The following is a 144,179-nucleotide window of genomic DNA, read 5'->3' as shown; positions in this document are numbered from 1 at the left end:
TGTAGCGAGGATGGAAATTCGTGTTCATCTTTGGTCTCTCATTTTGAGTTTCTCTGGGCAGAGAGATTCCCGTGGGCGATATCCAGTGATGCGCAAATTTTGGCATCTGGTTGCGCCCCTCGATTGACCGTAGGAGTTTAGGTCTGCCTTTTGCATGGTAACAGAAATATCTGTAGTGAAAAGTAATTATCTCCGGGAATGTTGAGAGCGGCTTGCTTGTGAGCTGGATGGTCATACGAAGCTGAGGCAAGGTACCAGTTTGGTTGTAAGGCTTTCTATAAACGTTGTGGACTAGTCTATAGTCAGGGTTGAAGGAGCAGTGTTCTTTGTAAGCAACGTTAGAAAAAAGTATTAGTGTGAGTTACTGTTTTATTCCAAAGATATGAATTTGAGTTTCCTAGATAACAGATAGAGAGAGATAATGATGATGTTAATGATTACTTGTTTTGCCTCTTACTTGTATTCTAGTAGTAATTACTTCTTCTCCCAAGATCCACTATAAATGGTAAAATTCTGAACTGTATACTGTCCTTATACTGTCAATGTTTGTTAAAAATATGCCTAATGACTCAATAAGTTACTCTTTTATGTACTGAACGAATCCTGATCTATTTCGTGGTCAGTTTTATGGATAACGCTGCATAACATTAAATTAGGCTGCTCGTGTGACCACTAACCGAACTGTAAACTGAGAAAACATTGCTCCCTCTTTTATCTCAAATTCTCGTTGTTGTTTAATTCAGCGATTTAACCTGTGATCCAGTGTATATTCTAATTAGCCAAAAGACTCCATCACGCGAACAAATCTTTCCAATTTTAAAGTCTCCAGAATATTAGCCAGAAATGCACCACACAGCCCATTTGCTGCAAGGGGAATATCCATAGATTTATTTACATCACAGCAATGTATTCCAAAATATAAGTAAATGGATCCCCTCATGCTGGTTTACTCTAATGATGAACGTATAACTGTCTGCTGAGCTTAACTAGCACGTTTATATCACACAATATTTATTAAAAAAACAAGCAGACCGAGGTGTAATTACTAACAACACCTTCAAAATGAACTTTAACTGTGTGTGGCTGTATATGGAGTTGGTTTACTTGAACTGCTGAGTCATATAGAATGGCCGAGTGTGTCATACAACCGTTACCTAACTGCCGTTTGGATCAGTGATCAAAGTTTCACGCCTTCTGTCACAGATTAGCGCCAGAGCTGAAGCAAATCACCTGCTCACTGGTGTGCAGGAACTTCCCACACTAAGAAACTGGCACAGAGCTCCGTCACTTGTCGCAAGATGCTGCTGCTGGTGCGCCGCTGAAACCGCTCCGTCTCGGCCGCTGAAGTGCCGCCGACAACATGCACTCAATTGCAATGTACTGACTTGCACCACGAATTTGCATGGGTGCTATCTAATAAAAGCTCGTGGTCGCACCCTCGGATTCTATGTTACCTAGCAGGTGCAAAACATGGCACAACACCGCTGGCTTTCACACTCACTGTCATTTACATACATAATGTACCAACAGCGGTGTTCCCATAGAAATCAAAGTACTAGTCTTTCTGTGACGACATGTGTGATTACTGCACAGAGTGCAGCATGTGCTGCCACCTCCAGTATTCGCCATCGCATCAGCGCCACACGCAGACTTCGCAATCGCGTCACATTACCCTGTCTCCTGACTACTACTGTCCTAAAAATCTTTGGCTTCTTCTCTCTTTTCGATATTTCCCCGCCACCCCGGATCACGTACCAGTATCGGTATTAGGCATTTGGTTCCAAACAATGCGGAGATTTCCGTCGGATACGACTTTTTTGCAAAAAGTGCACGTCTCTTACCAATCCCAAATATGCCAGAACATCATCTCCTACTACCAAAATTAAGGCAACCCACGCCGAAGACACTAACGTCGCAAGCTCTGCGCTCATGATTGCAGTCGTTCAACGCTATAACCTCTCATAGAGACACTGGCATATAGAGGCCACTGCACCAGGCCCGAGGACACACGACCGTCTACAGCCACCCCCATGCTTATTTCCCTCGCGAGTTTAGCTCCCGAACTTCTTAAAAGCTTCCCTGTTAACAATAAGGCCCGTACAGCAAAATGCAATCTTATTGTTGACACTCGCAAATATTGCGATAGGTACGCCCTTCTGAAGTCCGAAACCAGTAAAGAAATTAAATTTCTTCAAAGCAACTACACTACAGGCCATTAAAATTGGTACACCACGAGGATGACGTGCTACAGACGCGAAATTTAACTGACAGGAAGAAGATGCTGTGATATGCAAATGATTAGCTTTTCAGACCTACAACGTGCTGACATGAGGAAAGTTTCCAACCGATTTCTCATACACAAACAGCAGTTGACCGGCGTTGCCTGGTGAAACGTTGTTGTGATGCCTCGTGTAAGGAGGAGAAATGCGTACTATCACGTTTCCGACTTTGATAAAGGTCGGATTGTAGCCTATCACGATTGCGGTTTATCGTATCGCGACATTGCTGTTTGCCTTGGTCGAGATCCAATGACTGTTAGCAGAATATGGAATCGGTGGCTTCAGGAGGGTAATACGGAACGCCGTGCTGGATCCCAACGACATCGTATCACTAGCAGTCGAGATGACAGGCATCTTATGAGCATGGCTGTAAGGGATCGTGCAGCCACGTCTCGATGCCTGAGTCAACAGATAGGGAAGTTTGCAAGACAACAACCATGTGCACGAAAAGTTCGACGACGTTTGCAGCAGCATATTACTACCGAAATTTCTTCCCCGAAACAGAAAATATTTTGTTGAAGCACACCTACATAAGGACGAATGGTCATCGTAGTAGAATAAGACAGCTCGCACGGAATGAGTTTAGTGTTCTCGCGCTATCCGCGAGTGTAACGGTAGAGAAACAATCTGAAAGTGGTTTGATGAAACCTCTGCTAGACTAGTTAATTGAGGATGTAGATGTAGATGTTGGAACAAATATTTTTAAGAATAAGAGAGGATCTGCCTCGTCTACTTATGACATGTCCTTCAGCAGGCTGCAGATGTATCCACTAATGAACTACAGTGTCCCAAATCTGTAACTTCTGCAGCTGACCATAACATGGCCTACCGTTACGTCTCGGTCAGGACAACGATCCCTAGGGAATTTTCCCGGTCCCTCCCAACGGCCAGCAATGACGGAGCCCTTGGCACAGGGCTGGGGCGGCGGCTGAGCCGAGGTAAACCGCAGGTGCGCGGTGCCCTTTTGTCAAAATTCCGCCGCCAGAGTTCCAAACTGCTAAACAATGCTTGCAATACTGCGCCAACTTCCCACATTAATCTTAGTTAGCGTTAATTTAGGCGGCAGCCGCGTTTAAGACGTTCATCGCAGAACAGATGGGACCTGCACCCGCAGCAAGAAGGGCTGGCGCGGGGGCGGCGGAGGCGGCGGCGCCAGCGGCGGCGGGGGCGGGGGCGGTGCGAGCCACCTGCGGGCGACGTTTCCCTGCCGCCGACTGCCACAGCTGTGTCGCGTCGCGCCTCCGCTCTTCAATTAATTTAATCAACTAGGGAGCGCTGTTTTCGCATTCGTCTATGCACAGGCCTTCTGCTGTGTAGTACGACAGACTAGGCACTCAGTGCATCAGGAAAGATTTACGAATTTACGAGTATAATTCGTTTAACTTCGAATAAAATTCACTGCGCAGGGAGAAAAGCACATCTAAGAAGCTAGAGGACAAAAGACTTCAACATAATTAACAACGACGAGTCCCACTGTGGTACAAGGGCAAGTCTGCACGATGAGTTTTCGTCCAATGGTAATAAAACCTGTATCACACATGACTTTTACATTCTCTCTTGCCAAAGAGTGAATCAAAATGATTCGTACCTTTACACACGAGTATACAGGGGATGGACAAAAATATAGAAAGAAAAATAAAGACAGAACACTTTATCATACTTGGTTTTCAAACCAGCTTCCAGGGGTCTCAAAATGGATAAATGCAGGTCCTTGTACTGTTGTCAACGGAATCTTACACCATAATATCAAAACAGTGACAAGTTCAGGTAACGCTGATGGAGGGGTATAGTAATGATGCAGTCTTCTCCCCAAAGGCGAAATGGCTCTGAGCACTATGGGACTTAACATCTGTGGTCATCAGTCCCCTAGAATTTATAACTACTTAAGCCTAACTAGCCTAAGGACATCACACACATCCATGACCGAGGCAGGATTCGAACCTGCGACCGTGGCGCCTAGAACCGCACGGCCACAGCGGCCGGCCCCCAAAGGAGACCAACAAGGCTCAATAACATTGAGATTTGGTGACTGTGGAGGCCAGATGAGATGCGACAATCCACCTCGTGCTAACAAAAGCGGACCTTATTTCTTTTGCAGTTTCTATCCATTTCTCATGCAGACATTTCGCCTCTGCTAGCGTGTACTTCCTATTTATTTAATTCCTGAGTCGATTATACCGGGTGATCAAAACATCAGTATAAATGTGAAAACTTAATAAACCACGGAATAATGTAAATAGAGAGGTAAAAATTGACACACATGCTTGGAATGACATGGGGTTTTATTAGAACCGAAAAAAAACAAAGTTCACAAAATGTCCGACAAATGGCGCTGGACAGCAAAACGTCAGTGACTGCGCATGACAATCGTGTATAAAAGGAGCTGTAATGAGAGAGAATCAGATGCGCCAGCAGTCGCAGCATGTTGACGTTGCCTGAAAAGGCGCTTTTAGTGAAGCTGTGTTATCAGAATGCGGAATGTGCTAGTTCAGCGTTACGATCCTTTCGCCGTAGGAAGGGGATTCGAACGGGTAAAGGTCCGTTGACAAATGCAGCTGTGACGAGAATTATTTCGAAGTTCGGAGCCACGGGTTGTTTAGACGATAGACCCCGTAGTCGAGCACAAGGCGTAATGCTGCTGAGACAGTTCAGGAAGAAATAGAGACTGTAGCGGGTTCGTCTATGTATGGGGAAGTCAGCGCTCGTGCAGTCGTACATCGCACCGGCATTCCATACACTACCGTCTGGTTGGCACTGAGGCGTACCCTCCGATGCTATCCGTACAAAATCCATAGGCATCATGAACTGTTACCTGGCGATTTAGTGAAGCGGAGGGCATTTGCGGTGTAGGCGTTTCAAAAGATGGCGGAAGATGACGATTGGTTGAGCGACGTGTTGTGGACCGACGAAGCTCATTTTACGCTCCGAGGATCTATCAACGCCCACAACTAAAGAATTTGGGCTACCGAAAATCCTAGAACTGTCGTGGGAACTCCATTCCACGACGAGAAAGTCACGGTGTGGGTTGGATTTACCACATCTACCGTTACCGGGTCTTTTTTCTTCGAGGAAATGCGTGATTCTGCTTTTGTAACTGCTAGCGTGACGGGTGAGAGGTACGCCGATACGTTACAGAATCGCATCAGCCGGCCGGGGTGGCCGAGCGGTTCTAGGCGATACAGTCTGGAACCGCGCGACCGCTACGGTCGCAGGTTGGAATCCTGCGTCGGGCATGGATGTGTGTGATGTCCATAGGTTAGTTAGGTTTAAGTAGTTCTAAGTTCTAGGGGACTGATGACCTCATAAGTTGGCTCCAAGCCATTTGAACCATTTGATTTGAATCGCATCATCCCCAGCCTGGCTGGTAAACACCTGCTGGAACATATGATGTTTATGCAGGATGGCGCTCCACCCTATATTGCTAGACGCGTGAAAGATCTCTTGCACGAGTCGTTTGGTGACGATCGTGTGCTCAGCTGCCACTTAAGTCAAGCTTGGCCTCCCAGGTCCCCAGACTTCAGTCCGTGCGATTATTGGCTTTGGGGTTACGTGAACTCGCAAGTGTATCGTGATCGACCGACACCTCTAGGGATGCTAAAAGACAACATACGACGCCAATGCCTCACCATAACTCCGGACATGCTTTACAGTGCCGTTCAGAACATTATTCCTCGACTACAGCTATTGTTGAGGAACGATTGAGGACATATTGAGCATTTCCTGTAAAGAACATCATCTTTGCTTTGTCTTACTTTGTTATGTTAATTATTGCTATTCTAAACAGATGAAGCGCCATCTGTCAGGACATTTTTTGAAATTATGTATTTTTTGGTTCTAATAAAACCCCATGTCATTCCAAGCATGTGTGTCAATTTGTACCTCTGTATCTAAATTATTCCGTGATTTATTCAGTTTTCAAATTTATACTGACATTTGGATCACCAGGTATTTCTGTTTTCCTGTATTTTCCGGAACATTTTTGTATGTCCTTCTTTCGTCTGTCAGCTGAAGTATTTCTTTTCTTTTCAGTGGTTTCTTTACATTTAACTTATTTAAACATACATTTCTTGCAACTTGTTTGACTGCCCTTTTTAGAGGTGATTCTTCTTTAACCTAAATGCTAGTGAACTATTCCTTATCGCAGCATCTATATCCTCAGAGGATTTCCAACGTATTTCTTCATCCCTTAGCACTTTGGTATCCCACTTACTTGCACATTGATTCTTACTTACTAGTGTCTTAAACGTCAACATTCTCTTCATCGTTATTAAACTGATATCTGAGTCTATATCTGTTGCTGGCTACGACTTACCGCCAGCCAGCCGCAGTCGTATGACTCACACAGAGGGGACAAAACTCTTTCTTTGTCTATCAAGCTGCTCAAATTTAGTCAAACTGTCATCACATCAGACAGGAAAACCACAACCACTGTAGAAATATAAAGCAGACACATACATTCATTCACTTTTTCATGCAAGACGGGAGGAAAAGAACACAGGAATATGAAATACCGGTAATATAAGACAAGTGTGTGGGCTAGGTGGAACAATGGAAAATGTTTTCCCATGCTGAAACTTCTTTCGGATTAAATTATGAAGCTTACCGATAACAGAAGTCCCAACATGAAATGCAATAGTAACGAAAACCGAGATAAATTTTATGAAATCGTTCTTACAGACACGATTCACCACCTTCCAATAAAAAAAAAAAAATAGGACCATCTGTTGCTAAACATGCGTCATGCCGCGGTGGAACGCCCTGTCGGCCGTGTCTCTGGAGATGTGCACGGACTCAGTCGAGTTCCTCGAGTGCCGCCGAATAGAACAGAAGCAGTCATCAGCCCGTATCACCTGCCACGTTTGCTGAGGAGTGTAGTTTGCTGATGTGGGGCGTGTCATATATGTATGTCGGGCTGTTTGATTTCCCTCAGTAATCATAAGACTGCACTGGCGGGTTTGGTACGATGCTGAGTCTAGACCAAGAATAATCGTCAACGTAGTGGTCAGTTGCTGGTTGCGAACTGGCATGACTCGTATGTATCAGGCAGAGTCGGCCACCTCGTTTGCAGCTTAGGAACCGACTAGCTGACTTTCATGCTAAGGCGGTCAATGAGTGCATCAGTGCATTTTCCGGAGAACAGTGGCATCGTGTCTTTCGAAATCTACACTGACGGAAGGGAAAACCGCTGCGCCGAGAAGATGAAGAGCGACATAAACGAAGCTTCGTAGGCGTGTTCATGCATCTGAAAGATGATGTCTGAGTATGCAAATCAGGATGTCTTTAAATACACGCTGCAACGGTCGCGAGCGTTAGTTATCTTTCGTATTGGATATGGTGTGTCGGTGATAGTCAAGAATGCCTTGAAGAAGACAAAGACGCCATTATCAACATCTCACTGAGCTTCAACGAGATCTTGTAATAAGGCTACGAGACGCGGGATGTACCTACTGCGATTCTGCAGAAACACTTGTCAGAATTGTAGCCACTGTACACGATTACTGGCAGCGGTGGTTACGATTATGTACAGTCACAAGAAGTACGTGGTACTGCCACTATCTATCACCTGATGGACCGTGTTAATGCGTAGCCTTACCCAGACGCACGGACAACATCACAGCCCAGCATCCTGTGATCCACTTACTAGATAACTAACATGTTTACGGAGGTGACAGTAGAGCTTTTGGTTTGGTCACCACGTTGGTGCGGGCGTGGAGGGGCCCCATCTCTTTTTCCTTTTTTTCCGAGAGGGACGACCATCGTGTTCGGCGTATGCATCTGGCACATCGTACTACATCTGCAGCAGCAAATCGATCAGCCATTGGCTGTTACAAATCGGTTACTTCAAGGGCAGCTCTGAGCCAGGTGCCCTGTAGGTAACCCCACCTCAAACCACCGCCATTTGCGACTTCAGTGGTCTCAAGTGAGAGCTCACTGGAGGGCATGGTGGACGACTGTTGTGTTTTCCGTTGAAAGCTGATTGCGCCTCGGTGCCAGTGATGTCCCTGCGTTGATTAGGAGGAGGCCAGATGTGGGCCTGCGACAAACCTATCTGCTTACCAGACGCAATTGACATATACCTGGAGCTATGATCTGGGTTGCGATTTCTTATGACAACAGAAGCACTCTCGTGTTTATCCTGCGCACCCTGGCTGCAAATTTGTACGTCAATCTGAGGATTCGAGGTGTTGTGCTGCCATTCATGAACAGCATTCCAGGGGTGTTCCCGAACAAGATAATACTCGCCCATATACCGCTGCTGTGACCAAAAGTTCTCAAGCAGTGTCGACATATTTGCTTGGTCTGCTCGATCACCAGATATGTCTCCAATAGAGCACGTACGGAACATAACCGGACGTTAACTTCAGAGTCATCCACAACCACCATTAACGATCCGTTTGTTGTCCGACCAAGTGCAACAGACTGGAAACTCCATATCACAAACTGACATCGGCCACGCGTGCAACAAAGTGCATGTACTTGTGCATGTTTGCATTCTGGCGATTCCACCGGTTATTAATGTACCAGTTGAAACGCCTGGGCTAGCAGGCCAGAGCGGGTTAAGTTGTGGAAAGGGGCCAAAATGAATTCCTGTCAGTTGCACTCAACATACAACTCTTATTTGTCCACACACCATATTACACAAGAATGCGGAACACTAAAAACCTTAATCGACTTCCTTTAACTAACTTTAGATCGGTTGAAGGCCACACTCATAATGCAAGACGAAAGGCCGAAGCAAAAAAATTAAAATACAAGGTTCTTCTGGAGGTCTGACGCAAAATATTTTTACTAAATGTTTAATCTAAACAGGCTGAAGGCCTTGGCACTTTAATTTAAAAGGAATTCGGCTGGAGGCCAAATGTTAACCAATAGGAGGTATTGAATTCGGCTGAAAGCCACACATCAACACAATAATTTAACGGCTTAAAGACTTAAAAGATTTCATGTAAAATTCGGGAGAAAGCCCCACATAAAAAATTACAATCTTATGCCTTAAGAGCAAGACAAGAACATTAATTCAGGATATATTAAAACTCGGCTGAAGGCCACACATTAACCAAAATACTAAAACTCAAACAGAGAAGTTACTATGTAACAGACACGGAACTACGTTCAGAAGTTTCCAAGGGTCGGCCTGAAATACTAACGCCCGTTTAGGCGAGACAGGCAGCCTGACCAACAGTTTCTTAATCGGAAGGCAACCCAACGGACAGACAGCGGACGAACCAATTAACTACCTGATTTCGGTCACCAGACCAACGGCATTACAACCGGAATGGCAGCGAGGCGAAGAGACCAGTAACACTCGTGTTCAAATATTGGTGTGTTAATATGCCAAGGCACAATAACCACCGACATACATAAACATCGCCACGACTGTGGAACTACACGCCGCGGCGGACAGCACCAACACGGTAAGAAAACACTCACTCGCTTCTTTGTCGCAACCGACCAACTGGCTGCTGCAGTACGCAGACAGCATTACAGCATTTAGAGCATTGCTCAATCGAATTGACACAAGGTACACAGTGTTCCACGAAACACTGCCACAAGAAACTCGAACACTCGTAAAACGAATCACTGATGAAAGAGCTCGAACAAATAACGATCGGACACACACACGAAACCGAAAGACGGTAGGTGACGAAATACACGTCGTCTGGCCAGACGACCCACCAACGACCAACCAAGGTCGTTGCCACTCACACCACGTGTGTTAGCAACGGTCAGGCGAGTCTAGGCTATCCGGAGCTCACTGCAGCTCCAACCCGACTCAACCCGATGTTCGTACGGATCTGGGAGACACAGCGATCCGAGCACACTGGCTCGTACCAAATCATGGAGAGGTAACTCTTGCCCATTGGCCACGACGTCGCCGCACAAGAAGGAACCGAGCCATGTCCAGCAAGATGACCCAGTGACGAGGCCCAGAAACGGTGAAAGACTAAACACACGTCACCCAAAGAGGCGACCAACTGAACGACCGACAAACGGTTTACATCACTGCCATCTCCGTCCGTCGGACTGTTCATCCTGTGTCGCGAGCGGTCGGCGAGTACTGGCTGTCCGCGCCTCCCTAGCGCTCCGTCCCCAAGAGCTGTTAGGTCCCGACTGCACTTCTGCTGCGTTCCAACTCCTACTGCTCCAGGTCCGATCTCTCTAACTCACTGACTTCCTTCGGACGGACGACGTCCCGGAGACAATGGCTAGGAACCCACCATGCAGAGGGAACACAACCGACATCTCTGCACGGGAAGGAACCGACCCAAATACACGTCGCCGATGAGACGACCGACCGAATGACCAACCATCGGTCGTCCCCGCTGGTACTGGCTGTGCGGACCTCACTGGGGCTCCGTCCCCGACCGCCCTCCTGGTGCGTCTACAACTGACTGCCAGAGACACGACGACGCAGAAATACTATCGGTCGCCCAGAGATAGTACGACAGTGCACTTACTGATACGCGCTGCTGCTGCCGCTCACGGGCAGGCAAGACAGCAATTCAGTGACACCAGTAATTCATTACTTTTGAATAGATTGTGGGAGCAACCAGTGATCAATGTTATTACTAAAAATGGTTCAAATGGCTCTGAGCACTATGGGACTCAACATCTTAGGTCATAAGTCCCCTAGAACTTAGAACTACTTAAACCTAACTAACCTAAGGACATCACACACACCCATGCCCGAGGCAGGATTCGAACCTGCGACCGTAGCAGTCCCGCGGTTCCGGACTGCAGCGCCAGAACCGCACGGCCACCGCGGCCGGCAATGTTATTACTAATATTTACTATCAAAAGCAGTCTTGATCACAAACTTTTTATTCCAGTGACCGGTTTCGATCACAACTGTGGTCATATTCAGGCCAGTGAGCAAGAACCTCTTTCTGGTGGTAAATCACCAGAAGGAGGTCTTTGCTCATTGGTCTGAAGATGACCACAGTTGTGTTCGAAACCGGTCACCGGAATAAATAATTTGTGATCAAGACTGGTTTTGATAGTAAATACCAGTAATTGAAATTAAAATGACGAGGCGGCCGTACGGTATAAGCAAGATGTTACATAATAGATGGCACGAACATTAGTCACGCACGGCTCACCAGCATTTCACATTTGCAATTGTTAACCTCGCGCCTACACTTACCTGTCATCTTGTAATGTTAATCACTTAAACATGTTGCCTAATCAATTGTGTTCCCGAAAGTTCATTACTCTCAATTTGTTACTCTTTTGTGTTGCGTTTTTATTCCGTCCGTGTAGTTTTGCCTGGTGGTGTTTCAGGCATTTACTTTTATTGTCGCATGCAAACCGCCTGGAAACTTCAACGTTAAAGTCCATGTGTGTATGTGTTTTCCTGAGCACACTCACATCACGCCTTGAGATATTGATTTCTCTGTATTATTTCCACAATTTCGTGAGTGATTTGTCGGACGCCTACTTTTATCGTCGCATGCAAACCTCCTGGAAGCATAATTGTCAGTTGCATTTGTTTCTGACTGTGCACTTTTTGCTGTTGACTGACGCCGCTGAAATGCGAACATTGGCTTTAGAGTTGATAATGTGCCTCTATTACGGGGATATGAGTTCTTTGTAGGCTGTGAATCAATAGAGAGGTATGCTGCATGCCATACAGGAGAACGTCATAATTGAGTTGACTGTTTGTTGTTTGAAAAATTTGCAATGTAGCGAGTGTAGCCGCACGATCGTTGGCTAAGCAAGTGTAGTTCCGTTTGTTACCTTGGCGAGGCCATTATGAAAGATATATCTGAGAGACGTGAAGATTCTTAGATTTTGCATTCACGTACGTGGAAAATTTTTTGTCGTTTGGCTGTGATTGCTTGGTCTAATGAAGTCATTTCGTCCTTGGTGGGGTTTCTCAATCTTGCTACACATGAGCATATATTATTTAGCGCTGTATATTCGCCGAATCTAAATGGTTGTATCTTAAGAAATAAACGCTCTAGCGCAAGATATTTGTCAATGGCAAATAGCTTTAGTGCCCTGGCTACTCTCTAGTTCCAAAAAATGGCTCGACTTAAGGAATTAATTGACTCACGCTAATACCTGCGGAGGTAGCGAGGGGCTACTTCGCATAAATAATTAATGTACATATAATATCACTGGTAGCGCCCGACGGCTTACATAAAACATAGTATTAATGGCTATTGACATCTACAGCTACGAATAACCTACTAAGCTAAGAATAACCTAATTCACACTGTAGAATATGCACTAGTTGTGTCACAGCGTAGCAAATGATTGTGGTGATCGGATTAAGTCACTAGTAACTTTAATATCACAGACTGAAAACATGGTAGTATTATTGTGTGTAATCTAATCAACCTTCTTATCGATATTTTTCACCAGTAGATACCTGTGCTGATTATCCGTTTGTGCTGCCTTGTGTTTGTGTGTGGGGCAGTGTGTCCTAACTGACACATTTTTGAGGGATTTCAAATTAGTTTTTACGACTTTAAGGACTCTGTCCATCAGAGATCTTAATTATCTTATTGAAGCCAGATGATTTTCGATGTTTCATTGAAATCTGGTTATTTCTTTTTTCTTTGTTTTTAGGATGTTGGAATTTTTTAGTTAACCATTTAAATCGTAGCAATTCGAGTACCCTTTCTGCTTTTATGGCACAACCGAACGGTTAAAATACTTACATCTGTCAGATCTGCTACACTGCCGAGGGAGATGCCAGTTACAAGGCCATTTTGTGTATGCAGTTCTTTGTTACAGAGTAAACTATTGGTCGTGTCAGGTTGCACTCCAACTGCAGTCATTCTACAGTTGCGCCGTTGCTAGGCACAGAGGAGCAGACGCTGCAGAGACCCAAGAGTTCTTGTTTTTTATTTAAGATTTAAATAAAAGAGACATTAAGCTCAACCGACTGCCAGTCAATGAAACCCTGCAAAACTCAGTTAGACTTTCTCATATGTTAATCCTACCACCCACTCCATATTCTACCGCAACTCTTTGTTTTATTCCCTGACACTCTATAGATTCTCCGTTTACACCGTGAACTCCTCTTCAGTATCCTGATAAACTATCTATACCTCTTCCAGCATTCGATATCATCAAGTACGCCTCACCTACTGACGCTGTCTTCGGTTTGCTTTCGTTTCTGATCAGAATAATCCCTTCACTGAAGTTGAAACGACACCATTTGTACCGTTCCATTACAATATAACAACATTAGATTGTCTATTACAGTATTAAAGTCGCGACGACGCGAAAGCAGTAACTCAGGATGCTGGTTCGCCACGTTTCATATGACGCGGCCCTGTCGTGGGCGCCGCGCAACCCCATGTCAACAGATGACAGTAGCCAAAAACATTGTAAATATGACGTATGGATTTAATTGTTGTTATTAGGTTAGTATTGAAGCGCTTTTTGTGTGTATACATCCCATGTCTTTCCCCTCCTATCCCTAAGCATAGTCACCGTTAGTTGGGAATCAGACGACTTTTCGTAGCGCAGAAGTTCTTCCACTCTGAGATGAGAGCAGAGAGGATACAAACAGGAAGTGACCAGAGGTAGTCGGTTGACTGAAAAGAGCTTGGAGGTGGAGAGGTTGGTCACGGCAGTTTTTGGCACGTTCATCCTCTCTTCCGAAGCCCAGTGAAATGGTTAGGTGCCCGCCAATCAGGCAGATGGTTGGCATAGTTTAAGAAGATGGGTAAGGGAGCAGACGACCCTCAGTATGTCTGTTTCCAAATTCAGGACAAATATATTTGAATATTTGATATATGTATTTCCGTTCTGTTCCAGCACTTCGTTGCGTAGGGAAAGATTACATGTCTGCTTTCTGTGAAATTTATTAAGATTTGCCTTAAAATGTGTAGGAGAGGACTAGAGTAGCCAGTGCTGAAGTTTAATCCCCTTACATTCCGCTATTACGTTAACTACAAGCCCTTATAGCGTGTGAAATGGCTAGATTAGCGAAGGATAAGATCTCCGTTCTGGCTAGTGAACTTCGTGACTGTTTGTTCTTTGTGACCGATGAGGCTTCACACGGACCACGTGCACAGTGCCGCTCTTAAAGCTACTGTTGCCCACCGCCGATCAAATCAGAGGCCGAACGGAATCGATTCAGTAATCCTTGCCGCTACACGGCCCTTTTCACACGTGCTTTAGGACGATTTTCATACAGGATACCGGGTGATCTGTTTGACAAGGACCACGTGGTCATCGGCACAATAGGCGAGGAGAGTAAGATAGGAGCGCACTGATGGAAAAAGGTTAGAAAGTGAAATATTTCTTCTGTTCAAAAGGTAACCTCGTGTCCGTTAAAGATCTGAATGCGAGTAGTGAATCTCTGCTCTCTCCTCAGCACTCTCTACCTTATTACATTCCTGTCTTGTTGTACACACATCACAAAAAGTTCTGCATCACCCCAGTTCCCAGAACTCTTAGACGTTGACTGTGGATACTTTATCACAGACACAGTCCCTTTGACTGTTCAGAGATGTCACTAAACCCGTCCTAATATGTAAACAACCATGCATGAGCAGCTCCTATTAGAGGGAGGGAGTCCGACATGCAATCAGTTCCAGTCACGCACCAGGAAGGAGGTACCGGCTCGTGTTGTCTGTAGTTCAACAATGCCTAGACGGTCAATACCGCGGTTAGATCGCGTCCGCATTGTTACTTTGTGCCAGGAAGAGTTCTCCACAATGGAAGCGTCCAGGCGTCTGGGAGTGAACCAAAGCGATATTGTTCGCACATGGAGCGCCGCGAACCACAGCCCCTCCGCCACCATCTTTGAGGAAGCCGTTGGCAATACGTGGATGAGTATAACGAAAGTTTTCGGCCGTCATTGCTAACGATTTCTACACAGAATTTAAGTAATGGATGGGATCGAACGCTTCAACTATTTTATTTTCCGTTATGCTTCCTACCCTTGCCTACATATAAGCTTCAGTTTCTTCTATTTTCCCGCTTGCCCACTTCGTGACTCTCCATAGACCTTGCCGGTCTGTAGCGCAAAATGTCTCTCTTAAAGTTTCACGTGTTGCTGGGTACGATCTCATCTTTAATGCTGAATAAAAAGTTTTGCAGCCAAGAGCATGTGTTGACATATTTTTATTTCCTCGACGACGGGTTTCCACAGGTGCAGCTGTCATCTTTTGATCTTCTGGAAATAACATTACTGTGCATGAATCGCACAACCATAAAGAGAGCATTTTCTCTTAAAGCATTTGTTATTGGAGTTTGATATGTTTATCCATTATATTCTCTCTTCTAAATGAACCTCGTGTTTGGTTCTTTTCTTTTACTTGAATTTTGATACATCTCTGTAACTCTGTAAGTCATATACAACTCCAATCTTTAATTTAAGTTTTCCCCCGGTCCATGAATCTCTTCCAGTCATAAATTCCTCCAGACGTGGAGTTTTAGGAAACGTATACTTACCTTCATCCCGTAAAAAGTGCGAGTAAACTCATCCCCATTGCCAAAGGTTTTTACGTCGTCTTTGCATCGGCCATTATATATATATATATATATATATATATATATATATATATATTTCTGCTGTCGAGATAGCACAATGCTATTGTTCATCACTTTCATTTTCACTTTATTTAGACACGAATGACTTTCTGTGCTCTTTGTTTTATTTAACAATTCCTCGGATCCTTTACTTTCCGCTAGAAGGATCACGTCATTTGCGAACACTTTCAGTGCCACTATTCGTATTCCTTCTCCCTGACTAGTTATCGAAATCGGTTTCCTCTCTATTTCATGACCTCAGATTTATTTGCAGTATAATAATAACGGAGAAACGTTCATAGGAACTGTCGACTTGGAAAAAGCATCCGCTAAAGTAAAGTGGAGCAAGATTATGAAATTCTGAGGTAACAAAGAAGGGGTGAGCTGTAGGGAAAGACGAGTAACATCCAGTATGTACAAGAACCCAGAGGGAATAATAACAGTGGAAGGCGAAGAACTATATGCTCACATTAAAATGTGTGTAAGACAGGGTAGTAGTCTCCCGTCGCTTCTGTTCAATCTACACATCGAAGAAGCAAGAAATAAAAGAAAGATCAAAATTCAAGGTGAAGAGATATCAATGAAAAGATTCGCTGATGACAAAGCTATCGTCAGTGAAAGGGAAGAAGAATTACGGAATCGACTGAATTGAAGTAACCGACTAATGAGTATAGAATAGGGATTGAGATCAAATCTAAGAAAGATGAAAATAATGAGAAGTAGCGGAAATGAGAACACCGACAAACTTAAAGCGTCGTAATTGGGAATCACAAAGTAGATGAAGTGGAGGGATTTGCTACCTAGGCAGCAAAATAAGCAATGACAGTCATATCAGGATGACATCAAAAGCAGACTAGTATTGACAAAAAGAGTATTTCTGTACAAGTGAAGACTACTAGTATCAAATCTAGATCTTAATATGAGGAAGAAATTTACGGGAACGTCTGTTTGGGGGACAGCATTGTATGGTAATGAAACATGGACTGTGGGAAAACAGAAACAGAAAAGAATCGAAGCATTTGAGATGTGGCGCTACAGAAGAATGTTGAAAATTAGGTCGACTGGTAGGGTAAGAAGTGAGGAGCTCCTCCGCAGAATCGGCTAACAAAGGAATATATGGGAAACAGTGACGAGAAGAAGGGAGAGGATGACAGCACATCGGTCAAGGCATCAGGGAATAATTTCCGTCGTACTAGTGGGAGGTGTAAATGGTAAAAACTGTAGAGGAAGACTGACGGTTCTGAAAAAGAAAAGATTGGTAACCAGTAAAGTGAACCTGCAGAGCCGCATTCCGTGGCGCCAAACTACGTGGTACTGGTGGTGCCAGAGTGCGGCCGCTGCAAGACAGGCGGCCGACGGGAGTCTGCTGTTGCCGTGCTGGGGAGTGCATGGACTATTGGACTATAGTACGAGGTGCATTAAAGTTGTAAGGCCTCCGATTTTTTTTCTAATTAACTACTCACCCGAAATGCATGAAACTGGCGTTACTTCTCGACGTAATCGCCCTGCAGACGTACACATTTTTCACAACGCTGCCGCCATGATTCCATGGCAGCGACGAAGGCTTCTTCAGGAGTCTGTTTTGATCACTGCAAAATCGCTGAAGCAATAGCAGCACGGCTGGTGAATGTGCGGCCACGGAGAGTGTCTTTCATTGTTGGAAAAAGCCAAAAGTCACTAGGAGCCAGGTCAGGTGAGTAGGGAGCATGAGAAATCACTTCAAAGTTGTTATCACGAAGAAACTGTTGCGTAACGTTACCTCGATGTGCGGGTGCGTTGTCTTGGTGAAACAGCACACGCGCAGCCCTTCCCGGACGTTTTTGTTGCAGTGCAGGAATGAATTTGTTCTTCAAAACATTTTCGTAGGATGCACCTGTTACCGTAGTGCCCTTTGGAACGCAATGGGTAAGGATTACGCCATCGCTGTCCCAGAACATGGACACCATCATTTTTTCAGCACTGGCGGTTACCCGAAATTTTTTTGGTGGCGGTGAATCTGTGTGCTTCCATTGAGCTGACTGGCGCTTTGTTTCTGGATTGAAAAATGGCATCCACGTCTCATCCATTGTCACAACCGACGAAAAGAAAGTCCCATTCATGGTGTCGTTGCGCGTCAACATTGCTTGGCAACATGCCACACGGGCAGCCATGTGGTCGTCCGTCAGCATTCGTGGCACCCACCTGGATGACACTTTTCGCATTTTCAGATCGTCATGCAGGATTGTGTGCACAGAACCCACAGAAATGCCAACTCTGGAGGCGATCTGTTCAACAGTCATTCGGCGATCCCCCAAAACAATTCTCTCCACTTTCTCGATCATGTTGTCAGACCGGATTGTGCGAGCCCGAGGTTGTTTCAGTTTGTTGTCTCACGATGTTCTGCCTTCATTAAACTGTCGCACCCAAGAACGCACTTTCGACACACCCATAACTCCATCACCACATGTCTCCTTCAACTGTCGATGAATTTCAATTGGTTTCACACCACGCAAATTCAGAAAACGGATGATTGCACGCTATTGAAGTAAGGAGAACGTCGCCATTTTAAGTATTTAAAACCTCATTCTCGCCGCTGGCGGTAAAATTCCATCTGCCGTACGGTGCTGCCATCTCTGGGACGTATTGACAATGAACGCGGCCTCATTTTAAAACAATGCGCATGTTTCTATCTCTTTCCAGTCCGGAGAAAAAAAATCGGAGGCCTTAGAACGGACACGTTTCCCGGAAGCAAGTGCCGAGTCTGTGGTCAGGACAGGCAGTGCTTTGTGGACAGCTGGCACGGAGGGCTGTAGCGACGGCCGAGGATGGATACTCGGCCTGTGCTTAGTAATAATGTAGCCTGTGCCTAGTAAAGACGCGGTCACTGAAGTAGATGGCAGTGACGAGCGAAAAAACTCCGTGGAAAGCAGTTTAGCGACAAGCTGAGTCCATACGCACGCTGACTTGGAGTATGCATCGACACAGGAATGACACCGTCAGCACGGGCGGCAGCGGCGTGTGGACAACAATCTGTTGGAGAGAGGGCTGTTTGCTCTGGTCGCACACACGGCAGGAAGACGAAGAACGGCTTAAGCAGTTCCAGGGAGCATAGTCAGAGTGCGTTTCGGTTAAAGCAACAACGCAGTGGGCGAGCGCCGACGCTGGCTACAACGCACTTGCCCGCCACGCGGTTCTGTGATTCCGTTCTCTACACCGGACTGGGCCGCCGAATGCCGCGGCTTGTGTATCATGTCTGTCCGTTTGTTCTCAGGGTCCTATTAGAGTTCTTGCTCTCTCAATCGTTTCCATCGGAATACGGCGGGCGGATGGACGGACGAATCGTTGGAAATAATAAACCAAAATGCACGTCAAATAACCATATAGTTGGGACGATCACAGCTGAAATGCTAGTGCATAATGTGAAACACAATCAAAAGATTTACAATCAGCGATGGTAAAATAATCTACATTAAACTGAGCGAAAGTCCAAGAGCGCAATAGCTGTTTTCGCAATATGACGACCGGTTTCTTACACTGGACGTATATCCTCAGGTACTATAAAATTAATACTTCATGTGCCATCCGAACCTTACATGATCAGTGATACATATCCAAAACACTCAAAAGACAAGCCCGGACAGCACATGATAATCCACAGTTCATAGCATGAATCCATCTTCCAAATCAGCGGGGGAAAGAAAGAATTAAAAGACAAGCAATCCTAGCACTGTAACGTGCAGTCCTCCTATATGACGCCTGCAGATATACACTGGAGCGCCAAAGAAGCTGGTACAGACAAGCGTATTCAATACAGAGATATTGAAATAGGCAGAGTACGGTGCTGCGATCGGCAACCCCTATACAAGACAACAAGTCTCTGGCTCAGTTGTTAGGTCGGTTACTGCCGCTGCAGTGGCAGATTACCAATATTTAAGTGACTTTGAACGTAGTGCTATAGTCGGCGCACGAGCGATTAGATACAGAATCTCCGAGGTAGCGACGAAGCGGGGATTTTCTCGTGCGACCATTTCACAAGTGTGCCGTGAATATCAGGAATCCGGTAAAACATCAAATCTCCGACATCGCTGCTGCCGGAGAAATATCCTGCAAGAACGGGAAAGAATGACTGAAGAGCATTCTTCAACGTGACAGAAGTGTAATCCTTCCATAAATCGAGGTAGATTTCAATGCTGGGCCATCAAAAACCGTCAATGTGCCAACAATTGAACGAAACATCATCGATGTGGGCTTTCGTGTACCCTTGATGACTGCACGACACAAAACGTTACTCTTCGCCTGTGCCCATCAACAACGACATTGAACTGTTGATAACATGTTGCCTAGCCGGAAGAGTCTCGTCTCAAATATTGTTGAGCGGATGGACGTGTACGGGCATGGAGACAACCTCGTGAATCCATGGACCCTGCATGTTAGCAGCGGACGGGTCAAGTTGGTGGAGGCTCTGTAATTGTGTGGGGCATGTGCAGTTGGAGTGATATGGGACCCCTGATACGTTTACATACGCCTCTGACAGGTGACACGTACGTAAGCAACCAGTCTGATCACCTGCGTCCGTTCATGTCCATTGTGCATTCCGACAGACTTGGCCATTTCCGGCAGGACAATGTGACACCCTAAACGTCGAGAACTGCTACGAAGTGGTTTCAGGAACACTCTTCTGAGTTTAACCATTCTGCTGGCCACTAAACTCCCCAGACATGAACATTATTGAGCATATCTTGGATGCCTTGCAACGTTCTGGTCAGAAGAGATCTCCAGCCCCTCGTACTATTCCGGATTCATGGACAGCCTTGGAAAATTCGTGGTGTCAATTCCCTCCAGTACTATTATGGACATTACTCGAGTCCATGCCAGATGGCATTTCGGTACTTCTGCGTCCTCGCGGGGGCCATACACGATATTACGCAGGTGTACCAATTTCTTTGGCTCTTCTGTGTATTTTAGTACGCTGAGGACTCCCAAGGATTGTGTGTCTGTTAATTCTTTGTATCCCACGCGAGTTTTGTCGATGGTTTCGTCCTATGATTGTGATTTGCCGTCCAGTCCATTTGACTTTAATTTGGAAATGAATTACTGTTCACGCATGGTTCCAATCGGATGGCCATCTACCACTTCATCCAAGGTTTTATCGACGAGTGACATGCTTTTATCCGCACTTGCAGCTTGGTAGTCACGGCACATGAATTGTTAGTTTTGTATGACCTGAAGGTGAGCCGTGGTGGCATTGAATTAGTAGGCTGTTCTGTCGGGCGACACTGGCTCAGGTATAGTATCGATTATCCCACTTGCGGCCCCATCGCCAATAACTATGAGGAAGAGTTGGTATCTGTGGGTTGTGTCCTTAGAAGGTCTTTGCTTGCCGATGTATGTACGGGTTCGCTAGCCCGAGAGGGAGGATGAAGTTTGGGGATTGGCGGTAGCGTCGCGACAACAGGTGGTCACGAGGTCCGTGCGGCCGAAACCACGAGCTGCGCAAGGAGGGCCTGCGGAGAGCGAAGGTACCGGAGTACTTCACACAGGTCAGCGTCGATTACAAGCAGCAGGCCGACATCCCGTCGATTGGTTGGCAACATTCGTGTCGGACGACCGCTCGTCGCCTGGCTGTCCTCTTATACCTGGCTTTCATCAGCACCACTCAGCAGCCGCTGCAACGCACCGTGGATCCACGGAACTGCTTGCTGATAAAGAGGAGTAACATTCTCTAATCTTCGTGGTGATTTGTTTCATTGGCTACCTGCCCTCCTTATTATTTTCAGGTTTGTACCCGATCATCAGAGTTCTACTCGGTCGTCTATTATATGGCATCTCCTTTCTAGTTTGTACCCGATCATTAATGTTCTAATCAATCAGCTCTTGGTCGTAAATACAGCCGGAACAATTGTACTAAGGAACAGGTTTCCGTTAAACAAAGAGGGACCTTTTGGTTGGATTTAGCTGTTAACCGGTTCAATTCTTTTATTGTAAATGCATTTCTCAGTCATTATTTATAATCTGAAAAACCTGTTGTTGTGTTTGAAAGACCGAGTCATTATTGGTGTATATCAGCTGGATCTTGTGGTTCCTTCAAGTGAGTTATCTTGTAATAAAGAGTTCGCAAGTGATGTTTTAAGACATTACTTCAGAGCGGTCTTAATAACTGACAATAAATTTAATCTTGAAAATATGAACAGCTAACTGTCACCAGGACTTAAGTGAACTTTCAGAAGGGGCAGGTTGGGATTCAGTCGCATCTTGGTTTACGATTGAGTTTAAGAGGTTGGTTGCTTTGAAATAAACCTCATCATTGTCATATTGTTTGCTAATCTGTTTAACCTTTAAGCACAGCTGCGCATCTTAACCCCGAACCTTTCGACATACAACTTCCAAATTAAAAGTTAAGATATTTGTTTTGAACAATTGAATCACTCTTGTTATCAATGACCTTATATAGTTTTCATGTGTTGCAGAAGGGCATTTAATAAGACAGGCTGTGTCCAGCACGGTAGTCAACACCGCTGTTTCACCCGATAACGGGCGGGCTGCAGGTCCGGCCGTCTAGTAATCATTGTCATACTGTTTGCTGTCTTGCAATACAGCACTTCAGATTTCTTTTGCAAAGATTAATAGCTTATTCAACTTAAGGTTTTAGCTCAAAATAATTTTGCAGAATTGTTCATTTGCTTAAAGAAAATTTTATAGTTAAATACTTCGATTACCTGTAAAACACAGTTCATAATTGTTAAATAAACAGGTTGTGTGAAAAGAAAGTTACATTTGTGGGTCCTCCCTTCCACGTTTTCCTTAATTCCAGTACGTGCCACGTATCAGAAGGTATACCTCCAGAGTATGGCACCTCGTTATACAATAAGAACACAATAAAGTTACTGCGGATTGGGACTTCCACTCTTTTTAACATAGAATACTTTGCCCCTCTGATTCTAAATTGTTTGATTGTCCTTCAAATTATGTGGGAAATGTTTGTGCCTGCGGAAGGTGCTGTAGCTTTTGGCTCTTGGTACTCATTTGAAGAAGGAAAGACGCCGCAGAAGCAGAAAACACGTATGCTGGGTACATCCTTCTCTGCAAAAAAGAACTACCAGTGGTGCTTCTGTCGTCTTTTACAAGGAGTTAATAAACAATGACAATAATTTTTTTAGTTAATCCAAATTCACAACATCATCCTTCGACGAAACGTTTTCTAAAAGTAGAGGAACAATAACCAGAATGTCAACAAACTTGCGCTCGTATATAGACTCTGAAGAGAAGCTGCTGGTAACAATCAGGTAAGCATGTTGCTATTCTGTTTAAATATATTGAATTTATAGGTTTTTATATAATGAAGTGCATAGATCAGTAATACAAACATTTTCATTGCAACTTCATACTGATCGGTTACATTATTACTGATGTTAAACTGTTCGTAATAGTCACTTGCTTAGGAATGATCCAATATATGAGATGAAGTTGCTGAAGATCTTACGTCACTTACATTTTCATGTATATCTGTGTAGCTAGTTGATGTCTGAACAGTATTTATGAAATTGGTATTTCGTGGACAGCTCTAGGGTGGTAGGCTCTGTTGATAAAGAGCATCCATGATCACTTTCATAATACTGATCTTGGTTATTCCCTTCAAATGCTCAGGCACTCGATTAAAATCATCCAACAATCACTACAGAAAGTGGTGGTCAGGATCTTCGTCGTTTCTTGATATACTTTTCTTCAGTAGCCCAACAAACAGTACTTTTGTATTTTAAGTTTCAGTGTCATAAGCTTTTCTCTTTTTCAGTCTTGATGACCTGCACTCTGAAGTCTCATGTGGTTAAAGTAGATGTACGTGGATTTCCGTGTAGTACCTGACCCACTTCCCAAACTGCTAACTCCGATATTCTTTCACAAAACTTTCTCTCAGAGGTTTCCAATTCTTTTGCAAACGACGTTTCTGAAAAGAAATGTATTTTATGTTTAAGATACTTCCCTTCTAGATGCTCTTTTGCTGACGTTCGCCACGGCTATTACTTGGGAAGAACTACAGTTAGCGAAATTGTGCTACAAGTTTCTCAAGCGATATGAATCACGTAGAAAACAGAATGCCTTCCCCAGTCGACAACAAAATCGTGGTTAGATAAAGCTGAAAAATTAGAATCAGAGTGAATTTTCCTATTGTTGTAGACTCTATAGACGGGAAATGTGTTCGTTTAATAAAACCAAGCAACACAGGATTGCTTTATTGCAACTATAAATAATTTTTTTCAATAGTTATTGACACTTTGTGACAGCAATTATAAATTAATGTATGTTGATGGTGCGGTATACGGGAAATGTAGTGATTCGTCGGTTTTCAAAGATTCGTCCTTGTACAAACAACTGATGGATGGAAATACAGAAATACCTACCGTTCATTGTCGATGACGAGGCATTTAGCCTATTAACACATTTTTTCGACCATATGCAGGAAATAATTTAATTAAGAACAAAAGAATATTTAGTTATCGGTTCAGCAGAACACTTAGATACATTGAATATATTTTTCCCATTTTGGCTAACAAATGGCTAATATTACATCGACCTCTGAATGTTAACAGAAACTTGGCAACTTATTAAAGCTCGTTGGGTATTTCACAACTTCACACGTGAAAGACATGGTGTTAATTTCGCGCAGACTTTGCAGAAGCTACAATAAGGTTTGGAGGATATTGAAAATAGAACAGGTCAGAGAGGAAACCGATCAGTTATTCATAAAATAGATGTAATAGCAGATTTCTTTGCAGATGTGAATGTATGCTTGTAAATGTATGATTTGTAAATGTCAATCGACTGCAATGCCAAGATGGATTCGCTTAACATCTGAAGCACAATATTCAAAAAGATGTGAGGAAAGATAATAATGCTATAAAAATAAAGTCTAATCTTATAACCTAGCATTTTCTTGTTATTCTGTGACAATTCTTTTCCTCTAAATACGTCTACTATCACTTCCCAGAATATATGGTTTAAAATTCTGCCACTGCATTCGTTCACCTTCATATTCCAGATGGCTGGATGGTTTTCTACTTGGAAAATAAGATTCTCTTTGTCTAAATCCATGCAGCGTGAACGTGGCAGAAGTCAGCAGTGAAAAGAGGCATGCCGGACGGTGTGGCCGAGCGGTTCTAGGCGCTTCAGTCTGGAACCGCACGACCACTACGGTCGCAGCTTCCGAATCCTGCCTCGGGCATGGATGTGTGTGATATCCTTAGGTTGGTTAGAGGACTGATGACGTCAGATGTTAAGTCCCATAGTGCTCAGAGCCATTTGAACCTTTTTTTTTTTGTTTTTTGAAAAGAGGCAACGTGTGTTGCTTCCTGTGCAAGTCTGCCGAAGTGCGCAACCACGCCACCGCGTGAATGCACCGTTGTCGAGTTTTCCACGGGCAACAGCGCCAGCCGCCGGCCGAAGTGGCCGTGCGGTTAAAGGCGCCGCAGTCTGGAACCGCGAGACCGCTACGGTCGCAGGTTCGAATCCTGCCTCGGGCATGGATGTTTGTGATGTCCTTAGGTTAGTTAGGTTTAACTAGTTCTAAGTTCTAGGGGACTAATGACCTCAGCAGTTGAGTCCCTTAGTGCTCAGAGCCATTTTTTTGAACAGCGCCAGCCACTCGCGGTTTAATGTCAAACAGCGCGTTCTCGTTCATATATACCAGCCGCAGTGCTCTTGTAGCCTGTCAAAACTAGTATGGAAAAAAGTAGCAGGCCATTATTACTGAGGCTCTATTATCAAAACAACAGTAATGCTGTAGCTGCACTTCAAGAATACCGCCCGCTGAAAGGATTAAAGAAGAGTCTTCTTTCTCCACCTGATGTGCGGAGCATGATAAAGACTATCGAATCAAATGAAGAACTGGACGTCTCTCCGGGAAGAGGTCGACGACCGCTGGCACCACAGGTGGTTGATGAAATCGCTGCTGCTGTGGCAGACAACGCTGCACGCAATTCCCGACCGTCAGGCAGTGCGCGTGCTGTGTCGCGACAGTTGAACATCCAGTGCTCCAATGTACGGAAGGTGCTTCGAACCATTGTCTAATGGTGTCCGTGCAAGAAACCACGTCGTACAGCAGCTTCCACCACAAGACGCACAACGCTGTTGTTGACTTCGCTTTCCACTTTCTCGCAAGGATTGTAGTTGACGATGGCTGGCCCTGGACCATCCTGTGGACAGACGATGCTCTATTTCTTGTGGCGGGTAACGTTGAAAGGTCTCTGTTGGATTCCTTTCATGTTTAATTTCTTAAATCTGTTGTCATTTACGGCATAAATTCCTCTTCTAAATTTACTGTGGCGTTTCTGACTATCTGGGAGGAGACTGAGTAGTGGAACGTGTTACTTTTACACATAAACAAGAACGATCTGTCACACTACTACACTTTAAAACACAGTTTATATGTAATTCATGTCGCACAGTCTCATACGGAACCTACATCCGCTTTCTTTTATATACTGTATATGATAAGATACTGTCATCCCCCTTCCCTTCTGTGTGAGAGAGGATGATTGAGCAAATGTATTTCTAGTTGCATGCTTGCGGGTAGGAGACAAGGCTGTCTGCTAGAGAACAGTAGGACCAACGTCGAAACAGGTAGCTACGCTTTCTAAAAGCAAAGAGGTTTCTATCCTTAGTATGGTCCTGTCCGTCCGTTGTCATGTTGGTATAGGAAGCTGCCCCTCTGGCCACTTCCGTTTGTATTTGTGAGCCACCCCTCACGAAGGAGCGCAGGTCAGGCTGTCCGGGGCGAGCGTCTGAAGTGGTAAGATCTCCGGCTAAGCGCGTGTCTGCTAAGTCCGCAGGACAATGGATTTCTTAAGTTCAGCCTAACTGAAAATTTAACCACCTTTCTTTCAGGTTTATCTCTAAAATATCTAATGTTATCTTAAATTGCAGCGCAGTGTAATTCTCGTGTGAAGTTCAGATTATTTTCCGGTAGTTGCTTTGTCACTACTTTGTGAGTAAAGTGGAACCACGTGTTGATCAGTAACTCTAACTAAGATCAATCTTAAATGCGAATGCTTGTGTGATTATAACGTCTCGTCTTGACAATATTTTTCAATATAGCAACTTTTCTTTATGTTCAACCCACGTGGGGTGTACTTTGCGAGACCGGTACCACGTGCTTATATAACTGTTTGACCCATCAGGTTAATAGTAAGACGTTAGTAACCAGTTCGAGGTTTTTCTTTTGTAAATTGCTTTTCGATCTAATTTATTTTAACTATCAAAATTTAATGTGGAGTTATACGCTTTGTGTAAACCAAGTTGACCACGTGAAGCATGTGGTGTAATCATCAAAGTAGCCCTCAGCTATTCTTTTTGGGAAGATTTCACAGAGAGTTAGTATGAAATTAGTATACCAGTGTGTGGTAATTACATGACGGACAGGATTGTGCTACGAACGTAATTTCTTTGGGTGAAAATTGAATCGGTTGGTTGTGGTTAATTTCCTCTTGCATATGTTTCAACGTTCTTCGTGTGTTATTTTATGAATGCAGTGTTGTATGCAGTCTCCCAATCTTGGGTCCATATTTGATGTGTTCCGTAAGATTACAATCTCACATTTTCACAATCCTAAATAAGGCACCAGCTTAGTTATGAATCGAGTTTAATATGCTGAAATTTCAATGATCAATCTTAAAATAAATTTCCAAATATAAACTGATTTCTTTCTTTTTATTTAAATTCTCTTATATATATATATATTACCGGTTGTTGTATGACTATTAAAAGATTATAATTAATGTTAGTCTGTTTGGGAATTTGGTAAACCTAGGCTAGATACCTGGTGAAACAGTTGCGCAGTAATGCACGGTTAACTTCCCCAGACAGCTCACAGCTTTTAACCCGCTTTTATTGTCTATCAGTACCGCTTACATAGCAAATAAAACCAACAACGTTACAACGTGAAAACGCAGAACTGCCGAATGTGGAGATCCTTACCTCCAGTCACTGTGCATCAAGTTCCTCCGCATGGCGAACGTGGTACCCTATGATTTGGCTTCACGGCAGCGTTCATCATTGGCCCATTCTTTTTTTGAACGGGTTGGCACTCAGGAACCAAACGTGCAGTACGACTGGCCAGCAATACAGCCAATACAACGATATGCTTCACCAGCATGTCATACCCGCCCTACAGGAGACCGACTCATTGAACTCAACAGTTTTCATTCAACATGGGGTCCCACCGAACATCGTTCGTGAAGTTCACCTGCTTCTTAGAAACACATTTAGAAACGATAGAATTATTAGCCAATGGTTTCCAAATTCTCCGCCGGTACGATCACCTGATATCACTCCCTGTAATTTCTAGTCGTGGGGCTACCGGAAGGACAGGGTTTACGAGGGAAGCATTCATACATGTGCTGATCCGAAGTGCAGCATATCAAGAGAGGTAGTCGCATACCTAAGGACACGCTTCGCTCTGCTGTACAGAACGTAATCCTGCGCTTTCAGACTCTCCAGGACACTGGTGAGCACCTTTTGTAGCAGTAATGGTACCGGTACCTAGTGGTATGATGTACCGTTGCAGCACATTAACAGTATTTCAGTTGAATTGATTCTGAATCATTTCTCTTCCTCATGCCCTTGACATTAATACTACCAAGTTTGATCGTCATTCCTCGTACGACGTCTTAAGGGGTATGCTCTTTTCTTTCTTTTTTTTTTTTTGTCGTCGGTATTCTGACTGCTTTGATACGGCCTGCCACCAATATCTCTCCTGTGTCAAACTCTTTATCCCAGAATAGCAATTGCGAACTACGTCCTATTTATATATGGATGTATTCCGGCCTCTGTCTTCCTCTACAGTTTTTGCCCTTCACAGCTCCATCCAGTACCATGGAAGTCAGTCCCTAAAGTCTTAAGAGACCGAGGTGACGCAGTGGTTAGCACACTGGACTCGCATTCTGGAGGACGACGGTTCAAACCCGTCTCCAACCATCCTCATTTAGGTTTTCCGTGATTTCCATAAATGCCCTTTGAAAGGGCATGGCCGATTTTCTTCCCCATCCTTCGCTAATCCACGCTTGTGCTCAGTCTCTAATTACTTCGTTGTTGACGGGACGTTAAAACACTCATCTCTCCTCCTCTCCTCTCCTCTCTTAATAGACGTCCTACCATCCCGTTTCTTCTCCTTGCCAGTGTTTCCCACACATTCCCTTCCTCTCCGAGTCTGCGCAGAACCTCCTCATTTCTAACCTTGTCAGTCCACCTAATTTTCAACATTCGTCTGTAGCGCCACATCTCAAATGCTTCGATTCTCTTCTGTTCCGTTTTCCCACAGTCGATGTTCTACTACCATACAATGCTGTGTTCAAACGTACATTCTCAGAAATTTCTTCCTCAAATTAAGGTCTATGTTTGATATTAGTAGACCTCTCTTGGCAAGGAGTGTCCATTTCGCCAGTTATAGTCTCCTTTTTATGCCCTCCTTGCTCCGTCCGTCGTTGGTTGTTTTGCTGTCTAGGTAGTAGAATTCCATAACGTCATCTCTTTCGTGACCATCAATCCTGAAGTTTAAACCGAGCGAGGTGGCGCGGTGGTTAGACACTGGATTCGCATTCGGGAGGACGACGGTTCAATCCCGCGTCCGGCCATCCTGATTTAGGTTTTCCGTGATTTCCCTAAATCGCTCCAGGCAAATGCCGGGATGGTTCCTTTCAAAGGGCACGGCCGATGAGACCGATAACCTCGCTGTTTGGTCTCCTTTCCCAAAACCAACCAACCAACCAACCTGAAGTTTAAGTTTCTCGCTTTCCTCATTTCTGCTACTTCTCGTTACTTTCGTCTTTCTTCGATTTACTCTCAATGCATATTCTGTACTCATTAGACTGTTCATAACCTTCAGCTGATAATGTAATTCTTCTTCACTTTCACTCAGGATAGCAATGTCAACAGTGTATCGTGTCACTGATACCATTTCACCTTGATTTCTAGTTCTACTCCTCAATATTTCTTTTATTTCGATCATTGCTCTTCCAAGTACCGATTGAACAGTAGGAGCGAAAGACTACATCCCTGTCTAACACCTTTTTTACTACCAGCACTTCTATCTTGGTCGCCAACTGTTATTATTCCGTCTTGGCTCTTCTAGATATTGTATGTAACCCGTCTCTCTTTATAGCTTAGTTCTGTTTTTCTCAAAATTCCGAACATCTTATACCATTTCACATTGTTGAACGCCTTTTCGAGTTCGATAAATCCTATGAACGTGTCTTGATTTTTCTTTAGTCTTGCTTCCACTATCAACCGCAACGATGCCTCTCTGGTGCCTTTCCCTTTCCTAAAGCCAAACTGATCGTCATCTAATACATCCTCAATTTTCTTTTCCATGCTTCTGTGTATCATTATTGTCAACAACGTGGTTGCATGATGTTTTAAGCCGATTGTGAGATAATTCTCGCACTTGTCAGCTTTTACAGTCTTTGGAATTGCTTGGATGATTTTTTTTCCAAAAGTTTGATGGTATGTCGCCACACTCATAGACTCTATACAATAACGCGAATAGTCGCTTTGTTGCCAATTCCGCCAAATTATTTTAGAAATTCTGATGGAATGTTAACCATCTCTTCTGCCTTATTTGTTTTTTAGTCCTCTAAAGCTGTCTTACGTTATGATTATAAACCTAGCTTCACAAGTGTTGGAATTTAAAAAATTGATTCTTGAAAATAATTACGTGCCTTTCTTTGAGTGAGGTTTACTGCGTTTCAGAATACGAAGCTTGTGTGCAATATTCTTTGTTAGCGTACGATTTCAAAATGTGCAAGAGTATAAAGCTGATCAGTATAACTCGTTACTTTTGGTGATGTACCGGATGTAAGGTGAAAACGAATACGACAGCTGAATTTGCTTGTTCCCCTAAATCTATGAATTCCATGAGGTAGTTTCTACATTCAAAAGAATGAAATGTTTGACTGGTTGATAAAAGGAAGTTGTGTGTGATAATCAGCATGTCACTTTCCGCCAGAGATTTACGCAAACGCATTGAAAGATTTCCTATAAAAATATACATTTAATTCCATTATTGGCTTCGTTACCACGTATTTTCATACAAAACACGCAGGCATACAATAATTAAAAACGATTTCATAATTTAAAAATTATTTAATTTTCAGTTAATTACTTTACAGTAGAAACAAAAACACATGTCAATACAGAAAGGAATATTTGTTTCAAAATACAAACACCATAATGAATAGCCACAGGGCAGAAAATTTAAACTTAATCTCTGATTAATAGTACTTGCTTTCACCAATGATGTAAAACGGAAGTTAGTTTATCAATAGTAAACAATCATATTTATGTACTGTGAACTCTTTTCGAATGCGGCTTACAATTTTTTTTTTTTTTTTTTTTTTTTTTTTTTTTGCCGCTGAAGGAGTGGGGAGGTTAAACTGTAAGTAGTCGCATGCAGAGTGCGGAAATTTTAGCAGGTGGACCTGTTGATATCCTTTTAGATCCCTTTTTGTTCTAAAGGACTGGAAAACGGCATAAGGTGATTAGGATACTAGCATGACCCGCTCGTTATTCTGTCCCGTTAACAAAGCTGGCCAACTGATTGACATCAGCGTTCGTAGAGGCACTTTGTGATCGAAATCGCCAATGCTGCGCCATCACCTGTATATAATAAATTGTCACTACTTTTCCGAACTTCTCTCTTTCATTCCTACATTAACCAAGAAAAAAGTAAAAGGCTACGGAGTTCAGAAAAATTTACTAAAATGTGTAGTGGAAATGACAAGATCTTCGTACGTTCCTTCCTTTTGCTGCAACTTCAGTAACTGTTCACGGGTCGTTAGGAAATTTATTGCACAGAATAAAATTTTAAACTGTCCTTATATTATCTTTTGGTACAACCGACTTGGATCACTTTACACTTCAAGGATCATGATTTGGGCTACAGATCGTCTCATATTTCAGGAAGCGTCTCTTCCAACATGTGAACACGGTAGTTTTATCTGTGAGTGAAGCAAATATTTATAGTTTTGCAACTACCTGCCCGTCTCCTGCCTTTATTACTTAATGGTTTTGGTACACTACACAAATTTTACTATACAGGGTGATTCCGTGATGATTTTACGAACTTTCAGGGACAATGGAGAAGGGTAAATGTATCAGTTTGAGGTAAGGAACTCTGGTCCGGAAATGACTGAGCCGAAAGCTATAAGCGAAAACGATCTGATACATCTACCAGTGGACCCCTTCAACTGCAAGCTCTTGTTGTCCGTATTTTGGGAGAAGGTAGTGTGGAACAACGCAGGAAAGAAAATCCAGTAAACACAGGCTTTAAAGCGCATACCTTAAGAGCAGGCATGAGCAGCTTCAGTTGATCCTCGGGCATGATTCATATATTTACTTCATCACTGCTACAAACACGTCGTCCTTAGTAGTTTCCAGCCTATAAGCAAAATAACAAGACAGTTTTTTTATTTGTTTTTGATATGTGTGCTGGCTGACGCAACATACAACGCGTCAACTGCATTAAATGATTAAAATACTAAAATATACAAATATCGCGTATAGCTGCTAAACAATGAACCCGCTAGTGTGTACTCTCAATATAACACAGAGACCAAGATGACAGCTAAGACATCAGAGACGTACAGGCTGGGACGCCGATATCTTTAAATATCTTTGCGTGGACTATTCCGAGATAGGTCTCTGGAAAACTGGAAAACATTGTAACCACGTGACTGAGCGGCATATGATGTTGTTGTTGTTGTTGTGGTCTTCAGTCCAGAGATTGGTTTGATGCAGCTCTCCATGCTACTCTATCCTGTGCAAGCTTCTTCATCTCCCAGTAACTACTGCAACCTATATCCTTCTGAATCTGCTTAGTGTATTCATTTCTTGGTCTCCCTCTACGATTTTTACCCTCCACGCTGCCCTCCAATACTAAACTGGTGATCCCTTGATGCCTCAGAATATGTCCTACCTTCTTCTAGTCAAGTTGTGCCACAAATTTATCTTCTCCCCAATTCTATTCAATACGTCCTCATTAGTTACGTGATCTACCCATCTAATCTTCAGCGTTCTTCTGTAGCACCACATTCCGATAGCTTCTATTCTCTTCTTGTCTAAACTATTTATCGTCCAAGTTTCACTTCCATACATGGCTACACTCCATACAAATACTTCCAGAAACGACTTCCTGACACTAAAATCTATACTCGATGTAACCATGCAGTAGAGCTGCATGCCCTCGGGAAACCAGCCCGCTGACCGAACACGCTGAGCTACTTTGCCGGCTACCGTCTGAGCTACCCAAGTACGACTCCCGACCCCTCCTGGCAGCTTCACTTCCGCAGGACCTCGTCTCCTACCTTCAAAACTTCACAGAAGCTCTCTTACATATTTGAGCATTTTTTTTTTACATTTAAAAACTTTAAAGAAGGTTTACCATGTTTGCAACACTTTGAAATCTTATCAAGTGAAGGCGGATATTTATGCATATTTGTTGGGTAATAATTTTATACAATGTACCGTAGCAGAATGTCTGAGTTTACCATTGACGCCGTTCTACCAGATCATTAATAAACAACAATAACACCAAGAATACATTACATTCCCTTGACACACGCTTGGTGTGACGTACACGTGTTCTTAGCTCCACATTCGAGGTAAATATCTTCGTCATCCCTACCTAAAATATGCAGTCCAGTCAAACATTACGTTTGATCGTAATGTCGTTAGTAAGTGTTGGCTAGTTATTGAGTGAAACGCTTTCCGAAAGTCAACAAATTCGGCAACTACCGTACCGCTTTCAAGCATGACTTTCAAGATGGCATATGACACAAATGTGAATAAATTTCTTATGACCGGCGTTTTCGGCGTCCATGCAGATTGCACTGTTCAAGATAACTTATTCTTCTGTAACACAATATGCACTACTGGCCATTAAAATTGCTACACCAAGAAGAAATACAGATGATAAACGGGTATTCATTGGAGAAATATATTATTCTAGAACTGACATGTGATTACATTTTCACGCAGTTTGGGTGCACGGATCCTTAGAAATCAGTATCCAGAATAACCACCTCTGGCCGTAATAACGGCCTTGATACTCCTGGGCATTGAGTCAAACAGAGCTTGGATGGCGTGTACAGGTACAGCTGCCCATGCAGCTTCAACACGATACCACAGTTCATCAAGAGTAGTGACTGGTGTATTGAGCTAGTTGCTCGGCCACCAGACGTTTTCAATTGGTGAGAGATCGGGAGAATGTGCTGGCCAGGGGAGCAGTCGAACATTTTCTGTATCCAGAAAGGCCCCTACAGGACCTGCAACATGCGGTCGTGCATTATCCTGCTGAAATGTAGGGTTTCTCAGGGATCGAATGAAGGGTAGAGCCACGGGTCGTAACACATCTGAAATGTAACGTCCACTGTTCAAAGTGCCGTCAATGCGAACAAGAGGTGACCGAGACGTGTAACCAATGGCACCCCGTACCATCCCGCCGGGTGATACGCCAGTATGGCGATGACGAATACACGCTTCCAATGAGCGTTCACCACGATGTCGCCAAACACGGTTGCGACCATCATGATGCTGTAAAGAGAACCTGGATTCATCCGAAAAAATGACGTTTTGCCATTTCGTGCACCCAGATTCGTCGTTGAGTACACCATCGCAAGCGCTCCTGTCTGTGGTGCAGCGTCAAGGTTAACCGCAGCCATGGTCTCCGAGCTGATAGTCCACGCTGCTGCAAACGTCGTCGAACTGTTCGTGCAGATGGTTGTTGTCTTGCAAACGTCCACATCTGCTGAGTCAGTAATCGAAACGTTTCTGCACGATCCATTACAGCCATGAGGATAAGATGCCTGTCATCTCGACTGCTAGTGATATGAGGCCGTTGGGATCGAGCACGGCGTTCCGTATTACCCTCCTGAACCCACCGATTCCATATTCTGCTAACAGTCATTGGATCTCGACCAACGCGAACGGCAATGTCGCGATACGATAAACCGCAATCGCGATAGGCTACAATCCGACCTTTATCTAAGTCGGAAACGTGATGGTACGCATTTCTCCTCCTTAGACGAGGCATCACAACAACGTTTCACCAGGCAACGCCGGTCAACTGCTGTTTGTGTATGAGAAATCGGTTGGAAACTTTCCTCATGTCAGCACGTTGTAGGTCTGAAAAGTTAATCATTTGCATATCACAGCATCTTCTTCCTGTCCGTTAAATTTCGCTTCTGTAGCACGTCATCTTCGTGGTGAAGCAATTTTAATGGCCAGTAGTGTATTTTATAAGATTATTACGGATGAGAAAGGTATTAGATGTTAGTTTAATTTATCACTTCCGATACTCATCTTGTAGACAGCTGTAGCCTTTACTCTTTTTTGACTCACCAGTCTTCTGACTGTTTTGATGCGGCCCGCAACAACGAATTTCTCTCTATTCACCTTAGACCAGTACATATACGCTACAGTATCAGTTATTTCTTGGACGCTGTAATATATCTTTCGCTGTTTTGTTGTTGTGGTGGTGGTGGTCTTAAGTCCAGAGACTGGTTTGATGCAGTTCTCCATACTACTCTATTCTGTGCAAGCTTCTTCATCTCCGAGTAAGTACTGTAAGCTACCTTCTGGATCTGCTTAATGTATTCATCTTTGGTTCCCTCGACGATTTTTATCCTCCACGCTTCCCTCTAGTATTAAATTTGTGAACTCTCGATGCCTCACAACTTGTCCTACCATTCGATCCCTTCTTTTAGTCCGGTTGTGCCACAAATTCTTCTTCTCCCTAAATGTATTCAGTACCTCCTCATTAGTTACGTGGTCTACCCATTTAACCTTCAGCATTCTTATGAAGCATCAAATTTCGAAAGCTTCTATTCTGTTGTTGTCTTAACTATGTATCATCCATGTTTCACTTCCATGTATGGTTACACTCCATACAAATACTTTCAGAAAAGACTTCCTGAAACTTAAACCTATACATGACGTTAGCAAATTTCTCTTCTTCAGAAGCGCTTTCCTCGCCATAGCCAGTCTACATTTTATGCCCTCTCTTGTTCGGCCATCATCAATTATTTTGCTCCCAAAATAGCAAAACTTATCTACTAACTTAAGTGTCTCATTTCCTAATCTAATTCCCTCAGTATCACCTGAGTTAATTCGACTACGTTCCATTATCCTCGTTTTACTTTTGTTGATGTTAAACTTATATCCTGCTTTCAAGACACTGTCCATTCCGTTTAACTACCGTTCCTTACTGCCTGAAAAAATATTTGGAAAAAATACGTCGATGTTGAAGAAAGTATACAATGCATTTAGGAAAGGTTTACCTCGGGAAAGGTAGGTCACAAGAGCGACGGCACGATGCAGTTACCCGTCTAACATACATCAAGTAAAAATGAATTATCGTGAATAAACTCGTCAGCTTCTTCTTTGCCATTTCAAATGCCATCACATTTACGTTCGCTTTTGATGTATCAAGCTCCAGATGGCTATTGTATAATATCGTTGTTTGAAATCATCCTGTGACCGAGAAAATACCGCATTGACTTCCAAAAAAAAAAGTGGTAACAAGTACTATACCCAGCTTCAAGAAAAATGATACGCAGGTTTGACTTTGTGTGAAATTAGCATTCGGTCGTTCTGCTCTCAAACAATGAGTGCACAATTCTGACACATATACCTGAAACTAGAAAATCGCACACAACAAATTCATGTGATCAACCATAGGATTCTACAAATGGCTTGCAGACACTATTTGAATAAAATTTTGTTTATTATTCAACAAATAGTACAATATGCAGAGGATCCTGGTAACATAAGTCGTATCATGTCGACTATAACGTCAGAAGTGACACACCAGAAGTGGTAGTCATCTTTATACAGTATTTTGTTTTAAGAAAAATGAAAGTGTCACAGAGAATGTCTGTAATATTTCGCTGGCAATGTCTATTCACTACATGTAATACGGACTTCTTGGCTTTTAATATATGAGACCCTTTATGAAATATTTTTCCTTACATGGTAATCTGTTCATCTTAAAAATTTACCAAAAGGAGCAAAAAATTAACACACTTCAACATATTCCAGTCTCTGTCTTCCCTTATAGTTTTTATCCAATATGTGCACAATATTATGCTCAAATCAGAAGCTCTCCCAGCTGCAGTTTCTGTGTAGAATCTCACAGTAATGCCATCGGACCTAATGGCTCTGTTCAGTTACAGTTATTTAAATTATTCCGTAGGGCCAATAATGCTAACCTCCACAAGATGAACACGAAATTCATCGTTAATATTTCGGAGGTTGTTCATGTTTATAAGCTAAGTATTTAGGCTTCTAAGTGCCTCATTGTATACTGTAATAGTGGTTAATTCGGTTTATTGCTCCAATTACTTTCCCTTGCGTGAAAATAACTCCACAACTGTGAGAACGTCTCTGAGATGTAATGAACAGAAGGTACAATAGAAACGAATTAATCTTCTAAGTTGACTAGTAGCAGCTGCGGCACTCAGTGTCGGCAAATAGCATTTCTAACGAATTCTATAACAATATCTTGAGTAAACACACTCAGTCCAACGTAATAATATGTAACCGAAAAATTTCCAGTTAATACAAGAAATTCCGCTATTATGACACTGTAATGTCCACTGTTATCGAATATCAGTTCCCATCTCTACTAGTTGGAATAGTTACTGACAATTTATAACTACAGCCGCTAGTGTTACATCTGGTATTATATATATTGGTTATCGCGCGAGGTAGCCGCGCGGTCTAGGGCGCCTGGTCACCGTCCTCGCGGCTTCCTCCGTCGGAGTTTCGAGTCCTCCCTCGGGCATGGGTGTGTGTTGTCCTTGGCGTAAGTTAGTTTAAATTAGGCTAAATAGTATGTAAGCTTAGGGACCGATGGCCTCAGCAGTTCGGTCCCATAGGACTTACCACAATTTTTTTTATGTACTGGTTGCAGTTTTTTTTGCTGAACTGAATACAGTTTTGAAAACTAGCCATTCCATATCTCTCAAAGAGAATGTTTTGAATCAATGGACAGATTGTATGAAAAAGAATCATCCAATTTAAGAAAATCGCAACCATTATGTTATTTGAGATGTGTGCGTGAACAATATACTGTTGGAAAGAGCAAACTCTGGAGTTTTACATGGTTCCCGCTAGGTAGCAGCAGTGTGCGTCGCTTGAGTTCTAGTAAAAATGGTGTTGGGACAATAGAAAGCGTTCTGTATTCTACGTTTTGCGCAATGCGGGTCAGTAATAACTGTCCAGCGTGACTTTCTTACCAGGTATGATGTGGATCCACCTGCAGCACAGAGCATTAGAAGCTGGAATGAACGATTCGAAGAAATACGTTGTTTGTGTAAAGGCAAATCGCTGATGCGTTCCCGAGTGTCTGACACAGACGTCGAACGCATCCGCCATAGTTTCACAAGGAGTCCGCAGAAATCTGTTCGCCGTGCATCCCGACAGCTCAGCATGCCCCCGATGTCCGTCTGGCGTGAGTAGCGCCATCGTTTACACATGAAACCATTCAAAATTGAGCTACTGCAAGCTCTTCGTGAAGGTGACAAACAACAACCTGTGGAATTTCCGTAATTTCGTACTTAGCAAGATGGAGGATGACAGTCTTCTTCCACTCTTAATGTTTAGTGACCAAACACCATTCCTTTTAAATGGAAAGGTGAGCCGTCTTTGTAGCAGAGACACTAGGTTCCACGTCATGATGGTCTGTAACTGTTTACCTTTTTATATATTCTTACTCTGTTTACAATAATTCACTTTGTATACATGGTGTCACAAAAAGGTACGGCCAAACTTTCAGGAAACATTCCTCACACACAAATAAAGAAAATATGTTATGTGGACATATGTCCGGAAACGCTTAATTTCCATGCTAGAGCTCATTTTAGTTTCGTCAGTATGTACTGTACTTTCTCGAGTCACCGCCAGTTGTCCCAATTGAAGGAAGGTAATGTTGACTTCGGTGCTTGTGTTGTCATGCGACTCATTGCTCTGCAGTACTAGCATCAAGCACATCAGTATGTAGCATCAACAGGTTAGTGTTCATCACGAACGTGGTTTTGCAGTCAGTGCAATGTTTACAAATGCGGAGTTGGCAGATGCCCATTTGATGTATGGATTAGCACGGGGCAATAGCTGTGGCGCGGTACGTTTGTATCGAGACAGATTTCCAGAACGAAGGTGTCCCGACAGGAAGACGTTCGAAGCAATTGATCGGCGTCTTAGGGAGCACGGAACATTCCAGTCTATGACTCGCGACTCGGGAAGACCTAGAACGACGAGGACACCTGCAATGGACGAGGCAATTCTTCGTGCAGTTGACGATAACCCTAATGTCAGCGTCAGAGAAGTTGCTGCTGTACAAGGTAACGTTGACCACGTCACTGTAAGGAGAGTGCTACGGGAGAACCAGTTGTTTCCGTACCATGTATAGCGTGTGCAGGCACTATCAGCAGCTGATTGGCCTCCACGGGTACACTTCTGCGAATGGGTCATCCAACAATGTGTCAATCCTCATTTCAGTGCAAATGTTCTCTTTACGGATGAGGCTTCATTCCAACGTGATCAAATTGTAAATTTTCACAATCAACATGTGTGGGCTGACGAGAATCCGCACGCAATTGTGCAATCACGTCATCAACACAGATTTTCTGTGAATGTTTGGGCAGGCATTGTTGGTGATTGCTTGATTGGGCACCATGTTCTTCCACCTACGCTCAATGGAGCACGTTATCATGATTTCATACGGGATACTCTACCTGTGCTGCTAGAACATGTGCCTTTACAAGAACGACCCAACATGTGGTTCATGCACGATGGAGCTCCTGCACATTTCAGTCGAAGTGTTCCTACGCTTCTCAACAACAGATTCGGTGACCGATGGATTGGTAGAGGCGGACCAATTTCATGGCCTCCACGCTCTCCTGACCTCAACCCTCTTGACTTTCATTTATGGGGGCATTTGAAAGCTCTTGCCTACGCAACCCCGGTACCAAATGTAGAGACTCTTCGTGCTCGTATTGTGGACGGCTGTGATACAATACGCCATTCTCCAGGGTTGCATCAGCGCATCAGGGATTCCATGCGACGGAGGGTGGATGAATGTATCCTCGCTAACGGAGGACATTTTGAACATTTCCTGTAACAGAGTGTTTGAAGTCACGCTGGTACGTTCTGTTGCTGTGTGTTCCCATTCCATGATTAATGTGATTTGAAGACAAGTAATAAAATGAGCTCTAACATGGAAAATAAGCGTTTCCGGACACATGTCCACATAACATATTTTCTTTCTTTGCGTGTAAGGAATGTTTCCTGAAAGTTTGGCCGTACCTTTTTGTAACACCCTGTATAACTTTATTATGTCACATTATGTGAAGCGTTTACCATTGGCTGGGGCTGACGTAATCTGTTTTTGGTGAGAAATTAGTGCACTGTTTAACTCGTGTCATTGCTGCCCTCAGTGAGCAGTTTACGACTGGTTTGCCGCACGACCATCCGAGTAGCCACGAGCAGCTGCCTGATGGATAAATATTACCTCCTTATTCTCTATACTTTCCTCTGACGCTATGATCATCAAACTTTCTGTAACTTTGCTATTCTTGCTCTAACAAAGCTTATTTCTGAAGTCTACCTTTACATAAAGTCGTAACCGGTGATTAATAAAAGTATTATTGCTATCGAGACTGTTGTTTTAACCCAGTGAAATGAAATAGTTAAATACTCTCTCTTCTGTGAAGCAAGTAGCAGACTTCGGTTCACTGGGAAAGTGCAGTCAGACCATAAATGAGACAGCTTACAAAACGTGACTGCGACTCATCACAGAATATTGCTCAGTTTGATTAACGAGGGATGTTCAAGGAATAGAACAAAAACAGCACGAATGGTCTCAGGTTTGTTTCACTCACAAGACAGCGTCACGGATGTTCTGAAAACTACCTGTACTGGCAGGCGCTTGAAAATGAACAACCATTCTTCGAAAGCCTACTTATTACGTTCCAAGGAACAATTTTAGGTGAGGAATCTAGGTTACACTGTTACAATGGGAAGTACCAACTGATACACATTTCTCAGTGGTTTACAGAATAAACATACACGTAGATGCAGATCATTTGAGACACACTCTGCTACTGTTTTTCTTTCTTTTTCTTCTTTGTCTTGTTTCCTTGGCTAGCATCGGTGCAGACACAACTCCCCATTACCCCATGGGACGGACTGCGTGTAGTGTTAGACATGTGAAAGTGAGCGGAAGTTTTCTAAATGTTTGCGAATCGTGTTAACTGAGGCGAGACTCGGGTAACAGACATGTACTCACCTAACGGTACGTGGTAAACCGCCTAAAAAGGCATCCAAGCTCTCCTAACACCGACCTGTCTCGTTAATCCGTTGGGAGAATTAGAGTGGGAAGCGACGCACCTACCTGTTCCGGAAGCGGTGCTTTAACAAACACAGCTATCTGGGCAGGTCTAGGCAAAAGGTTTTCTTCTTGCACGACAAAGTCTACCCACTTCCATTCATGTGGTGCTCAAGTACAGCACTGTGATATGTTTCGATTTACCTCGATATTGACGACGCATCTTTGTTGTTTTCTCCTTCTTTCATTTACCTGTACAACATTGACCAGACAAAGCCTATTTTTCGAAAGGAGAAAAGAAACTTAGGGAGAAAGAGAAGCTCTGCTGAAGTTGCGTTCCACCTGAAACTGAGAAAATTGTATGAAGAAACGACGTGGCATGGACTCGACTAATATCTGAAGTAGTGCTGGAGGGAACAGACACCACGAATTCTGCAGGGTTGTCCATAAATCCGTAAGAATACGAGTGGATGGAGAACAGCACATTGCAAGACATCCGAGATATGCTCAATAATGTTCATGTCTGGGGAGTTTGGTGACCAACGGAAGTGTTTAAACTTAGAAGAGTGTTCGTGGAGCCACTCTGTAGCAATTTTTGACGTGTGTGGTGTCGCATTTTTCGGAATGCACAATGGACATGAATGGATGCAAGTGATCATCTGGAATGCTTACGTACATGTCAGCTGACACAGTGGTATCTAGCCATATTAGGGGTCTCATATCACTCCAGCTGCACACGCCCCACACCATTACAGAGCCTCCACCAGCTTGAACAGTCCTCTGCTGACATGCAGGGCCCATGGATTCATGAGGTTGCCTCCATACCCGTACAAGTGCATCCGCTCGATACAATTTGAAACAGCCATCAACAGTCCAATGTCGGTGTCGACGGGCCCAGGCGAGGCGTAAAACTTTTCGTCGTGCAGTCATCTAAAGGGTACATGAGTGGGCCTTCGGCTCCAAAGTCCATATTGATGATGTTTCGTTGAATGGTCCGCACGCTGACACTTGTTGATGGCCAAGCAATTGCGGAAGGGTTGCACTTCTGTCACGTTGAACGATTCCCTTCAGTCGTCGTTGATCCCGTTCTTGCTGCATCTCTTTCCGACTGCAGCGATGACTGAAATCTGATGCCTCGGAGATTCCTGATATTCACGGTACACTCATGAAATGGTCGTAGGAGAAAATTCTCACTTCATCGCTCTACCTCGGAACGCTGTGTCGCATCGCTCTTACCCCGACTATAGCACTACGTTCAAACTCACTTAAATCTTGATAATCTGCCATTGTAGCAGTAGTAACCTCTCCAACAACTGCGCCAGACGCTTTTTGTCTTATATGGGCGTTGCCGACCACATCACCGATTTCTGCCTGTTCACATATCTCTGTATTTGAATACGCTTGCCTATACTAGTTTCTTTGGCGCTTCAGTGTAAATGAAAGTACGAAACAGTATGATTTTTTACACTTCATAATGATTCGGCCATAAAAGTTCTAAGCAAACAAGAATTAACTACCAACATGACTGAGAACGCGATAAGCAACTAACTGACTCTACGTATACGTGCACCCCTAAAGATGTATCGCTTGATGCCATTCGAAGTTTTGACATTGTTTTAAAAAATAATGGCTATGATTCGGAAGCTTCATTCATAGTTTTCTGAAGAACACAGCTTATTTGAAAGTTGGCAGTAAAATTTTGGTTCCATTGGTAAAATGGCGCCGGCCGTTGTGGCCGAGCGGTTCTAGGTGCTTCAGTCTGGAACTGCTCGACCGCTACGGTGGCAGGTTCGAATCCTGCCTGGGGCATAGATGTGTGTGATGTACTTAGGTTACTTACGTTTAAGTAGTTCAAAGCTCTAGGGGACTGATGACCCCAAATGTTAAATGTTGAGCCATTTGAACCATTCTTTTTTTTATCATAAAATGGTCGACCATGTTACGTCGTCCAACTTCTCTTCGTATGCTTCACTGTTATTTTCAACCTTGCACACCGACTACATCCATTATCCCCAACACACTGTTCATCACAAACCTACAGCCTGTCTCCTCTTAAATTTTTTTCCTCTTAGATGCATTTTAGAATAAGCTCCAACAACGTGCCCCTTCTATTAATGGCTTTCCCAAAAATTTCCTTCCTCAGCTGTCAATTCCAATATGCATTAAATATCTATATTTTCTGTCTGTTCGTGTTTTACATCTATATACCGGTGGTTCAAATAAATCTAGTCTATTTTTCTAACAGTCCATGATGCTAAAGTTTTAAATTTTACGTAATTCTGTTCTCAGGTTGTAAGTAATTCTTAATTCCGTTAATCAGTAATAGTAAATCTCTTTTGTTGACGAAAATTTTTCTACTAGCTCCAGTTCTCCTCTGATACTCTCCCCTACTTACTCTTTATTGAGTAGTCCTATTGGCTAAACAGGAGATGTTTCACTAAGTGAAAGGATGCAACAACTGCGCTGCTTCAGAGATTGCAACAACAGGCAACTGTACAGCAAGGATTTGCGGTTGTCGTCGAAGTTATCAGGAAAAGATTGGGATAACATCGACATAATAACTTACAAGCAAGCCTACATGGACGGAAAACTCGTCAGCAGTTGACAGAAAGAGAAATTCGAGGAACTAACAGGAAAGAACATACACAACCCACTCTGGACGTAGGCTGTACAGTGATAAACATATCGACGCAGACCAATAGTGTGACAGCGACCACAGTACTACCCAAAGGATTCACCATTGAACGATGATTCCCAAAGAGGAATTTTTTCAGTCTGTGGAGGCTTCGCTCCAATGAGTACCACAAGTGGAAACAGAAAAGAGAAGGCAAGAACCCGTCAGAATGTTACAAAGAGCTTTGCCACCGAGACACAACACTACACATGAAGAAAGACAAGCCACCGAAGAACCTAGGAACAACGAGGATATTGAGCTCTACTTACAAACAAATGAAACGTGACTGTTTTGGTGGGCACCTCAGAGTTTGAAAAGAAAATAGACAAACTACTGAACGACCCCATTTAAACAGAATTAAGAATTAACCCGACGGTAGAGAGAGTGAAAAACAAGAATACCTTGGTAAAGGGCCCAAGAACTGACTCGTACACTGCCAAGTGACTCGTCAACAAAGTTCTCGTGCCTCTTAGAATTTATGAAGTACATAAGCTCCATGAGGAGGCTAACCCACTGTGGCCCGTAGTGAATGGAATAAACTCAGCTAGATATTACGTAGCGAAACATGCGGCACCTAAACTGCGCCGTCTTCTGGAATAAACAGACTTTTATGTGGTTTCTCCCCGCTTTGTGTAACTGATTAATGAGGAATGGATACAGTCAACTAAGATAATGTTTACGATATTGTAGTGCCTGCATTAGTCCGAAATAAAATTAATTACTGCAGTACAGCCGTTATGGAATACAAAAAATGTGTTCGCAGTTGCCAATATGGACAACCATCAGCTGTATAATGGATTGATGACAGTGAAAAGTTGTGCCGGAGCGTGACTCGAGTCCGGATTTCGTATTTATTCGTATGCACTAGATTAGCAACTTTCGAGTAAAGTGAATTTCCTGTACAGGAATATACATAATGGATGTAGGAGTAATGGTTGTAGACACATGGCTGACAGCTTATGGAAGTTTGGGTATCGCCGTGAGTCGTGCTTGGATAGTCAAATAGTAAAGCGGCCACTAGCGACAAGCAGGCAATCTGGGTTCGAATCCCGGTCCAGTACAAATTTTCAAATCAGTTATACAGCTGATGGTTGTCCATATTCGCAACTGCGAATAAATTTCTTGTATAACATTATCGTTAGTTTCGATACCAAGTCGCTCTTTACCAATACAATAAACTGCTCGCATCCTAGAGGAACAGATCCCACGTGATTTTGCGATTTGGTGTGTCTATCATCTTCAACGTACTTCACCTGCCTCGGGAAGTTATACGAGTAATTACGTGGAGGGACAATGGGCTCCACCCTCTCCCCAGTCACTGCTGACATCTTCGTGAAAGATCCCACAAATCGGTATCTGCATGCCGAGAGCCAACGTTGTGCAACTCAGATATATTTAGTTCTGCACACATTCACTGCCTGTGCCTACCGGGTAAGCGACTCTAACGACATCAAAGAAGAACTGAGGTTTCGCGCCAACGTTTACCGCAACAAAATGGCTCTGAGCGTTATGGGACTTAACAACTGAGGTCATCAGTCCCCTAGAACTTAGAACTACTTAAACCTAACTAACCTAAGGACATCACACACATCCATGCCCGAGGCAGGATTCGAACCTGCGACCGTAGCGGTCGCGCGGTCCCAGGCTGAAGCGCTCAGAACCACTCGGCCACAACGGCCGGCTTACGGCAACAACATTATAAGAACGACGACCAAGAACAACCGAAATAAAATGAGAAAAGAGAGCAAGGTCGAGAAGCTTCCGATATTGCGCTTACAGTATGGGAAGAGTGTTCAGCGAACGGCTAAGCAACGTCCTCCACCAACGAGGTTTCACACAGATTTTCCTCAGCAGCCACAGGATCTACAACATGATAGGATCCCCAGGGTATGCGGACCACAAAATAAACACTGCTGGAGTACACGAAATTTTTTTATGAGTGCAGAGCTGTCTACATAGGGGAGACGTGGAGACCACTTAGCACACGCTTAGCAGAACATGAAAGGTACGTGCGATTAGCACAGCCTAATAAATCGGTGACAGCGGAACATCACCATGGCTGTGGACAGCCTACCTTGTTCCAGGAACCTCTAGACCTGGCGGAAGTCGTGGATGCGCCAAGGCAAAATTAGGGAGGCGACTGAAATCATTAAGTAGCTACACAACATCAATGGAGAGGACAGCTACAAACTTCCGGTGTCCTGGCTGCCAGCTATCCGTGTCCGAAAGGCTGCGAGTGGTCTTGGAGCAGAAGCCTCACCGGACACGGTAGCGACAGCATAAACGAACAGCTGCAGGGAAACTTTCAGTGTATTTCCACGCACGCATAGGAGGAAATGTGTCCACGAGGAACAAAGAGCTGATCAGCAGACTGCCACCTATCACAGACAACCCAGCTAGCCCACGAACAGCTTCTTTCCTACCCTCTCCACTTGACATTTTAGAGGCAGTAGAATTTTACAAATATGACATATTAACACTTATCATCTGTAGTAAATAGAGCCATCTTTCCTCCACCAAGCCGGCCGCTGTGGCCGAGCGATTATAGGCGCTTGACTCCGGAACCGTGCTGCTGCTACGGTCGCAGGTTCGAATCCTGCCTCAGGCTTGGATGTGTGTGATGTCATCAGGTTAGTTAGGTTTAAGTAGTTCTAAGTCTAGGGAACTGATGACCTCAGATGTTAAGCCACATAGTGCTTAGAGCCATTTGAACCATTTAAACCTCCACAAAACTCAGTTTAGCCTGAGGAAGGCTTCTGTAATACTATCAAAAAGTTGGTTTTAGCGTTTATAATTAAAGTATTTTATACAATGACGCGGTACAACACGTAGAAAAATTTTAATCATCAAAGTTACATTTTCATTTCACACTGAAATTTAATTATTGTTCTGTACAGAAGAAGAACATTTCAAGTACAGTAACTTTGATTGAAGGAACACTTTAACGAAAAAATGTATTTACTTAACAAGTTTTTGTCTCTATTTTTTACTTAGCGATTAAAGGCCACAGTCGCCTGTCGTAGTTAGGGCCACTGACTCCACAGGAGGCAAAGAGCCAGTATCTTTAGAAAAAAGCAACTTCCACGCCACACCGGATTCGAACCCGGTCCCACCTCGGACGAATGATCGGACAGCTGCGCCTCCACGGCGGTTAATAAAGGAGGAGGAGGAGATTAGTGTTTAACGGGCTGTCATCAACGAGGTCATTAGAGACGGAGCACAAGCTCGGATTAGGGTAGGATGGGGAAGGAAATCGGCAGTGCCCTTTCAAAGGAACCATCCGGGCATTTGCCTGAAGGGAATTCAGGAAAAACACGAAAAACTTAAATCACGATGGCCGATCGCGGATTTGAATCGTGGTTCTCCCGAATGCGATAGTACTGTGGTTCAAATGGCTCTGAGCACTATGGGACTTAACAGCTCATCAGTCCCCTAGAACTTAGAACTACTTAAACCTAACTAACCTAAGGACATCACACACATCCATGCCCGAGGCAGGATCCGAACCTGCGACCATAGCAGTCTCGCGGTTCCGGACTGCAGCGCCTAGAGCCGCACGGCCACCGCGGCCGGCTGTGTACTGTGCTAACCACTGCGCCACCTCGCTCAGTGGTTGATAAAAGAAGTATGAATTTCAACAGAAAATGAAAGCAGGCGTCATTTACATAGTTCGTCGAAAGAAAGTAATGCTGAGAAAGTGAGATCTATTCTCCATTATAAAAATATTTGAATTAAAACCGAAACTAAATAATACCACAAGTATTCACATGGCCTAGTATGATACTTCGACAAGTGTCCCAATAATATGGCGTAACATCTCAATTCTAGGAAACATTTATTCGCATCAAAACATATAGTTCCATACATTTATTAGTCCATTTCCTTGCAATAAAGTAAAATAAGCATCTGATGCGAAATTTGGTTGCACTGATATATTTAGGTGCGTTCGAGTTTAAAATGATCACCACATTCTTCGTATTTCAATTATTTTGGGAAATTTCAAAAACTGAGTTCCGAAAATCAGAAATTGAAGACAAAGAATGAAAACTGAGGACTCTCCGCACAAAATTATCACATTTGGTCACTTTATTTTATTGACTGAATGAAAAATAGGAAATTTGCGTTGTTGTACTGTTGGATGTTGTACTGTTGGATGCTGGTATTGGTGGTGGACGGGGCGGGGTATCGGGAAGAGCAGTTGTAGAGAAGAAGAGGGGGCGTTAGTTTTAATTTCTCGTCTAGGGTGGCAAAAGATTTGGCAACTGCCTTGATTGCGGATTTGTTATATGACTATCACGTGGGCTTTAGGAAAGGTGAAGGCAGGAGTGAGTCGGTTCTGACTTTGTGCATGATAATCGAAGCAAGACCAATGAAACGTCAGTCACGTTCCTAAGATATGTCGCCCTAGAGAAAGTGACCGACAATGTAAAATGATGGAAGATGTTTGAAATTCTGAGAAAAATAGGGATAAGCTACAGGAAAGACGGGTAATATACAAAAAGTGTAAGAACCAAGATGCAAAATAAGAGCGGAATACCAGGAAAGAAGTGCTCGGATTAAAAAGGGTGTACGACAGGCATGTAGCGTTTCGTCCCGACAGTTGAATCCGTACATCGAAGAAGCAATGGAGGAAATAAGAGGAATGTTCAAGAGTGGAATTAAAATTCAAGGTGTAAGGATATCAGTAATAAGATACGCTAATGATATTGCTATCCTCAGTGAAAGTGAAGAAGAATTACAGGATCTGCTGAATTAAAGTAACAGGCTAATGAGTTCTCGAACATGGATTAAGAGTAAATAGAAGAAAGCAAAGGTAATGGGAAGTAGTAGGAATGGAGAACAGCGAGAATCTTAATAACAGAATTGGGGATCACTGACAATGTTAAGGATTGCTGTTATCTAGGCAGCAATATAACCCTTGATAGACGAGAAAGGAGGAGATAAAAAGGAAACAAGCACTGACAAAAACATCATTCGTCGTCAAAAGAAGTCTGCTCGTATCAGATATGGTGGGCCTTAATTTGAAAAAAAAGTGTGTGAAATCTTATGGGACTTAACTGCTAAGGTCATCAGTCCCTAAGCTTACACACTACTTGACCTAAATTACCCTAAGGACAAACACACACACCCATGCCCGAGGGAGGACTCGAAGCTTCGCCGGGACCAGCCGCACAGTCCATGACTGCAGCTCCTTATACCGCTCGGCTAATCCTGCGCGGCCCTTAATTTGAGGGAGAAATTTCTGAGAACGTGCGTTTAGAGCACAGCATTGTACAAAGGCTATACATGTATTGTGGGATAACCGGAGTAGAAGAGAATCGAAGTATTTGAGATGTGGCGCTACAGAAGAATGTTGAAAATTAGGTGGACTGATAAGGTAAGGAATGAGGAGGTTCTGCATAGTATCTCCGAGGGAAGCGATAAACGGAAAACACTGAAAAGGAGAAGAGATGGGGTGACACGGCAACTGTCAAGCCATTAAGGAATAACTTCCATGGAACTAGAGGAAGCTGTAGAGGGTAGAAACTGCAGATGAAAACAGAGATTGGAATATATCCACCAAATAATTGGATTCAGAATGTTGCAACTGCTGTTCTGAGATGAAAAGTTTCGCACAGGAGTGGAATTCATGGCGTGCCGCATCAAACCAGCCAGAAGACTAACAACAAACAACAGATGAATCTGCTGCGGACACCCGTCATCCAATATAACATCTGTTTTCACAACGAACCTTATCGGACTCGCGTTACGCATTACATACCCGATGTTAGTAACTACCTGGTACCGGGAGTGGAACCTAATAATCACGTTTGCTAAGTGAAGAACATGGGACTGTGGATGGTGGCTGTGGGCTTCACTCATTGCGTGCTCCAGTTGCGTTCATGTTCAGCGAGATTAGTTGCAATGTCTCTTCCTGGTTCATTGTTCAGCCTTTTACTTCTTTAATTGCAGTACCACCGCACTGACTTTTGCCTTGTGCTGTGCATCAGTCTACATGAGTAACGTGCTCGAAGAATGAGATATACCTATTTAAACTGTATGAATATAGTACGCATTCCCATAATTTATAACGGTTGTGTGCAGTGGGACTTCCGTACGTTATGCTCGGCGCCACTGTTGTGGACACACAGTCGAGAAAGATTCTTGGAAAAATCCGACAGACGGAACTGGCACACAGCTTACGGGCAGCAGATAAGCCAGAGCTGAACTAACGCTGACTCAGACCCCTGCAGTACAAAGGCACTCCTCGGAAACAAAGCGAACGTGGGCGTAAACAAGCGACCGCCGGAGTGCGCGCTGGCGTGGCGACACTGAGCAACAAGTGTCTGGCGGCCGGTTGCTCGCACGGACGCACGTGTGTAGTCCACAGTACAGTAGGCGCAGGGCGTAGCGCGGTGTGGAGGAGGAAGGGAGGGGTTCCCCGCCCCCTCCAAGCCCCTCCAGAGTCTTCCTGCCGTCGACCCCGCCCCCTCTTGCGGCGTTCCATATCTGGGTCCCCGGGCCGGCGATGACACGCGTAGCGACATGCCTCTTCAACGACAGCCGAGTAGCTTGCAGGGGCGACGATAGAGAGGAGAGGTGGTTGTGCGGCGGGAGGGGAGGAGGGGCGCCGGGGCACCGTGGCAGCTGCTCAGGCCTGAGTGCAGTGCATACCAGTCACCGACGACGCGGCCCGAGAACAGAGCAGCTGACACCGCAACGCCGCTATGACGCCAGCTGCTGTTCTCAGCAGACGCCGCCTGTAGGTGAGTATGAAAGACGCCACGCTTACCTTGCCCCAGTATATGCAGACAGTCTTTCCTGCTGTAGTTTAGCTCCGCCCGCTCTATACGCGCTGTTGTTACTACTGCAGTTAAATGACAGTTTTCATATGTTGTCTGTATTGCTTGTAGTAGAGAATACTAAATCTACATCTACACTTCACAAGCCACCTTATGTATGTAATGAGGGAACATCGTTAAGGTGACCATATTTCTGAGAGTCGAAGCTGGGACCAGTTTTATAATTGCTCACTGCTCGGAATGTAACAATCCTGAACTACTACACATTATTAAAGCTTACAACGAGATGAATAGCAGTCACCACAAGTTAACATAACAAACATGATTGAAGACCTAGGCACATTCATAGTTATTATATAGTTATGTTGTTGTTGTGGTCTCCAGTCCTAAGATGCAGCTGTCACCAGGACCTACAGTCCTCTGAGTCGGCTTACTGTATTCATCTCTTCGTCTCCTCCAGGACTTTTACCCACCACTCTTCCCGCCAATACTAAATTCGTCATCCCTCAACGCTTCTGAATATGTCCTATTAACGATCCCTTGTTCTAGTTAGATTGTGTCACCAATTTCTTTTCTCGTCAATTCTGTTCAGTACCTCTTCATTAGCAACATAATCCATCCATCTAATCTTCAGCACTCATCTGTAGCACCAAATTTCATAAACTTCTATTCTCTTCTTGTCTAAACTCTTTATCGTCCACGTTCCACTTTCGTACATGGGTACAATGAAAACGAGCACCTCCAGAAAAGATTTTATAATACTTGAATCTATATTCAATGTTAACAAATGTCTCTCCTTCAGAATCGCTTTTCTCCCCATTTCCACATTTCGTATCTTCTCTACTTCGACCATCAGCAGTTATTTTGCTGTCCAAATAGCAAAACTCGTCTACTACTTTAAGTGTCCCATTTTCTAATCTAATTCCCTTAGCATCATCTGATCTAATCCGATTAAATCCTTATCCTTGTCTGGCTTTTGTTGATGTTCATCTTATATCCTTCTTTGAAGACACTGTCCATCCCATTTGACTGCTCTTCCAAGTCCTTTGCTGTCATCAGTAGACCTCAAAGCTTTTTTTTTTCAAATTTATTTGACTTCAGTACAGTAGTCCATCCATAGTTTCAGTAAATTACGGAAAGATTACATGACTAGTTTCGGTGAAGTTCAGCCACCATTATCAAATGTAATAAGTATGAAATATTCAGATTCTCATAATTAATAACCGATTTGATAATGGTGACTGAGTTTCGCCGAAACTAGTGATGTAAACTTTTTGCAATTTAGTGCGATGATGGGTTGACTACTGTTCTGAAATCAAATTTGAAAAAACTTACATTTAGTCACACTCCTTAAAACAGTCATCTCTCCCTCAAAGTTGTATTTCTCTTCCCAGAACACTGACTCTTACTCCACATTTTTCTTTGCTTTTCGTCCCTGTATAATTATAATACACCGAAATGTTAAAAGATAGTACACGGACAAATCATTTGTTTAGATAACTACACATAACTTTTAACACTCAGTTATTTATGCCACCATACTTCGGCGATGAATGAATTTGATTCAGCTGATATTCATTGTCTTTTAATTTTCAGAAGTCATAGAATTCCGAACAACGGTATTTCAAATTAACTTTCGCGATCATTATAGTTTTTAAAGTCGTCTTCTTACGTTTGAGTTATGATGTCCGTATCTTATTCGTTAAGGGAAGTATACGCTCGACTGCTGCATTTGTACCAGGAACGCATAACACGAACTCCACAGTGTTAAAAATATTTTCATAAGATATATGTTCGAATGTGAAGTGCTATAACATTTGTATCCATTGCACATCAGTAACAATTTTTCCTGTGATTCAAGCCGGCCGGTGTGGCCGAGCGGTTCTAGGCGCTTCAGTCTGGAACCGCTCGATCGCTATGGTAACAGGTTCGAATTGTGCCTTGGGCATGGATGTGTGTGACGTCCGTAGGTTAGTTAGGTTTAAGTAGTTCTACGTTCTAGGGGACTGATGACTTCAGATGTTAAGTCCCATACTGCTCAGAGCCATTTGATCCTGTGATTCATTTCCCTATGTGCAGCATGTTAACACGCTTTGGGAACAAGTTATTATCATTAGTTTTGCAGTTTAGCAACACATTTGTAAGAGACTCGTAGCATTTTTGCACTTTAACCAATGTACGTACGTACTGCGAAAGAACCCAATTACAATCTGAAAAGACGTGAAAGATCCGTCCATTGTTCAGTATACAGCTGTCATAAAATTCTCACTCCGTTTCACTGAGCTTCTTAACGTTTGTACCCCCCCTCCCCGCCCCCTTCCCCACAAACCCAAGTTTGCTTAGAGCGGCTCTTCTAACGCGTGGCATTAGTCCGGTTTTTCGTTTTTCAGCCATATTCATTATTAAATCATAAAGTGCTTCTCCAACCTTTAACGTTGTAACATGCTGTCCTGCCTTCAATACAGCCGCATGAGAAGTACTACAAAACTCTTGCGAAAAGAAATACACGTGAAAGCATTAGGGTTCCCGTTAAGGAAATCCATCTCGGTAATGTCAACTTCAGCCCAAGTACTATTGAAGATCTCTAACTTCAAAGCAATTTGTAATACGGCGCTTCACGTATGTTACGATACTGGAAATAAAGCATAGATACTTGCTGGAAATATAAAAAGTCATAGCCTTTGTGGAAACCTCACGTGACTGAGAATGTGATTTGATTTCAAAAACCCGAAACACTGAGGCGTCCCAGCGGAGCCCGATTGGAACAAGGGAACTGGACTCCAATAATCCGAACTTTCCCGGCCAAAATGCGATGTCTCGTCACTTTAACTCTGTGTATTACTGCCACATCTACCCGTTTCCGTTCCAGCTGCGAATGCTTCGCGAGAAAAAAAAGACTGCTGCTAAGCCTCCGTCTGAGCTTGAACCTCATTAATTTTACGTTCATGGTCTTTTTGCGAGACACAGGTGGGATGAAGATTGAATCGTAGGAACGAGCGCTCTTGGAACTGTGGCAGGCAAAACCAGGCTGCGATGCAGAACGTCTCTCTTGCAGTGTCTGCCGCTAGAATTGGCTGAGATTCATCTTGACGCTTTCGCGCTTTCTAAATGAAGCTCCAAGCTAAACGAGTTGCTCTTCTTTGGACTTCCTCTGTTTCATCTGTGAACTCTACCTGGTGTGGATATCAGATTGACGAGTTATATTCAAGAACTGGTCGAACGTGGACTTTGTAAGATACCTATTTTGCTTATGGACTACACATTCTGAGCATTCCTGCAATTAATCTATCTGCGATTAGGTTTACGTGGTCATTCCACTTTGAATCGCTCCATAGGCATACCCCTTGATACGCAACGGACGCTACTGCTTCCAGTAGTTATTCGAGATCGTGTAATAATAAAATAAAATAATGACTTTCAAAGTGATGGAGAACAACAGCCAGTCATCCTTTCCTTTAGGGCTTTATTAGAACAAACCTAGATTTCGCCTAGTAACTAGCCATTGTCAGTGCTAAAAAACATGAGAAGTACATAGTCAGGCGATACCATAAAAAGTTACAACTCGTGGCATAACTTATATCGCTTATGCATTATATTAGGTACCAGTATTTCAGGGCTTTAATACATGTCCTAGTACGTCAGTCCTCTATTGTTCGGTCTCCTGTCACAGGTCGTTGAAGACTACTGACTGTATAATGAAGGTAGGCTTTACGGAGAACACATAGGTTGGTTGTATGGCGCCTTCTTAATGAACTACTTAATATGTAACATGGATAGTAAAGCAGTTATGGTTTCTACCGAGAAACAAAATTTGCATAGGAATAATACGAAACAATATACAACTAAAATTATTTATGTTTGTGTCAGACTTACTGCCACTTCGAAGTTTGATGTCGTGTCCTCCTGCTAACTGCCATAGGAACAAGAAGACGGCTCTAGATTGGATTTCGCAGCAGACTCATCATTCCAACCGAGAATCCTCTACACAAATCTAAATGTTCCACATCACTGTTTCCTGTGTCCGTTCCTATTCCCATAGGCTGCTTTTTTATCAGTGATTATCTTACGACGAGACCGTCATAAGCTCTTATTCTGATTGGTCCCAGTCAGTAAAAAATACGTTCTGGGGTTTATATTTCCTCTTTCTGAAAGAGGTAATACATCATGCCAAACAAAAATGTATAATATGTAGTTACCCATGGAAAGAAAATAAAACACTGATGTCGTCAACACTGACTTCTTATAAAAGGACATTTAAAAGGACATTGCGTTGTTTTTTATCAGGCAAAGTACAAGTTTCCCTCTTCATAGCGATTTCTGAGTTCACTTTCTTTCGCAACATTTGCGTTGCGAAATTATACTACGACAGCATGAGGTGACTTGTATATCTTCCCCTATCTCTTGGGACAGCCCGGTGCATTTACGCAGTTTGAATTTGCACAAAGTATCTAATCTACATCTATTTCTATATCCATAGTCTGCAAACCACTGAGAAGTGCATGGCAGGGCGTCCTTTGCTATGTACTACATATTATAGTTTCCTCCCGATCTATTCACATACACCAAGTAATCAAAAGTATCCGGACACCCGCAAAACATACATTTTTCATATTAGGTGCGTTGTGCTGCTACCTACTCGCAGCGACCTCAGCAGTCATCAGACAACATGAGAGAGCAGAATGGGGCGCTCCGCGAAACTCAGGGACTTCGAACGTGGTCAGGTGATTGTCACTTGTGTCATACGTGTGTACGGAACATTTCCACACTCGTAAACATCCCTAGATCCACTGTTTCTGATGTGATAGTGAAGTGGAAACGTGAAGGGACACGTACAGCACAAAAGCGTACATATCGACCCCGTATGTTGACTGACAGAGACCGCCGAGTGTTCAAGAGGATCGTAACGTGTAACAGGCAGACATCTATCGAGACCATCAGACAGGAATTCCAAACTGCATCAGGATCCACTGCAAGTACTATGTTACGTGGGAAGTGAGAAAACTTGGATTTCATTGTGGAGCGGCTGCTCATAAGCCACAAATCACGCCGGTAAATACCAAACGACGCCTCGCTTGGTGTAAGGAGCGTAGACATTGGACGATCTAACAGTGGAAAATCGTTGTGTGGAGTGACCAATCACGGTACACAATGTGGCTATCCGATGGCTGGGTGTGGGTATGGCGAATGCCCGGTGAGCGTCATGTGCTAGCATGTGTAGTGCAAACAGTAAAATTCGGAGGCGGTGGTGTTATGGTGTGGTCGTGTTTTTCATGGAGGAGGCTTGCACCCATTGTTGTTTGGCGTGTCACTATCACAACAGAGGCCTACATTGATGTTTTAAGCATCTTCTTGTTTCCCTCTGTTCGGGGACGACGATTGCATCTTTCAATACGATCAAGCACCTGTTCATAATGCACAGCCTGAGGCGGAGTGGTTACACGACAGTAACATCCCTGTAATGGACTGGCCTGCACAGGGTCGTGACCTGAATCCTATAGACCACCTTTGGAATGTTTTGAACGCCGACTTCGTGTCAGGCTTCATCTCAGTGCAGAACTCCATGAAGAATTGGCTGCCATTCCCAAAGATACCTTCCAGTACCTAATTGAACGTATGTCTGCGAGAGTGGAAGCTGCCATCGAGGCTAAGGGTGGTCCAACAAAGTATTGACTTCCAGCGTTACCGATAGAGGGGCCACGAAATTGTGAGTCATTTTTAGCCAGGTGTCCAGATGCTTTCATCACATAGTGTATGATATAGCCAAAATAAAGAATGAGTTGGCTAACAGCGTGTATTCTATTCTGGTTTGTTACGTACTGCAGACACAATCCTCCAGTATCATAAACACACCTTATGCGTACATTGAAGAGGATCGCTGCTGTCGGCTGCAGCATGACATTACACGGAATCAGCGGCGACGAGCGAAAATGTATACCGCAAAGGCACGAACCATGGATCTCCCGCTTACTTGACAGATGCGGTAACCACTGCGCCATCCGGGACAGCGTTATCACTAGACCGCGGATTTTAGGTAAAAACCTATTTTGTTCCTGAGTTCCTATTTGCATAAAAATTTGTACTTATGCGTTTCATGACTATTTACACTTAATAGCGTTAATTCTATATGACCTATAAAAGCCAATTTCGACGTTAGTGCCTATTTTTGCCTATTTCGGCTTTAATATCCTAAAAAGTGCCTATTTCATCATATAAAACAGTGGCTCCAAGTTTTTCCACACTATACGACAGATGGAAAAAAATATTTTCTGCGCAGCGTGCAGAAAGATGGCTAGTTGATATGCGCTCTTGCTTCGTATTTGCCTAACACTTCGGTCTTTTTTTATTTTTTTATATCGCTATCCCTGTTAATACCAAATACTCTTTATAGGTATTTTATTATTCATATGTAAAATATAGATCACCGATATTTAGGTTAAAACCTATTTTTTTCCTAAGCTCCAATTTGCATATAAGTTGCTAATTATGCGTTTCATGACTAACTAAACTGAATGCCGTTAGTTATATAGGACCTAAAATTGCCTATTTCGACGTTGACGCCTAATTTTGCCTATTTCGGCATCAAAATCCTAAAAATTTCCCATTTCGTTAATCTGACATAGAGTTCTTGTGTTTTCAAAGATTAGAAAAATGAAGTAAACTTAGGGCTTTACCTCTCGTCGAAGGCTTTGCTTGCCTTACTACCAACAGCACTCGGCACGGTTGAATGGTCATCCATCCAAGTACGCGCCGAGCGCGACGGTGCTTAACTTCGGTGAGCGAATGGGAACCGGTCAAAGATTTGAGTTGCACATTAGAATCGAACGTGGGAGTACTAAATGTTATATTTGAAAATATTTCGTTCGTAGGATTCTGGCCAGCTGTGTATTTTCGCAAAGAAACGGTTTCATAGGCCTTAAGCTGAGCACGGATTAAAAAATCACAATGTTAATGGTAGACGCCCTCTATAGCTAAATTACTGCCCTTCGCACATTTTCTCGCGGCTGTCTACAGGCAGTCCGATCAAACTACTCTGTTTCGTGAAAGGTATTATACGAGGGCCGTTCAGAAAGTAACCTCCGGTTGATTTAACAAAATACACCAAGTTAAATAAAAATATTTTAATATATACATCTTACAACTACATCTTTGCACTATTTTTCTACATAGTCTCCATAGCGATTGAGGCACTTATCGTATCTCTTCACAAGCTTTGAAATTCCTTCTGCATAAAAATCACCCGCTTGTGCCTGGAGCCAGCCTGTGACCGCATCTTTGAGCTCTTCGTCGTCATCAAACCCAATCTTGCTGTCACTATCTCGTACAAGAGAGTCTTAGAAATCTGTGGAAAACCAGTAGACAACTCCGACATTGAGAAACGTCGATTTTCACGAACTTTTGCATCAACTGTCTGAACGAGTTCGTCAGTCACCAATGATGGTCTACCACTCCTCTCTTCATCATGAACGTTTTCTCGTCCACTTTTAAATAAACGTACCCATTCACGGACAACTCCTTCACTCATAACTCTTGGTCCATACACGGCACAAAGCTCACGATGAATAGCTGCTGCAGAATATCCTTTGGCTGTAAAAAACCTTATGACAGCACGCACTTCACATTTGGCGGGGTTTTCTATTGCAGCACACATTTCAAACTGCCACAAAAACTAAACTAGTGCAGGTACGACGTTCACTCGACCACGGCTTGATGCCGACTGACCTGTTGAGTGCGTGAACGCACAGATGGCGTCGCTACTCCCCCCACAACCCGCACTGTGACCAATCGGAGGTTACTTTCTGAACCGCCCTCGTATAAGTGAATTTTCCGGTTCGAAAAATAATTTGCCAGTAGTGAGATGTTTTCATCTGAAGCACTGGTAGATTCCATTCGCTTGTTCAGAAGGGGCGGCCATCTGTCAGGTGCCATATGTCCAGCAACGAGTACGGTACTTCCCCTACCGCTCCCATGCACCGCAGTAAAAGGAAAAAAAACAGGTCATCGTTCACTTTTTCCCAGCGAAAACAAATCAGTACATTGTGCAGCGACCGACGTGTTAAGTGTTACTGACGTTCTAAGTGCAAAATAAATTCCAGTTTCTGTGTGAGAATACTACGCCATGACAAAAACAGCTAGTTCAAACTCTTACTCATGTAAGGCAGTGGCTGCAAGATTTTCCGCATTATACAACAGATGGGAAAATTATTTTCTGCCAAGCATGCAACAAGGACGTTAGTTGATGTTTATCTTAGACTTCTTATTTTCCTGTCACTTAGGACTCTTTTTTATCGCTATCCTTTAGTAATACGAAATACTCTTTATATGCGATTCTAAACTGCATTTTCCTTTTCTCTCATATTAGGTTTCGAGTGTTAAGAAATCTCACTTAACTCAGCATGCAGATGGAATCGCACATAAAGCTAATGTTGAACAAAAGTGAAAATTGAAGCAAACTCTTTTAACCAATAAATCTGGTGAATCCTCCGAAAAAAACAAGTTCTGCAGTGATTTGTGTCATGCACTTGTGGCAGCAAACATCCCCTTTCGGAAACTAGAAACCCTATTTTCAGAGGTTTTCTTGAGAAGTACTGCCATCAGTCTATTCCTGCAGAGTCAACTTTACGTAAGAATTATGTGGATTCAGCTTAGAATGCTGCATTACACAGAATCCGAGAAGATGTTGGAGAATCTTGTATATGGATTTCTGTGGATGAAACTACTGACAGTCTTGGCCGTTACATTGCAAACCTGATTATTGGCAAGCTAGATCCAGGTGCTCCATCCAGGACTCATTTGATTTACTCAAAAGAGCTTGCAAAAACTAACCAACAAACAATAGCACAGTTTGTGAACAATGGGCTTAAGGTGCTATACCGAAACGGAGTGGATGAGAATAAGGTGCTTCTGGCCGTCACTGATGCTGCTGCATATATGATAGCAGCGTTTCAACTATTAAAAGTATTCTTCTACCCATTGATGCTGCACGTAACTTGTGTAGTGCATGGGATCAACCGCATAGCAGAGCCAGTAAGGCTACAATTTCCTAAAGTAAATAAAGTAATATCTATGGTGAAGAAAATTTTTGTTAAGGCACCATCAAGAATACAGGCATTCAAAGAACAGCTTCCAGATGTCCCATTGCCGCCAGAGCCTGTTGTCACCCGCTGGGGCACGTGGCTGATAGCAGCAGAATACAGAATACTATAGTACGCATCTCTCAGCTGTCCAGAAGGTGGTTGAAAATATACCGGAGGATACTGCGTCCGTAACTGCAGTAATGGAGTTAGTCAAAGATTCTTCTTTAAAACGGGACTTTATCTTACATTAGGGCTCACTACACATTTATGGCAAGAATAATTTCACAATTAGAAGGCTCAGGGAGACCTATCTACGACAATATTTCTTTGCTTGAAGAAGTCAAAATGAAGATTAATGAAGCGCCAGGTGAAGTAGGGGAAAAAGTACGGGCAAAAATGCAAACGGTTTTGCAGAAAAACACTGGCCTGAAGGAGCTGTGTGCAGCTGCCGACATACTTAGTGGAAAAAAAAATGGCTCTGAGCACTATGGGACTCAACTGCTGTGGTCATAAGTCCCCTAGAACTTAGAACTACTTAAACCTAACTAACCTAAGGACAGCACACAACACCCAGCCATCACGAGGCAGAGAAAATCCCTGACCCCGCCGGGAATCGAACCCGGGAACCCGGGCGTGGGAAGCGAGAACGCTACCGCACGACCACGAGATGCGGGCACTTAGTGGAAAATCCAGCACTCGTGACTGCAGCATTCCTGCCCAACATGTGCCAAAAATGAAGTACGCCCCTGTCACATCTGTTGATGTAGAACGTTCTTTTTCAGCGTATAAAATGATTCTGACTGACAAGCGCCACAGTTTTTCACTATAAAACCTAGAAATGATTATGGTTCTTTATTGTGAAGCCAACTATGGTCAGAATATGTGAAACTACGAATGTATTAATTAAACCATTGCCACATCTTTTTTACGGAGATCTTTATCTTGCAGGAACTCAAAAATATTTGGAGTTATATTCAACATTAATGTTTTAGATTGCTGTGCTCTGTAACTGTGTAAATATTCATTCTCCTTATTTTAATGACTAATAAGATTTCATACTGTCAACACTGTGTATTTTAATTTATATTTATTTTCTGTGCATCATTTTTATTAGAGCCTACTTTAGGTTTTATATAGCCTAAATGAACTACTGAAGGAGCCTATTTTAGGTGCCTAAAACACACTTTTTTACGACCTACAAATCCGTGGTCTAGTTATCACAACTGCGCGGACTATCTCAACACGCCTCACAGCCGATCCACTCTCCCACCGAGCGCCACCTAACCGCAGTCCCTGTCCATTGTACTCCAGTTCGCTGCTTAGAGATTCCCACAGGAGATGGGACGTACTTGTGCATCCGCACTGAAGCAGGTGGATCCATTGCCCAGCTAGACGTATCAATTAATATGTGAATGCTTGGCGTCTGTTCCTTCGGACATGTCCGATGGAACACACACCGCGGATTCATACAATCAACGTAACTGATTAGTACATCGTTCCTCCCCTTGCCCGACTCCCAGACCTCTGAGATGTAGCTCATATACACGAGAAGTTGGCAAAAATTAAGTGACATTCGTCGATAAAGAAATTTCAAGTAGAGTAGCTTCTTACAATTTTGTACAATGGCTGATAAACAAATGATGCACCCAGAAGAGGAGAATGCGAAATGAAACTCCACGGGTTGAAAGGGTTTGTGATATTATTTCGGTAACTACATAGGTGAGTCAAATTTACAAAGTAGTTCAGTATGTGAATATTTACCAGTATGACGTTGCACCCCCTCTGTTACGAACACATGCACTGATTCGTTTGTCAAGGATATCATAAAGTCTTTCTATCCTCTCCTCGGGCGAACTAACGCACATACATCTTGGATACTTGCACTGGAACGTAGTTGACGTCGGAGCATATCCCGTATGTTCTAACGATGACAGATTTTGGAATCTTGCGGGGTACGGGAGTGCCTCAACATCACGCAGACAGTTAAGAGAGGTACGTGTCATCTTTGAACGTTGAGACGATAGTTCCTACACTACTATGTTAGAATAACTCTGCAGAGACTCTCCAAAACATTGGAAGAATAACTGAAGAACGTACGACGCCATCACGGGTAGTTTGAGTCTTTTGACTGGTTTGATACCGCCCACTACGAATTCCTCTCCTGTGCCAACCCCCTCGTCTCAGAGGCACTAGCAACCTACATCCTTAATTATTTGCTAGACGTATTCCAATCTCTGTCTTTCTCTACGGTTTTTACCCTCTATAGCTCCTTCTAGAACCATGAAGCTATTTTCTGGGTGTCTTAATATATGCTCTACAACGCTGTCCCTTCTTCATGTCGGTGTTTGCCATACATCCCTTCCCTCGTAGATCTGCGGAGAATCTCCTCATTCCTTATCTTATCAGTCCACTTAATTTTCAAAAAAATGGTTCAAATGGTTCTGGGACTTAACTTCTGAGGTCATCAGTCCCCGAGAACTTAGAACTACTTAAACCTAACTAACGTAAGGACATCACACACATCCATGCCAGAGGCAGGATTCAAACCTGCGACCGTAGCGGTCGCGCGGTTCCAGACTGTAGCGCCTAGAACTGCTCGGCCACCCCGGCCGGCCTTAATTTCAACATTCTTCTCTAGCACCACATATGAAATGCTTCAATTTTCATCTGTTCTGGTTTTCCCACTGTCCAATGTTTCAGTACCATACAATGCTGTGTGCAAACGTATATTTTTGGAAAGTACTTCCTCAGATTAAGACCTATGTTTGATAGTAGTATACACCCCTTGGTCAGGAATATCCTTTTTGCCACTTCTAGTCTTCTTTTTGTGTCCTCCTTGCTCCGTCCGTCGTGGGTTATTTTGCTGCCTGGCTAGCAGAATTCCGTAGCTTTATCTACGTAGTGATCACTAATCCTCATGTTAAATTTCTCGTTCTTTCCACTTCTGTTACTTCTAATTACTTTCGTCTAATTTCGATTTACCCTCAGTCTATATTCTGTGCTCATGAGACTATTCATTCTATTCAGCAGATTCTGTAAATCGTCTCCACTCACTAAGGATAGCAATGTCATCAGCGAATTTTATCACAGATATCCATTCACATTCAATTTCAGTCCTCTAACATTCTGCGTGGTGTCTGTTTGTTCTATATCGTGTCTCCCTACCACTTTCGCGCAACAATGCTCTGAGCGTGTTTTTAGGAAACTGACTAGTTTGAACCTGCGACCTGTTGCTGGTAAGGAGACGCCAGACCACACATGGCATGTAGAGTTCAGAAGAGTTCAGTGAGACTAGCGATGATACAACCAAATACTTAATGACTTCAGCGTCAGCTCCACTGCACTCCCTGTAAAAGAATCTTAATACTAATTAAATTAAGTGGAAGGGGTTCAAGGCTTTCCTCTTTTTAGTTAGCTGGTAAAATAACGTCGAAAAAGCAGTTAAGTTTACCATTGTAAATTTTATTCTACTCACAAAACATTGTTTATAAATTGCACTATTGATAAAAAGGAAATGTGTTAATACATGATGATAAAAACCAACTGCGTTCAACAAAAATGTGAACGAATATTCCCTGAATGGGTTTCCAAGTTCTACAATGGATCGAAGGATGACCTATGCCATATCACATCTATAATCTGGGTTTAAATTAAGTTTCACAAGAGAGAAAACTATCAAAATGGTCTACAGTGGCCCTCAATTATCTTTAATTACTTATCTAACTTGTCGTAAATTACAGTGGCTGATGTGGCTTCTCAATAACTATATAACAGAAAAATCATCGCGTTTCAGATTTCTACTTCAAGTGGCAAATGTGAACACCATGAGCTTTAATTGACGATCGACACTAGTATTACGCAAAAAGGGGGTGTAACAGATGAGACTTCTGCAGTTCTGAGTGAAGCTTTATGCGCTGTTATGCGGCATCGCGTGCGTTCATTACCTTGTCGGTGTTCGTCAGGCGGCGGCGAAAAGCACAGCTCCGCTCACCTCGCCGTCTCGGAAGCAACTCTCTCCTAACTTCTCCTTACTATAGTTTACCGAAGTTGGTTTAAAAAAACTATCTGGCTGTGTTTTCATCTGACCAATCAGGGTCTCAATGTTAACCTTAAGCTCCGCCTACAAAAATTCTGTCCATCCAATGAGAAACGTTATACTTTTCGTGGTGGGGCAATGTTTTTAAAGTTTGCAACGTAACAGAGACGCGAAAAAGTCTCACGCTAAAACTTGCAGCTGGCGTGGTCCTTTTAGTGTTATCGTAAGATCTATACTGCTCTTCTGGAGGGCTCTAGCTTGTAACGTGGGCTGGGGGGGGGGGGGGGGGGGTATGGTCCTAGCGGTTAGCTGGCGACGTGGGTGTCTGTCCCTTATCGTAGGGCCTTCCAGCTTAACACGGTTCTGCTCTCGGCTTCTGTTCTCGTTTCTCCCCTCGGAACTGCGTCTGTCTCTCGGTGGGAAGGTATGACATGCATTTAGGCCTTCTTGTGTTAGTCTGTGGTATTCCATTTGCTGACTCGTTACTCGTATTACTTTGGTTAATTTAATGTCACGATTTATGCGGAGCTATGTGACATACTACTGGATTTGCTTATCATGTCAGGGTTTTCATGGAAGGTGTTGGATTTGCCTGACACCTTACAGCCCTCTCATGAACCTCTCTTTTATTTCCGCCATTACTTCTTCGATGTAGAGATTGAACAGCAGGGGCAAAAGATTACATCCCTATCTTACAGTCTATTTAATTCGAGCACTTCGTTCTTGGCCCCGCAATCTTATTGTTATCGCTACGCTCTAGTACACATTGTATGTTACCGTCTTTCCATTCGGCTTACGCTCACATTTCTCAGAATTTGCTCCACGTGGCACTGTACTTCCTATGAACGTTTCTTGATTTTTCTTTAGTGCTGCTTCCATTATCAGCCGTGCCTTTATCTTTCTTAAAACCAAATTGATCGTCATCTAACACATCGTCAATTTTCAGAATGAGATTTTCACTCTACAGCGAAGTGTGCGCTGATATGAAACTTACTGACAGATTAACTGTGTGCCGGACCGAGACTCCAACTCGAGACCTCTGCCTTTCGCGGGCAAGTGTTCTACCATCTGAGCTACCCAAGCACGACTCACGCCCCGTCCTCACAGCTTTACTTCCGCCAGTACCTCGTCTCCTACCTTCCAAACTTTACAGAAGCTCTCCTGCGAGCGTTCCAGGAGAGCTTCTGTAAAGTTTGGAAGGTAGGAGACGAGGTACTGGCGGAAGTAAAGCTCTGAGGACGGGGCGTGAGTCGTGCTTGGGTAGCTCAGATGGTAGAGCACTTGCCCGCGAAAGGCAAAAGTCCCGAGTTCGAGTCTCGGTCCGGCATACAGTTTTAATCTGCCGGAAAGTTTCACATCATCAGTTTTCTTTTTCATTCATTTGTATATTATTTTTGTCATCAACTTGTATGCACGAACTGTTAAGCTCATTGTGTGACAATACTCGCATTTGTTGGCTCTTACAATCTTCGGAATTGTGTGGAAGATACATTTCCAGAAGTCAGATAATATATCGTCTTACTCACACATTCCACACCAACGGGAATAGCAGTTTTGTTACAACTTCCCCTAGTGACTATATAAGTCAGACAAGTCTTCCCACTCATAGAGGCCTTCAGTGTGCTCTTTCCACCTAACCACTCACTCCGCTACATTGAACAGTGAAATTTCCGTTGCTCTCTTAACGTCAGTTTCACCGATGGTTGAGTTGACTTTATGATATGCTGAGCCAGTCCTTCCGACAATCATTTCTTTTTAGATTTCTTCGCAGTTTTTAGTCAGCTTAGCTTCCCTACACCTCTTATTTATTTCACTCCTAAGTGACTTGTATTTCTGTATTCCTGAATTTCCCTGTAACTTCCTTCTTTCACCGATCAACTAATATGTTGCTACTGATACCCATAGTTTCTTCGCAGTTACCTTCGTAGTACCCATGGTTTTCTTTCCAGTTTCCATGATTGCCTTTTTAGAGACGTCCACTCCTCTTCAATTGTAATGCCTACTGAGCTATTCCTTATCGCAGTATCTTTAGCCTCAGAGAACCTCAAGCGTATCTCTTCCTTGCTTACTATTTCCGTGTTCCACTTCTTTGCCCATAGACTGTGTTCGACTAGTCTCTTTAACTTCAGCCTACTCTACATCGTTATTAAATTGTGATCTGAGTCTGTATCTGCTCCTGGGTACGCCTTACAATCCAGTATCTGAACTCGGTACCACTACCTGATAAGCTAACCGAAATCTTCCCAGATCTCACACCTGTTTCCATGTGTACCTCCTCCTCTTGTGAGTCTTGAATAGGGTACTCGCTGTTACTAGCTGAAATTTATTGTAGAATTCTAATTAGTCTTTCTCCTCTCTCTCATTCCTACTACTAAGCCCCATAACTATTAGATTTTCATCTTCCTTTGTGTACAGAATTATCCGTTCAATATCCTCAAGTACTTTCTCTATCTCTTCATCTGCTGCTTGCGACGTCGGCATATATATATCGGAGCTATCATTATCGGTGTCGGTTTATGGTAGATTATAATGAATACAATCCTATCACTGAACTTATCACAGTAACTCACTCTCTGTCCAGCTTTCCTATTCATAACGGGTCCTGCTCCCAATGTATCATTTTCTGCTGATGTTGGTATTACTCTATACTCATCTGACCATAAATCCTGTTCTTCCCATTTCATTTTACTGACTCTCACTGTATCTAGACTGAGCATTTGCATTTCCATTTTCGGATTTTCTAGCTTCCCTACCGTATTCAAAATTCTCAAGTTCCACCCCCCCCCCCGCCCCCAGAGTAGTAGAACGTTATCCTTTCGTTGGTTATTCAGTTTTTTTTCTGTTGGCCACCTCCTCCTTGGTAGTATCGTTCCAGAGATCCGAATGGGGGACTAGTCCGTAATCTTTCGCCAATGGGGAGATCGTCACGAGACCTTTTCACTGATAGGCTACATGTCTTGTGGATACATATTATGTTCCTTCAATGTAGTGGTTTCTGTTGCCTCCTGCCTTTCTGCCTTTAGGGGCAGTTTCGCACCTGAAGGGCTAGAGAGTGCCCGAAAATGTCTCTTCGCCTCCTCTCTCTTTGACGAGGTCATTGGCTGAATAAGGGTGACATCTTATGCCGGAAGTCTTCGGCCGCCATAGCTGATGATTTTTATTCAGAATTTAGGCGGTGAAGGGGTTCGAATCAGGGCCGAGGAAGTTTTGATTACTGATAAAAGACGCCGCCCCTAAACCACAAGTTGAATCAGAGGTAGTATAAAACTGCAACTCTTCGCTGTGCATAATAAGACGCCATTCATCAGCACACCATTATTTGCGGTCACGTACCTCTCCATGGCTTGTATACATGGGACTTTAATTGCCTTGTTCGGCTGCTCCTAGTCTGCAACTAATGACAGGGGATGACACATAGCGTTGCATGATGTCCGTTACCTGTCGTCGGATGGTAGGCGCAAATGTGAAGAGGTTACGATGTGCTTGGTGCGCAATACGGCGATCTTCCATTGTGATGGCCGGCCGAAGTGGCCGTGCGGTTAAAGGCGCTGCAGTCTGGAACCGCAAGACCGCTACGGTCGCAGGTTCGAATCCTGCCTCGGGCATGGATGTTTGTGATGTCCTTAGGTTCGTTAGGTTTAACTAGTTCTAAGTTCTAGGGGACTAATGACCTCAGCAGTTGAGTCCCATAGTGCTCAGAGCCATTTGAACCATCCATTGTGATGGTTAGTCTTTGTCAGCGCTAACTTCCCCATGTAGCCCTACACCGGGTCGTTGTCACATCTGAACGCCGACAAACCTGGATATTGAACGATTCGACCAGTCAGCCAAATGGAGACCCACAGTGAGGCTTGTTTCACACTCTGTCAGGTTGTCTCACACGAGTATGCTGCACTGCACTTTCTGGCCTATCTTCACATTTAGAAGCAATCATACTCCAGTTTTACCATCTTCCGCTGCTGTTAATATTACCGTTTACTCGTGTGACCAGATATCCTTGTTTCCATTTCACTTCAGTGTCCTCCAATATTATATCAGTGTTAGCATTTTCTTTTTCACCTTTTTCAGATCTTCTAGGGCAGGAACTTGTGGCAGGTCCATCAGACCAGTCAGAATCTAGCTGGTGACAATAAAAAAAGAAAAAAATTTAAAAAAAGTCCTGTTAGTTTTACCTCCCTATCCGTAGTCGAATCTTAGAGATCCAAATGGGGTACTAATACGGAAACTTTTGTCGATGTCCAATAACTGACCACATATTTTGCGAATATTCACGCTCCAATCATATCAATGTGAGACCTGTCATAAGCCTGAATAACCACCTTTTGCAGCGCGGACGCGCAGGAATAGAGTCAATGAGGTCCTGTCTGTACCGTAGGGAAGTAGAGCCATGCCGACTGCAAGGCGGTGACCTAATTCACTAGGTTTAACAGCTGAGGATCCATGGCGCAAGCAGGCTCATTGAGGTGATCCCAGAGGTTCTCGACTTGGTTTAAATCTATGGGGTTAGGTGAGCAGGGCAGTACGGTAAACTCACGCTACGAGCTGTGTGACGTGCTGCATTGTCCTGCTGCCATCGTGCCGAGATGCATACTTAATCATGAATTCCAGAATGACAAGACCACCCCTGGGATGCCACAACATTCCCTAGACCATAACGCTGGACCCATTTCTCCGATGGAGCGCAACACGTGATTCGTCTGGAAAGGTCACCTGTCATCACTCAGTGGACGTCCATGGGACGCGGGGAAACACCTGCCTTCGTAGCTGATGAACAGCAGTCAGCATGGGTGCATGCACCAGGCGCCTTCTGCGTTGGATCAACGCTTACTAAACGTTTAGTGGACACTGTTGGTAGCCCCTTGGTTCATACTGGCGCTCAATAGTTGCACGTCTATTCGCCCAGTCACCTCCCCGCAGCCGTCGCTCATTACTGTTATCTATGACCCGTGGTGCCTACAGTTGCCTTGGTGCCGCTTTTGGATAGCGTCATTTTGTCGCCCACATACGACGGTACGCGAACGGTCTACAGACTTAGCCGTTTCCGAAATGCTTTCACTCTTCGCTCGGAGTTTGACCTTTTGGACGTCAGATAACTCGCTCCTTTTGCCCATAATGTAGACTGCGCTGTTCTCCGCGGCCTCCTGCGCCCTCTTCCACCCACCCGATCACCTTATATACCCTCCTCTGCTAGTGCTGCTACCTGCTGCCTACGAGTGGTTACTGCACATTGACATCGAGTTTGGACAGTGGCCCTATTAATGTGACTGGATCGTGTAGAACGTGTATCTTTAATGTAGTGGTTTCCTTACCTTCTGCATCTTCATGCCATTGATCTTTGCTAATTCTTCCAGCTATCAGTCAGTTTCTTATCCCAAAGTCAAGACTTCGCCCTGAAAGTCCTTCCGCTTCTCCTCCCTCGTTGGAAGAACGAGGCTGCGTCCTTATACCGGAATCCTTCGGCTGCCGTTACTGATGACTTTCATTCGAAATGTAAGCAGTGGCTATTCTGAATCCAGGACTTTTGGTTACTAGTGACGTCATAAGCGAGTGACTGCGTGTGAGATCGCTCTCTAAGTTTTCATATATTTTTAGGTTCCAGATACATATTTTAACGGTTTTTGTGATAATATTTACTATATAAGTGACGTATTAGTGGTTTCTTCATTCAGCTCTGCCTTTCTTCTGTTGTGACGTGATATTTGTGAGTGTTTCGTATCGAGCAACTTAACCTCTTGCCTGTGTTTACATTCCGCGCTGACCAGTTGCAGCTGTAGCGGCGCATCGAAAGCTAAGTACTAATTAATTGTTTGTGCATAGTGATTTATTTAGGAACTTTAGTAGTCTTCAACCGGTGTTCGTGGTGTTTTCTGGTGAAATAATTTCAGAAGAACCTTTTGGGAACTGTTTACAGCTCGTTACTGTGTGATTAGACGTTTGATTCTCTTTCTGTATTAGTCTTTTGTTATATTCACATTTGTTGTTTATTAATACTGTTAATAATAGTAGTTACTTCCCTTGTAGAGTAAGTTTGTGATTATTGTAGTCAGGTTTTTAGCATCTTCTTATTGTAGTAGCGGAACTTAGAAAAAGTAAAATTTTACCATGAGTGAGAAGTGTGGGCTTTGCCGTAGGTTCGTGAGTAGTGGATTGCGGTGTGACACTTGTTCGAAGTATTTTCACTGGGGGGAATGCAGTGGGGAAGCCAGTGGGCATTCTGGTGAGATCCTCTCCTGGAACTGCAGGTTATGTAGCAAGAGTAAACTGATAGAGGAGCAGGAGCGTAAGATCTGTGCCCTTCAGGTGCAGTTGAAAAACGCACAGGAGGAGCTAGATAGGATGAGGAGGGAGAAGGGGGTTGGGGAATGGGAGCTGGCTGTTGGCAAGAGATCTGCTAGGAGAAGAAGATTTTCAGATAGTTTTACTATTGGTGTTTACAATAGATATGACCAACTGTCAGAGTCTAGTGGAGAGGAATCTCTAGTAGCTGTAGATGTAGGAAGTATGCAGCAGACCTCAGTAGTTACTGTGCCTAGAACAGTTGCAAAGTCGAAGAGGAAGAAGAAGGTTCTGCTGTTAGGTAGTTCACATGGCAGAGGTGTAGGCCAGCAGTTGCAGGAAGTGCTGGGAAGTGAGTACCAGGTCACCAGCATTGTGAAGCCTAATGCAGGGTTGGCTCAGGTGACTGTTAACATAGGGGGGTTATGTAGGGATTTTACTAAAGAGGATCAGGTAGTGATTGTGGGTGGGGCTGGTAATAGTATTGGTAGGGATGGGGAGTATAACATAGATGGTGACCTGGAAAAGATAGCCACTCAGACTGGCAACACGAATGCGCATTTCGTGGAACTGTTTCAGCGTCACGATCGGCCTCATCTTAATACAGCCGTCAGGCGTAATAACATGAGACTTGGGGGTGCGCTGATGACAGAAAGCATGGGTCACATTTCAGTGGTGTCGGTGGAGTCTATCAGCAGGACGGGTTTCACTAGACACGGCCTGCACCTCAACAGGTATGGGAAGGGGAGGTTGGCAAAGCTTATAGGTGACAGCATAGGTGGGGTTGGTGGGATCACTCATGGGAAAATTCCTGCAGTAGTGTGTGTTAGAGCTGCACCTTTTTTAGATTGAAGTCAGCTGATAGGTATTCCTGCTTAAGGGAAGTCTCTCTAACAAGGGTATCACTTTTGACAAAGCTTAGGTATCCGAGTAATGAGGGAATTAGTATATTTCATCAAAATATACAAGGTATTAGGGATAAAGTTAGTGAACTGCTTATAGATGTTGACTCTGAAATTATTGGTATATCTGAACACTTCTTAAATAAGGAGATAATTCAGAGGCTTCCTTTACCAGGATACAGGTTGGCTGGCTGCTTTTCGAGGAGCTCTTTGCGGTGTGGGGGAGTAGCCATGTAAGTGAAAAACGGCATCGCATTTGAGTCAATTGATGTTTCAAAGTACTGCACTGAAAAGGTGTTTGAATGTTGTGCAGGTGTGGTTAAATTTAACGGAGTTAAACTTGTAGCTGTTGTTATTTATAGATCCCCAGACTCCGATTTCACAGCATTTTTGCTAAAGCTAGAGGAGGTTCTTGGTTCACTTTATAGGAAATACAAAAAGTTAGTTATATGTGGTGACTTCAATATTAATTGTATAAGTGATTGTGCAAGGAAGAGAATGCTGGTAGACCTCTTTAATTCATATAATCTTATGCAAACCATATTCTTTCCAACGAGAGTGCAAGGGAACAGTAGAACAACCATAGACAACATTTTTGTTCATTCCTCATTACTAGAAGGGCATTCTGTTAGAAAAAAGGTGAATGGCCTTTCAGATCATGATGCGCAAATTTTAACTTTAAAAGATTTTTATGCTGCAACTCGTGTTAAATATAGTCATCAGCTGTTCAGGAAAGCTGATCCGGTTGCTGTAGAGACCTTTGTAAACCTTATAAAGGAACAAGAGTGGCAAGATGTTTATAGCGCTGAGACAGTAAACGATAAATATAATGCTTTTCTAAAGACCTTTCTCATGCTCTTTGAAAGTTGCTTTCCGTTACAACGTTTAAAACAGGGTACTAGCACAAACAGGCAGCCTGGGTGGCTGACTAGAGGGATAAGAATATCTTGTAGAACAAAGTGGCAATTATATCAAAACGTTAGAAACAGTCAAAATCTAAATACAGCAGCCCATTACAAACAGTATTGTAAGGTGCTTAAAAATGTTATTAGGAAGGCAAAAAGTATGTGGTATGCAGATAGAATAGCTAAGTCTCAGGATAAAATTAAAACCATATGGTCAGTCGTAAAGGAAGTTGCTGGTCTGCAGAGACAGGTCGAGGATATAGAATCAGTGCGTAGTGGGAATGTCCGTGTTACTGATAAGTCGCATATATGTACAGTATTTAATAATCACTTTCTGAATATAGCAGGTGAACTAAATAGAAACCTAATTCCAACAGGGAATCATATAGCGCTCTTAGAAAAAAGTGTTCCGAGACTGTTACCTGAAATGCTCCTCCATGATACTGACAAGAGGGAGATTGAGTTAATAATTAAATCACTAAAGACCAAGAACTCTCATGGATATGACGGGGTATCTAGCAGAATACTGAAGTATTGTTCTATGTATGTTAGCCCAGTACTTAGCCATATCTGTAACTTTTCCTTTAGGAGTGGTCGGTTTCCTGATCGATTAAAATACTCGGTAGTGAAGCCACTTTATAAAAAGGGAGACATTGATAATGTTGACAATTTTAGACCTATTTCTATGCCATCGGTGTTTGCTAAAGTTATCGAGAAGGTTGTATATACAAGGTTACTGGAGCATTTAAATTCACATAATTTGCTGTCAAATGTTCAGTTTGGTTTTAGAAATGGTTTAACAACTGAAAATGCTATATTCTCTTTTCTCTGTGAGGTTTTCGACGGATTAAATAAAAGGTTGCGAACGCTAGGTGTTTTCTTTGATTTAACGAAGGCTTTTGACTGTGTTGACCACAAAATATTACTGCAGAAGTTGGACCATTATGGAGTAAGGGGAGTAGCTTACAATTGGTTCGCCTCTTACTTTAAGAACAGAAAGCAGAGGGTAATTCTCCGCAATATTGAGAGTGGTAGTGATGTTCAGTCCCAATGGGGCACTGTTAAGTGGGGCGTTCCCCAAGGGTCGGTGCTGGGGCCACTGCCGTTTCTTATTTATATAAATGATATGCCTTCTAGTATTACAGGTGATTCAAAAATATTTCTGTTTGCTGATGACACCAGCTTGATAGTGAAGGATCTTGTGTGTAATATTGAAACAGTAACAAATAATTTAGTTCATGAAATAAGTTCGTGGCTTGTGGAAAATAATTTGATGCTAAATCACAGTAAGACTCAGTTTTTACAGTTTCTAACTCACAATTCAACAAGAACTGACATTTTAATCAGACAGAATGGGCATGTTATAAGCGAGACGGAACAGTTCAAGTTCCTAGGTGTACGGATAGATAGTAAGCTGTTGTGGAAAGCCCATGTTCAGGATCTTGTTCAGAAACTAAATGCTGCTTTATTTACCATTAGAACAGTATCTGAAATAAGTGACACTTCAACACGAAAAGTAGTCTACTTCGCATATTTTCATACGCTTATGTCGTATGGTATTATTTTTTGGGGTAATTCTTCTGATTCAAAAAAGGTATTTTTGGCTCAAAAACGGGCTGTTCGAGCTATATGTGGTGTAAGTTCGAGAACCTCTTGTCGACCCCTATTCAAAAATCTGGGAATTCTGACATTGCCCTCACAGTATATATTTTCTTTAATGTCGTTTGTTGTTAGCAATATTAGCCTATTCCCAAGAGTTAGCAGCTTTCACTCAGTTAATACTAGGCAGAAATCAAATCTGCATGTAGAATGCAGTTCCTTGACTCTTGTGCAGAAAGGAGTGCAGTATTCTGCTGCATCCATTTTCAATAAGCTACCACAAGAACTCAAAAATCTTAGCAGTAGCCCAAACTCTTTTAAGTCTAAACTGAAGAGTTTCCTCATGGCTCACTCCTTCTATTCTGTCGAGGAGCTCCTGGAAGAGCTAAAAAATTAAGCAAATTCCAGTGTTACATTGTTGATTGTCTTCATTTAAACTTATGACTTGTCACCTGAATATGTTTTTTTTTCTATATTTCATTTTATCTGTTTCTAATATCGTGTTATAATTTCATGTATTGACTCGTTCCATGACCATGGAGATTTCTCCTTAATTTGGTCCCACGGAACAATAAATAAATAAATAATAAAAATAAAAAACGCTGCTACTAGACCTCGGCTGCAACAGTCTTCAACATCACCGCATTACAAATACGTTTATTTTCATTTTATCCTGTTTTCCTGTACTCAGGGTTTCGCTCTCGTACAGTTCTGTACCCGTGCTCTCACGGACTCCTTCCTAAAACCATACCAAAATTGATATAAGAGCTCGTGGGGAAACCATTGATTACCCTACTTAGTACACTTGTGATGCGCATTGTGCTTAAACAGTTCGGTGTGGTCTTCCTTCCTAGGAATCAGAAGGCTTTGAATTGTTCTACTTCTCCTCCAGAACTGACAAATCATATGTCGTAATTTTACCTTCTAATGTCCTTTATCGCATTCATATTCGATATGTATGCATTTAACCCTGGTTCTATGCCAAGGAAGCAATCCGGTCCACTGAAAAAGTCTTCACATATACTCCTTAATGTTAGGCAAAATGACTGTCGCCTTCTAATCTGAGCGTGGCAACTCTTATGAAAAGCGGAAAGATTGTCTTTGGAGCAGTCGACAACCTTTACAGACAGCATTTTAGTCTTTTATAAGGGGTTGTTCGTTACACCGTCAAGTTGTGTGTTTATAAATAGCTGCCAGTGACGAAGAATAAATAGCCGTTATTTGAGTCAATGAATGAGAGAGGCCATGCAAGGTAAATTAGTTATGCCACAGCACTACTCCTGTGCAAAATAATGGAGAGTGAGCGAATAATAAAATGCTCACGACACATTGTCAAGCTATTGGGAATATTCTTAGCTGAATAGACTATCGTGCACATGTGGCATTTTTATAACTACACAAGACCCTAGGGACAAGTACGCCAGATTATTTCTGAGATGTAGTCAGCCCAGAAGGCGGTGGTCGCCTATAGGTAACGTGGTTTCGTAACACATCGTAACGTAACGTACTGCCGTGACCCACTTTCGCCGGGACAGTCCCGCCGCGACTGCTTCCTGCTTCCCCTGAGCCTCGCGTCCGAATGCACTCTCTTCCCTGATGGAGCCACTTTTCTCATCATGGAAGAGCACCACTCCACAGGGACCACCAGTCGCAATACTTGTTCCGCTACACATGATACGGTTCCACGGAAAAAGTCGTTAAAGTTAGGCGATAGAAGTGCACTTCAGGCAAAATAACGCAACATCCTCATGGACAAGGATGTTTTCTTGACAAGTGAGGTGACGAGTAGTTATTGGAGGAATATACGATAGTAAATTCAGAACAATGAAACACAAATGTTACAGTAAAAGGCGCCCAGAAAGTCCCATCAATTCACCGTGTACCCGCCCCCCGAACCACTGCCCCCCGCCCCCCCCCCCCACCCACCAGCCTCTTTCGGCAACGCAGGCGTGAATTCTCGGATGTAAAAAAAAAAAAAAAACGATAACAAGGGTACCAAATGGACTTACCCAAGTGTCTTGCACTTTTTGTTGCGAATCGGCTACGGTTCTTCCAGGGCCCGGAGAACGAATAAGTTCGCGATTAATCATATCCTATTGTTGTTGATGTGGTCTTCAGTCCGAAGACTGGTTTGACGCTGCTCTCCATGGTGCACTATCGTGTGAGCCTTTTCAGCTCCGAATAAATAGAATTGTAATTAAAGTTCAGGGAGATAAAATAGGAAGTTTGAGGATGGCCGATGACATTGTAATTCTATCAGAGACAACAAAGAACTTGGAAGAGCAGTTGAACAGAATGGACAGTCTTTTGAAAACAGGATACAAGGTGAACATCAACAAAAGCGAAACAAGTATAATGGAATGTAGTAGAATTAAACCACATGATGCTAAGGAACCTAGAATACCAAACGAGACACTTAGAGTAGTAGACGAGTTTAGCGATTTGGGCAGCAAAGTAACTGGTGATTGAAAAAGCAGAGAGAATGTAAAATCTAGACTGGGAATGGCCAGTAAAGCAATTCTGAAGAAAAGACATTTGTTAACATCGAATATAAATTTAGGTCCTAGGAAGTCCCTTCTGAAGGTATTTGTATGGAGTGGAGCCGTATTTGGAAGTGAAACATGGACGATAAACAGCTTAGACAAAAAGAGACTTTAAGAAGTTGAAGATTTGATGGGTAGATAAAGCAAGTAATTGAGAGACACTGAACAGTATTGGGGAGACAAGAAATTTGTGGCAAAACCGATCTAGAAGAAGGGATCGGTTGAGAGAACGCATTCTCGAATCGAACATCGAGAGATCACAGTTTATTGGTGAAAGGAAGTGTGTGGGGGTGGGGATGGGGGGGTGGTTAAAACCGTACAGGGAGACAACGATTCAGAAGCACATGGATGGCAGTAGTTATTTGGAGTGCCTACATCCACCACGGCGGGCCTTTTACTGCTCTTGCTGGCTAGCACAGTTTCTATGAACCACGAAGAGCACGTTTTGTTGTAGCGGTTGTATGTGGACGTGTAGTGTCATGCTGAAAATGCACATCACCTTCCTGTTGAAGAAACTGCAGTAGCAGTGAAGTAAGAGACTGTGCAATGTAGCAGACACTGGATACTTTACCCTGCCCGAACACGGAACACTAAATGAGACCGCAAGCTGTAACTGATGCCCGTCCCCCTACCACCTGCTACTCACACACACAGACACACACCCACACACCATAAAGCCTGGGATGGGACTTGGGTGTCGTGGACAAATGCACTCTGGAATAGGCAGCTCACCAGGTTTACACCATAGACGTGTGAATCCATCACTTACTTACAGACAGAGCCTACTCATCACTGAAGACTCTCCAGTCAATACTTTCACGATACCAAATACCATGCTTGGCGATGTCGTGGCCAGAGGCACAACTGATGATCTTGACTTGTGCCTGTACTACGCGGACGTCCAGAACCTGGTTTACCTGGTGCAGGAATGTTCCACAGGCCATTTCTGAACGCAGCGGCGCACCACCGATATACTGTGCCCAACACGTGCAGCAAACCATCGATGCATCCATCTATCTTCCGGCAGGCCCACAATGCGATCCCCATTCAGATGGCTGTAACTGTTCGACAGGAGTACGTACTCGGGCGGTGGCGCGTTGTAGTACCCTAGAATGAATGTTGCAAACCCCGTTCCTGTCAGCACAGTTAGTGCCTGCAGAGTCGAAACAGAGGGTGCACAGATAGGCACCCTGAGAGCCATCTGATCGCCGATAATCGTGACAAGTTAATCGCTAACACTACAACTCCTCAGTTTGCGCATATTACGCCCCGGTGCTTCTGAACGCAGTACTGGCGGATGTTGCACGTTTTCCCGCCTGTCTATATTACAAATCGTGAGTCCTTGACAGCATAGGGTTAAGAGAACATTGTATACAAGCGTGAAGTGCTACTTCACAACTACGTATTTGTGACGGCCAGAATATCGGCAAAGCTGTTGAACGTGCAGTTTTAATTGTGGACCATATACAAGGTGTTTATTCTCTATTCTCAAGGGGGATAAGGCTAAAAAAAAGCAGAAATATACCATGTATCATCACCATCATCATCATCTTCCTTCCAAGTATTAGGCCTCATGACTTGTTACCATCTCATCTTTTCACTGCCATGTTTTCATTGGACCACCAAGAGATCTTACACCATAGGAGTCTTGCTGTAACAAGAAGTATAGGATTCTCCTTGAGCTCATTCGCTGTACATGTTTTGTTCAGTTGGTCTGGTAGTTTTCAACATGATGTATGATGAAATTTACCAACACCCGTGTAACTTAAGATGTTATTTTATTTTATTTTGAAGGCTACCAGTTTCAGCATTTCACTATGCCATCTTCAGGCCGCATATGCGTCTCTCCAAATAAAAGAAAATGTCATACATAGTCATAAAAATCTGGACGTCGTGAATTTAGTCGTTGCACTAGTGCTTCAATCGAAAACTTGATAGCAACTCAAGCTATCAAGTCTTCAAATGAAGCACTATGGTAACGATTGAAATCACGACATCTAGGGATTTATAGCTCTATATGACATTTTCGTTTATTTGGAGAGATGCATGCGGGGCCTGAAGATGGCATAGTGAAATGCTGAAACTGGTAGCCTTCAAAATAAAATAAATTATAATCTTAAGTTACACGGCTGTTTGTGAATTCCATTGACATTGACAATTCGTTAACCAGTCGATGTCCGCTGTCCATTATGGACCAACAGAGATTGATACATGATGGGTTCCATTCTAAGTTCCTTCAACATATCTTCATTTCTTTTGTGATTCCATTTGGTCTAGCTATCGATTCGTCTCAAGACTTTCATTTAACGGGCTGTTAGTGTTTGTCCAGGCTTGTCCAGCCTAGGTCTTACCGCGTTCGTACAAAAGAGTATTCCGGTGTGCTTCTGAACTAGGAAAAATTTTATTATATTAACAATGACTCCCATTGTTTTTGTATACCTCGTTGTTTTTTCAGCTCGGTGTGTTTCCTACAGAAAGGACAGTTCATAGCTTAAATCTATGAATGATTTCGCTCCTCCCAGAATTTCATTTTTTAGGCATATGTTACTTTGTCATTTACCTTTGAGACCGTCCTGTTGCCGAGGCTCATTTGGGTACTGGGAGTAGTCTGTGTTTTCTGAGAGTTGGTTGCCAGCCATCTGCTCAACCCCTTCTAGGAGGACCAGGATTTTCTTTCGGAGAAAGAATGGATAGTGAGAGACTTCCCTTAAAGGCAAGAAATTGTAAGTGCCGTGGGAGAAGAGACAGAAGAAGACCCCGACGGAGATGGGTACCGTAACAGGCAATTCCTGCCTAATACCTGAAGAGAAGATGAAACTGATCTTAATTTGTAGTCGATGTTTTCCGCAGAAGGCCATAGTTTTTGTGTTTTCAGTGTTGATATCCAAGACAGGTTTCTCGGATACCACTTGTAAATTGTGTCCAGAACGCTCATCGTTTTCAGATGCTATAACATCTAAATCTTCTACATAAAGTAAATCATCTAGCTTTGTGATCCTGTTCATTGGAATGAAGTCGTGTGGCATTTATCTCACTCTTGGACGATTTTACTCATATGAATAATAAATAAGATTCGTGAAAGGTCACACCCCTGTCGTACAACTGCATGTCTTCTTTCTTGACACTGTTTAATTTTGTTGTGCAAACTTTCATTGTAATTTGTTCCCAAACTGCCACCTAAATAAGGAGCAATACCTACATTTGCTGACATTAAAGCAGGTGATTATTATTATCGCTTCTGAAAGAGCCTACAGTCCGCATCTCGTGGTCGTGCGGTAGCGTTCTCGCTTCCCACGCCCGGGTTCCCTGGTTCGATTCCCGGCGGGGTCAGGGATTTTCTCTGCCTCGTGATGACTGGGTGTTGTGTGATGTCCTTAGGTTAGTTAGGTTTAAGTAGTTCTGATTTCTAGGAGACTGATGACCATAGATGTTAAGTCCCTTAGTACTCAGAGCCATTTTTGAAAGAGCCTACAAAACAGTTACTGGGTTTTTGAAAGAACAGATCTGGCACCCAAATGATGCTCTGCTACATCCCAACGGAAATTTTTTGATTCTACTGTTTGAGGTATGTTTAAATGTTTCAGTTAAAGTTTATTTCTGGAAGTGTTCATAGCTTTTGCGACATGCAGAGACAAAAATCTTCCACCTTACAACGACCATAATATCGGAATTGTAGCTGTAATGACTGAATTTAAATTGGGAGTCAGAAGCTAAAGTGTGGGCCTTAAATAATTTTGTGTGTGGAATCCATTTACTCGAACATACCGAAATACATTAACGTAAAGTGGCGCCTGTAAAATGGGACGGCTGCCCTTCACCGCCAGGATGGAAACGTTTCAGTTTGCCTTTATTCAACGATTCTTACACCACGTTGTTTACAAGCAGACTCTATACTGCAGAGTTGTTACAAGGGCAGTGTGCAATTGGAAAGAGTCCAAGGGAAGAAGGGCACTGGCTTTTGGGCAGCGGTATGAACTAGCGGCGGTTAGATGTTGTTGTTGTTGTGGTCTTCAGTCCTGAGACTGGTTTGATGCAGCTCTCCATGCTACTGTATCCTGTGCAAGCTTCTTCATCTCCCAGTACCTACTGCAACCTACATCCTTCTGAATCTGCTTAGTGTATTGATCTCTTGGTCTCCCTCTACGATTTTTACCCTCCACGCTGCCCTCCAATGCTAAATTTGTGATCCCTTGATGCCTCAAAACATGTCCTACCAACCGATCCCTTCTTCTAGTCAAGTTGTGCCACAAACTTCTCTTCTCTCCAATCCTATTCAATACCTCATCATTAGTTACGTGATCTACCCACCTTATCTTCAGCATTCTTCTGTAGCACCACATTTCGAAAGCTTCTATTCTCTTCTTGTCCAAACTAGTTATCGTCCATGTCTCACTTCCATACATGGCTACACTCCATACAAATACTTTCAGAAACGACTTCCTGACACCTAAATCTATACTCGATGTTAACAAATTTCTCTTCTTGAGAAACGCTTTCCTTGCCATTGCCAGTCTACATTTTATATCCTCTCTACTTCGACCATCATCGGTTATTTTACTCCCTAAATAGCAAAACTCCTTTACTACTTTAAGTGTCTCATTTCCTAATCTAATTCCCTCAGCATCACCCGACTTAATTTGACTACATTCCATTATCCTCGTTTTGCTTTTGTTGATGTTCATCTTATATCCTCCTTTCAAGACACTGTCCATTCCGTTCAACTGCTCTTCCAAGTCCTTTGCTGTCTCTGACAGAATTACAATGTCATCGGCGAACCTCAAAGTTTTTACTTCTTCTCCATGAATTTTAATACCTACTCCGAATTTTTCTTTTGTTTCCTTTACTGCTTGCTCAATATACAGATTGAATAACATCGGGGAGAGGCTACAACCCTGTCTCACTCCTTTCCCAACCACTGCTTCCCTTTCATGCCCCTCGACTCTTATAACTGCCATCTGGTTTCTGTACAAATTGTAAATAGCCTTTCGCTCCCTGTATTTTAACCCTACCACCTTCAGAATTTGAAAGAGAGTATTCCAGTCAACATTGTCAAAAGCTTTCTCTAAGTCTACAAATGCTAGAAACGTAGGTTTGCCTTTTCTTAATCTTTCTTCCAAGATAAGTCGTAAGGTCAGTATTGCCTCACGTGTTCCAACATTCCTACGGAATCCAAACTGATCTTCCCCGAGGTCAGCTTCTACCAGTTTTTCCATTCGTCTGTAAAGAATTCGCGTTAGTATTTTGCAGCTGTGACTTATTAAACTGATAGTTCGGTAATTTTCACATTTGTCAACACCTGCTTTCTTTGGGATTGGAATTATTATATTCTTCTTGAAGTCTGAGGGTATTTCGCCTGTCTCATACATCGTGCTCACCAGATGGTAGAGTTTTGTCATGACTGGCTCTCCCGAGGCCATCAGTAGTTCTAGTGGAATGTTGTCTACTCCCGGGGCCTTGTTTCGACTCAGGTCTTTCAGTGCTCTGTCAAACTCTTCACGCAGTATCTTATCTCCGATTTCGTCTTCATCTACATCATCTTCCATTTCCATAATATTGTCCTCAAGTACATCTCCCTTGTATAAACCCTCTATATACTCCTTCCACCTTTCTACCTTCCCTTCTTTGCTTAGAACTGGGTTGCCATCTGAGCTCTTGATATTCATACAAGTGGTTCTCTTCTCTCCAAAGGTCTCTTTAATTTTCCTGTAGGCAGTATCTATCTTACCCCTAGTGAGACAAGCCTCTACATCCTTACATTTGTCCTCTAGCCATCCCTGCTTAGCCATTTTGCATTTCCTGTCGATCTCATTTTTGAGACGTTTGTATTCCTTTTTGCCTGCTTCATTTACTGCATTTTTATATTTTCTCCTTTCATCAATTAAATTCAATATTTCTTCTGTTACCCAAGGATTTCTATTAGCCCTCGTCTTTTTACCTACTTGATCGTCTGCTGCCTTCACCACTTCATCCCTCAGAGCTACCCATTCTTCTTCTACTGTATTTCTTTCCCCCATTCCTGTCAATTGTTCCCTTATGCTCTCCCTGAAACTCTCTACAACCTCTGGTTCTTTCAGTTTATCCAGGTCCCATCTCCTTAAATTCCCACCTTTTTGCAGTTTCTTCAGTTTCAATCTGCAGTTCACAACCAATAGATTGTGGTCAGAATCCACATCTGCCCCTGGAAATGTCTTACAATTTAAAACCTGGTTCCTAAATCTCTGTCTTACCATTATATAATCTATCTGAAATCTGTCAGTATCTCCTGGCTTCTTCCATGTATACAGCCTCCTTTCATGATTCTTGAACCAAGTGTTAGCTATGATTAAGTTATGCTCTGTGCAAAATTCTACAAGGCGGCTTCCTCTTTCATTCCTTCCCCCCAATCCATATTCACCTACTATGTTTCCTTCTCTCCCTTTTCCTACTGACGAATTCCAGTCACCCATGACTATTAAATTTTCGTCTCCCTTCACTACCTGAATAATTTCTTTTATCTCGTCATACATTTCATCAATTTCTTCATCATCTGCAGAGCTAGTTGGCATATAAACTTGTACTACTGTAGTAGGCATGGGCTTTGTGTCTATCTTGTCCACAATAATGCGTTCACTATGCTGTTTGTAGTAGCTAACCCGCACTCCTATTTTTTTATTCATTATTAAACCTACTCCTGCATTACCTTTATTTGATTTTGTATTTATAACCCTGTAATCACCTGACCAAAAGTCTTGTTCCTCCTGCCACCGAACTTCACTAATTCCCACTATATCTAACTTTAACCTATCCATTTCCCTTTTTAAATTTTCTAACCTACCTGCCCGATTAAGTGATCTGACATTCCACGCTCCGATCCGTAGAACGCTAGTTTTCTTTCTCCTGATAACGACGTCCTCTGGAGTAGTCCCCGCCCGGAGATCCGAATGGGGGACTATTTTACCTCCGGAATATTTTACCCAAGAGGACGCCATCATCATTTAATCATACAGTAGAGCTGCATATCCTCGGGAAAAATTACGGCTGTAGTTTCCCCTTGCTTTCAGCCGTTCGCAGTACCAGCACAGCAAGGCCGTTTTGGTTAATTTTACAAGGCCAGATCAGTCAATCATCCAGACTGTTGCCCCTGCAACTACTGAAAAGGCTGCTGCCCCTCTTCAGGAACCACATGTTTGTCTGGCCTCTCAACAGATACCCCTCCGTTGTGGTTGCACCTACGGTACGGCCATCTGTATCGCTGAGGCACGCAAGCCTCCCCACCAACGGCAAGGTCCATGGTTCATGGGGAGGGGTTAGATGTTATGTTATGTTAACCGGGGACCTAGAAACGACGGAGAGGCTCCGCCCCCGCCGCAGCCGCAGTGGTCCACAACCCCACGACGACTACCGCAGTTGCCGGCCGGTGTGGCCGTGCGGTTCTAGGCGCTTCAGTCTGGAACCGCGTGACCGCTACGGCCGCAGGTTCGAATCCTGCCTCGGGCATGGGTGCGTGAGATGTCCTTAGGTTAGTTAGGTTAAGTAGTTCTAAGTTCTAGGGGACTGATGACCTCAGATGTTAAGTCCCATAGTCCTCAGAGCCATTTGAACCATTTTTGACTACCGCAGTCCACTTCACCCCTCCGCCGCCCCACAACGAACCCAGGGTTATTGTGCGGTTCGGCCCCCGGTGGACCCCCCCAGGGAACGTCTCACACCAGACGAATGTAACCCCTATGTTTGCGAGGTAGAGTAATGGTGTTGTACGCGTACGTGGAGAACTTGTTTGCGCAGCAATCGCCGACATAGCGTAGCTGAGGCGGAATAAGGGGAACCAGCCCGCATTTGCCGAGGCAGATGGAAAACCGTCTAAAGACCATCCACAGACTGGCCGGCCTACCGAACCTCGACACAAATCCGCCAGGCGGATTCGTGTCGGGGACCAGGCGCTCCTTCCCGCCCGGAAAGCCGTGCGTTAGACCGCGCTGCCAACCGGGCGGGCTGGGGAGTGAGATGAGTCACCCGCGTCGACCTTCGGACACAATGAGGCTGACAGCGGTAACCACCAGTACGTACAGAGACTTTCTGTTGCGGCGGTGGCGCCTGCTCTGCTTATGGGTTTGTGCGTCATTTGTCGCAATTTAATCAATTAAATAACAGGTGGTTACAATTAAAGTTTACCTACTTATGAAGGTCCAGTGTGGGTTGTAATTGTGTGGCAGCGAAACTTGGTGGATTTAGTTCAGATGGCTCTGAGCTATGGGAGTTGAACAAAAATGGTTCAAATGGCTCTGAGCACTATGCGACTTAACTGCTGAGGTCATCAGTCGCCTAGAACTTAGAACTACTTAAACCTAACTAACCTAAGGACATCATACACATCCATGCCCGAGGCAGGATTCGAACCTCCGACCGTAGCAGTCGCGCTTTTCCGGACTGAAGCGCCTAGAACCGTTCGGCACCGCGGCCGGCCTGGTAGATAAGCTAATGTGTTAATACGTAACCGAATTACGCTGAATATTTTGGTCACCACGTGCAAATCTGACACTGTACAGCATGTCGTCAACGTATTTTGTGCCCGTATTGAACAAATTGTGTAATAACAGAATCGAAATTATACCCTTCTCGCTTTTTGACCTTTTCTGCCCTCATCCCGGTTCTAGTCCTTTACACACGGAAACATTTCCTTACGCATGTCTTGCATTCGCATCTGGTGGCCAAAATTGGAACTAATTTTCTCTCCATCGTAAATCGGCTCCGCGTTAACGCGCTAGACTAGGCCCATCTGTCGATTTTAATTGCCATATGATAATTACAGCCCATACTGTGCTTCTGTGAGTACCTGTAATTTAATTATAACCACCTGGCAGTTATTTATTAAGTCAGCCGAAAATGGGAATCATTTCATTGGTGAACAGGCAGAAATGCCAACCATATTCAATGACGAACTTGTGTTGACCTCTCTGGGTACAACTCCCTTCCATGGCACTCCCAGACATATTCGCCATCCGGACCCTTTCGTGTTCCGTGACTCATACGTGTGCCTTTTTAAGATGAAATAAGAGGCGAGCCAGAGTGTAGGACGGAGAATACGAATCTCACATTACTGATACTCGCAGTGAAATTTTCCCGAAGTTTTTATGCAAACTATTAGCTTTGTGTCGAAGAATGAAGAAAAAACTTGTCTCAGTCGACATTGTACGCGTTTCTTACTCTCTTGGTACATTCGCTCAGAGGAAATACGCTTCTCATTTATCCGTAATTCTCTTATCGATTCTAAAAGAAGTAAGCACTGTTCCGAAAGCTAAATTTTCAGTAGGGTTTTTGCACAAAGGGAAGCTTTGTGTACGAAACTTTAGAATTTGAAGGTGGAAGATTTTACTACTCAATACTCGTTTCACTGTACACAGGGAGACATTGAAGTAATTTAGTGCCTTCTGCTGCCATGCAGGACCGATAAAACGCAGTGACTCAAGTCAAAGCTAGGTATTCTTGATTCTGAATCTGCGCAAGTATAGCCTCGCTAAACCACTCTCTCTGTCCGCCCGAGTAGCTGAGTAGTCATCGAGATTTACCGCGTTTCGGAGGACCCAGGTTCGATTGCCGATACTGCCAGAGAATTTTCCTTTGTGAAGGAATGGAAAAGAGTGCACGTAAGCCTCGTGATGCTGAGGAGCTACTCGAGCGATTAGTAGCGGCTCCAAGTCACGAAAATCTGATATGGCCGGGAGAGCGGTGTGCTGCACCCAAATACACCATTGGCGGGAGATGACACGGCGGTCGGTCTAAACCGACGAGACTGCCAGGGCCTGTGAGCGAAGTTTACGTGTCTGTCACAGCCTCTTACCGGCGTCGTTTCGAAATCTTGTCGTGAACGTCACGTTATCATTGGATCTTGCCTATGGACACACGATGACTCGATCCCGTTTGTCTCTTAGATAGAAGCCCACACAAATAAACGTGAACAGCTGATGACAGTAGTTTTCCAAACTACGGACCGTTAATAGCAAAATCTGCATAGCTTCTCCGGTACATCTAAGAACGTACTAGTCTCTTTAAAACAAGGTGCCATTTTCAGGGGAATGCTTTTGATTACACTAAAAGTTCATAATTGCGGTATTTAGCGATTTGGAGTAAATTTTCTTTGTTGCTCTCGCGACGACGAGTATGAACCGAACCTTCACTTTCACCTTCCAGCCTGAAGGCCATCATGACAGCAATATGTTTACTTTTTTATTTTTACTTAGCCACTATAATTAGTACTTCATATTCCGTAATATATAAAATCAAGTACAGACAAAGTCGTACGGCATGAACGGCTGGGGGAAGCCGAAGTGCAGGCGCTGCCGCCTAATTGAAAATGTTTTTCCTATCCTTCGCACCAGCAGGCACCTTTTCTTCGCGATGTATGAGCTTTGTATGGAACTGTAGCTATTAATTGCAGGTGACTGTAATAGTTATGTGAGTGTGTGTGTAGGTGTGTGTGTGTGTGTGTGTGTGTGTGTGTGTGTGTGTGTGTGTGTGTGTTTGTGTGTGTGTGTGTGTGCGCGTGTGTGGGTATGTTCGTCCGTGATTAGTACAGCGTCGTGTTCGTGTTGGAGTTGATGAGAGAACGAGAGGGTAAAATTCGGTGCCAACACACAACCTACTCCTCTAGAAGAGCACCAAATGGGCCTCCGAGCTTCTTAACATTCCCACCGGACGGAGGGATCACATTCAACATCGTCGCGTGCCTTCGCTTCGCGAGACACTGCGCAGAGGTTTAGAGGTTTGCAACAGAGTCTGGGACATCGGCTCGAAGATTGGTGTGTGGGACTCAACGCCACCTTCCTCTCGACTCTGTCGTAAAGGCAAGGGCATAATTGTCAACAGCAAGCGGCGTACCAGGGCGGTCGGCATCTAAACACTGGCTACTTATAAATCCAAATCTGTGACCTAAATATATCTACTATAGTGAGCTTCTAAACTATTATTGTGCAAAGTGAATTTCATCAACTTTCTTTACATTTACCTGCTCACTTTCGTCTTAATCCCGATTTCCACTGTACATTCGTGTCTACGGGCCACAGTGCGTAATGGCATCACAGCCTTTAACGAAGTAATTTTTTTTTTTTTTCGAATTTTGCCAGCCGGTGTGGCCGAGCGGTTGTAGGCGCTTCAGTCTGGAACCGCGCGACCGCTACGGTCGCAGGTTCGAATCCTGCTTCTGGCATGGCTGTGTGTGATGTCCTTAGGTTAGTTAGGTTTAAGTAGTTCTTTAAGTTCTAGGGGACTGATGACCTCAGATGTTAAGTCCCATAGTGCTCAGAGCCATTTGAACCATTTTTTTCGAATTTTCTCCTAAACACAATTAGGAATAAGTTCCGTTCCCCATTCAGTGGAATTATTATAGTATTTTACGCCATGCTTATTTATATGACAGAGAAAGAGAGTTCTTCTTGTGTCAACAAGTTTGATTAAGGCAAAGGTGTTCACGCTCGCAGCCGTACTCGAAGCTTCATGTGCCACACACACACACACACGCACACGCACGCTAGCTAGTATATTATATGACAGTATGGCGCGCTGCACGGGTGAGATTCCCTCAATGAAACTGAGAGGAAGAAGGTGCTAGAGCCGACCGGAACATCCCGTACTCCGAGGTTGCGACGACATGGTCGACCACATCCTTACTCGTTATCCTTCCGTTATTCCCCGAGCATGTGCAACAACGCATAGCATTATGCAATATCCTTTCAGTTTAGTACATTTCGCCACAAGGACAACGTGCTTAGTATGTTTTCTGGTGCTCCAGGAGTATCTTACTTCCTACTGAAGTGAATAACAACACTATCCATAACCTACGATTTTCCTCCCAAGTAGGTCCAGGAAATACACAAAGGTTTTTAAAACTTTGCAAGGCACTAGAATTTTTACCTGAGTAATTGGGTAATTAAGTATCAGAGTGCCTATCATGGACGGTGCGTGATGTGGGAGGAGGACGGCGGAGTAGAATAAACACTTAAAACGAGGTACGGCGTGACCCTGACAAACTGAAAGCGAACAGTCTGTGCAGAAGACAAAGATTCTCTACAAAGTGATGGATTTCTTTTATAACTAAAACGGCATTCTTCGTGAACAACAGAGTACGCCGTTACTAAAGGAGAAGAAATGCAGTACAAGTGATAGGATTACGTAATCGTGACAAACACGGTTCTGGAGTTCCTAGTGGAAATCAACTGGTGCCCTTATCAAGAAGATGACCCTAAGATATTTCTGAAAATAACAGACGACCTCTTCTACTACGGACTTCAAAATTTTGGAAATATTACTTGACGATTTATTAAAAGATTTCTGCAATCGAAACTGTTGTTGTTGTTGTGGTCTTCAGTCCAAAGACTGATGTGGTGCTGTTTTAACTTATATCCTTCTGAGCTGCAAGCCTTCCGGAAAGGTCGTTTTGGTTGATGTTACAACGTCAGATCAATCATCCAGACTGTTGCCCCTGCAGCTACTGAAAAGGCTGCTGCCTCTCCTCAGGAGCCACACGTTTGTCGGGCCTCTCAATAACTACTCCTCTGTTGTGTTGTACATACACTCGGCGTACTGAAATAACGTGAAATATGTTTGCTATATACTGAAAGTCTGTCTTAAAGCCAGACGGAATATATGTAGACCTTAGAAGGTCACAGTAAAAAATCATCGTTACTTCATTTAATTTATTTCGTTTTTCTTAGGATATTTGTAAATAATGGATACCCGTAATTGTGTACTCACAAAAGCAGTAATTGTAGTGAGGATATGAACGTTTATCATTTCGCAACACCAAATAGCCTGCTACTTTATCCAATCTTCTCCTATCTAATTTATTGTTATGAGCTTCATGCTAAAAACTGATAACACGTTTTGGCCATCTATTATCCAATTACATACAATGTTCCCTCGAGAGACCACATATCGTCGATGTCGCAGGTAGTTCATCACAATGCTCTGAATTTGTTCTCCGCGCATTTTGCAATTTAAAGGGGAGATCAGGAATTTAACGTCCCTCCGTCGACAAGGCCGCTGGAGACGGAGCACAATCCCGTTTGGTGGACAGATGCGGAAGGGAATGGGCTGTTTCATTTTAAAGCAACCGTCCCGGCATTTAACTTGAGCGATGTAGGGTATCCAAGGGAAACCTAAATCATGGACCGGAACCGCTACCGTACCCGAAGCGAGTCCGATGTCGGATCCTGTAAATTCTGTGTTTTCTCTATGAACGAGATTTATGGCTCTTCGCACCACACTGTCGGTGTTTATCCATGATGTCTCTGAGCTACATTCCACAAGTAGCCGCTTCTCAAATCGATGCCACACTACCAAACGAAATCTCTGATCTGCTCTAAACGCGACTTACTGCAAATTATCTCTCCATTTCGACTGTAAACTCTAGCAAGAGACACGATGATAAAATGTTCTGTATCTGCATGTACGCTCTTCAAGCCACTTTACAGCCTGTGGCAGTGTGCTTCGTGCCCACTAGTAACTTACACTAAGCAGATGGCGCGTGGGGAGAGACTGTTTGTAAAGCTCGGTACGACCTCTAATCTCTAAAATTTTACCTTTATGGTCTTCTGGCGTAACGTAAGTTAGAGAAAATAATATACAGGTTAGTCAGAACATGAGAAGATTTTAAAGATGTTGCAGGGGAGGTTGTGCTGAGAAATAATTAAAAAAAACTCGATATGATGTGCCATTTCCGAGATATTTAGCACTGAAGTTAGCCGCTCAGGTCGTCGCGCACAGAGATTCAAGCAAGCACCCACCAGAGAGAATGTCAAAAAAAGTGTTCCCCGTTTTGTTTCGTCAAACGGAACAAGTATAGTTTTGGCTCACCTACCTCAAAAGCATCACTTCCGAAAAAAACATATTTTAACTGGTAATGAGCATTTGAACAAGTGACAGCTCATGGGGCATTGATGTCTGTGCGTTGCCGCATTTTAGCGCGTGCAAATGCTTGAATTTGTGCACCCAACGACGTGATTGACTTACATCAGTGCTCAAAAGTTCTGCAATGGTGCAATGTATCTACACTGAGGAGCCATAGGAACTGGTACTTCTGCCTAATATCAAGTACGGCCCCCGCGAGCACGCAGAAGTGAAGCACACTAACGTCTGAAATAGTACTGGAAGGAAATGACACCACGAATCCTGCAGGGCTGTCCACAAATCCGCGCGAGTACGAGGGGGTGGAGATCTCTTCTGAATAGCACGTTGCAAGGCATCTCAAATTCATTCAATAATGTTCATATCTGGGGTGTTTGGTGGACAGCAGAAGCGTTTAAAATCACAAGAGTCTCTCTGTAGTAATTTGGATTGTGGTGTGTCGCATTGTCGTACTGGAATTGCCCAAGTCCGTCGGAATGCACAATGGACATGGATGGATACAGGTGATCAGACAAGATGTTGACGTATGTGTTACCTGTCAGAGTCGTATCTAGACGTATCATGGGTCCCATATTACTCCAACTGCACACGCCCCACACCATTGCAGAGCCTCTGCCAGCTTGAACATTCGGCTACTGACATGCAGGATCCATGGGTTCATGAGATTGTCTCCATACCCGTACACGTCCATCAGCTCGATACAATTTGAAACAAGACTCATCCGACCAGGCAACAGTGGAATGTCGGTGTTGACGGGCCCAGGCGAGGTATAATAAAGCTTCAAGGATACACGAGTCATCAAGGATAAACGAGTAGGCCTGCGGCTCCGAAAGCCCATATCTATGATGTCTCATTAAATGGTTCGCACGTTGACACTTGTTGATGGCCCAGCAGTTTTCGGAAGGGTTGCTTTCTGTCATGTTGACCGATTTTCTTCAATCCTCGTTGGCCCCGTTCTTTCAGGATCTTTTTCTGGCCGCAACGATGTCGGAGATTTTTTTCCGGATTCCGGATACTCACGGTACACTCGTGATATGGTCGTACGGGAAAATCCCCACCTCATCGCTACCTCGGAGATGCCGTCCCATCGCTCGTGCGCCGTCTGTAACAGCACTTTCAAACTCACTCCAAATAACTTGTCACTGTAGCAGTAGTAACCTATGTAACAACTGCGCCGGGCACTTGTCTTATACAGGCGTTGCCGATCGCAGCGCCATATTCTGCCTGTTTACATAACTCTGTCTTTGAATACGCGTGCCTATACTAGTTTCTTTGGCGCTTTAGTGTAATTTTCTTCTTAAGATTTATTTCTCAGCATAATCTCCCCTGAAACACCCTTACAAGGTTCTCAGACTATTTCTGACCATCCTATATTAGTTGACCTTCTAGTAACTTATGCTTTCCAAATTTTCTAGTAGTAAACCACACCATAACGCCGGTCCTGTGGCGTTTGCCATTGTAGCTGAATGACTTTCCTCATGACACTTTCGCACTTTCTAAACAAACTCTTGACTAAAACAGCTTCCGTTATGTAAAAGGATGCTCGCGAGCTGCATGTTTTTATCGTAGCTTCTGCTTCAGCAAACTGCATAGTACTCAAAATCTTCAACTGAAGACGGAGGACTGTGTGAGCAGTATATCATCCAGTATGTTTTCCTTGTGTCTCCATTTGTTCTTTGACAAATCCAGTACATGAAAGGATACCTACACTGTGTGCTGGTGCAGGAGAGTCTAACTCAGTTTTGTGTTAGTGTTTCTAATAGTCATGTTTACGTGAATGGTAGACTGTGGCACGTTTGGAAGGTAGGAGACGAGATACTGGCAGAAGTAAAGCTGTGAGTACCGGCCGTGAGTCGTGATTCGGTAGCTCAGATGGTAGAGCACTTGCCCGCGAAAGGCAAAGGTTCCGAGTTCGAGTCTCGGTCGGGCACACATTTTTAATCTGCCAGGAAGTTTCAGTTTCTTGGTCAGTTGGGATCAATTTCAATGTGCAATGACAAATAAATGTTTGTATATCTTTATAACTCAGTTTCACAAATTATCGTCGTTCGCTGAGTATTTTACCCAACACCACTGCGTTCAGTTATTCCACAAGTGCTTCGTACGTTGCTTATACCTCTCATGCTCTCATGTTCGGTATCTTGTCATGTGCTTTTCATAATTCTTTTCTTAAAAAGTTTCCTGTTAACAAAAGTCCCCTTAATTTTACCACAGTAAAAGATAAGTTTCTTTTCAATATCTTCGCTTGTGTTTCGTTTCAGTCGTCGCCGTGGCACTTTAAAGATGCCGCGAAGCGCTTTTCTAGACAGGCATCATCTTCCATCCCTTTTGGAGAGAGACGTTCGGCTATTTACGTAGCCGCAGGTAAGAGCAATAGACCGGGCCTCGTCTTCGATTTCCGAAGACACGTCTCGGTAAGAAGGGGCTTTTGCTATTGGCGCCAAACAGAGGAGTCCCGGCTTGCCAAACAGGGCGTTTCAGTTTCTCGGAGAAGCAACTCTCTTCAGCTGTTTCACCTATATAGTCAATATCCACTGTTTTCCATGTGCTCTAGCAGAACCCTGTGCAAATCCTCCATTAACAAGTCGCATACTTCGATGTATCGACGGTTCCTTCAGCGTTAGCGTACGTCATTAATACCTGAAACATTTGCCGTTGAAATGTATTAATCGTTTCTCACTTCAATAGATGATGTGTACGTCATAGCGGGACTCAAAAGCGAAAATTTAGTTCTACTAATGTTATACACACAGCAATGAAACGGATAGTGATATTATAAGGATAACTTCGTATCATACTACACAATGCCAAATGTGACACTAATGTGAGAACACTGAAAGATCAAATCAAGAATTGTTTAAAGTCAAGTATATTGTCGTTATCAACCGCAAAAAGTAACCAGTTACAGTAAAAACGTTAGTGGCCAAGAGGAAATGTAATAAATAAAAGTTACTTAAATTACTTACACCAAGCACTCATGGCCGCTACAGAAAACTCATTACGATGTTTTCAATGAAGTTACAGGGTCTCATTTCCTGTTTCTGTCTTTTTCTGTGTATAATTTTTCCTTTTTACAGGACTCGTGAATAAGCGACAAGAATGAGAACACGTGTTTCTGTTTTACAGGGAACAGTTAGTGAGCTGCATCTGATTGTCTGGCCTTAGTATACATCATGCTGATGCTCGACATGTCTTTCAAGGTGAGTTATAAAATCTGCTTCTTTTCTCCTTGAATTTTTGGAATCTGACGCGAAGAACAAACTGATATTTCCCTATCACCACACATCTTTTAAAACGATGTTATCAGTGTCTTTTTCATGAAACCAGATGAAAAATGCTCAGCGATTTTCAAAAACTAGAGTAACACTGACGGAAGAAGGAGTTGTGATACATAAACGGAAGTTGGTAGACATGTTTCTGCGTCTGAAAGATGATGTCCATTCAAGCATCGCGCCAGTCTAGTAAGAGTGGCGCTAGTAACGCCCAAAAGAGAACGATAAACCAGTTTTAATAATTTTTCTTGTGTCTTGACCACACATTTGCTTTCCCAACAACCTTATGCGTTTCGACTTTCCGTCATTTTGAAAGGCTACAAAATACAACGGAAAACCTGCTATCAGAAGGTATGACAATATGATACATTTCACCCTTGATACGAGATATATCATAACGACTAGAATATGGCTTCCTAGCTTATCAGTGTTATGTCATATAAAATTGGTCGTTAGATACATTATATCACGTCAAGATTCCCGATCACGAGACAAATGCAAACTGCTACCAAGGGAAAAGTTTAGAAATCAAGAGTTCTAAACCGCTAGGCGGCGCTAGGTACGTGGTACACGCTGCAATTTGTTTCTGGGTAAGTGGTACACGCTGCAATTTGTTTCTGGTTACAGCCACAATTTTCATCGTGTAAAACAGTTTCATCTACATCTAGATGGATACTCTGCAAATCACGCATAAGTGTTCGGCAGTGGGTTCATCGAACCACCTTTACAGTTCTCTATTATTCCAATCTCGTATAGCGCTCGGAAAAACTGAGCACGTATATCTTTCCGTAAGACCTCTGAGTTTTCTTATTTTATCGTGATGATCGTTTCTCCCTATGTAGGTCGGCGTCAACAAAATATTTTCGCATACGCAGGAGAAAGTAGGTGACTGGAATTTCCTGAGAAGATTCCGTCGCAACGAAAAACGCCTTTGTATTAATGATGTCCATCCCAAACCTTGTATCATTTCGGTGACACTCTGTCCCCTATTTCGCGACAATATTAAACGTGCTGCTCTTCATAAACTTTTTCGATGTACTCCGTCAGTCCTACCTGGGAAGCATGCCACACGGCGCAGCAGTATTCTAAAACAGGAGGGACAAGCGTTGTGTAGGCAGTCTCCTTGGTTGATCTGTTACATTTTCTAAGTGTCCTGCCAATAAAACGCAGTCTTTGGTTAGCCTTCCCCACAACATTTTCTAAATGTCCCTTCCAATTTAAGTTGTTCGTAATTGTAATTCACAGGTATTTGGTTGAATTTACGGCCTTTAGATTCGACTGATTTATCGTGTAACCAAAGTTCAACGGATTCCTTTGAGCACCCATGTGAATGACCTCACTTTTCGTTATTTAGGGTCAATTTCCAATTTTCGCACCATACAGACATCTTTTCTAAATCGTTTTGCAATTTGTTTTGATCTTCTGATGACTTTACTAGACGATAAACGATAGTGTCATCTGCATAAAACCTAAGACGGCCACTCAGATTGTTTCAGAATTCGTTTGTATAGATAAGCAACAGCAAAGGGCCCATGACACTACCTTGGGGAAGGGCAGAAGTCACTTCTGTTTTCTCGCTGCTTTCCGTGAATTACTACGAACTGTGGCCTCTCTGACAGGAAATCACAAAGCGAGTCACATAACTGAGCAGATATTCCACAAGCAAGCAGTTTGTGTGGTACAGTGGCGAAAGTTTTCCGGAAATCCAGAAATACCAAATCGTCGGTAAACATGTAAATCCCTTAGAGTGTTTTACAAGAAGGTATAACACTACAAAACAATGTGCAATAGATTTTTTAAATCAATGCCATGGAAGAACGTGCTGATTGGCGTTGAGGCCAACTGTCTGTTAACTAACAAATGTTATTTTTTTTAAAGCTTACAGCACACAAAATACTATCATCAGTGAAAGTACGCAAATAAAAGTTAAAATCATGGAGATAAGTAGAGGATTAGAAGGGAACTGGTTAAAGCTGGCGTACGTAAAGTAACGCGCCTAAGATCTTTTTTGGTTGTATAACCATAAGACTGTTTTCTATGAACAGAAACATTGCAAATGACCACGACGCAATTAAAGAAGGGGGCGAGGGGTACTGTGGTACACTAAATTAATCTTGACATATTAACAATTCCTTTAGAGCTATATACAATACTGAAGCTACAAATGTTTATATAGTGACAACTTGAATAAAATAACGCGAAACATTTATGAAACAGCTGTACAAACGCTGTTGTCAACAGTTTTTTACTTGTGTCATACAGCATAAAGCCCTGAAAATTTGCTTATGAATACTCTATCGGCCTTTGACCAATCATCGCGTATGACAAAAAATGGCTCTGAGCACTATGGGACTCAACTGCTGAGGTCATTAGTCCCCTAGAACTTAGAACTAGTTAAACCTAACTAACCTAAGGACATCACAAACATCCATGCCCGAGGCAGGATTCGAACCTGCGACCGTAGCTGTCTTGCGGCTCCAGACTGCAGCGCCTTTAACCGCACGGCCACTTCGGCCGGCTCCGCGTATGACACTAAATATGTAGTAAATAATTAAACTTTCATCATCTTGTGCACAACACGGGACGCAGGAGAAAGCCACACGAAATTGAACAGACTTGGGGGTAAAATGCAGAACAGAAAGCCACTAATCACAAAAAGAATACTGTCTAGTGACCAGCCGTACTGCGTCGCCCTCTCCTGAGGCCCCAGGATAACGGCGGAACTATAAGTGTTCCGTAAATAGACTGAAAAACCAGTTATTGGTGAAATTTATTTGCTCGTCAACTATTTCTACGAAAATTTTGTTTTACTCTGAGAAATCTCCAATTCCTCAAGCGCATTTAATAGCGGCCATATCGGGGCGTTGTGCAGAGTTTTAAACAGTTTTACAGGATTTTTGATCTGTCAAGATTAATACCAAGTATCCGATCACCCCCTCTCCGCTGTCCTTTAATTTGCGTCATGGTGTTCTCCAATGCTTGTTACTCACAGAAAACAGTTTTATGGTAATACAAAAAAAATGGTTCAAATGGCTCTGAGCACTATGGGACTTAACATCTATAGTCATCAGTCCCCTAGAACTTAGAACTACTTAAACCTAACTAACCTAAGGACATCACACACATCCATGCCCGAGGCAGGATGCGAACCTGCAACCGTAACTGTCGCGCGGTTCCAGACTGTAGCGCCTAGAACCGCTCCGCCACTCCGGCCGGCCAATTCCCTTCCAACCCTCTAGTGATGTCTATAATTTTAACCTTTATCAGTGTACTTTCACTCATGATAGTAATTTATGTGCTGTAACTTGTGGAAAAGGGGAAGATTTGTTAGTTAATAGACTGTTGGCCCAAAGGCCAATCAGCCCTTTCTTCCAGTGTACTATTTTTGTAGAGTACTATCTTTTGCAAAACACTGTAAAGTGATTTCCATGTTTACTGATGAAACTGGTTTACGCAATGAAAATTGTGGTTGTAAAGAGAAACAAATTGCAGCGTGTACCTCGTACCCAGTGCCGCTAAGCGATTTAGTCCACCTGGCTTCCAAAATTTTCCCTTGGTGGCAGTTGCACTTGTCTCGTGATCGGAAATGTTAGCGTGACACAATGTATCTAAAGACCAAGACAGACATAACACTAGTAAACTAGGAATCCACGTTTTAGTCGTTATAATATGTCTCTTATCAGTGGTTAAATGTATCATATTTTCATACCTTATGATACCAGTTTTGTGTTGAAAATGACGGAAAGTTGAAACGCGGTCCGCCCCCGGTAGCTGAGTGGTCAGCGCGTCAGACGGTCAATCGTAAGGTTCCGGGTTCGAATCCCGGTTGGGTCGGAGATTTTCTCCGCTCAGGGACTGGGTGTTTTTTTCTCCTAATCATCATCATATCATCCCCATCGACGCGCAGGTCACCGAAGTGGCGTCAGATCGAAAGACTTGGACTAGGTGAACGATGTACCCGACGGGAGGTCCTAGTCACACGCCATTATTATTATTATTGTTATTATTATTATTATTATTATTAGTTGAAATGCGTAAGATAGTTGGAAAAATAAAAGTGTGGTCAAGTGATAAGAGAGGTTGTTAGAAGAGCATCCAAATGGCAGTGTCGTCTGACAACATTTGAAAGATAGTTGCAGCAAATCAGTTTTGTTTTAAATAGACGCTGTAAAGGTCGTGACTATTAGTTACTTTTGAGATCGGAAGTGGTGAGTTGCTGTTAGGCAAGAATGCCTTTAAGGCGACAAAGACGACATTATCGACATTTCACGGAGTTTGAACGACGTCGTTAAAACAGCTACGAGAAATTAGAGAAAGACTTGGCACGAATGTAGCTATTGTACGTTCTTCCTGGTAGTGGTGGCCACGAGAATGTACGGTCTCAAGAAGTTGAAAGAAGAGAGGGATTCGTACGGCCACGTGACACTACCGAGAGGGAAGACCACCGTGTACGGCGCATGGTTCTGGCGCATCGCACTGCATCTGCAGCAATAATTGGAGCAATATCTGGCACCAAAGAGACACAACGAACTGTTATAAATCGCTTTCTTCAAGGACAGCTCCGAGCCAGACGAACTGTAGTGTACATTATACTGACTCCAAGCCACTGCTGGTTGCTACTTCAATGGTGTCAAGCGGGAGCTCATCGGAGGGCAGGCTAGAGGTCTGTTGTATTTTTTGCTCCGGTGTCAGTGATAGCCGTGTGTTGATTAGAAGGAGACCACTTGAGGGCCTGCAACCAACATTGCTGCGTGGTAGACACACTGAACCTACGCCTGGAGTTAAAGTCTGGGGTGCGATCTCGTATGACAGCAGGAGTACTCTCAAGGTTATCGCAGGCACGCTGATTGAAAATTTGAACGTCAGAGAAGTGAGAGACCTGTTGCTCTGCCATTCATGAACAGCATTCCAGGAAATGTTTTTCAACAGGATAACGCTCGCCCACATACCGCAACGGTCCCATATCGCTCCAATTGCACATGCCGCACACCATTACAGGGCTTCTACCAGCCTGAACAGTCCCCTGCTGGCATGCGGGGTCCATGCATTCATAAAGTTGTCTTCATTCGCGTACACGTCCATCGGCTCGATACAATTTGAAACGAGACTCGTCCGACCAGGCAACATGTTTCCAGTTATCAACAGTCCGATGTAGGAGTTGACGGGCACAGGCTTTGCGTCGTGCGGTCACGAAGGGTACACGAGTGGGCCTTCTGCTCCGAAAACCAATATCGATATTGTATCGTTGAATAGCACACATGCTGACACTTGTTGATGGCTCAGCTCTGAAATCTGCAGCAATTCTCTTCAGTCCCTTTCTTCCAGAGTGCTTTTTTCCGGCCGTAGCGATTTCGGAGATTTAATGTTTTACCGGACTCCTGATATTCACGGTACACTCGTGAAATGATCGTACGGGAAAGTCACCACTTGATCTCTACCTCGGAGATGCCGTGTCCCATCGCTCGTGCGCCGACTATAACACCACTTTCAGAGTCACTTAATTCTCGATAACCTGCCATTGAAGCAGTAGCAACCGATCTAACAAATGCGCCACACACTTGTTGTCTTATATAGGCGTTGCCGGCTGCAGCGCCATATTCTTCCTGGTTACATATCTCCGTATTTGAATATGCATGCCTATATCAGTTTCTTTGTTGCTTCAGTGATATGTGACACGTTCCATCTAGTTACCATTAATTGTAACAATGATCCATTAAACATGAAGCTAACTAACTAAATGTAACATATTTGGGTGTAATTTTAATGAATCATACTATACCGTCGAGAGCAAAAGGAAGTTATCTGAAAATCAGTATATATTACAGGTTAAAGCCATGACAGATCAAATTACGTGTACATTAAATGTGACTATTAGGATTCTATGTGGTACCAAGCCCCCACGCGAACCCATAAGGACATGTGTAACTAGAGAACCTGCCTCCACGCTGTTTGTATGATAGTCCACAAGACATCAACCGTGATATCTGATGGACCTTGACGAACATGTCAACCATTGACAATGTCTCTGTTGTGACTGGCTATTAGCTTGTCAACGAGTTGACCAAAGAAGAATTACGTACTCTTCCTTCGGGGAAGGTTTGCCTACATTGTTTTTCTAAGATATACGTAGTTAACTGAAGGAACGATAGTATCTCAACCTTTAAAGCTTCTGCAGCATGGCGGTAACTGTTCAGACAGCCCTTGATTTCATGTCTGTTTCACATGTTGTACTAACTGACATTAACCCACACTGCCGGATAACGGCCATCGCGGATGCATGTAATACGTATGCCACCATGGCTAAGACCGGTTGGTCTTCAGAAAGCATCAGATTTTAAAAAACGGAAATTACCACAACGGTCGGTATAAATCACTTTTATTTTCTTCTGTCATGCATTTCGATAGCATAATCCCTCGTCTTCAGGATCAATGTACACTCCTGGAAATGGAAAAAAGAACACATTGACACCGGTGTGTCAGACCCACCATACTTGCTCCGGACACTGCGAGAGGGCTGTACAAGCAATGATCACACGCACGGCACAACGGACACACCAGGAACCGCGGTGTTGGCCGTCGAATGGCGCTAGCTGCGCAGCATTTGTGCACCGCCGCCGTCAGTGTCAGCCAGTTTGCCGTGGCATACGGAGCTCCATCGCAGTCTTTAACACTGGTAGCATGCCGCGACAGCGTGGACGTGAACCGTATGTGCAGTTGACGGACTTTGAGCGAGGGCGTATAGTGGGCATGCGGGAGGCCGGGTGGACGTACCGCCGAATTGCTCAACACGTGGGGCGTGAGGTCTCCACAGTACATCGATGTTGTCGCCAGCGGTCGGCGGAAGGTCCACGTGCCCGTCGACCTGGGACCGGACCGCAGCGACGCACGGATGCACGCCAAGACCGTAGGATCCTACGCAGTGCCGTAGGGGACCGCACCGCCACTTCCCAGCAAATTAGGGACACTGTTGCTCCTGGGGTATCGGCGAGGACCATTCGCAACCGTCTCCATGAAGCTGGGCTACGGTCCCGCACACCGTTAGGCCGTCTTCCGCTCACGCCCCAACATCGTGCAGCCCGCCTCCAGTGGTGTCGCGACAGGCGTGAATGGAGGGACGAATGGAGACGTGTCGTCTTCAGCGATGAGAGTCGCTTCTGCCTTGGTGCCAATGATGGTCGTATGCGTGTTTGGCGCCGTGCAGGTGAGCGCCACAATCAGGACTGCATACGACCGAGGCACACAGGGCCAACACCCGGCATCATGGTGTGGGGAGCGATCTCCTACACTGGCCGTACACCACTGGTGATCGTCGAGGGGACACTGAATAGTGCACGGTACATACAAACCGTCATCGAACCCATCGTTCTACCATTCCTAGACCGGCAAGGGAACTTGCTGTTCCAACAGGACAATGCACGTCCGCATGTATCCCGTGCCACCCAACATGCTCTAGAAGGTGTAAGTCAACTACCCTGGCCAGCAAGATCTCCGGATCTGTCCCCCATTGAGCATGTTTGGGACTGGATGAAGCGTCGTCTCACGCGGTCTGCACGTCCAGCACGAACGCTGGTCCAACAGAGGCGCCAGGTGGAAATGGCATGGCAAGCCGTTCCACAGGACTACATCCAGCATCTCTACGATCGTGTCCATGGGAGAATAGCAGCCTGCATTGCTGCGAAAGGTGGATATACACTGTACTAGTGCCGACATTGTGCATGCTCTGTTGCCTGTGTCTATGTGCCTGTGGTTCTGTCAGTGTGATCATGTGATGTATCTGACCCCAGGAATGTGTCAATAAAGTTTCCCCTTCCTGGGACAATGAATTCACGGTGTTCTTATTTCAATTTCCAGGAGTGTATTATGTGAATATTTCTTTCGTTGGATGTAGCCAGATGTCTGACATAACGATATTGCCATTAAGACACACATTACAGACTATCACAACGCCACTAATAGTATCTTCCAGCAAAAAGCAACCTAAATAGTCTTGTAGAACATATATGTAGACGTTTACTGTAGCTATACTTTTGCACATTTCTATAACTGAATCTCACAAAAATAAAAAGAAATTAAAAACCTGTCAAAGCGCATTACTGGCTGACATTGCTGATATGACTTTTATTTGCAATGTACATTAGTAATGCTCTCTGACTCATTGTTTTTCCATACCTGAACGATCTCTGGACAGTTTTTACCTTTTAATTTAATTTTTTTTATTCAGTGGAACAAGTGCATATTTATAACGACCTTCAGTGACCATTTGCTGGATCATCCTGTCAGTAGTTCTGTTATCACGGAAGTGCTACATAACGATAGAAAGTGAGAGGTAATAACTAATGATAGAAAGTGAGAGGTAATAACCAACAATAGAAAGTGAGAGGTAATAACTAATAATAGAAAGTGAGAGGTAATAACTAATAATAAAAAGTGAGAGGTAATAACTAATGATAGAAAGTGAGAGGTAATAACTCATGATAGAAAGTAAGAAGCAACGATAGAAAGTCAGAGGTAATAACTAATGATAGACAGTGAGAGGTAATAACTCATGACAGAAAGTGACAGGTAATGGTAGTATGTGAGAGGTAGTAACTAATCTGCAGCGAACTGAAATGTAAGGCACGCAGCTGGCTACAGCCAGTAGGAATTCTCATGCAATCCACGTATGCAGCTGTAGATGACGGTGTAAACGCGTCGTGGAAGAATGTAGGTGATTGACGCCGGTAACTATTTCAATTTATCATCTGTATGATAAAAGATATCGATAGCGTAGTCTAACACGGACAAAATGAGAGCAACACTACATTTTTACACTTAACATACCAGCGATGGCATGCGTCTGCCCTTTGCACTTTGACATGTTTATGATTTATCGAGAGTCGAAGTAGATACAAAGGCGTGTGCGCCACGAAGCAAATGGCGTCGAACTGTCCTCGCAGACACCATGGCGCTCTTAATACTACGATATAGCTGTCAAGATCATCACCGGTGCCGGCCGCCGTGGCCGAGCGGTTATAGGCGCTTCAGTCCGGAACCGCGCGACTGCTACGGTCGCAGGTTCGAATCAGGCCTCGGGCATGGATGTGTGCGATGTCCTTAGGTTAGTTAGGTTTAAGTAGTTCTAAGTTCTAGGGGACTGGTGACCTCAGATGTTAAGTCCCATAGTGCTCAGATCCATTTTTTTCATCACCGAATCACCGCCATGTTTCACTCGTGGGACGTAAACTCGACTACAAATAGGAAACAATGTTAAACAAGAGCAACCCGATCAAATGACTTCCTTCCTTTCCTGCAGAGTCCACGAATTATGGCTTCGGCACCACGTTTTCTTGTAACGAGCATTTGCATCAGTGATGAGTGGTTTTGGAATTCCAGCTCACTTTGCAATTCCCTGCTTATGGAGCTCGCTTCCTGTTGTTTTGGTGCTGACAAGGTTTGCGAGTGCGACATTCAGTTCTGCAGATACTTTGGCAGTTGTCATCCTGTTATTTTCCGTCACAGCCTCTTCAGTGACTGTCCCTTACAACCAATGACCATACACTTTCGTCCGCGTTGTGACTTAGCAGGAGATGTTTCTCCACTTTCGCTGTATGCGGTATAAATCTCCGATAAGGTGCCAGTTTAAACTCAAACACTTCAGCTTTCTTGGTTGCGGAAGCTCCTACTATATAAGTCTACGTTAGAATTCACTTATCTTCGACGTAATCCACTCACAACAGAACACTGTTCTGACCGCGACTGACACTTGCAACCTATTGAGGACATTGGTGGTCAAATACAACGGTGCAACCTGCAGGGTTGGCTATCATCTGTATATATGTTCAAGCATGTATTTTCCCAGTGTTTCCATACTTTTGTCCAGACACTCTATCTCCTTCGTTGAAGTTGTGCTCTGCCAATGCAGGCATCTCGACTTGGCCAAGGCGAATACTTCTCAGATGTTGTGAACAGCATCGCGATATGGATCGCTGCGTATGGCCAGTGTCTTGCATACCAACAGAAAGAGGTTCCTACTCAATGGTCTGAAGATGACCTCAGTAGTGGTCGAAACCGGTCACATTATTAAATAAATCGTGATCAAGACTGTTTTTAATAGTAAAAATAAAGGTATTGGTTTCTGTAATTATGCCTCCGGCTCGTTTCTTTTTGAACGCTCCTGATACATTAATGAACGGCCGAAGTCCCTCAAACATCCAAGCAGAAGGATGGACATACTAAAACAATCATAATTCTCCGATGGTGGATACAAAAGGATAATTACAGTCGATGGGGAAATGTTGTCGTTTCAGAAATTTTATACGGCTGCGGTACGTGACAGAAGGGAAGCATATCTGAGAGTTTGAAAACGTGACAGACTTATGTTATTACAATTTTTAAATGCACATTTAAGAGATCGAATATTGTACTGACACACATTACTTGGATGCGGAAGTGGAATCTTGAAGCACGCAGCAGGTGGTTCTCTCAGGCAGTGAAGCTGGTAGGCCAGTGCTTTCAGCCGGCTCGGGCACAGCAGTCCCTCGGGGTCGCCACGGCGGCGTCCTCCTGGCCGCACAGTACGTACGTACGCGGCGGAACAATTTCCGGCGTGACGTCACCGCCCAGTGCGTGGGCGCGCCGACAGCGGCACGCTCAGCCGCTCCGGCAGCTTCCGGCCGCTTCATCACGCTCACACTCCTTCCTGCTGCCCGCCGGCACTGTAATTCGTCGCTCCGCCAGAGCGAGGTGGCGTCGCTCTCACACAGTCTCTGCTCGTGGTCAGCGTTGTTAAAGCAAGTGCCGCTGCTCGGTCAATGGGCGCTGCATAGCAATACGTGTGAACTGGTTAAACAGCCACAGATCAAGTGTTTAAGTCGACATTACCGACGACGTCTGAGCTCCAGTGAAGATACTGAACTACTGTGAAGATACTGAGCTTGTGGCCGTCGTGTTTAGCGTCATTATATTAAAAAAAAAAAAAAACGGCAACCTGGAACCACCAGAGACTGTTATAATGAAGTATTTAGTCACAAAAAAGTGGTTTTACAGCCTCAGTAGCTCAGTGGCTAGCGTCGTTGCCTTCAGTGCGGAAGAATCTAGGTTCCATTCATGGTAACTCCTCCAGTTTTTTCTGAGGTAGGTGGCTGTAATACGGTTTCCACACGCCCTCGAAAGGCCAAATGGGGAGCTGTTTGATTAAAGAAGCAGTAGCATCACCAGGACTCATCTACAGGAGGGGTTGGCGACAAGCTGACCACATGTCCCACTGTCATAGATCGCTCCTCGTGCTGCTTTGTAGGCGGCAGTCGTTCGACCAGAATAGGACTAAAGTTTATTTCATGAGTGGCGTAGCTTCGGTCGACTAACTACGTTCAGCTCGTGCAATACGACTGTATTAAGTTTAAGGAATGCACCGTGGTGTCAAAGAAATAACTCATCATATATATTACCAAACAGTGGAGGCATACACAATGTGATCAAAAGTATCCGGACACCTGGCTGAAAGTAATTTACAAAGTCGTGGCGCCCTCCATCGGTAATGCTGGTATCCATTATGGTGTTGGCCCACCCTTAGCCATGATGACAGCATCCACTCTCGCAAGCATATGTTCAATCAGGTGCTGGAAGGTTTCTTGTGGAATGACACCCCTTCTTCACGGAGTGCTGGACTGAGCACGGCCTTGATACGCTCAAATTGCGTGAAAATGTAATCACATGTCAGTCCTAGTATAATATATTTGTCCAATGAATACCCGTTTATCATCTGCATTTCTTCTTCGTGTAGCAATTTTAATGGCCAGTAGTGTATGTACGTGTGTAAGGTTCAGTGACAGCCAGAAGGAATTACAGGAAAATTGAATTCAGTGAAAAGATAACGAGCACAGAGTAAACCGAAGAAAGACCAAAGTCAGGAGCAGAAGATATATAATTAGTAAGACACTTATCATCAAACTTGGGAACCACTACGTAGATGAGGTGAACGATATGTGCTACACTCAGGGGAAAATGACACACGACGAGCGAGGAAAGTAGGACATAGAAAGTAGTTTAGCAAAGGCACAGACGGGATTTCTTGTCAAGAGAAGTCAGTTAGTATCAAGGAAGAACTTTGTATAACGAAGACCGCATTAATTAATATACATTACCTACAACTGGTTTCGACAGTTGAAACTGCCATCTTCTGATCTTCAAAACGTTTCTCCTCTCGCGCCGGAGGTTTGAGTACTCCCTCGGGCATGGGTGTGTGTGTTGTTCTTAGCATAAGTTAGTTTACGTTATTTTAAGTAGTATTTAAGTCTAGGGACCGATGACCTTAGCGATTTGGTCCCTTAGGAATTCACACACATTTGAACATTTTTCTGGCAGTATCGAGAAACAGCTATTAACCGCCCGGCCGACAGTTTTGTAACCGAAATTAAATAGTGTGATCGGTGCGGAATTTATCCATGTCAGGACGTCCGATTGTCTTCAGAATTAGAACTATTTTATCTACCTTAAAGAGGTTGGATGTCAAATCCCCCCGGATTACCTGATTTACCAGTGACACAATGGTATCGCCTGTAAGAGGCCAAAAAATGTACATAAAATTCCTTAAGAATACCGTCGGCCCGTAGATCACAAGTAGAGTTCCTCAAACATCTATGACGTACATACGCAGACTGAAGCGATAAATGAAAATTTTTACCAAAGACGGAAATACCAAGTCGGCTGAGGTGTAAATAACATGTTGGGGTAGGCCGTGCAGCTGGGAAAATCCGTTGTACCAGCGCACATGCATAGTGAACAGGATACACGTGTTCGAATTCCTGCCTCGGTACAAATTTTCATTCAGCGTTTCAGTCTGCATGTATACATCATACATGTTTGAGACTTGGAAAGATCTCTATCATAAAGTTTCATTTGATTAAAGTACGTATGCCCGGATATCAAGCAGGATCCCCGGTTTCGTTGGATGCTGAGGTACTATTCCAATACAGCTGGAGAGCCTCTGAAATGCTCTTCGAGTTGCGGAGGAATTCTTTGTGGGCTGAGGCGTGACAGGAATATAGATTGAGGAGGGAGGTGTGCTGGGATGAACGGTCAGTCCAGCCGTCAGGCTGGGCAGTGCTTTGAAGCAAAGCCGCCTTGGCGCCGGCTGCCCAAAGTCACAATGCTATTATATCTCCAGAACGTGCGGGGACATCAGAGGCCAGAGGCCATCTTAGAGTGCTGTGTGTGGTCGTGGCATGCATGCAGTATTTGGCAGAGCCTTGAAAGGACAGCAATTGTGGAAAGAAATGAAGGCATGCATGACTCGCTGAACAACAGAGGCTGTTAAGGATAACATATTAGAAAGTGAAATGGGAAAAGAAAGTCTAGCGCTCCTTCGCAGAGCGGGAGACACCAACATTGCGCTCAGATCCCACAGAAACAGAAACGCTTAAGGAAACTGAGCAGTGCATCGCTCACATTTATCCAATTTCCTGTTTGTCATCTTCTACGTGGTCTTGCAGTAGCGTTCCCGCTTCCCGCGCACTGGGTCCCGGGATCGATTTCCGGCGGGAATTTTTCTGCCTCGAGATGACTGGGTGTTGTGTGTCTCTCATCATCATTTCATCCTCATTCACTCCCCTGGGCATTGAGTCAAGCAGAGCGTGGATGGCGTGCACAGGTACAGATGCCCATGCAGATTCAACACCATACCACAATTCATCAAAAGTAGTGACTGGGGCATTGTGACGAGCCAGTTGCTCGGCCACCATTGACCACACGTTTTGAATTGGTGAGAGATCTTGAGAATGTGCTGGCCAGGGCAGCAGTCGAACAATTTCTGTATCCAGAAAGGTCCGTACAGGACCTGCAACATGCGGTCGTGCATTATCCTGCTGAAATGTAGGGTTTCGCAGGAATCGAATGAAGGGTAGAGCCACGGGTCGTAACACATCTGAAATGTAACGTCCACTGTTCAAAGTGCCGTCAATGCGAACAAGAGGTGACCGAGACGTGTAACCAATGACACCTCATACCATCACGCCGGGTTATACGCCAGTATGGCGATGACGAATACACGCTTCTAAAGTACGTTGACCGCGATGTCGCCAAACAAGTATTCGACGATCATGATGTTATAAACAGAACCTGGATTCATCCGAAAACATTACGTTTTGCCATTCATGCACCCAGGTTCGTCGTTGAGTACACCATCGAAGGTGCTCCTGTCTGTGATGCATCGTCAAGGGTAACCGCAGCCACGGTCTCCGGGCTGATAGTCCATGCTGCTGCAAACGTCGTCGAACTGTTCGTGCAGATGGTTGTTGTCTTCCAAACGTCTCCATCTGTTGACTCAGGGATCGAGAAGTGGCTGCACGATCCGTTACAGCCATGCGGATAAGATACCTGTCATCTCGACTGCTAGTGATACGAGGCCGTTGGGATCCAGCACAACGTTCCGTATTACCCTCCTGAACCCACCGATTCCATATTCTGCTAACAGTCATTGGATCTCGACCAACGCGAGCAGCAATAAGATACACCGAAATCGCGATAGACTACAATCCGAACTGTATCAAAGTAGGAATAGTGATGGTACGCATTTCTCCTCCTTACGCGAGGCATCACAATAACGTTTCACCAGGCAACGCCGGTCAACTGAGAAATCGGTTGGAAACTTTCCTCATGTCAGCACGTTGTAGGTGTCGCCACCGGCGCCAACCTTGTGTGAATGCTCTGAAAAGCTAATCATTTGCATATCACAGCATCTTCTTCCTGTCGGTTAAATTTCGCGTCTGTTGCACTTCATCTCCGTAGCGTAGCAATTTTAATGGCCAGTAGTGTAAATGACACGTGTGCAGTATGATGTGTGTGCTTGTTGCAGCTGCTGCTAGTGTCTTTGGCGACGATGAGGGACGTTGCCTCTGCTGAGGGCGGCGTGGGTCCGGCGTGCGCCTGCGAGCCGCAGGGCCACCTGGCCACCTGCAGCTTCATGGACCTGACGCGGGTGCCGGCCTGCCTGCCGGGAGAGGCGGTCACCCAGCTCTACCTGGACCACAACAGCATACAGGAGCTCACCGCCGACCAGCTGCGGCCCTTCTCGCTCCTGAGGTTCCTCTCTGCAGAGGGCAACCTCATCACCGACCTGCCGCAGGACCTGTTCCGCTACACGCCGCGGCTGCGGGAGATTTACCTGTCCGAGAATAGAATAAAAAGCGTCTCCCCGACGACGTTCCTTCCCGTGGCAAATCTGCAGAAACTTGTTCTCAGCGAAAACCACCTGTCGTCTCTACCGCCGGAAGTCTTCAGGTAAAAATAAAAGATGCCAGAGACACTTGTAGTGACATCTACGGGATGTAAAAAAGAATGTATGGGCAAAGTTTTAAGAAACGTAGAGGAATACAATGTGTTACGCTGACATGCGTCCGGAAACGATTTGTTTGAATGTTGGATCTCGTTTTGTACTTCACATCCGCATTAATCATGAGACACACAGGCACAGAATCTACCAGCATTACATGAATCCTCTTCTGACAAGACAATGTTCTAAATACGATCTTCGTTTCATTTGGTTAGAGTGTACGGTAAGTTGTATTTCTCAGGCTCACCGTCAGTGTTTGTTTTCCCAACTGAACAGAAGTAATGCTCACGTCTGACTCACTACATTGCTTGTGTTTACATGTGACAGACTTCATTTCTCTATTAGCATCAAGCAATTAGCATCACTTTTTACAACGCTATTTCGCTACGGTCGCAGGTTCGAATCCTGACTCGGGCATGGATGTGTGTGATGTCCTTAGGTTAGTTAGGTTTAAGTAGTTCTAAGTTCTAGGGGACTGATGACCTCAGATGTTAAGTCCCATAGTGCTCAGAGCCATTTGAACCATTTGAACAACGCTATTTATTTATTTAAATAGCGCCGTTACCGATTTCGAAACGACAGGCAGATCTTCAGACGGCTAGTTCACATTTTACATTAGTTTTCATCTTTTCTTTTTCCACCTGATGAAATTTCCATTGGTTCGTAGTTCCCTACAACCAAAACAAGATGTGAGACAATGTCTTTTTAATTCTAATTGTGCCTCACAACAATTTTAAATAATGTAAACAAATTATTAAAGGGAAGATGTTTCTTCCATTTAATAATTTATTTACATTACTAAAAGGGAAAAAATATCTTCCCTTTAATAATTCGTTTGCATTACTTAAAAACGTTGTGAGGCACAATTACAGTTAAAAATACTTGTCTCACATCTTGTTTTGGTTGTAGGGCACCACAACCCCAAGGAAATTTCATCGGTTTCGAAAACAAAAGGCGAAAACTAATGTGAAACGTGAACTAGCGTCTGAAGATGAACCTGTCTGTTCGAATCCGGTAATGACGCTATTTCAATAAATAAATTAAAAAACACTCCGTCTACAGGTCACAAGTTGCCCATCGGGACCATCCGACCGCCGTGTCTTCCTCAGTGGAGGATGCGGATAGGAGGGACCTGGGGTCAGCACACCGCTCTGCCGGTCGTTGAGATAGTATTGTTGACCGAAGCCGCTAATAGCGTTGTAAAAAGTGGCTGGTTGCTGTTGTCTTCTATATGAGATCAACCTGTATTTGGTCACAGCCACTGGCTCAAAATAGCAACGTAGCATCAAGTGTTTGGTGTTCATCACAAACTTGGTTTTCGGTACAGTGCAACGGTAACGTACTCAAATGCAGAATTGCCAGACGCCCGTTTGCTGCAAGGATTATAAAATGACAGTAGCCGTGGCCCTCACCGTTTGTATCGGGAGACATTTGCAGAACGATGGTGCCTTGGTAGGAGCACTTTCGAAGCAATTAATCGTCATATAAGGGAGCATGGGACTTTTAAACGTTCTACTCGTGGCTGCGAAAGGCCTAGAAGGACGAGTGCACCTCAACTGGAAGACGAACATCTCCTTCAACTCTAGTGTCAGCGCAAGGATATTAACTGCAATAGTTACCATTTATCACATTGGTACAGCGTACGCAGTCACTATCGCGACCTGGTATTTTTCCACGGGTACACTTCTGCAAATGGTTTATTCAACAATATGTCAGCCCACAAATTTTTGTAAATGCGCTGTTCACGGACGCACATTTATCAATGTGTTGAAAAGTTGCAGAAAATGAGTTCTAACATTGAAATAAAGCGCTTCCGAACCGATGTCCAAATAACATAGTTTCATTCTCTATGTGAGAGACATCTTTTCTGCAAGTCTGGCCATACCCTTTTTTACAACCTGTGTTATTGCCTTGCAATATCTAGGAGTTCCTTCAGAGCTTCGGCGATACACTTGCAAGATCATATAAGGAGAACCGTTTCTTGAGCATGATGTATTAACTGTTACTTGTCATTTACGACTTATTACCAACATTGCAGAGCACTGATCACAACGTGCACACCGTCGCTCTCTTCTAACACTTCAGCCGGCCGAAGTGGCCGTGCGGTTAAAGGCGCTGCAGTCTGGAACCGCAAGACCGCTACGGTCGCAGTTCGAATCCTGCCTCGGGCATGGATGTTTGTGATGTCCTTAGGTTAGTTAGGTTTAACTAGTTCTAAGTTCTAGGGGACTAATGACCTCAGCAGTTGAGTCCCATAGTGCTCAGAGCCATTTGAACCATTTCTAATACTTCAGTGCACGTACCAGTTATTGGCTGTATGTTAGGTTCTGTAACCTGAACATCTTCCATTCTCTGGCATAGAACGATCCATTTTGCTTAACATTTCAACTCTGGCCAACGGTTTCTTTACTGTAACAGTACGCATGTGCAAGGCGAGCCGGTTTAGAGTAGACAAGACGTTGGCATCGTTTGGATGCGTGCAGAAGTTTTTCTCGTTGATCACAAGGCAGGCCATACTTTGTGCGAGGTACACCTGGCTGCGTCCGGACTGGCTTGAGAGATCGTCAGCCAGTCTACGAGAGATCTAGTGGTGATCAGTTTACAAATGTAAGACTGTCATTTCCGTGTGGGCGTCTGTAGGATGCTTACGATCAGAAGAACAAATTTGTCAAGGATTACAAGAAAAACGGGTAGCAGCTGCGCACGCCCAGATTGATTTGCAAGGTCACTAGACTGTCTAGGTGGGATCGTGCGGTGAGAATCATTTCTGACCTAGGACCACACAGGAGTTAAGCAGCAAACACTTACCAGCTCGTAGCCGACGGAAAAGAGAGCTTACTGGTTACACACGTCGAGTGCATGGGGGCAGATCACTTGGGTCAGCAGCTGAGGGAATCAAAGAACCTCTGTTGTGATGACGACCTTGCCTGGCACTTAGGCCTCAGTGATTTATACTTCAAGAAGTCAAGAAAATATGTTAATGAAAAATTTGAGAGAATAATTAAATTGAAGGTGTGATCTATATAACAGTAACGATTCTGTCTTTCGCGTACACGTACTATTCACAGATGCGGCCTACCTGACTCATGATTCTTATTTTAATGTTTATATAAGAATTTTGTTATGAACTGTTACTAGCTAACGTTCCATGAATAGTTGGGTTAGAGTGACTGGAGTGATGCTAAGCTTCTGAACACGGAACTGTTGATGCAGTAACACGTGGTCCTAGCCAGATGGATGTTCAGCGTACCAGAGTGCTGATCCACAACTACAGCGAAATATAAACTTTGTGGAACACTGGCTGTGTCGATCAGGCTATGATGCGTATGGGGTATTGTCACCGGATTTAAAGTATTTTCATAACTTAGAAAATTTTGTCAGGGAGAGGGGGGGGGGGGGGGAGAGTGAGTATTACTTTAATTAGTTGAGCTGATTTACTCATACACTTTACATGACGAAAAATCCTGTCGTACTTATTGCTGCGAGGTCGTACAGCACATAATGCCACTCACACCGGACAGAATTTCTATTGTAAATTTAGTTAAACGCAGCATTAAGGAAGTGCAGTTATAGAAATAAATTTAAATTACAGGGATAGAAGCATTATGTACAACGTAATTTACATAAACACAGATGGAACATAAAGCGTGGAAGGGCCAGAGAGGAATACTGGATTAGGGAGTAGACGAACAAACAAGAGCGGTGCTCCCATTAACAAGGGTGGAAGACAATGATACAGCCTTTCGCTCCTACTGTTCAGTATATACATCGACGAAATTACGGAAAAAAGAAAGGTTCAATTGTGGGATTGAAATTCACGATAAAACGGTATCATTGGTAATATTCACTGATAACATTGCTTTTCTCAGTGCATGTGAGGAAAACAGGACCTAGTGAATGGAATGAACTGCCTAGTTAACGCGGAATATAAGCTGAAAGTAATGCAAGGAAAGAGCAACGTAATGAGGATTAGCCCGAAATGACTTATAATTTTAACATCAAAACTGGGGACACCATAATAAACTAAGTGAATGAATTCTGCTTCGCTGGAGCGAAAATAACGCACGGACTGAGCAAGGATGACAAAAGATGCAGCCTAACAGAAGCAAAAAGAGCATTCGTCACTAAAACAACTCTACTAGAATGAAACATACACTCCTGGAAATTGAAATAAGAACACCGTGAATTCATTGTCCCAGGAAGGGGAAACTTTATTGACACATTCCCGGGGTCATATACATCACATGATCACACTGACAGAACCACAGGCACATAGACACAGGCAACAGAGCATGCACAATGTCGGCACTAGTACAGTGTATATCCACCTTTCGCAGCAATGCAGGCTGCTATTCTCCCATGGACACGATCGTAGAGATGCTGGATGTAGTCCTGTGGAACGGCTTGCCATGCCATTTCCACCTGGCGCCTCAGTTGGACCAGCGTTCGTGCTGGACGTGCAGACCGCGTGAGACGACGCTTCATCCAGTCCCAAACATGCTCAATGGGGGACAGATCCGGAGATCTTGCTGGCCAGGGTAGTTGACTTACACCTTCTAGAGCACGTTGGGTGGCACGGGATACATGCGGATGTGCATTGTCCTGTTGGAACAGCAAGTTCCCTTGCCGGTCTAGGAATGGTAGAACGATGGGTTCGATGACGGTTTGGATGTACCGTGCACTATTCAGTGTCCCCTCGACGATCACCAGTGGTGTACGGGCAGTGTAGGAGATCGCTCCCCACACCATGATGCCGGGTGTTGGCCCTGTGTGCCTCGGTCGTATGCAGTCCTGATTGTGGCGCTCACCTGCACGGCGCCAAACACGCATACGACCATCATTGGCACCAAGGCAGAAGCGACTCTCATCGCTGAAGACGACACGTCTCCATTCGTCCCTCCATTCACGCCTGTCGCGACTGGAGGTGGGCTGCACGATTTTGGGGCGTGAGCGGAAGACGGCCTAACGGTGTGCGGGACCGTAGCCCAGCTTCATGGAGACGGTTGCGAATGGTCCTCGCCGATACCCCAGGAGCAACAGTGTCCCTAATTTGCTGGGAAGTGGCGGTGCGGTCCTCTACGGCACTGCGTAGGATCCTACGGTCATGTCGCGCACCCGTGCGTCGCTGCGGTCCGGTCCCAGGTCGACGGGCACGTGCACCTTCCGCCGACCACTGGCGACAACATCGATGTACTGTGGAGACCTCACGCCCCACGTGTTGAGCAATTCGGCGGTACGTCCACCCGGCCTCCCGCATGCCCACTATACGCCCTCGCTCAAAGTCCGTCAACTACACATACGGTTCACGTCCACGCTGTCGCGGCATGCTACCAGTGTTAAAGACTGCGATGGAGCTCCGTATGCCACGGCAAACTGGCTGACACTGACGGCGGCGGTGCACAAATGCTGCGCAGCTAGCGCCATTCGACGGCCAACACCGCGGTTCCTGGTGTGTCCGCTGTGCTGTGCGTGTGATCATTGCTTGTACAGCCCTCTCGCAGTGTCCGGAGCAAGTATGGTGGGTCTGACACACCGGTGTCAATGTGTTCTTTTTTCCATTTCCAGGAGTGTAGATATCAAAGACAGGCCTTACTATGAGGAAGAAATTTTGTGACTCTACATCCAGTGTGTAGCATTATATACGTCAAGGACTGTGGAAAAACAGGAAAAGAAGACAATCGTAGCATTTGGCAACTGGCGTTTCAGAATGTTGAACATGAAGCGGCCTGTGATAAGAAATGAGGAAGTTCCCCGCAGAATAGGCGAGGAAAGGAATTATTGGAAAACACTGACTAAAAGAAGGAACAGGACGATAGGTGTGTTACAGCATACGGGAATCAAGTTGACAGAAGTGTATGAATAACGCAAAATCTGTAGAGAAGCTACAGTGGCTGTAATGTATGTAACAAATAATCGAGGATGTTGCTACTCTGCGAAGAAGAGATTAGCACAGGAGAACATGTTGTGGCAGGCTGCATCAAATCACTGAAAGACGGAATAACAGCAAAACTCACAGCATGTGAAGAAGACTATTGGGTCAGCCGTCTAAACAATGTGCATAAAATGGATACAAGAACTCGGCTGAGAACCCGTTACACACCATTAATCAATCACACAAAGAAAACCTGAGAATTCAAAACACATCTAGTCTGATGAGATATTGGACCTACATAAGGAGCACGACTCCGCATCCAATCCGAGTTTGATTCTCAGTGAATCGTCTACTTTCATCAACAAGTACTACTGCCAAATACCACAGTCGTCTCTGTCGAGCACAATGCTTCATCTCTTATGACGTTAATGTTAACGAAAACGCATGGCCTCTTACAGCACCATAGCTCCTACTTATCCAGTAAAATATTTTAGAAAAAAAGCACTTTAAATGGCCCGTGAATACTGCAAATGAACTGCCGCCATTTGCCTGCAGGACGGGTGACGTAAAAAGGATAAGTATCAAGCTTGTCTCTATCGTAAATTCACCGGTTTTAATTTATACATAAGTGCAAAGCGATTGGGATTATCTGTGTCTCAGAACATTGAAACTTTCGATTTACGTTACTTTTGTACGTTCTCCTTTTGCAAAGAATTATGAATAACACTGTTAAATGCGGTTTTACGGGAGTGCTCTCCCAAAGAACAGTACGTGGGGCAGTCACGAGACTAACATCGCCACCAGCGGGCGGCTGTCGGAAGCGCGCGGCATGCCGATGGATTCCACGAACCTTCGCCTCACGGCACAAGGTCTGCACAGTAGTGGGGGATTCCCCGAACCACCCAGAGCGCTGTTCGCCTCATTGGTCGGGACGTCCCGCGCGTGTATTCGTCCGTCAGCAGTTGCACGTAGGGACCACTCATGCATTAGGCCAGGTGCAAACGATACGTGCTCTTCTGTCATCCTGCAGCTCGAATATTCCGGGGAGTAGTATCGTTTGGGAAAAAAATATGTATACTGTTACTGAAGCTTCCATAGCGAGGTCAGTTTAGAAAGAAAGAGTTTCTCCCTCCGTATAAAACGTTCAAACGGCTGATGGAGAAACAGCCGCTTAACGTCCTCGACAATCGCTGATATTTCGACTGGTAAGGATGAGACGCACCCACATGCCTTGCTCATACTGTGGCACCAAGCAGTCAGGCCTGCAAGATGAGTGGTCTGCCAAGCGAGTGGATTCATTCTTATTTATCGAGTAACATGAACTCTCGTACTCACAATTAAGTTACAAATTATCCTCCTGTATGAATAATACGCAACGGAAACGCACATCTGACTATCAGTAATTTACAGAACTCTGACTGTTCACTACGCACTGGCAATACCACATTTTCTTTTTGTCTTTTATTTAACGGCTTTTATCAACACGTGGCCACCGCACTGAATATGAATGGCGCACACATTATAAATTCGGGACATCATGACAACATACAATTCGAAGGAAAAGTCCACCAATCTTTTTCTTTTCACTAGCTTATTTATTCCGATAAATTCTATAACCTAAACACACAAATTCTATAACCTACAACAATAACACATGAGAAATTCCGCCCAGTGGGCATGGCTTTACATTGGTGATTCTCTACCTTATGGTCTCGTAATTATTTAACGCTACAGTGCACTTTCTGGATAGGATGGTGGATCTTTTATTATATCTCACACTTCGACTCTCACAATCATCATCACGAAACTTTCCTCTAGATCGAGCGGTACAGAAGGAACAAGCATACCCCACTAATCTTTTGAAACTGCCTTGCTACTCTCCCATGCAACCCACACATACCCAAATTACATGACATACACCACAGTACAACATGGAATACAATACAATAAATAGTCACAACACTATCACTTTCAGCTTTCCCACTTCAATTAGTATTTGTCCCAGTTTCACACGACACTGCCCCACTTTGTTACTCTACTTCCCTACTATGAACTCTGGAATATATGCACGTCTTCCTGTGCAATGAAAGCCAAGTGGCGTTCCTGGATAGACGGCCGACTCACCTTGCTTCTCTCTCAGAGTTTGAATCTAGCGTCACACGGAATCATATAACGCAAAGTAATATTAAGAACATATGCATCACACACGCGAGTCCTCAACTGATACCATGGACAAACACTTCTTTTTATCCTTTGTCTCATACACAGATTGAGACTCACACAGTACTCACCACGTGGAAGTACTCGTCTCTAATTTCAAGTCCTGCACACGCCATTTATTAAATATTTCAACTTATGGTAAACACGCTATTTCTTAAATATTTCAACTTATTGTACACACGCTAGTAATTCAGCTTAACTTAAGCACACGGAAGTATTTCAACTTATTGCTACACTTGGTTTCATTGTGACCGTTGGTCACTTCCGAAGATTACTACGATCCCATTAATATTACCTGCCTGACATTTAATTCTCCCCACAAAAGTTCCTGAAATAGAGAAATTATTATTTCAAACTTCTCTTAAATATTCCACATGCATACCATGTCTCCACTCTTTTGTCTTTACGGAGCACACCTAAGACAGGTCTTAACAACACAAGATCCAGCGGCAGAGTGCTGAAACATGGACGTTCTTCAGGTCCTCTCGCACCTCTGCTGAAGTGGGGGAGCACCTTGCTACCGTATTGGTCAGCCACATTTCAGGTTGCTCAAAGCTCAGGTAAATTTCATCTCTTTGGTCCCACCAAAGGTGGCCAAAGGATCGTCTCAAAGATGATCATATATTCACATTCACTATCTGCAGTTAGCAGATGACCATACATTCATTCATTTCACAGATCTCACCAAACTGGATGTAGGGATTTACTTTGTGGAAGTGCACATGTGATAAATTAAATAAATAAATTGTCATTCTTTCCCACACTGGTATCCCGCTTCGCTGTATTAATTGAAATTGAGTTATTTTACAAAAAAATGTGTTGTTCTGACAAAAATAATGAAGTATGTTGTACCTATTTTCAATGTCGGGCAGTACTGTATCCTTTCAAGGAACCCGACATTTTCAACGCACAAATGCAACGAGAGATTAGCGGTTTATGCAGAAAGCCGGCCGGCAGAGCTGTTCTAGGCGCTACAGTCTGGAACCGTGCGACCGCTGCGGTCGCAGGTTCGAATCCTGCCTCGGGCATGGATGTGTGTGATGTCCTTACGTTAGGTAGTTTTAAGTAGTTCTAAGTTCTAGGGGAGTGATGACCTTAGTTAAGTCCCATAGTGCTGAGCCGTTTGAACCATTTTTATGCAGAAAGACAAACGAACACGCACTAAAACACACACACACACACACAGTATACAACTAGTGCGATGACACAGTGGAAGAGAGCAGGATTCCAAGCAATTCGAGCAAAAACTTCCATTTCTATTAATGAGGTTACTTGCTAATTAAAATTTCAGCTGCTTCCTTACTAGCACTAGCGCAATAGTTGGACGTGCACGGAGGATGACCTGTACCAAGACATTGTTCTACAATAGCAGATTTTCCCGACTGCTGTAAGCGTGTTTGATGCTCACGCCCTGTAGACGGGTCCTCCACTGTCCATGCACTGAGCAATGCGTGACATGGCACAACCTTAACGGATACGGTGGGCACCTGCTTTGCGCTAACCAACATCATCCTTTACAGAACCTAAAACGACACTAACCTTAGATGGTGATCGAAGAAATACGTTTGACTGTAAGTTGTCTGAACATCCTTTCCGGTATTTGGCTGCGTCAGTTGTGAAATAGACGTATGGAGCGGAACCGCAACAGTCCTCTTCAATGTTACTGAACAATTTAGTTACCCTGGAAAGGAGATCTGCAGAGACAGATAAGTCCGTTTTATAGTTTTTAAGAGATTCATAATGAACACCTGTTATATGAGAAGCTGTTTGGCTTTAGGAAAGAGAAAGGCACCACAGAAACAGTTGTGACGTGAAGAAGAAGAATCAAGATATGTTCATAGGATTTTTCGACCTAGGAAAAGCCTTCGACAAAGTTAAATGGTGCAAAATGTTCGAAACTCTGAGAAAAATAGTAGGAAGCTTTAGGGAAAGTGTGAACAATAAGACTGGAAGACAAAGAACGAAGTGCTCTAATTAAAGACAGGGATGTCGTCTTTCTCCCCTGCTGTTCAATCTATGCGCCGAAGAAGTCACGACGGAATCGAAAGATTCAAGATTGGGATTAAAATTCAGGCTGAAAGAATATCAATGGCAAGATTCACAAATGGCATTGCTACCCTCACTGAAAGTGGAGAAGAGTTACAGGATCCGTTCAATGGAATTAATAGTCTGATGAATACAGAATATGGATTGAGAGTATATCGAAGAAAGGCGAAAGTAATGAAATAGGAACATGGAGAAACTTAACATCCTAATTAATGATACGTAGTAGATGAATTGAAGGAATTCTGCTATCTTGGAGACAAACTAACCCACGGTGGATGAAGCAGAGAGGACGTAAAAAGCAGTCTAACAATGGCAAAGACGGCATTCCTGGCCAAATGAAGTTTACTGGTATCAAACGTAGGTGTTAATTTGAAGAATAAATTTCTAAGAAAATACATTTGGAGCGCAGCATTGTATGGAAGTGATTCACTGATAGTAGCAAAACCGTAACAGAAGAGAATCGAAACATTTGATATGCGGTGCTGTTGAAGAATGTTAAAAAGTATGTGGGCTGATAGTCAATGAGGATATCCGCTGCAGAAACTGCGAAGAAATGAATTTGGGAAACACTAAGAAGGAGGGACACGATGACAAAATATGTGTTGAGACACAAGGGGTTAGCTAGCATGGTACTACAAGGGGCAGTAGAGGATGAAAACTATACAGGAGGGCAGAGATGGGAGTACATTCAGTAAATAAATGAGTAAGTAGGTTGTTAGTTCAAATCGTAGATGACAAGGTGGGTACAGGAGTAGAATTTGTGGCAGAGTACATCAAACTAGTAAGAAGACTGACGTCGCACAAAAAGTAGAAATAAAAATCTGACTTGTCTTAATACACAAAATAAATTTATTCGAAATGCTTCTTTTGTTCGACCCATTACTTATTTATTATATCACATTTAAACAATTATGTACTAATCGTAACAACTTAAATCTAAATGGAATGATTCTGGTGGAACCTATTTCAATTGGCATATAATTTATGGCTCAACGTAGCTAATCTCGTCGTAAAATTTACTTTTCAAGTTCAGCCACAGAAATTCTTCACAGTACTAACAGACCGAGCCATGTGGCCCAGTAGTAAGACGCTGGACCAGTGTTCGTGTGTACGGCGGTTCAGATCACCAGTCCCCCATCTAAATTTAATTTTTTCAGGACTTCCTTACATCTCTTAAGGCGAATTCCGGGATAGTTCCTTTCAAAGCTCGTGACATATTTCCTTCCCATCTTTCCCAAAATCAAACTTTGAGCTTCGTCTTTAATGACCTCTTCGTTGACGGGATCGAAGCCTTAATCATCCTTCCTGAAAAAAAAATTGAGTATAATGTAATCAGGGATGACACAACCAGAGTGTTGAGCTGCGGAAGTCAAAAGCTAACGGGTACCGGACCGGGAGTGAATAACGTTTCCTCACTTGACTCACTTTTCCATTACAGTCTATTACTCCCGTTGTTTTCATTAACCCAGGTTACGAGATGTGAAGCTTGTCTGGCAAAGCGCAAATGTCTGCCTAAACGTTAACGACCCCTTGTATTACAAAGATGACTGTGGTACGTGCTTAAAGGATTGTAGTGACATGTGGCCTGCAACGTGAACACAAACAATGTAGAATTTCTTGCATGGGAATAATTTTGGATGCTAATTTCTACAAATGTTTTTTCTGGAACAATTTTATAGAAATGAATTACTTTATGACTTCAATTTTTAAGATCGCGATAAATTTTGACTTTGTCATCTTACAAAATCTGGTGTACTGCGGGTGTTCCACGTCTTCTCAACACCACATTTCGTCGTCGTCGTAACTAGGTGTCTTCATGAGGTGTTTCCTGATGCTTTATGATATTAGCTTTATGCAAAACTGACAGGTTTTAGAAACAGTTCTAAAAGACTTACTTTATGCAAAAATTAACCTATTCAAAATGATCTCTATTTTTCACAAAATTTGTATGTGAGGGACGACAATTAAGTTCGCCAGGGGTGAGCAATCCATGAAACAAATACTTCAAGAAAATCTCTGTACGACCATTAATTTTCCAACAGAATGTTAACTACGCGCGGGTATACAAAGCTGCGAATTTACCTTGAACCGCAATTCATCACGAAACTCTTTAAAATTCATAAATTCTCCCATCATCGTCTCATTCAATAATTTAAGCAAAACTGTATTCAGTATTTAGCAGCTCGATTCCAGACAAAAATTTCCTATCATTCAGCTCCACGTCTGCTTTCCAACACACATCGACTAGTAATAACCTTTATTTAACAAAGAAGTTCGCCAAACAGTCGTGCAAATTGAGAAGTTGTGTTGGCTTATTTTCGCTACCAGTTTCGGCAGTTCGTTACTTGCAGGCTTCTAAAAAATAACCGGGGTCATATGTTTCTAGATATCGTTAATCCTCAAGTTCTTCATTCGAAGACTGGACTACACTTGCAAGAACTAAAAAGAACTTCTTAATTTGCACGGCTGAGCTGTCTAAGGCACTGCAGTCATGGACTGTGCGGCTGGTCCCGGCGGAGGTTCGAGTCCTCCCTCGGCCATGGGTGTGTGTGTTTGTCCTTAGGCTAATTTAGGTGTAACAGTGTGTAAGCTTAGGGACTGATGACCTTAACAGTTAAGTCCCATAAGATTTCACACAGATTTGAACAATTTGCACGGCTCTTTGGCGAATTTCTTTGTTAGATATTTGACCATCCGCTGTTCGCCGTCCACAATGGAACAACAGAGATCAGTAATAATCTCTCTTATAATCTTTCTTTTGGCGCCTTCAGTCAGAGACGGTGTAACAACACAACCAAAGGTCGTTGATCAAGTTGGCTTACTCTCAGATATAAGCATATCGATATAATAATTCTCTAAGAGCCATGATGACATGTACACATCACACATTTCATTTCGCTTTGTAGCGTTACGCCTAGATATTTAATCGAAATACTGTGTCAAGCAGCAAGCCGCTAATAATGTATTTGAACATTATAGGGATCGTCTTTTCTATTCGCGCTCATACGTGTTTTCACATTTACAGCAAACTACCATTCATTACACCAAAGAGGCATAAGCCTTCTGACCGGTTTGAAGCGCTCTGTGAGATCCTTATCATCTCAGAGCAGTAATTGCAGCCTACGTTCTCAGTTATGTGCCGAATGTATTCTTCCTCTACAGTTTTTACCCTCTACAGCACCCTCTAGCACCACGGAAGTTATTCCCTGATGTCTTAACAAATGTTCTATCATCCTATACCTTCTTCTTGTCAGTGGTTTCCGTATGTTCCTTTCCTCGCCAATTCTGCGGAGGAAACCTCGTCTTTTCTTACCTTGTCAGCCAACCGATTCTTCAACGCTACTCTGTAGCACCACATCTCAAAGCCTTCCATTCTCGTCTCTTCCAGTTTTCCCACAGTATATGTGTTGCTACCATACAAGACTGCGCTAGAGACGTACATTCCGAAAAATTTCTTCCTCAAATTAACACCTACGTTTGATATTAGTAAACTTCTCTCGGACGATAATGCCGTTTTTGCCGATGCTAGTTTGCTTTTTATGTCCTTCTTCCTCCGCCCGTCATGGGTTGGTTTGCTGCCTAGGTAACTGAATTTCTTAACTTCATCTACATCGTGATCAAATACGATGTTGAATTTCTAATTGTTCTCGTTTCTGCTGCTTCGTATTCCTTCGATTTAGTCTCAATCCATATTCAGTACTCATTAGACTCTTCATTCCATTCAACACATCCTGTAATTCTTCTTATGTTTCACTGAGGATAGAAATGTCATCAGCGAATCTTATCACTGATATCTTTTCACTCTGAATTTTAATCCCACTCCTGGACGTTCCTTTTTTTCCGTCATTGCTTCTTCGATGTACAGAATGGAAAGTAGGGCTGAATGACTGCATCTGTGTCTGACACACTCATGGTTCTTGCATCCTCTCCTTTGCCTCCTCTTGCTTTTTGTACATATTGTATACTACCCATCTGTCCCTATATCGTATCCCTAATTTTGTGCCCGCATCTCGTGGTCGTGCGGTAGCGTTCTCGCTTCCCACGCCCGGGTTCCCGGGTTCGATTCCCGGCGGGGTCAGGGATTTTCTCTGCCTCGTGATGGCTGGGTGTTGCGTGATGTCCTTAGGTTAGTTAGGTTTAAGTAGTTCTTAGTTCTAGGGGACTGGTGACCTAAGATGTTAAGTCCCATAGTGCTCAGAGCCATTTGAACCTAATTTTGTCAGAATTTCGAAAACCAATTAACATCTCCGAACCATTTTTGTAGGACAACAAATTCTATGAACAAGTCTTGATTTTTCTTCAGTCTTGCTTCCACTATCAACGGCAACGTCGTAAGTGCCTTTTTGGTGCCTTTATCACTCCTAAAGCAAAACTGAACGCCGACTAGCAGTATCACATCTATTTTTTTCCATTCTTCCGCATATTATTCTTGTCATAATCTTGCATGTATGAGCTATTAAACTGATAGTGCGGTAAGTCTCGTACTTGTCGGCTTTTGCTGTCTTCATAACTGTTTGGATGACGTTTTTCCGGAATTCTGTTTCTGTATTGCCAGACTGACACATTCTACGCTCCAACGTGAATTGTCATTTTGTTGCCACTTCCCCCAGTGATTTTAGAAATTCTGATGGAATGTTATCTATCCCTGCTGCATTAGTTGATACTAAGTCTTCCAATACTCTTTTAAATTAAGATTCTAATGCAGGATAGCTCATGTCATCCCTGTCGACTCCAGTTTCATCTTCTACCACGTCATGACACAAGCCTTTCCTTCGCAAAGACCTTCAATGCACTCTTTCCACCTATCCACTATCTCCTCTGCATTTAACACGGAAATTTCCTTGGATTCTTAATGTTACCGTCCTTGCTTTTAATTACACTGAAGGCTGTTTTTATTTGTCTATGGGCTGGGGCTGTCCTTCAGACGATCCTTTGTTTGTAGATTTCTTCGCGTTTTTTCAAATGTGTGTGGCTTCCTAAGGGACCAAACTGCTGAGGTCATTGGTCCCTAGACTTACACACTACTTAAACTAACTTACGCTAATAACAACACACACGCCCATGCCCGAAGGAGGACTCGAACCTCCGGTGGGAGAGGCCGCGCAATTAGTCTCGGGTTTCCGGCCGCGTCAAATGCTTAAAATTCACGACTTTCGGCCAAGCACTCTTTGACCATTGTGATGTTTTATGATTACCAGTGGGTCGCTGATACGCCCTTACATATACTGCCGGCTGTAGCGTCACCGGTGCTCACTGTATCGTCGTGTATTGGCTTATGTTAAATCGGCGTTCGATGTGTCCATTTCAACCTCGTGGTCGGTGGATCCCACACCGCGATGAACTGCAGTCCGCCGTAATCTATTAAGGGCGCTATCGGTGATTTTCATTCGACGGCTTCTTTAATTACAGAATCCGAGACGCCCTTAGAGTGAACCACGAATATCGATTTTATCGTGTGTCTTTCCAGCAGGCGACTTATCTTGCCCTACAAGGGGCGAAGGAACGGTTACTTTCTTTCCGTACTCCTCGAAAGTGGTCGTAGTGTGAGTCTCGCTTGAGATCATTTCATTCATAAGGTACACGCTGTAGCCGTTGCCCCTGTACACAGTGATTAGGGGGCTCAGCTCATGTGGCACGTAATCAGCGTGAATAGCTGGGAATCGACAAGATACCTTGCGACTGTGGTCAGTCGTACGTGGGACGAATAGAATAAACGCAGGAAGGACTATGACGGATTTTGTTTACGCTGCTTCGAGAAATTCACTTTAGCTGAGAATGCTTTAGGAAACGGTCACCAGATCAAATTTAACGAAACCTCGTCCTGGCTCACACTAACGGCTTCTCCGACGGCGTAATTAAAGAAGCCATCGAAATGAAAATCACCGATAATACCCTTAAACAGACGGCGGCCGGCAGTTCACTGCGTCGTGGAATCCAGCGACTGCGAGGTGGCACATAAAAGGCCGAGGGAACGTGTGCCCATACATGGCGGTACCGTGAGCACCAGTGACGTCACAGTCGGCAGCTAGCATACATATGAGCCTACCCATCCTTGAAAGCTCGTGGAATGTTAACCACTTGACAGGACTGGAAACCAGAGAATATTTTATTCATTCGGAGCTTCTCCCAGGACTGATCGACCGCAAATGCCCAATACAAAAATTTTGTGTCAAAACTTTCCCTACACCACCGTGATACGCTGTAGACTGTTATCGTTTTTCCCAAGCAGCAGGAGTTTATGACGCGATACCATAGCCAGAAAACTTTTATGTCGACTGACTCTGGCCGCGGAAGCCTACGCAATTATGTTATCGTTTACATTCTGCACACGGGATCACCCCTGCATTTTTGCAATTGCTTGGTAGTCTCCGCTGGGCGAGAGATTCACATGTTGTGTCGTCTCTACCAAGAAATCATCGTTTGATGCTCCATATAATTGTGATGCTGATCTTGTTCTTCGTCTTCTTCTTCACTTCGTGTATTAGGCACTTTACCTGTTACACTAATCATCTCTCGCATGGTCTTCATACATTTCTTCTTCCAGGGCCTCTATTATTTAGAATCTTTATATGGAAAAGTTTTACACCCATATTCCTTCCATTGTCTCCTATTTTCTTTTATTTTGTCGTTTACGTTATATTTTCCTAAATCTTTCCTTATATCTTCATTTCCTTTCCGATCACCCCTTGCATATCCTTCCAGTCTTCTAATAACTCATATTTCTTGACCCTGTATTCTATTTTCTAAATGTAATTTTATATGCGGATGACCTAACTCTGCTTTCAAAGATTGTAGACGACTTTCAGACGGTTGTGTATAAGCTGGAGCAGATAGCCACAAATAACCACATAACATTGCCGGTAGATGAATTTCAGTGTAGACAACAGTAAGATCTACAATAGTCCTGACTAATAATATCTTGGAGCAAGTGAAAGGTCTTAAATATCTAGCGTGCGACATCACGTATGAATATAACCATGACGTTACCCAAAAATTAAATATACTTCCAAGTGTGAAACCATCGTAAGATTTTTGCAGAATACAGGCAGCAAAGAAATGCAGCTGAAGTTCTCTACAACAATAGCAGTACCAGCCCTTACTTATGGAAGTGAAGTGCAGACAATAAGAAGACAGTGTGACGTTAACGCCCTATGTCATAGTATTGTGATATTGTTGCAGCGGGCTGCCGAAGCTGCTGGAACTGGACCTGAGCGGCAACCAGCTGACGTCGGTGCCGGCGGACGCGTTCCCGCGCTCGCTGCGGCTGCTGCGGCTGCACAAGAACCAGCTGGATAGCCTGCCTGCCGCGTGGCCCGCAGCGCTGGAGGAGCTGGACCTCAGCGACAACATGCTGCGGCGCGCAGATGCGGCCGCCCTGGACCGGCTGCCGGCGCTGCGGGAGCTGCGCCTCGAGGGAAACCCCTGGCACTGCGCGTGCGACGCCACCGGGGACCTGGCCGCGCTCGTCGCCCGCCGCAACTTCCTGGAGGACATGGAGGACCCCATGGTGTGCGCCTCGCCGCCCGACCTCAGGGACTCGCAGCTGCTGCACGTGCTGCGCTATTGCTACATCGACCCCAGCGCCACAGGCGTCTCCGCCACGCCACCCACACTGCTCGGCCGTGTACCGACAGGTATCCGAGAGACGAGTGCAAGACCTCCTGCAGCGGCTGCCAACTCTTCCGTGACACCCGCCACCGTCACGAATACAACGGACGTCCCTTTCAATCCGGCGTACAACCACGCGCAGGACACACTCGCCTTCAGTTTCATCCTCCTCGTGTCGATCTGCCTCGCTGTAGTGGCCGTCATCCTGATACGCAAGATCTACGTCCTGTGCCGCGAGAAACGCTTCTGCGTCAGGCACGACGCGGAGAAGCTGACGTCAGAAGACGAGGAGTCAGTAGTCTAGCACCATCATCCATAGAGCCGCCATCGTGCCGCTCATTACCGCATCAGAAGAACAAACCACTTTTTCATATCTTTGTTCTGTGTTGTTATTGACAATCTGTCTCCTGCGCGCAGCGTCTATGAAACGATACAGCACACAAACTTGACATAATAACCTAAACTACAGAATTGTGTTTTATATTTCAGGCAACAAAGCGAAGTAGATCCTCCGCAACGGGCTTTACTCGTACCTAATTGCAGACGTTAACTAGTCTGCAACTCGATACTTACCAGATTCTTCTTAACCCGTTCTCCATAGAATGGAACTGAAGTTCCTGCTAAATACTGGAAGCAATTTTACAACGGCAGTGAAAACTGTGGTGCATTCTATTGCTGATCCGCAGTTTAGAGACCTCCATAGATTTCATCAGTCTGTCTAGTGCCAATTGTAGGAAGAGGATACGAACGTCGTCGACTATGGAAGATACTGAATGAAATATTTTCTGTTCTTTGTTAGAAGTAACGACAAATAAACTGTGGGCTACTTCCTTCAAACTATACAACTGCAGGCGAAACTTCTCGTGTGAGTCTTGCTGTTGGTACAACGATGAGTTTCTCGTACACACAGATGTTTCATGTGCACAAAAGATAAATAACGGGATGTTTCTATATGTGAAATTCGTTAAAAATGGCTTACCATTAAACTGTTACCATTAGAAATAAACCGTTCTCTTTGCAGTATAGTGGTAAATGTTTCCACGGAATCAAGAAGGAGATTTTCTTTCATAAACAATTAATGAATTACGCAATATCTGTTTGTTGTACTCTTCTGTGAACACATATGACCTATGAATAATGAGATAGACATACAAACCATTGACTTTTATCTGCGAACAGTACCATGATAATGTTACATCATTGAATAGAGCCAGCTATTCAGAAGTGTAATATGTTGTAGTCGTTCTCGTGGTTAAAGACGAATGCAGAAATATATTATGTGTGTTATAACATTTAGAATATCACCTTTGGTACTGAAATTAGGAGCGTCGGAAAATAACGTGAGCAGTTGTTACCGTAGTCTTAAATTTTTATGTGTTCTGAAATGGAAGGCTCGTGAATTATCAGCATATGTAAGACTGAGTGTAAATAAAGATTTCCTATTTATAGTAAAATAGATATTTTATTTAGTAAACTTTCAGCCCATTACAGAATTTTTATCTACATGTGACTATTTATTCCGATAGCGCAAACTATGAATTTGAACCAGTCCACTCCATGCCTTATTTGTTCGCGCTTTTCAATATTTTTCTTGCATAATTGCACAACTCTGCACATCTAAATGCTACACAACTGAACGGCATTCAGACCGGCGCAGTGCGTTCGCACACAACTGATTGATGCAAATGAGGCTTCCACGACCTGATGTCTAAGTTGCTGGTGAGTTTTCCGGGTTGTACGACGGTGATTAAAGAAAATTTTCGCTTCCTGACGTTTCGTCCAGAGCTGCACAAATCATCTTCGGAGCAACCCATGGCGATTGCTGTTTAGTCGAAAAGACTCCGCCGCCACGAGCACCTCCGATGATAACCGGCGCTGCTCTGGGCGAAACGTCAGGAACACAAAAGTTCTTAGGACCACGGACATACAACCCGGAAGGCTCACCAGCAGCTATTTGACAGCCAGTGTTGCTTCCACTGTGTCCTGAGCCCCCTAATAGAGTGTGCCTGATTGTTAATTGGCCATAGCAGTGATCCCAATGAACAGCATTCGTTTCGTTTAGTTGTTTGGGGGGGGGAAGAGACCAAACAGTGTGGTCTTCGGTCTCATCGGATTAGTGAAGGATGGGAAAGGAAGTCGGCCGTGCCCTTTCAAAGGAACCATCACGGCATTTGCATGGAGCGATTTAGGGAAATCACGGAAAATGTAAATCAGGATTGCCGGACGCTGGATTGAACCGTCGTCCTCCCGAATGCGAGTCCAGTGTGTTAACCAGTGCGCCACCTCGCTCGGTCCTGAACAGCATTAAAAGATAGTATATAACAGTCTTGATAGCATAAAAACTTATTTAAAAGTGGAAACCGGTTTCTACCCGAGGTCGATCATCGTCGGACCATAGTCCAGTGATGACGTATAGAGCTGATGGCATGAAATGGGGGTACCACCTACTGATGGAAGCAGTCGGCGGCAGGTGTGGTATTCGTACTTTCTGCGGCGTGCCATCGTCTCCACGTGTTGTCGCTGGGGTATGGTCCGAATATGATCCCCATCGGCTCGAAACCGGTCACCACGTATGAATAAAAGTGTTTTTATGCGACCAAGACTGTTCTATACAATATTTTATTACCGAATCCACCGTTTATCCTACACTGGGCGCACCGTCATTGGAACAAATAGAACAATTGTCATGGGCATAAACATAAACACGAAGGTCTCTTGCTTTGCCATTAGGGGCTCCTGGAGTATCGGTTACGTTTGGCAGTTTTATAGTATTATACAGTATATTGAGAATAAGTTCCAGACAGTGAAGTGACATTGCGCTTACTTCTTGTCAGTCTCTAACGTGAAAGGATGGTACAGATGGTTGCAGAAGTTATTTGGCCTCTGGGCTTTCTTTGCGCACTCGGAAAGAAAAGATGGAGCATGCTGAGTCAGTTGAGAATAAGCAAGTCAAATAATTATTGCAACTGCCTATGGATGGACACTCACTCGTTTGTTATACTTCTGCAAATGGTTACAACTACAGTCAAGAAAATGGACAGTCATTTCAAAGACAATGCGGCCAGTAATTCGCTATAGTGATTCAGTTTGCATAAATCAAAAATCCAGAAAATAAAGAGTAAATAATTTGATATAGTGAAGTGAGATGATGAAAATATACTATATCAGAGAGGGAACATACATTCCAACTAGTTTGCACGATAACAATAAAATTTCAGTATGTTCGTCAACATACTGTAAAACCTTTAATCTTATCCACAATACAATATTTTACACAATATTACTGATATTCTAGGCACTTCGTTCCATTCCGATTTTTTCGGCGGATGATAAGGCGAGTGCAGAAAGTTTCGTGGACGCTGATTCGATGCAGATCTGGTTGCGTCTGGATGTGTTTGTGGAAACATCGGTGGAAGCTGCCATTTTACGCAGCTATAAAGTGACGAGAAGGAGAACTGAAGCTGAGTGGCGGAGTGGCCCTCGAAAACAAAGTCGCGCATTCTTTCCTTGCATTCTTGTAGGAGTGCTTAGCGCGTGAACTACGCAGGAGAGCCTTTTTGTTGATTGGCAAGCAGGAAAGAGGTATTTAGTAAGAGCACTGCCCAGGAAAGATAAGGTTTCGAATCGTGTGTTGGTCCGGAACACGGTTTTAATTTACCAAGGAGTATTTTAAAAAAGAAAAAATAAGAAACTTAAAAGAAAATGGTTGGACTGTGACAGGTAAAGTAACAGAAGCATCACCGTTGTAAAAACCATACTTTAGTACCGCTATAAGGAGTTCGCAGCGAAAAATGTACTACGGGAATGAGTAAATGAAGTTGGTCAAGCATTGTACTGTATTATAACTGCATCATTAATCAGTTTTTAATTACTCTGCTGTTTTCAGCAATATAACAAAACGCAAGGCATCAGAATTGAAGCGCTATGAAGATCACATTCAAGAAATGTAAAACTGGCATGAAATAAAACAGTCAGTCAGGCTCCAACTCTCGGCTGATATACAGCTACAGAGCCTCAAGTTAAGTGTTTATCTTTTTGCGTGTGTGTTTCTGTGTTTAAGAGGTTTACGTTTGTGTTTTTAAGCGTAAATGTATTCAGTCTTTAGCGCAATAGTTGCTCACTAAACAGCCAGCTACGTATGTCATTAACGCATCAGCGTCCATTGGTGACACATCAAGAGGGTAGCAAAATGCATATCTAGAATTGTCTGCTTCTATAGTTCACTTCTTCAGTTAGCCTTGCTGAGATGGATAGTGTATGTCCATACTGTGTGCGGACGCAGGTTGAGCTGGCCAGAGTTCGCCAACAGCTGACTGTGCTTTTGGCTACGATCGGACACCTTCACGCTGCAGCCTTCGGGCACAGCGGTGGCGGAGAATCTGGAGCGGCGCCTGAGAACCTCAGATGTCGCTTTTATTGCCCACGTCTCTGCTTCCGAGGCACCTCCTAGTGCATCCGACGCCGTGGTTCCGCCCTCACGGCACGATGAGTGGCGGGTGATAACGCGTATGCGTCGCTCGATGCGGGGGCCAATGTGGAGACAGGCCGCCTGGCCTCGCCCGTTCACCATAGGAGTAGACAGGTGGCCGCTCCTTCAGCAGTCTCCGAGCAGGCACACTGGCGGAGGCGTTTACTGCTTATTGGGAGTTTCAATGTTAGGCGCGCTATGAAGTTCTTTAGGCAGACAGCGTACATGGCTGGAAAGAAAGATGATGTTCACTCGGTATGTCTGCCGGGGAGCCTCATCCAAGATGTGGAGGCGATCTTGCCTCTGGCTTTCGAACGTCAGTGTGCAGTCTTCTGCATGTTGTGGCTCACATCGGAACCAACGACGCCTGCAGCATGGGTTCTGAAGCGATCCTCAGTTCTACAGCCGGCTGGAGGAGGTGGGGAAGATTGTTGGCCTCCCGCGCGGGGTGCACGGTTAGCTTGGAATTTGCAGCAGCGTTCCCAGAGCTGATCGGAGTATTTGGTTTGGAGCCGAGTGGAAGGTCTCAACCAAGGCCTTCGTCTCACCGTGACGGTCTTCAGATTTGTAGACCGGCGTTATCGAGTGCGGATTTGCTGGCCTCCTCTTGATAGGTCAGGGGTCCACTACGCAAAGGAAGTAGCTAGACGAGCAGCAGAGTACTTCTGGAGTGCGTGTGAGTGTTTTTTAGGCTAGGCACTGCTTTGAGGTGCTCTGATGAACACTCGGTATTCAGAATAAAGACACTTCGATTGTCACAACTTTAACAGTAAACTGTCGAAATAGTTGTAATAAAATTCCCGAATTTACTGCCCTCGAAAGAAAGTTCTTCAGCTCTAATTTTTCTTGTGACCGAGAGCTGGCTGAAACCCGAAGTGGAACTGAGATATTTAGCGAGACGTGGAACGTATATCGGAAAGACAGATTAGAGGCCATAAGAGGGGGGAGCGTTCATTGCTGTTGACAATAATACTGTTCTATTGAGGTCGAAGTCTACGGCCAACAGTGCACAAATACCCCGATGCAGTGCTAGTTGGAGGCGATTTTATCCTGCCGAGTATAGGCTGGGATGTCTATGGATTCATTGCGGAGGGTACAAACAGACAATCATGCGAAATACTTTTGAACACTTTTGCTGAAAATTATCTTGAGCAGCTTGTCGGCAACCCTTACGCAATGGAAATCTCTACAAATAGTCCCGACCTTATCGACAATGTCGGAACAGAAACGGGGATTGGCGATGATGTTGTCGTTATAGGAACTATGATTAAGTAACTTAATAAATCAGTCAACAAGCCTAGGAGAGTGTTATTGCTAGATAGAGCAGGTCAGCAGTTATTAGCGTCTTCCTTAGACAATGAACTGGGATCAGTTGAAGAATGGAAAAGACCCATCACGTTTTGATAACGAAATTCGGCGAACGCTGAAGAAGCAGAGGCTGTTGCACTCTCGGTTCAAAAGGGAATGCATAAGTGGCGACACTCGAAGGGTAGTAGAGATTCTTGCGTCTGTGAAAAGACCTATGCGCGAAGCACCGCAAAAGATGTGGTAGAGAATCCGAGAAAATTCTTGTGTTAACGTAAAATCGCTAAGCGGGTCTAAGGTTTCCATTCACTCACTTGTTGATTGTCTGATGTAGCAGCTAAAGAGAGCAAAACGAAAGATGAAGTTTTAAATTTCACATTCAAGAAATCGTTCACACAGGACGATAGTACAAACATACCGTAATTTGAAACTTCCTGGCAGATTAAAACTGTGTGCCAGACCGAGGCTCGAACTCGGGACCTTTGCCTTTTAATCTGCCAGTAAGTTTCGTATCAGCGCTACTCCGCTGCAGAGTGAAAATCTCATTCTGGAAACATCCCCCAGGCTGTGGCTAAGCCATGTCTCCGCAATATCCTTTCTTTCAGGAGTGCTAGTTCTGTAGGTTCGCAGGAGAGCTTCTGTAAAGTTTGGAAGGTAGGAGACGAGGTACTGGCAGAAGTAAAGCTGTGAGTACGGGGCGTGAGTCGTGCTTCGGTAGCTCAGTTGGTAGAGCACTTGCCCGCGAAAGGCAAAGGTCCCGAGTTCGAGTCTCGGTCGGGCACACAGTTTTAATCTGCCAGGAAGTTTCATATCAGCGCACACTCCGCTGCAGAGTGAAAATCTCATTCTGGAAACATCCCCCAGGCTGTGGCTAAGCCATGTCTCCGCAATATCCTTTCTTTAAGGAGTGCTAGTTCTGCAGGTTCACAGGAGAGCTTCTGTAAAGTTTGGAAGGTAGGAGACGAGGTACTGGCAGAAGTAAAGCTGTGAGTACGGGGCGTGAGTCGTGCTTCGGTAACTCAGTTGTTAGAGCACTTGCCCGCGAAAGGCAAAGGTCCCGAGTTCGAGTCTCGGTCGGGCACACAGTTTTAATCTGCCAGGAAATTTCATATCAGCGCACACTCCGCTGCAGAGTGAAAATCTCATTCTGGAAATACCGTCATTTGACCATTTTACGTCATTTCCACAAGCATACCAGGCATAGAGAAACAGCTGAAAGATTTGAAAGCAAATACATCATCGTGTCCGGATGGCACCTCAGTTCTGTTTTACAAAGAGTGCGCTGCGGCATTAGCCCCTTACCTAGCTTGCATTTATCATGAATCTCTCGTCGAACACAAAGTCCGAAGCGACTGGAAAGAAGCGCAGATGACTTCCGTATATAAGAAGGGTAAAAGTAAAAGAGCGGACCCGCAAAATTACAGATCAATATCAGTAATTTACATTTGCTGCAGACTCATTTAGATATTGTCAGTTCGAACATAATAAACTTTCCTGAGACTGAGAAGCTTATGTCCATGAATCAGCATGGTTTTAGAAACACTGCTTGCCCTTTTCTCACACGATGTACTGCGAACAATGGATGAAGCACAACAGGTAATATCTATATTTCTAGATTTCCCGAAAGCATTTGACACGGTGTCGCATTACAGGCTATTAAGGAAGGTACGAGCATATGGAATAAGTTCACCGATACAGGAATGGCTCGAAGACTTTTTAAACAATAGACCACAGCATGTTTTCCTCGATGGCGAGTGTTCATCGGAGACAAAGGTATCGTCAGGTGTGCCCCAGGGATGTGTGATAAAGCACTCTGACTTCAGGCCACAAGTGGCCCATCGAGACCATCCGACAGCCGAGTCATTCTCAGATGAGGATGCGGATAGGAGGGGCATGTGGTCAGCACACCGCTCTCCCGGTCGTTATGGTGGTTTTCTTTGACCGGAGCCGCTACTATTCGGTCGAGTAGTTACCATGAGAAAAAAATTGAATAATCAACGAAAGGATAACGTTCTACGAGTCGGGGCGTGGAATGTCAGAAACTTGAACGTGGTAGGGAAACTAGAAAATCTGAAAAGGGAAATGCAAAGGCTCAATCTAGATATAGTAGGGGTCAGTGAAGTGAAGTGGAAGGAAGACAAGAATTTCTGATCAGATGAGTATCGGGTAATATCAACAGCAGCAGAAAATGGTGTAACAGGTGTAGGATTCGTTATGAATAGGAAGGTAGGGCAGAGGGTGTGTTACTGTGAACAGTTCAGTGACCGGGTTGTTCTAATCAGAATCGACAGCAGACCAACACCGACAACGATAGTTCAGGTATACACGCCGACGTCGCAAGATGAAGATGAACAGATAGAGAAAGTGTATGAGGATATTGAAAGGGTAATGCAGTATGCAAAGGGGGACGAAAATCTAATAGTCATGGGCGACTGGAATGCAGTTGTAGGGGAAGGAGTAGAAGAAAAGGTTACAGGAGAATATGGGCTTGGGACAAGGAAGGAAAGAGGAGAAAGACTAAATGAGTTCTGTAACAAGTTTCAGCTAGTAATAGCCAGGATAGCCAGGATATCAGAACACGTGCACAAAGCAGAAGTTGCAGTTGAAAGTTAGTTGCTTGTGAGAAAGTGATGACATTGGTGCAAGAAGGAGAAACGTAAACCATCACGCGTCAGAATTCGACAACAACAAAATCGCGGCCCGACGAGTCTGTGGTTCGTCGTTCCGAGTGGCAATATTTCCGATCCCACGATTGTAATGCGAATATGGATTTGGCGGGTTGAAGAGGACCGTACTCAACGCAATACCACAGCGACGCCACGCGACTAGCGCCCAAGTAGACAAAGTCTTCGTAGAATCATTCATGTCACGTAACTTAGGCACTCTTACAGTGCGGTGTACAGAGCAGCATGAATTGTCAGCGAGGCCATCATTGTTGCAGTTTCTCTTGAAGTGGCAGCAGAAAGACGCCGACAGTGGTGAGCACAACAAAAATACTGGACAAAGCTGCCCTGACTAGTCCAAACATCATAGTGGACGAATCAGTGTGTACAAGCTACAACAAACCGAATGTTGCCAGGCTGTATTCAGGCCCAGAACTTCGTAGGATGATATGGAATTTCCATAAGGTGGACGACGCTGTCACCTCCATTGTGCATAGCAGGTGTTATATTTCCAACGTGTTGAGGCCGGTCACTATGCCCTGCCGTCGAGGGATCTGTGACATTATCTTTCAACAAAATAACGAAAGTGCTGTATTGACCTGTATTCGACTGTTGCTACGTCCAGCACGTTGCCTACGTCCCCTACTGCCGTGAGACTGGCATGCCACTACATGACAGCTACTTTGTTTGGCGTTGCCACAGCGTGCACTGACAGCAGCATGATGTCTACAACTCAAGCTGAGTTCGACACGCTGCCTAGCAGAGTTAGTCCTGTTGTTGCTGCCAGAGCTGCTGCTGAGTGGACTGAGACAGCCCGCCACGAATTCCCCTCCAGTTCCAGCCTATTCATCTCAAAATAACTCATGCATCCTTTGTCCCGAATAATTTATTGGACATATGCCAATCTCTAACTTTCTCTACAGATTTTACCTTCTGTGGCTCCCTCTAGTTCCATTACCTAATGTCTTAACACATGTCCTGTCATCCAGTCATTTCTTGTCAGTATTTTCGTTACGTTCCTTTATTCACCGATACGTGAGGAGTTCTCACTCATTATATTTTCAGTCTACCTAGTTTTCAAAATGCTTCTACAGGACCACACCTCAGACTCCTCGATGCTCTCCCTTTCCACGTTTCCCATAGTCCATTAATCACTACAATGCAATAATCTACTCCAAATGTATTGTTTTAGAACTTAATTCCTCAAATTAAGATCGTTGCCTGATATTTATTTTTAACAGTAGTAGATTTCTTTTGGCCGCGGGTACCCTCTCTGCCGGTGCTAGACACATATGTTGCTTCGTTTGTAATATATTAATTTGCTTGAAGGTAGCGTAAATCCATCTTTGCACAACTTTGTGACCATTTGTCTTGATTTTAAGGTTATCGCTGAACTCATTTATTCTATTTCTTATTATTTTCTTCTATCTTCGGCTTACTCTCAATCAGTTTTCCGAATTCATTAGAACCACTGGGTCGCTGAACTCATTTCTGCCATTCCTCATTACTTTCTTCTTCGGCTAACGCTCAATCAGTATTCTGTACTCTTTAAAACGTTCATTCTTTTCAACAGATTCTGTGCCTTTTCTTCGCTTTCGCTAAAGAAAGGTATGTCATCACAAAGTCATATCATTGTTATCCTTTCACCATGGATTTTAACCCCACACTTGAAATTTAATTTTGTTTCCGACATTGTTTCTTCGAAGTATAGAGAGAATAGTTGTAAGCTCCCCACAAAAATATTTTTAAAAAAAATATGAGCCAAGTGTAACCTCCCCACAAAAATATTTTATAAATAAAAATGAACCAGATGTAACTTCCCCTCCGAAAGAAGAATTAAATGAATTTTAAATATTGTAACCTCTGAACGAAATTGGCTTCCATTTATAATCTCTGTGCAGAAATGCATTCACATTTGATGTTGTTGTTGTTGTGGTCTTCAGTCATGAGACTGGTTTGATGCAGCTCTCCATGCTACTCTATCCTGTGCAAGCTTCTTCATCTCCCAGTACCTACTGCAACCTACATCCTTCTGAATCTGCTTAGTGTATTCATCTCTTGGTCTCCCCCTACGATTTTTACCCTCACGCTGCCCTCCAATACTAAATTGGTGATCCCTTGATGCCTCAGAACATGTCCTACCAACCGATCCCTTCTTCTGGTCAAGTTGTGCCACAAACTCCTCCCCAATCCTATTCAGTACCTCCTCATTACTTATGTGATATACCCATCTAATCTTCAGCATTCTTCTGTAGCACCACATTTCAAAAGCTTCTATTCTCTTCTTGTCCAAACTATTTACCGTCCATGTTTCACTTCCATACATGGCTACACTCCATACAAATACTTTCAGAAATGACTTCCTGACACTTAAATCTATACTCGATGTTAACAAATTTCTCTTCTTCAGAAACGATTTCCTTGCCATTGCCAGTCTACATTTTATATCCTCTCTACTTCGACCATCATCAGTTATTTTGCTCCCCAAATAGCAAAACTCCTTAACTACTTTAAGTGTCTCATTTCCTAATCTAATACCCTCAACATCACCCGACTTAATTCGACTACATTCCATTATCCTCGTTTTGCTTTTGTTGATGTTCATCTTATATCCTCCCTTCAAGACACCATCCATTCCGTTCAACTGCTCTTCCAAGTCCTTTGCTGTCTCTGACAGAATTACAATGTCGTCGGCAAACCTCAAAGTTTTTATTTCTTCTCCACGAATTTTAATACCTACTCCGAATTTTTCTTTTCTTTCCTTTACTGCTTGCTCAATATACAGATTGAATAACATCGGGGAGAGGCTACAACCCTGTCTTACTCCCTTCCCAACCACTGCTTCCCTTTCATGTCCCTCGACTCTTATAACTGCCATCTGGTTTCTGTACAAATTGTAAATAGCCTTTCGCTCCCTGTACTTTACCCCTGCCACCTTTAGAATGTGAAAGAGAGTATTCCAGTCAACATTGTCAAAAGCTTTCTCTAAGTCTACAAATGCTAGAAACGTAGGTTTGCCTTTCCTTAATCTTTCTTCTAAGATAAGTCGTAAGGTCAGTATTGCCTCACGTGTTCCAGTATTACTACGGAATCCAAACTGATCTTCCCCGAGGTCGGCTTCTACTAGTTTTTCCATTCGTCTGTAAAGAATTCGTGTTAGTATTTTGCAGCTGTGGCTTATTAAACTGATTGTTCGGTAATTCTTACATCTGTCAACACCTGCTTTCTTTGGGATTGGAATTATTATATTCTTCTTGAAGTCTGAGGGTATTTAGCCTGTTTCATACATCTTGCTCACCAGATGGTAGAGTTTTGTCAGGACTGGCTCTCCCAAGGCCGTCAGTAGTTCCAATGGAATGTTGTCTACTCCGGGGGCCTTGTTTCGACTCAGGTCTTTCAGTGCTCTGTCAAACTCTTCACGCAGTATCTTATCTCCCATTTCATCTTCATCTACATCCTCCTCCATTTCCATAATATTGTCCTCAAGTACATCGCCCTTGTGTAGACCCTCTATATACTCCTTCCACATTTCTGCCTTCCCTTCTTTGCTTAGAACTGGGTTGCCATCTGAGCTCTTGATATTCATACAAGTGGTTCTCTTCTCTCCAAAGGTCTCTTTAATTTTCCTGTAGGCAGTATCTATCTTACCCCTACTGAGACAAGGCTCTACATCCTTACATTTGTCCTCTAGCCATCCCTGCTTAGCCATTTTGCACTTCCTGTCGATCTCATTTTTGAGACGTTTGTATTCCTTTTTGCCTGCTTCATTTACTGCATTTTTATATTTTCTCCTTTCATCAATTAAATTCAATATTTCTTCTGTTACCCAAGGATTTCTATTAGCGCTCGTCTTTTTACCTACTTGATCGTCTGCTGCTTTCACTACTTCATCCCTCAGAGCTACCCATTCTTCTTCTACTGTATTTCTTTCCCCCATTCCTGTCAATTGTTCCCTTATGCTCTCCCTGAAACTCTGTACAACCTTTGGTTCTTTCAGTTTATCCAGGTCCCATCTCCTTAAATTCCCACCTTTTGCAGTTTCTTCAGTTTTAATCTACAGGTCATAACCAATAGATTGTGGTCAGAGTCCACATCTGCCCCTGGAAATGTATTACAATTTAAAACCTGGTTCCTGAATCTCTGTCTTACCATTATATAATCTATCTGATACCTTTTAGTATCTCCAGGGTTCTTCCATGTATACAACCTTCTATCATGATTCTTAAACCAAGTGTTAGCTATGATTAAGTTGTGCTCTGTGCAAAATTCTACCAGGCGGCTTCCTCTTTCATTTCTTAGCCCCAATCCATATTCACCTACTACGTTCTCTCCCTTTTCCTACACTCGAATTCCAGTCACCCATGACTATTAAATTTTCGTCTCCCTTCACTATTTGAATAATTTCTTTTATTTCATCATACATTTCTTCAATTTCTTCGTCATCTGCAGAGCTAGTTGGCATATAAACTTGTACTACTGTAGTAGGTGTGGGCTTCGTATCTATCTTGGCCACAATAATGCGTTCACTAAGCTGCTTGTAGTAGCTTACCCGCATTCCTATTTTCCTATTCATTATTAAACCTACTCCTGCATTACCCCTATTTGACTTTGTATGTATAACCCTGTGGTCACCTGACCAGAAGTCTTGTTCCTCCTGCCACCGAACTTCACTAATTCCCACTATATCTAACTTTAACCTATCCATTTCCCTTTTCAAATTTTCTAACCTACCTGCCCGATTAAGGGATCTGACATTCCACGCTCCGATCCGTAGAACGCCAGTTTTCTTTCTCCTGATAACGACATCCTCTTGAGTAGTCCCCGCCCGGAGATCCGAATGGGGGACTATTTTACCTCCGGAATATTTTACCCAAGAGGACGCCATCAACATTTAATCATACAGTAAAGCTGCATGCCCTCGGGAAAAATTACGGCCGTAGTTTCCCCTTGCTTTCAGCCGTTCGCAGTACCAGCACAACAAGGCCGTTTTGGTTATTGTTACAAGGCCAGATCAGTCAATCATCCAGACTGTTGCCCTTGAAACTACTGAAAAGGCTGCTGCCCCTCTTCAGGAACCACACGTTTGTCTGGCCTCTCAACAGATACCCCTCCGTTGTTTTTGTACCTACGGTACGGCTATCGCTGAGGCACGCAAGCCTCCCCACCAACGGCAAGGTCCATGGTTCATGGGGGGAAGTCACATTTGATGTACTCACAAAATTCAATTCCTAAACGCGGAAATAATATAAAAAATTCAGTAAACTGGTAAATTTTATGACGACAGCAGCGCTGCGCTACGGCTCTGTACTCTGAATAAAAAAAAGCAAAAATTCTTACCTCAATAAAAAAACTGCGAATATATCTGCTCTTACCTAAAAAATTTTTCAGCACAGCTTCGTGCAATGCTGGCCTTTGCTTTGTGATTCGTGAAAGGAATAACTATCCATTGGATAAAATCTTTAAATTGAAATGAATGTTTTTTTAATTACTTTATATTATAAAAATTATTATTGGGGCATTTTGTAAAAGAAATTGATAACAGTTAACATACATTACTAGATATGCGCAAGGCTGCTTCTTTACCTTCTACAATAATACTCATCCTCCAGAGTCCCGACCAGAGCAGACTGCCGACACGCGCAGACACGCGCAGACTACCGCCGACTACCGTCTACTCACGCAGACTACTGTCGACTACTGCCGACTAGCGACAAGCAACAACTAACTACATACTGCTCTCTGGTCAGAGACTCTCCTAAGTCTTGCCTGTTGCAGGCAGCGCATACATCGCATACCTCTTACATAGTAGAGCTGAAAGACTGCATCCCAGCCTTACACCGTTTCCGACCATTTCTATTTTGACCTTACACTCTTATTGTCCCCTCTTGGTTTTTACGTATTATGGGACCACCCTCCAACAGATCCTCATTGGAGGACATATTTTCGCCCTTTCCTGACCTACTATCTTCGGGACTGGATGAATGGCATTTTTCCGAAGCTCATATGGAATATCTCCAGTTTGATAGATATTACTTACCAACTTGAACAGTCATTTGATTGCCCCTTCCCCCGGCGATTTTAGAAGTTTCTGAAGAACGTTATTTATCTCTTATACCTTATTTAATCGCTAGTCTACCAAGGCCCTTTAAACTCTGACTTGAGTACCGGATATCCTACGTCTTCCTTTTCCTCTTCTATGAAGCCTTCAGGTACTTCTTCGTCCTTATACTGGCCTTCAATGTACTCTTTCCCCACTTTCTATTCTCCCCTCTGGGTTTAACAATGGAATTATTATTTCATCATTGTGTTATGTCCTAGCTAGGTTCTTTGGGATTTTGTACTTGCTCAATCAGTCCTTACATGACAATTTCATTTTAGATTTCTTCACATTTTCCCTGCAGTAATTTCAGATTGGCTCCCGGTGCGCCCTGTTTCTTTCAGTCCTAAATAATTTGTACTGCAGTTTTCCTGTCTTTCTCAGAACATTTTTGGTATTTGTCCTGTTACTCATGGTTTCTTCACTGTTACGTTCCATGCTCCTATTTTCGTCTGCCCAATCTCCATGACTGCCCTTTATAGAGAAGTCCATTCCTACTGTGGTATTCATTATCGCAGTATCAACAACCTCATCATTCCTCCATACTTCACTATTCCACTTCATTCCGAATTGATTATTCCCTGCCGTTCTCTTCAACTCCATTACTAAATTGTGATCCGGGTATCTGCTCCTGGGTACGCCTTACAATCTAAAATCCGATTTACAAATCTCTGTCTGCGTATGACGTAAGTCGTTGTTGCAACTTTCGTGTCCACCTGTTAACGTACTGCCCTATGGCTTCCGTCCCAGGTTCTTCGGCTGATGTTTGTCCGATGATGTTTCTGACACTTCGCCAGTACGGGTGGCTGGCATTGTGAAAGCGTCACACTCCGTTGCTGGAGGCGGACTGCCCGCTGGTGAAATGTCAGAAAAATCATAAGAAAACGCCCTCCGTAGAAACTGCGACAGCAGATAATAGGGAATATGTTTTCCCGTGTCCCCTAGCCTTCTCCAAGTACACCTCCTCCTCTTATGATGTTTGAACAATATATTCGCTATTACTAGCTGAAATTTATTGCAGAACTTTCTTTTGCTTCCCTCTAATTTAATATCAACCCAATATTCTCCCGTAACTTATTCTTCCATTAATTTCCCTACTACTGCGTTCCAATCCTCCATGAATATTAGACTGCGATATCTTTTTGCATATTGAATTAACCGTTCAGCATCTTCACATAGCCGGCCGGTGTGGCCGAGCGGTTCTAGGCACTTCAGTCTGGAACCACGCCACCGCTACTGTCGCAGGTTCGAATCCTGCCCCGGGCATTGATGTGTGTGGTGTCCTTAGGTTATTTAGGTTTAAGTAGTTCTAAGTTCTACGGGACTGATGACCTCAGATGTTAAGTCCCATAGTGCTCAGAGCCATCCTCACATAATTCCTCTTCCTCTTCAACGTCTGCTTCTGACGCTGGAATATATACCAGAATTATGATTCTGATGACAGAAATTCTGTTACACAACCGTTCACCGTAAGTCACACTCTTGCCTACTTTCCTTTTCACAATGAACCCTATTCTCGTTATACCATTTTCTGCTACATTGATGTTACCCTACATTCATCTGACCAGAAATCATTATTTTCATTCCTTTCCATATCAGAGACTCCCACTGTATGTAGATCTAGCTTTCACATCTTCCTTTTCTGGTTTTATATGTTTCCTACCGCATTCGAACTTCTGACAAAAAATGATTCAAATGGCTCTGAGCACTATGGGACTTAACATCTATGGTCATCAGTCCCCTAGAACTTAGAACTACTTAAACCTAACTAACCTAAGGACATCACACAACACCCAGTCAGCACGAGGTAGAGAAAATCCCTGAGCTCGCCGGGAATCGAACCCGGGAACCCGGGCGCGGGAAGCGAGAACGCTACCGCACGACCACGAGCTGCGGACGAACTTCTGACATTCCATGCTTTGAGTCGTAGGAGATTACCCTTTCGTTGATTAGTCTTTTTCTCATGGTTAGCTATCTTGGGTGGTCTCCACCCTGAGATTGAATGACGGATTAGTCCAGAATCTTTTGCCAATGAAGAAATAATGCAATAACAGGTCACATTTATGTTGATACATATTTTGTGTCTTTTATGCAGTAATTGCCATCGCCCTCTGAGTCTTTTTGTCATTGTTCATTGCTGATTCTTCCAACTTTCAGGAACAAGAGTATTCCGTGTATGACGTCTTCGGGAAGGGCACTGGCAGAAAGAGGTTGAATCTTTATACCAAATAATTTCGGTCAAAATTGCTGATGACTTTTATTGAAAATTTAAGGAGGGGCTGATATCACCCGGGACCTAGATAATTTTCATTATTTGTTGAACTTGCTTCCCCTACAGTATACACTGCCGGAAAAAATATTAGTACACCTGGAAGGTGACGTAGAGCTAAAACCGATGACGGCATATGGTTGGTTGGTTGGTTGGTTGGTTGGTTTGGGGAAGGAGACCAGACTGCGTGGTCATCGGTCTCATCGGATTAGGGAAGGATGGGGAAGGAAGTCGGCCGTGCCCTTTCAGAGGAACCATCCCGGCATTTGCCTGGACTGATTTAGGGAAATCACGGAAAACCTAAATCAGGATGGCCGGACGCGGGATTGAACCGTCGTCCTCCCGAATGCGAGTCCAGTGTCTAACCACTGCGCCACCTCGCTCGGTCGGCATATGGCGTCTGGTGGATAGTAGATGTATTGACAATTGTTTCAACATCGTCCGCCAACAGGTAGTGTTGTGGCATACCTGCTAGAGCTCCATCTGTGTCTTTAATAGGGAATGCTTACAGCCAGAGAGGGCTCAGTGTGTGCAAACGTTTGAAGCAATGAGACAACCGCGCCACATAAACGCAAACGTGCTTCCTACAGCAAACTAACAGAGAGTTTTAAAGGGATCAAATTCTAGCCTTCCGAGTGGCGGGATGATCCTTATGAAGAATTACCACACAAGCTACTCAACGATGCTGCTATACGTAGGTCCGTGAAAACACACTCGTGGACGAGGCTCTGGACGTCCATGCAGTATAGACATCCAACACGATCGTCGTATTATAAGGGTAGCAGTGACAGATCGAACAGTTACCACAGCGCAGATAAGAGAGCTTGTGGGTCTTTACCGGAACGAAATGTTGCGAACCAATTATTAGCAATGGCACTACGGGCGCGCACTGCATCGATGTGCATAGCTCGGCGGGTGCCGTGAGAGGATCACTTGGGAGATGGAACGGCGCGCCGTGGTCTGCAGCAATGAAAGCAGGTTGCGCCTGTGCGAAAGTGATGGTCGCTTGTGCATACGACATAAACCTGGTGAGCGCTGCCTCCTAGAGTGCATTCGTCCAAGGCAGACTTTCCCCACTCGTGGCCTTATGGTGTAGGGTACTATAAGCTACAACTGTCGCTCACCTTTGGTGTATCTGGAGGGAAAGCTAAACAACGTCCGGTACGTGCAGAATTATGTTAGAGACCTATTCTTTAGCCCTTCTTGGAAAAGGAAAGTTATGAGTTGTTCCAACAGGATAATGATCGCCCACACATTGC

At 43.8% G+C, this 144,179-nt stretch overlaps 1 protein-coding gene across 1 annotated transcript; it reads left to right on the top strand.

Annotated features, from left to right (window-relative positions):
- The first annotated feature begins 50,443 nt into the window (after positions 1–50,443).
- On the top strand, positions 50,444–127,537 carry LOC126237247 (leucine-rich repeat-containing protein 15-like). The gene is made up of 4 exons (XM_049947163.1): positions 50,444–50,544; positions 92,920–92,993; positions 107,896–108,320; positions 125,690–127,537. The coding sequence occupies exons 2-4, from the start codon at positions 92,967–92,969 to the stop codon at positions 126,420–126,422; spliced, it is 1,185 nt and encodes a 394-aa protein (XP_049803120.1). The 5' UTR covers positions 50,444–50,544; positions 92,920–92,966; the 3' UTR covers positions 126,423–127,537.
- The last annotated feature ends 16,642 nt before the right edge of the window (positions 127,538–144,179 follow it).

This window comes from Schistocerca nitens, chromosome 1 (genome assembly GCF_023898315.1).
Source record: "Schistocerca nitens isolate TAMUIC-IGC-003100 chromosome 1, iqSchNite1.1, whole genome shotgun sequence".
Lineage (NCBI taxonomy): Eukaryota > Metazoa > Arthropoda > Insecta > Orthoptera > Acrididae > Schistocerca > Schistocerca nitens.
Note: the sequence above shows the minus strand (reverse complement) of the source record. Positions and strands in the feature narration are given on the sequence as shown.

Bases quoted from the DNA above. Each gene is read 5' to 3' on its own strand.
- LOC126237247 (XM_049947163.1), top strand. From the start codon at position 92,967: ATGCTGATGCTCGACATGTCTTTCAAG. The intron at 92,994-107,895 runs GTGAGTTATAAA...TGCTTGTTGCAG, and splicing joins TGCTCGACATGTCTTTCAAG to CTGCTGCTAGTGTCTTTGGC. The intron at 108,321-125,689 runs GTAAAAATAAAA...ATATTGTTGCAG, and splicing joins CTACCGCCGGAAGTCTTCAG to CGGGCTGCCGAAGCTGCTGG.